We start from the raw sequence: 144,179 nt of genomic DNA, 5'->3' as shown, positions 1-144,179 counted from the left end.
AAACAAGACCAATACTCCTTGTAATCAGAGAGAATTCAGAACAAGATGCTCGCTGTAAAACAAATAACTGATACTGGAAAATGATTGTTTCAGATTGACTCAAACTACCAAACAGACCTTCAGAGACAAAAAGATTTACAAATCTTGAAAATTGAAAGATATACACGACTGTCCTTATGTACAGAATGCCTGTATATGCTACTGTAACTAAGGAAATATGCGTATACGCGAGTTCACTTAAAGAAACATGTGTACATACGCCTCTGTAACTAAGAAAAACAGTGTATATAAAAGGTTTCAAGAAAAATAAAAAAGAAACTGAAGAAACTAGCAAAACTTAAAGTTCAAAAACAGACCAGACAGCAACAGCAAACAAACAGAGCTGAGCCCTGATTGGCTTGAAAAACACCCAAACTAGGAACAACAAGAGTGTTGTCCCCAGTGGAGTCATCAATTCTGATGGAGGGAAATGTTCCCTTAGGGCTTTTTGGGTTGAAACCCTAGCAGACTGAATGTTGTCTATTCAAAGAAGCACACATTCACACAACCATTACGCTATTATAAGAAAATTCTGTTGTAAAGGGTACGTACCTTAAGTCCTATGTTCGAGGAGGCCTTTAGGGTCCAAACCCTTCTTGGAGTTCCCTTCTTCTCTTTTGTCCTGCAAAATAGCCAATTCAAAGAACACAGCAGTACATGGACAAAACCTTATAAAGAAACCATCTTCATGTTATAAATAAAGGTATTTAGTTATGAAATCCAAACAACCATCTACATATGAATTCTAAACATGAATAGCATTAACATAAAGAAGATTCATTTCGTGAACCAAGACGTGTTTCTTTTATTATAGACAAATAAAGTACATAAAAAGGAATATTTTCACCTGAGTCACCTTCAGCAGGCTCCAAGCAAAGCTTCCTTCCGGATCCGTTCCAGCCTCAAGCCTTTAACAAACTCCTTCCAAGACTCTCTCCATGATGTCATAAATGGTGGATGAACATCAACACACAAGGAAACAAAGGTTTCCTAGACAAATGGGGGAAGTGCAGAAGGCACAAGGGACTTCAGACCTGGTCGGGAGAAAAATCTCAGCATAATAACCTTTCTCTCTCTTCTCCCCTCCCTTAGGCCTTCCCTTTGAGGTATTTTTATACCTCTCCCAAAGTAGTTTTTTAGTTGGGAGTTGGTTGGGAATAGTTCGGCCAAGGGCACTAACAGGTGATCAGTAGGTAAAACCCGCGATCTCCGCCCGAAAATAAGGAGTTTTATATTTTTTTAAGTGTTTTAATACATACACGCGGGTTGGCTATACACAGACCCGCGTATACACGCATTTAACTCAGGGTAATGTCGCGTATAAGGGATAAAACACTGTTTTTTAAATTTTAGGACCAGGTCTGGAAGGAGGGGTTGCCCTAGGCCATGAGTATAGCATCACAAACCATAATAGTGAGATTTGGAGCTATAACATCCTTGCAAGCCTTCGATGATGTTATGAAACCAGCTCACAAAAAGATAGAAAATATAGATCAACGCCTTAGAAATAAGCCTCTTCGAGGGGGAAACCTCCTTTACATTACACAAATGGACAATTCTTGGGTGATAAAAATGACAAGACCTCCTTTCTATATATAGGAGTCTAATGGGTCATAATATAATCAGAGCCGACATAACAATAATAATGTAAGGGAACAATAATAACAATAGTGGGCTTCTATGGGGTACAATAATAACAATATGGGGACTACATGGGTACAACAATATAATAAGGGGGTTGTACTAATAACAATTAGGGTTTACACTAGTAGTATAGGGGCCTAACATGCCCCTTTCCTTCAAAAAGTGTTGTCCTCAACACTTGAGTAGTTCTTGATGCTTCTGTATAAAATTCTTATCCTCCCATGTGGAATCTTCAGCAGGTAAGTTCTTCCACTTGATGAAATACTCTGAAATTGATCGGTTTCATAGCTGTTGGGTTCTTGTTTTTGTGACTACTCCAGGTTCCAATATGATTTTTGCTTCCTCTTCAAGTTCTGGAAATATTGTTTGAACTGGGATCTTCTGCAAATTTTGAATGAGTGGCCACACTTCTTCATCCTTCTTCCATTCATCCCTTGCTTCGTTTATCCAATCTGGTTGGATAATAGAAATAGCACAAAATAATGCTTCCACATCCTCATCCTTTCGTGAGAGTGCATCTACACCGAAAATTTTCTTCCCTTTTCTGTAGGTGATGTCAAAGTCATAACTCGACATATTTGTGACCCATTTCTCTTGTTCTTCTAAAGATAATATTTGTTCTAAAAAGTATTTAAGACTATCATGATCCATTTTTACCTTGAAGTGTCTTCCCATTGGATAAAATCTCCATTTCTTAAGTGCATGTAGTATTGCCAACATTTCCTTCTCATAAATAGCTTGCTTGAGATGTAGCCATAAAAATACCCAATCACCTACATTAGAATTTTTTTCACTGCGATGTTGATCTACCTGTTGTTTCATTTGATTCTGCACCAAAGTGGCATTATCCTTTAAAAGTTGGAGAACTTGTTGTTGATGCTCAATGTGATCTTTCACTACTTGAACCTCTTTCTTCTTGATATGTCCTTCTATCTTGAGAGTTTGAGGAGTGGTAATTTCTTCCAATGCTTTACAAGATATGGTCAGATTCATTTCTTGATGATCGATGTGATCTTTCACTTCTTGAACATTTTTCTTCTTGATATGTCCTTCTATCTTGATAGTTTGAGGAGTGGTAATTCCAGCCAATGCATTACAAGATATGGTTGGATTCTTTTCTTCTTTCTCAATGTGATCTTTAACTTCTTGAACCTTTTTCTTCTTGATATGTCCTTCTATCTTGAGAGTTTGAGGAGTGGTAATTCTTGCCAATGCTTTACAAGATATGGTCGGATTCATTTCTTCTTTCTGAAGGTTTGGGTCCTAGCATATATCCTCTTCTTTTGATGTTTCTTGATCCTTTTCTTCCTCCTCTTCATATTCTATGTATAATAATTTCCTCTCAGCACACTTATGAACTTTAGTGCATTTTTTATCACAATTGTAACAAAGCCCTTTTTCTCTTTTTTCTTCCAATTGTTGTGGTGTAACCCATGTAGGTTGTGGAAGGCTAGGAGAAACAACACTTCCATCTTTATAGTTGTGAGGGGTAGACTTCCTTGTTGTCATAATTTTTTTTTCCATTTTGTAACAAAGCCCTTTTTCTCTTATTTCTTCCAATTGTTGTGGTGTTTCTCTAAAGAAGGTGTTGCTCTTTGTATCCTCATAATGTGCTATAATTTCCTCCCTGAAAATTGACCGTGTAATAAGTGGTTTATGAAAAAAAAGTCCTCTATACCATAAAAATTGATCTTGTTTTAAATATGAAGATGTAATACATACCTTTTGTAATAGTGGTACACCATGTAGATCAAAATATTTCTCCATCTGCAATATCCAATTTACGGATCCTTGCCATCAAACCTCCTCATATCGATTTTTCTTGATTTTAGGAGCTCGATATTGAAACGACTGTGACTTTGTAATTTTACATCTCCAAGTTTTGAAATTGCTTCGTGTAGTAGCTCTTTGAGTTCTCTTTCTAACCCCACAAGTCTAATGAGAATTTGATTTTCTGAGAAAGAGTTATGCCAAATCTCCCATGATGACCTGATTATAGACTAGTTTAGTAGAGTGAACTTTTATGATGTGCCATGTCTCACTGTTTCAACATTAGTACCTGAAATTGATATATAGAAAACTACAGGAAGTCCTATTTCTATAACTTCTTACAAAATTTCCATCAGATGCTCAGAGAGATAGTTATGACGATTTTCCCGCGGTCACCTTTTTGGAATGTAATTCAAGGGTCTGCACAAACCATAACTTCCTCGGACTATATCTCCAAAACTATAGCGAGACAAGATCTGAAATTTGGAGCCGAGGTTCAGACTGATTTCTTCTCAAATGGGTTTCTGGTTTAGCTTCTGAGACTTTGTAGCGAAATAGTTATAGCTAAAATCCTACGATGACCTGTTTTAGTTGAAATTATGAAGTTCACAAAACCCTAACTTCCTTAGATCATATATTTGAAACAATAGTGAGACAAACTCTGAAATTTGGACCCAAGGTTCAGTGAGATGTATTCTCAAATGGGTTTTTTTTTTAGGTTCTCAAACGTCACAGAAAAATGTTATAGCAAAAATTCCACGATGACCTGTTATGAGCAGTGAAAGCCTAGAATCCAAAGCTCTGATACCAAATGTTATGAAACCAACTCACAAAAAGATAGAAAAGATATATGAACACCTTATAAATCAGCCTCTTTGAGGGGAAACCTCCTTTAAATTACACAAATGAACAATTCTTAGAGGATACAAATGACAAGACCTCCTTTCTATATATAGGAGTCTAAGGGGTCATAATATAATCAGAGTCGACATAACAATAATAATGCAAGGGCACAATAATAACAATATGGGGATTACATGGGCACAACAATATAATAAGGGGGTTGTAGTAATAACAATAAGGGGTTACACTAGTAGTATAGGGACCTAATAGCTGCATGTGTGTGTATTTTGTCAGAGAAAAATACCTATATATACATGGGAGGTGAACATACATGTTGTCCCAAAAAGGATTGGACTTGGATTTTCATCCCAATTTCAATACATACATAAATACACACATATATATACTACCAATCTTAATTAGGCACATTGATTTCATATTTTCAAGCTAACCCAAATATGGCCTATGGATGTCAATTTCAGATTTCAAAGGTCTATTTTACCAAAGATAATTCATAATAATAATTCCTCATCCAAGCAAGTATAAACATTGAGGAGTTGGCCCATAAGTAGAAAATTTGTTTTGATACCAATTTGCGAGGAAAAATCCTTATTGGCCCTGAAACTTTAACACCTGTAGGAAAATTCCTTCACTAATCCACCATATCATAAATCAACTCAGGCAATTCTAGGATTGAGCACAGAAAGTTACCGTCATTAGATAAGGTGGTAGTCAAGGAAAACTCTTTAATGACATTAGATTTCCAAGACCTGAATCAACCTATCAACAACTAAAATCTACTACAGATACAATCACCTAGAGCTACAAAGGATCATAAGAAGAACTATAAAGAGCTTACTCTCAATTGCATTCTAAACTTGTTTATTTGCTTCCCCAAGAGCTACAAAGGATCATGAGTAGGGCTAAAGAGAGCTTAATCTCAATTGCATACTAAGCTTGTTTATTTGATTCAGATCCAGGGGCATAAGAGCATTGGAAGTAGACTCCCACAATGAAAATTCATTTCCAGGTCTGGGTGATGCCATGGTGATGCCCAATTTTTAACAAAAGAAAAGCCCACGAAAAGCCTCTGAAACCATCATGGAATAGTCTCTATTAGATACTCTGACGAGGAGAAAGAGGTTTTGTGTGACTCTTATTCCTTTTTCACTGAGAAATTCCATTATATGATGGGCTATTTAGTTGTGATTTAGTTGTGTAAGTACATGTGTAGCCAACCTGTAGCAAGACCACATCAAGACCAAAGAAATACTTAGAAGCCCTCAAGCCTATGTACAAATTTGTCATTTCATCAACCTGTAGCAAGACCACAGCAAGACCAAAGAAATACTTACAAGCCCTCAAGCTTGTGTACACATTTTTCATTTCATCCATTCAGTTCTTGGTGCTAACACCCATTACATTATCGTTATAATGGGATGCTCTCCCTTGTTGTAATGGGATGCTCTCCCTTAGCTTAACGATAAATACATAATTATGCTTGCAAGCCTTGAATGAGGACACATCCAATATTCCATTACCAACCTGCACTCCAACTCACGGCCCATCAACTATAGCTTTCTAGGCTGTATGTGTGTGTATTTTGTCAGAGAAAAATACCTATATATATACATGAGAGGTAAACATACATGTTGTCCCAAAAAGGATTGGACTTGGATTTTCATCCCAATTTGAATACATATATAAATACACACATATATATACTACCAATCTTAATTAGGAACATTGATTTCATATTTTCAAGACAACCCAAATATGGCCTATGGATGTCAATTTCAGATTTCGAAGGTTTATTTTACTGCAAATAATTCATAATAATAATTCCTCATCCAAACAAGTATTAACATTAAGGAGTTTGCCCATAAGTATAAAACTCATTTTGATACGGAAAAATCCTTATTGGCCCTGAAACTTTAACACCTGTAGGAAAAGTCTTTAATGGCATTAGATTTACAAGACCTGAATTAACCTATCAACAACTAAAATCTACTATAGATACAATCACCTAGAGCTACAAAGGATCATAAGAAGAACTATAGAGAGCTTACTTTCAATTGCATTCGAAACTTGTTTATTTGCTTTCCCCAAGAGCTACAAAGGATCATGAGCAGGGCTAGAGAGAGCTTAATCTCAATTGCGTACTAAGCTTTTTATTTGCTTCAGATCCAGGGGCATAAGAGAATTGGAAGAAGACTCCCACAATGCAAATTCATTTCCAAGTTTGGGTAATGCCACAGTGATGCCCAATTTTTAAAAAAAGAAAAGCCCACGAAAAGCCTCTGAAACCATCACAGAATATTCTCTATTAGATACTCTGACAAGGAGAAAGAGGTCTGGTGTGAATCTTATTCCTTTTTGAGTGAGAAGTTCCATGATATGATGGCCTATTTAGCTGTGATTTAGCTATGTAAGTACATGTGTAGCCAACCTATAGCGAGACCACAACAAGACCAAAGAAATACTTACAAGCCCTCAAGCCTGTGTACAAATTTGTCATTTCATCAACCTATAGCAAGACCACAGCAAGACCAAAGAAATACTTACAAGCCCTCAAGCCTGTGTACAAATTGGTCATTTCATCCATGAAGTTCTTGGTGCTAACACCCATTAAATTATCGTTGTAATGGGATGCTCTCCCTTGTTGTAATGGGATGTTCTCCCTTAGCTTAAGGATACATATATAATTATGCTTGCAAGCCTTGGATGAGGACACATCCAATCTTCCATGACCAACCTGCACTCCAACTCATGGCCCATCAACTACAATTTTCTAGGCCGCATGTGTGTGTATTTTGTAAGAGAAAAATACCTATATATACATGAGAGGTGAACATACATGTTGTCTCAAACAGGATTGGACTTGGATTTTCATCCCAATTTGAATACATACATAAATACACACATATATATACTGTTAGTCTCCTATACCAATAGGGTTTCATTTTTCATATTGACAGTGGAAGTGCCAAAAATGTTCATCTTTGATGTTACAAAGGTTCCATATTTTGTGAAAGAAACAGACAGTTAAAAAATGAAAAGAGGGTATGCCTTAAAAGAGTAATCAAAAGGCAAGAAAATGAATTGGTCAAAAAGAATAATTGAAATGAACCCCAAAGAAAGACCAGGAAAGTGGTTAACCAAAATGCCACTGCTACCTTGATGGATGGCCCAACAGTTCAAACTGGACCATGCCATGTTTTAAATTGCTTTTCCTAGACTAGAGAATGAATACGTGTCCAAACAGTTCAAGCTTGGCAGATGAGTAGCTACATAGAGAAAGGAAGGAGCCCAACTGCTTAATCCGGGCCCTTGGAAGATATAAGGGTAGACTTAGATAGGAGGGCAGCCAAAAGAAAAGAGGATTATCAGGGTTTGCAAGGCTAAGTGCACCCATCCAAAAGAAGAAAAAATGTTAGGTCTATTAGGCAGGGTAGGAAGTTGGAGGTTGAAGAAGCAAGGTCTGACCACATAAGATATTGAAAATCATATCGTATCTCATCAACACGAGAAGGGCAAGAACAATGGTCCATATGGCAAACTATCATACCATGTCTAACTTCCCTCATTCCCTTCAAAATGTTTCTTACTAATATCCCCTTGAGGACTTTAGGATGTGCCTAAACAGCCCTCCTTACATTTCTCCCTTGAGAAAGTCATGTCAAGTTGTGACCTTCTTCTTCAGAAAGAAGCCACATTTCTTGTGTAAAGCCCTCACTTCATACTTCATCCATTTCTGGTTTCTAAGTTTCAGTTCTCAAAGCTCAATTTATCCCTCACACTTCACCTTACATACCCATATTAACTATTAACCCTATTATATAGCTCCCTAGTTACATCCCTGCCCCTATTTTCTACAAAAAACTATATAAAATTTCCAAAAACATGTTAACTATCCCCCCCCCCCCTTAGCATTATAGCTAAGTAACATGGTTATGGGAGACATTAGTCCATCTGGGGCTATAGTCAACCCTTCTGCGTCCTTACCCCGAAATTAGTCTAACCCCTGGTTAAGGTTAATAGCCTACACCTAAACCCCCATTCCCCTAAACCCTTGAAAATTACCCCGCAGTCTAGACCCACTCTTAAATGTTTAAATGTTTTTATTAAACATTGTGGCGCAATGACCCGCATTAATCTGACCCCCAAAAAACCCACCCGAACTAATGTTTCAAACCCGTGGCCACAAAGCATTATTTAAATTACGGGCGGGTCCCGCTACGAAACCTGCACACCGCGTCGGAGGACCCGCTAGCCGTCGATCTCCCACTGTGCCCGATCCAACGGTGGGGGGGTGTTTTGCACTGCCAACATGCCGGGCTTTAACGTCCAGGGAATGGGTGGTTTTGCCGCCATACCCCTACCACGTGTCGACAGCCCGGGGTGTTTGGAGGCCTCCCCCCCGATACCGCTTCTGCTCAAAGGCAGTGCGGGGAAACCACAAACCGCCGTCCAGAAACCGCCCTCCGCCCATTACGCCAGCAGCCCCGTCACCGTGACGTCATACCTGGTCCCCCGCCACTGCCCCACGTCGCCCGCCACGTTGTCCTTCCACGCTCACGCTATGCCACCGTATCCCGCCATGTCATCATCCCAGTCAGCATCCACGTCACCCGTCCGTACCCCGGGCCCGCTGATGACGTCATCACGGGAAAGCGCCAAAAGTGCATATGCGCCAAATTTTTTGTTAAAAACGCCGAAAGTGACCGTTTTCGGTCATTTTCATTGTAAAATTGTGATTGAGTTGTTCTGTTGTTCACTCCCAACTACCTCCAGATTTCAAATTTCATCACTTTGGACGCCGCCACCTACAAATTCGACGTCAATCTTCGCCCTTCAATCAACTCAACCACCCTCGGCGCTAGCTAATCCAGGTATTTGCCAAATTCAACCTGTTTGCCCGTGTTCTTCCCGTTCTTTGCAATTTTTTCCGCTAAATTGCCTACAAAACTCCTAAATTTAATGGTGCTGTCCTATAAATGTTGGCCTAAATAATCTAAGGCACCCCCTGTTTAAGAGAGCCACGCACTGTTCATAATTTCACTGTGACAGAATCATTTTCGGGCTTGAATTTTCGATATAGTCTCACACCTGCCCGGCATTGTTCCCTTTTGCCATGTTGCGCTTCAAGCTCTCAGTGCATTAAGCTGCAATCCTTTTCTCCTCTGCATTTGCCCTCCCTCTCTCTAAATTCAGAGAGTTCACCAAAGGAAACTAAAGCTCAAATCAAACTCTGCAAATTGTCCTTTCAATATAGCAACAAAATATTGAAGACTTTGGCTTCAGCTAGACTCATTCTGCCACTCCTCTTCAAATCCTCACAAGCTATCATCCTCAGCCTGTTATACTCAAAAACTTCATTCTAAAGATAACACCTGAAAGTTCTGTAATGGCTACACCATCAGCTCTTAGTGTCACTCCTATGAATCCACCAGACAAGGAGCTTGAAGACATGCCTCTTGCTGATAGAGATTACCTTATCCAAGATCTTGTTGGTGACAGAAACCACTTGCAAACCTTCTGCCAGTTGAGAAACAACTATCTAAGCAACAATGACACATATGGTATATGGGAGTCCAATCTGCCTTATTACGTCCTCCCATCTGTCAATATTTTTCCAGAGATCATCCGCTTATGTGCTGAGAACTATGATCCAACTCAGAGAACTGTTAAGTCTCCATTTGGGAGCATACTTTTCCACATTAATCCTGACTCCATCAACCAAATGCTCAATTTCAAGCAGACCCAGCTCTTGTTTCCCTTCTCCATGAACTATTTGCTGGATGTAGGCTCCAAACTCTCCAGTGCTGACATTGAAAAGATCACTAAGACATTCATGAGGACAAACCGCCAGCCTACAGGCCCACCTCCTTTCTTATATGTCCATTTCAATGAGGTGGGCAAGCTCATAGTTGATATGATCTCTTATGTGTTGGGCTTCAAAACCAGTGAGCACATTGATGAAACAGTGTTGGTATTATTAGCTGCATATAGTCCAAGCCAGCCCCCTGCTTACAAGTATAACTTTTCCAAGTTTATAGCCAATAAAATACATGACCAGCTATTGAAAGTGGATAGGGAGGGAGTATTCAAATATTCATCATATATCTACCACTTATTCATGTATTACCAGTCTGAAAGCTTCCAATGCCCCATCAAGAAATTGGATTCTAGGGGTGAAAAGAGGTCTGTCATCTTCTGGTCATCAGTTTTCCACGAAGTTCAAAACTCTCCATATTCTTACTATGAGTTTGTCGACCAATTTGTTTACCCAGTCTCTTGCCTCTTAATGAGATCCCCTCCTCCTAGACTGTCATTTGAGATTCAGAAGACCTTGCAGCTGTCCAAGAGCTATAAAATAGGTGATTGGTACCTATATCAAAACCATACTATCATCAGAATTTATGGCTGTGAGCTTTGTCCTTACAGGCTTCCAAGGTATGTACCAATGAGATTGTTTGCCTTGGAATACTATAGGCAACTCATTAGTTCTGACCTCACCCACTTTCATAGTGCCAAAAAGAAAGCCCACCTCAAATTCAAAGACCATCTAGGCCCTTTCATCATGAACAAGAAAGAGGGTTGGCAAGACGCTGATCAAATTCTCAGGAAAAAATATAAGCTAAAGAGGAGCTTCTGGTGGATCCCTTATGACCCGGAAGGCTTTATCAGTGCTAGAAGAATCATATACAGGCTGCTAGGTTATGACCACTATAAATATCCACAAATTGAGCAATATGCCAACCAAGATGAATGGTTGCAAGGTACATTAGTTGAGGAATTAACTCAAGAGGAAATAATGGAGAAAGATGTCAAGGATTTAGAAAAAACTCTCGACTTGGATTCTGTGCAGCGGGTAACATTCAAGCTACCACATCAAGTTGGAGAAGGCACATCCACTGCTGCAGCCACACCAGCCGCCCAGGGACCATCTACATCATCAACAGGTACAGCAAAGGGCAAGGGGATAATGGGTGCAGAAAAAGAAGTGGTCACAGAGCAGCCTGCCTCTTCAATAGGGCAACATCAAGAACAGACTCCTCCATAACAAAAAGAAGCACCAATAGTGCCTGCCTTGCAGACTCCTGCACATGAGGAAAGAGGCAGAAAACGAGATCGAGATGAGTCCACACCTGCTAGTGGGTCCACTCAGCAACCCGAAGCTAAGAGGAAAAAGGTTGATTCTCCAATTGTGGAGGAAATCAGTGAAGAAATCCTTGGAAGCCCAAGGAAAGATAGAGAAGACAGTCAACAAACGGCTACAAGCTCTTTTCAGCAAGAGCAGGAAAGACAGCATGGCATGCAGGTATCCTCTTCCACTCAGCAAAGCAAGAAGCCATCTAGCATCAAGGCCACCTTTAAAGAAATTAAGGCACAAAATGAGCTGCTAAGAGTGCAATTATATGACCAATTTCTCAAGGCAACACCAACCAAACAAGAAAGATTGATGGCAGCATATGACATCGAAGAGGAAAAGATGATCCTCAGCTATTTTAAACCCAAGGTACAGCAGCCTCACTCCGCTGCAGATTATGTCAGAACAAAGTTGGAGGTTATGGAAAAAGACATTCACCCCATGGACCAAATAGAACTGCATAAGGAAACAAGGGAATGGTCTATGCCACATTGGTAGACAAGGCCACAATGGCCCATGAGTTAAAGGAATCTCTGAGGAACACTAATACTCAGCTTGATTTAGAAAGAATGTCCTCCACAGCCAAAGACAACAGAATCAAAACATTGGAGGACATTATTGTGCACTTAGGACATGATCCTAAGGATCCTAAGGGTGTAAGGGCCCTTATGAAGAAGAAGGATGATGATATTGTTGCATTGAAAAAAAGATTGAGATTGCTTCCTAATGAGCACCCTCAAACAGGAGAATTGCAGAAAGAGAAAGAAGCTAAGGATCAATTGGATTTGATGATGAAACTGAACCAAAGAGTAATTGATTTAGAAGGGGAGTTGGAGAGAGCACTACAAGACAAACAGGGAGAGTCAACCTCCCAGCCTCCTCAAACTGCGCCAACTACTGCAACAACTACAGAAGCAGCAGTGACCCCTCCAACGGCTACAACAACTTCAGATGCTGCAGCGGCAACAACAACAGTCCCTGAGTCTAGCATAAGCATGGATGATTTGACCAAAGCTGTCAAGGAGCTAGAGCTTCAGGCAACAGAGATTGAACAAGCCAAAGAAAAATTGGCTGAGCTAGAAACAAAATATGACAAGTCCAAAATGACAGTAGCTGATCAGACCAGAGAGATTAAGGCCGTGAAAGACAGAATAAAGGCCTTGGAAAAGGAACTAAATTTAGAGAAGACTCTGGCTGAGATAAAGAAAATTTTGTGGACCCGGATAGACCACTCTATCACGAAACAGTGGAAATCAATCAAAACAGTGCATGAGCAGATTGAGTTAATAGGCCAAGCTCAAATTGAAAGCCAAAAGGCTAGAGCAGCACTAGGAAATATGCCGAAGTAGGATAGCAAGATGATACATTTCCTTAACACTCACACCAAGGAGGACATGGCAGCCTTAGACATCAGCAGCAGAACAGATACTGTTCTAACAGCCAAAAAGGTGCTGACCCTCAGAAATTTTGTGCAGAATTTGGAGAGAAAATATCAAGAAATGCAGGCTGAGGTTGATGACTACAAGCTTAGAATGAGTGCATTACAAGGCAAAGGATTACCAAGCCTATTGACCGGTGCTGGAAGACTACTCACCCATGAGCAGTATGCCACCAGGATGACCAATTTTATTGCAAATCATATCACAGCATCCACTAGCACTTCAGAAGAAGCAGGACCTCCATCAGGGAAGAGCCTCTATGACAAGCTGGAAAATTTATTTTACATTGAGCATGAAATTAATCACCTGTTTCAGGTCCCACCAAATTTTTGCAGGTACACAGAGGCAGATGAAACGTTAATAAAAATATGAAGACACCAGCTGCCTAAAGAAGATTGGTGGCAAGCAATGTTGCAAATTTTTCCCCAATGATCTTAGTTCAGTCTCTTCTAATCAGCCTCAGGTCAACAAAAGTTAATGCAGCATGAAGACGACAGGCAGAGCGGGTGAGAGTAATGACTCAGCAAAATACTGGGACAGCAAGCCAAAGAAGGGAAACACAGATTTTGGACAGCGCAGCTCCAGCCGACTCAATTGGTCACAAAAGTCAAAACTTTCTGACAAGATGGACAGCTAATGCACTAGATAGTTACTACAGCATTTACTCTCTCAGCTGTAATTCCTCAGGGGTTGGCATAGAATTTATGAGCCATTAACTCATCAGCTAGATATTTTGTATCTAATTTTTGTATATATACCTCCCCATACAACGTATTTGGGGTTGGTGATTTTCTCTCTGAGACACTGTTTTGTATATTTTCATACTATCTAATACAAATGGCTAGAAAAGTTCATGATCTCTGCACTGTTTGATGTCAAAGTGATGATCTGCGTTCTGCTACAGAATTCCTGTGTTGTTTGATGGAGCAATAAGTTATCCTAAACTATGTTTTGTCTTTCTATGTTTGCTTAACTCAGATATATGTTTCATTAGCTTAGCAATAGAGAAAAATAATAGTACAGGAATTGTTTGAATACACCCTATGCTTAATCTCTGTTGTTAAAAAAGTTTTCTTTAGAACTAATCGTAAACATGAATTCTTAACTGCTCATGTTTGTATTTGTTCTATCATTATGAATGTTGTTCAGGAATTCTTAAATGCTCCTAAATAATGTTCCCACCATTCCTTCTATCAGTTTAGTGAAAGATCCTTAGTTTCCTTTCACTCCCTGATTTCATCCCATCATATTACAGATTTGAAAAATTGTTCCATAGATGCTTGTCTGGCTCTGTAGCATAACCTTTTCCTCAAAAAAACACTTCCAGCAGTTCACCATCATCAACTCCATGCCCAATGGCCTAGATTATTCTGCAAAAACATACCTGTTCTGATTGAAATCATCATCCCAACCAATTCAAAACAAAATCTTGTGCACCATAACTAGCCTAAAATTACACCAAAACAAAGCTAAATCAGAAAGAGAGAGACCTCTCTAGTTATAGGTAGGCTAGCACCTGTGGCTAAAAGATTGGTTAGTGGTTACCTCGGTCGTATTCCCTTTGGAGTCAAAGGGAACAACCTGAGTGTTAACATAAATGGCGACTCCACTGGGGACTAGAACAAATTTTTCAACTGCTATCTACTTTTTAAAACTATAGATGAAGCCTGAATGTCAGCCAGGAAGCCTTTGAAACTGTTCTTGCTTTGCATTTACAGGAGTAAATAAAAGTTGCTTCAGTCAAACTTCATGCTAGTTTTAGACTCTAGATAGTTGTTCCAAAATTTGAGCAGTTCCTTGTTAGTTCTAAAAACATTCCCAAAAATACCAAAAACAAATTCAGAAGCTGGCTCCTAAAAAGAAAACTAGGTATACCAGGTCAAATCTTGACCCAAATCCTCCAGCTGTTTTTGACAATCCTAATTTAATTCCTAAGGTTCTTAGGAAGCAAGAGGAACAAGAAGATATTGCTGATTCCAGCCCTGAGGCAGTTCAGCAAAGTTATATCCCAACCCCTGCTAAACCATCATTTCGTCCTCACATAACCCCTTCTTCTCCCTCTTCCTCATCCACCTCTCAAAACACATTCTTCACACCTTCATCCACGGTACAAACTGCCATTGTTGTCCCTGTTGTTCCAGTTGTTCCCTTCCTTCCTGTAGTCCCATTGATCCCTGTAAATATGGCGAATCGTTATGCCCCTCTGCAACTACCTGGCAATCCTGGGGCTATGCCTCAGGACTACCAAAGTAAGATCACTTATTTTGATGGTATCGGCACATATACGGCCTTACAGCATACCAAGAAAATGCAAGACTACTTTGAAAACTATGAAATAGACGATGATGATGTGAGAATGAAAATTTTTGTCCAAAGTTTAATAGGTGAAGTAAGAACTTGGTTCAGAGCACTTGCTGCAAATTCCATAGCCGATTCGGGTGCTCTTTATCAATCCTTCCTGAACAGATGGGAAAAGAAAAAAGACCCACTACATATTTTATCTGAGTATGACACCATAAGGAGAGGTCCACAAGAAACTGTCCTAGATTATTGTGCCAGATTCAACAATGTTTACAATGCCATCCCTCAAAACCTTAGACCTCCACCTGATTTAGCCTTAATCAAATTCCCTGATGGATTTGATTCTGATATGGCATATCAATTGAGAGAAAGAGCCCCTGCAACCTTGGCAGACATGCAAAACATAGCTGTCAGTGTAGAGGCAAACCTTATTACTAAAATAAATAGAGCAAGAGCCGAGAGAAGAACCACTTTTAAGGAAGAACCCTCAGCATTTGAACAAAAGCTAGATGCAATCATCAAAGGCATGGATAGACTTGGGGACAGGGTGGAAACCATAGAAAGAAAATCATCATGGGAAGGTCAACCAAGTACTGCTAGAAACCCAAATTTTAGAAAGAATCAAAATCCAAATGTTGGAAGGGCTGATCCCGACCAGCACATTAGACCCCCTTTTCAAGAAAATTATGCTGAGGTCTCAACATCTAGTGAACCAAGCGAGGATCCTCACATCAATTGAATGGGTCTGGACAACAAACATCAGGTCTTTCTAACACAAGAAGATCAAGAGGCCTATAATTGCAATCAATTTCAAACCAAATCAGGAGAGTCTTTTGACTTTAGGGAAGGCTATGATGCAGCGGTTTATGAGGTACATAAACAGTATAAACTAAGGAGTAGAACCATAGATGTGCCTGAACCTTTCAAACCAAAGGACAATAAACAGCCAAAAAAGACTAAGGATAAAACTGTTCTTCCAGAATTCCCTGATAAAACAGACCCGCATCCAAGAGAAGTCACTATGGAGGATATATCAGATGCACAACCCTCTGGAAACCAGCCATCCCCATCCCACCCCTCAAAATCAAGTTCAAACAACATCCCTGAAAATAAATCTAGGTCTTATTTCATTCAAAATCATACCAATCATGAAGAAAGGATTACTGAAAATCCAGCTGAAAAGGAAAAATCTGTTGCACTTAATGCCAAGACTCAAATGGAAAATCCCTTTAACTTAGAAACATAAATAAGTAAGCTAAATATAGTTGTCCCTCTTTCTGAATTAGTCAAACATCAAGTGTATAGACAGCAGATTAATAGGTCACTCCAAATATCAGACAATAAGGATGTTGTGAATGTTCTAGATGATCAACCTGAATTATTGTTTGGTCCTGAGGTTAACGGAAAGACAGCCAATGGAGGGGTTCCACCCTCCTATGTCAATTTAAACATTCATGACAAGGTTTTACATAATGCAATGTTTGATTCCGGGGCCTCACATAACTTAATGCCCAAATCTGTAATGGAAAAACTATACCTAGATATCACAAGACCTTACAAAGATCTATTCTCATTTGATTCAAGCCAAGTCAGGTGCTTAGGCTTAATTAAAGATTTGTGTGTCTCCCTGGTCCAATACCCAACCAAAACGATTTTGATGGATGTGGTGTGTTGATGCCCCGAAAATCGTTGTATCAACATTAGGGGATAACCACCCGGTCCGGACCTTAATACATCTCCTTTTCCGTTTGGAATGGTGGCTCCGACTAGGTATAATGGGACCAGTTTCCCAATAATGAATAAAACGGGTGGATGAACGATTGATTATCTAATCTAATGATAGGTGAATAACTTAATCTATTAGCAAAAATAAAAGCACTACTACTAATCCCAAGAACTATTGTTCTTTGAAATGTAGCGCTTGATGATCTTTGTTTATTGACAGGCATATAGATGACTCTATCTAATAAACATAGACATTTATTCATTCAATGATTACTTTGTTTAAATAGTTAAAAAAAGTGATTAACACAATATTGCTACACTTATCATTTTTATTATCGATACATATATGATCAAAAGGAAAGCATACTGTAAACATCCAATAGTGGAAGGAATAAAGAATTCTGTTAAAAACACATACATATATCCAATAATAGCAAAGGCGATCAAATGACAATTCATATAAAAAGAATGAACTCAGACATAGATAATAATACCATATGAGCTGCTAATCACTCCCAATATCAATCGCTATTTGAAATTCTTCTTCCAACTCAGAAATGCTTTCAAACAAAGACAGTAGTGCACATTCGCATAAAAGCTTCTTTGTCAAAATCAGATTGATTGGCCCAGTTTTATAAAAGAATATGCCTGAAGTACAATAGTGCAACTTCAGGTTTTAAGTCATATACAAAACTTACGACCCTTTCTAAATACATGAAAGGGTCTATAAATATTTAATTAATCTAACTACCTATGAAATTGAAATCCTACTTAATTGGTATCACTTGATTCTGAATATCTCTTTCGCGGCAATCTAGCAGTCGGCAGCATGAATCATCATTTAGGCTGTTTGCCTTTAAACCTGAGCTGGCATATCGCAAGCATTGGCTCCACTTCGGGTGGTCTGTTGAGGCTAAAATTGAGTTGGGCAGCATAGGTGGCATCCTATATATCGGGAATGATATACCCGATTGCATCTGTGAGGCATTTGAGGGCGACTCTCTGGCTGTATGGTTTGACTAAGAAGAACCAATAGGTGTCCCATGTCAAACTATTAATTCCTATGATTAATCTCCCATTTTTCTCTAATTCCAGATAACATGACTGCTCCAATGTTTTAGCCACTGTCAATTTACCTGAAGTACATTGAGAAATCATGTTAAACAAGTAGAGAGTATTATTAACCAATTCAACTAAATTACTTGTGGTTAATTTTCATCTTGAAATTGCTCTCTCTGCTTTCATTAACTGGGACTCCCATTCCGTAAATAATATCTCCTTATGTGATTCCAGAATTTTTGGTAAATTAGCCGCCTGTCCCTGATCGGTGTCTTTCCACTCAAGAAAATTAGTTAGTGTCTCATCGGCTTGATCCAAGTCTGTTCTAGCTTTTTCTGATTTTTCACTTATTGATGTCATCAACTCGCATGAAGGTTCCGCCTGGGCGATTTGTTGACATAAAAGCTTTATCTGTGTTATCAATGCCTTGTTTATCTGTAATGCCTCTTCTCTGAATTCAGCTAGTTGTGGAAGATTCTTTGTTTTCTCTAGCTGTGCTGATAGTTGAGCAATTTGCTCATCTTTCGATTTCAGCATTTGCTCATTCGCTGCTTTTAGTTGTGCCAGTGCCTCAGAAAGCTCTTTCTGCTTTTGAACTACGCTGTAATCAATCCTCTATTTCTCTTCCTGCAATTGTTTAGTCAATTGATTATTTATTTGCTGTTGTGTAAACAATTGCCATTCTGCTTGCTCCGCCTTCTGCTATGCCTCCGATAGTTGTGCTTGTAGTGAAAATATCTCCTGGTCTTTTGTTTTTAATAAATTACTCACCTCTGATGCCTTGTCTATTGTCGCTGCCGAATAGGCTCCAGCATATTGGGATAGTTTTTTTAGGTCATCAGAGGGGTCAAATTCCTCTTTCCAAACCACATTTCCCATCACTGTTTGTTATGGGAATAGGGAAGGTTGATCAGTCCTTCTCCTTTTCCACTGTCATTTTACCACAGCCTTGTCTCTTGGGCTATAGAAGACATCTAAGGGAGGAATTTCTTCTACTTGCAAAATAATCTGATCGGAGGGATCCTTTGGGATTATCTCTACTTCTTTAAAACTGGGTAGGCCGCTGGTTCCACTTGGAACCTGTTTTGAAGTTGTCTCCTGTGTGTTAGCCGCTTTTGATGTCTCGGCTTCCTTAGAGCACTCAATGTTGCTGATGATTGAGTCGAATTGCTGCCATTCCTGGAGCAATTTCGAGTCAATCTGAGCATCTACATTCACCTCTATGCTGCTTTGTTCCTGCTCTTTTGTCTGGGTTTCCTCTTGTTTTTTCATATGCACTTCCTCCTATTCTTTTGATGTAACAGGAGGTTCCTTAGTGAGTCGTTGCTCCGGCTCGCTTGATTCTGTTGTTAGGGTTGTTGCTAACAGATCTAGAGGCAGAGTTTGCAACCTCTGTTCTCTAAGTCTGTTGAATTCAACTAACCCGTCATCTTTATATTCCATTCTGGCCAACGATTTAACTTGGGACATTGACTGAGCTGAGGAGAACAGATCATCGAAGTTATCTTCTTTATGATCAAACTTTGTCAATTTGGCCTGTTCAAGTGCATTATAGGCGACTTTTCTTGGATCAAATCGCCTATTAGGGAGAGTTGCTAGATTTAATGCCTTCATCTTTTCAACTTCTTTCTCTGCATGTTTAAAATCATGCAAAGTGTAGACAGCGCATCTCAGAGGAAAAGAGGGCTAAACATGCTTCTTATTTTTCTTTAGCGTTTGTGTAACTCCTTCGGACATAATATGATAGGCTATCTCCCTAGCCAATAGTTTATCAGGTATGTACAAAGGGAGGACATGAGGTTTAGCTTGGCTGCCGAAAATTCTTATATAAGTAAATTTTTCCTCTCCGAACCATCTTCCTATGGATGTCAAATCAACCCCTGCTTGGTAGGAAATCTTACGAGCAGGTTTATCAAAAATAGAGTAATGAATGGGTAACATAAAGCCATTGCAGACTTGGTACAAATGGTGCTTATAGTAAGTTTTCCACAACTTCTGATGGTATATGTGAATGGGCATGGGGTCTTGTGGAGTCCACCTCCATCCAAGCACAGGAAATTCAGAATTAAAACACAGGGTGTCCAAGATATAAGCACTATAGTAGAATGGGGGAATAAGCCTTTCAGTGACATGGGTTTTGCTTCTAAAATCAAGAACTGCAGTTGCTAGCTTATCTGACAGTATAGTTTCCCAATCCATTATTTCACTATTACATGCCGCTTCCATCAAAGGAACCATTTCTATAGTGAAATTTGCAGAATCGTGTAACCCCCACAATCTACACATCATTATCCCAGCATAACAATTTAGGAGAACATAGAGAATCAACAGAGTACTTACCCGAAGATTCATGCTTGTGTTTTGCTGGATTTTGCCCCCAATCCCGAATGGGTTCGGATTCAATTTCGTTCTCTTCTCTAAATTTCTCCAGGAATGCCTTGTTGTACTTCTTCTCTGGTACAGGCAAATGATACATTTGCCTCAAATCATTAGGTTGAAATGAGCCGAAGATTCTCCCATCTCTGGTGCAAAAGGTTCTGTCTGTGATTGGGATTTCCTCAATTTCCCACCTCACTACATCCGTATATGGGAGAATTTGTTCCCGAGCTACTATCCGATGAAGGAAAGAGTCGGCTAAATCCTTTAGAGTAGCATCAGATTTTCGAGTCGTATCTACTGTGGCTTGCACTACTGTCAACTCGGGTTCTTCGGCTTCAATCAAATTATAGGTACTTTTCCAAGTAGTTTTGTCGAGTCCTAGACATGTAGTGTTGGATATCAATCCTTTTCTTTTAGTTCCTGGATCAGCGATGAGTTGTCCTGTGGCTGGCGAAGCGGAGGCCATTGCAGTCTTTTTAGACTTTTTGCCCATTCTGCTTAATTCTACTGCTTCAGAAGAGTTCTACACAGGAGTGAAAATGAACATAATACAGAGAATTGGTAGCGCAAACCAAATATGAGCGAGATATATTAATCAATGCATGATGAAGGATTAACTTAAAGTGGCCGCGGATACAATCTGTGAAAAGATTTTTTAGACTTACTATTCCATTAAATGGCCGTTAAAACCTGTCAATCCTTTAAATGCCCATCATATCGTTTATTGGCTGAATGATTTGTTTAAGCGTGCCTTGAAAGTTTTGGCAGTTTGAGCACAGGTGAATCGCTGTTGGGAAGATAAGGCCTTTAATACGAATTAATCATAATATCCCTGCTTTATCAATTCTTTGAAATTCGCACTTTTGGCTTTATCGCAATCGGCTGTCGGGGAAAACTTAAATTGTTATATTGGTTCCTTTTGGAATCCCTGATTGCCGATAGCGATATCGCATCGCATCGGGAGTATTAACTGAGAACTCTGTAAAGCATGCATGGTACATCCCCGATCGCCAATAGCGATATCGCATCGCATCGAAGCGAAAGGGACTTTATCGCATCGCATCGGAGCGAAAGGGACTTTTGTTATGATAACTCGTTATTGCCGATATCCAATAGCCTTTTGCGTGTTGTCGTGTCAGAGAAAACCAATGGGTCTTTAAGTTATGCCTCCTTTGTCATTGTGACATGCGATCTTGCGATCGCTTTATCGCAATGATAAAAGATTACTCATTTATATATTATAAGACCAAATAATTGGTTTATCAAAAAGGTTTTGTAATGTTTTCATTTTGGTTTCGGACCTTTTTTGAATAATACTAAGTTGATACCAATTAAAATAAAAAGGGGACCATTTCATATTATAGTCTTGAGAATAAAAATGATGTGAAATGGGGGGTTGTTGTAGAGCACAACAATTGGCGATTCGCTGGAAGAAACAATTATCTCTGAAAAGTACGGAAATACTTAAACTTTTTCAAAATAGAAATCTCATCAAAGGGGAAAATTCTAATATAACTAGGTATATATGCATTCCAAATAAAATGAAACTATCTTTGCTAATTTCCTCTCTTGTTTAGAATTAGATACATTCTACGTTTTAAATTGGCCTCAATTGGTTGATAATGATAAAACAAAAAACCTTTCCAAATCAGCTTTTAGAATTGACTCCTTTGTCATAGGTAGAGCCTCTGCTGCCAGCAAACGTTCATAGTTTCGACAGGGATACCTTTTAACCATGTTATTGTCCATTGTCCCATCCATTTCAGAGTATGATTAACAGAATGAATTCAAAACATGCTTTTCACATTTTTGCATTTCTTTTCTACTTTTCTGTTATTTTGTAAGATAAAAAGCCATTGTCCTCGTTTGGTGACCAGCTAAGTGACAATGCCATTCACTGGTAGTAATTTAACTGAACAAGCTGGCTCGTGATGAGACCCCTTGTCTTATAATCCTAAGCCATTACCCTGTTTTGGTATGCAGTATTGGTAATGTCGGTTAAACTATTTCCCTATGATCATGGTAAGCAGGCTTGTAATAAGACCTCTTATCTTTTATATCAAATATTTTAGAATTACACTCTCAGTAATCATAAGCTTTGGTGAGTGGGATGGACAATTTTCTCCTTAAGAGTAAATGGATGACAGGGTAAGAGTTAAAGATGCTGAAGTTGGATTAGTTCCTTTTTTGATATTGATAACCTTTTTGTGACCAATTTGAAAACAAAAATAATTTACAATACTTCTAAACTTTGAGAAGACTTCACAAAAATTGAAGTGTGGTTTCAGAATGCAATTATACCTAGTTTCCTAGAAATTATCCCTTTTGTTTAAGACTTCTATTATTTTAAAAGCAAATATCAACACTACTTCTTTTGAACAACTTTTAAATACAACAAAGGTCAATGGAAGATACCTTACAACTTTATTTTCTTATGGTCCTAAAAACTAAAAAATTCTACTAAACTAAAAAGGAGAAGGGGTTACCTCCTCAATTGAAGAATTTTTTTAAGATAAGGCCATTAACAGGGAGAGAATCTCTCAAACCTGATAAATCCTGTAATATGAAGGTCAAATGGCCTATCTTCTCACAGATCTGAAATGGCCCAAGCCACATCTTCTAGAACTTGGTGTGTTTTCCCTTATCTTCATGGGCTTTGTCCCATTTCAGAACTAAATCACCGACTTGAAATTGTTTTGAACCGGATGAGGCTGAATCAAAGGATGACTTGATAATTTGCTGATGTTTTGCATGAATAACCTTGGCTTTTTCTCTTTCCTCTTCTAATTTTAGAATTTGGTCATGTCTAAGTTGAATAGAAGAAGAAGGGCTTTCCTCAATAAACTGAACTAGGGCTAGAGAAGGAAGGACAAGATTTGTTGGTAGCACTGCTTCTTTTCCATACACAATATTGAACGGAGAAGAACCTATGGAAGCCTTCTGCGTTATCCTATCAGCACATAGTGCAAATATTAAGGATTTGTGCCATTTTTTATGATTCTGTTCGATAGTTCACTTAATAATTTTAATCAGATTTTTATTTGTAGACTCTGCTAAACCATTACCCTGGGGATAGTAATTAGCATAATATTTCAATTTAAATCCTCTTTTAATAGGAAAATCAAACATGGCATTGCCTGAGAAGTAAGATGCATGATCAAAAACAAGAGCATTTGGGACACCAAACCTGGTAATGATGAATTGATCTATGAATTCTATAATTGCCTCAGAATTTGTTGTCTTTAAAGGAATTGCTTCAACCCACTTAGTAAAATAATCAGTAGCGGTAAGGATATACTTATGCTGTTTGGAAGAATGTGGAGTAATTTCTCCAATGATGTCCAATCCCCATTGCTCAAATGGTTGTTTAATGTTGATTGGTTGCAAAGGGAAAGCTGGTTTTCTTTGTCTTCCACTAGAAGTTTGACAATTTCCGCATTTCCTTACATACTCATGAGCATCTCTAAACAGAGTGGGCCAATAATATCCAGCATGAATGATTTTGTGGGCTGTTGTGTCAGCTCCAAAATGTCCTCCTGCTGGTCCATCATGTAATTCCTACAAAACCTTTTGTGCTTCAGGTTTTTCTAGGCATTTTAATAAGATTGAATCATAATTTTGCCTAAAAAGCACATCATCAATAATTGTGAAATTTTTTGCTTTTAATCTAATGGCCCTTTTGTTTTTGTAAGACAGGTCAGGAGGTGCATATCCATTTTTCAAATAAAAGATCAAGTCAGCATATTGTGATTCAGAATAAGTAATATTTATCTAGTTGATCTCTTCGGTTTGATCTGTATCACTTGATTCTTGAATGTTGGATGCTCCTACCAATAACCTGAAAAAACCTTGGCCTTTAACAATCTTTGCTGGTTTAATTTCTAAGTTATATTCTTGAAGTGCTCTAACCCAATTTGCCCTTTTTTCACCTAATTCCCTTTGGATTAATAGTTTCCTTACTGCAGGGAAAGGAACTATAACTTTTGTATGGGCTTTTAAAAGGAAGGGTCTGTAATGTTTGATAGCTTTATATACATCAAAGGCTTGTTTTTCTACTTCGGAGTAATTCAATTCAACACCCTGAAGATTTGAACTATAGAACGAAATGGGTGCTTCCAAATTGTGATTGTTAATCTGTGTGAGTATTGCTGCATAAGAAAAATTGGATGTGATAGTATACAATGTGAAATGATTAGAAAAATTAGGAGTATTTAAAGCGGGGGCATTGATTATTGATTGTTTGATTAAATCAAATGCTTCCTTTTCTGCTGATCCCCATCTAAAGACTGAATTTTTCTTAATCATAGTTTGAAGTGGCAAAATGATTTGAGAAAAGTCTGGAACGAATCTTTTTACAAAATTGATTTGGCCTAAAAATGACTGCATGGATTTTTTATTATGAGGGAAAGGGATTTCAGAGATTTCTTTAATCCTGTCCGGATCAATATAAATGCCATCTTTAGAAACAATAAAACCTAAGAGCTTTCCTTGGTCAAGAGCGAAGAAGGTTTTTTTGGGATTAAGTGAAATACCATATCTTTTGCAGCGTTGAAAGATTTGATTTAAATCATGCAAATGATTGGATTTCTTTTTAGAAAACACAGTAATATCGTCTAAGTAGACAACTACTATTTTGCTAATCAACCCTTTAAACGCTATATCCATCGCTCTTTGGAACGTGGCTCCTACATTAATAAGTCCAAAAGGCATTTTCTGATACGCATACGTTCCCCATTTTGTTCTGAATGTGGTTTTGAGTCGGTCATCAGGATGGACCAAAATTTGGTTATATCCTGAAAAATCGTCTAAAAAGGACATCAAATCAAAGCTTACTACTGATTGGAGTATCTGCTCCATAGTAGGTAATGGGAAATTATCTTTTAGAATCGCCTTATTCAAATTTCTGAAATCTATACAAATCCTGATGTCGCCATTTTTCTTTCTGACAGGCACCATATTGGAGACCCAGTTTGAGTGCCGAACGGGAAAAATAATCTTAGCTTTCAAGAGTTTATTGAGTTCCGATTTTATTTGACTCTCTAAGTTTCGATGTATTTTTCTCAACTTCTGTTGAATTGGTTTCTGTTTGGGAAGCATTGGAATGGTATGCTAGATGATGGATGTATCATATGTCTTTAAATCGTCATATTTCCAAGCAAAAACATGTTTATTTTTCCGTAACAGTCTAATGAATGCTTCCTTTTCTTCCACGGAAAGTCCTAATCCTAAATTAATGTTTTGAGGATTTTGCTCAGTGCCAAGGTTTATCAATTCAAACCTTAAGGTGGAACTTTGGAGCTTTGTATTGGTCACAGGTTTAAACCTGTCTTTAATATCATAAAGATCCTCAAGTTTCACCACAGGCTTTGGGATTGAATTTTCCTCGTGTTTTCCTCTCATTTGAAGGTCATGCTCGTTTTCCTCAATGATTTGATCATCATAGGACTTTTCAGAAGTTAAAAATTGTAAAATGTCTTCATCGTGGTTGAATACTCTCCAATTAGTGACATTGTGAGGAATCGGTGGCCTAAAAAGTAATTCTACTGAAAATCTATCTAGGCTATAATCTTCAGAAGGTAGCAGCTTGGAAGCAACATTGGCTAGCAAGTCAGCTGCTGAATTTTGAGACCTGGGGATGGAAGAAATATTGAATGCCGAAAAGTGGGAGGTGTTCCTGTACCAGCGACTGATAATGTTTGAGATGGCTAGAAAGACAATGAATTGTATTCCTTACTTGTTTAATAATAATTTTGGAATCTCCAAACACTTTCAAATATTGAACCTTGAGGCCAATCGCTTTATATAGTCCTTCGACTAAGGCTTCATACTCAGCTGTATTATTCATGCATTCAAACTCCAACCTACAGGACAACATTGTTTTTTCTCCCTGAGGGCTAACCAAAATACATCCTGCTCCTGCGCCCTCGCTAGACTTAGACCCATCGAAATATAGTGACCAAAATAAAGAAGTATTAACAATTTTATTTACAGTGTCCTCAGTATCATTAAAACATCTTGACCTATCTGTTTGTGAATAATTTTCGATCTGAGATGTAGAATTGGTTACTGAGAAAGGAGATGGTTGGGCAGTGAAGTTGCCAAAGAATGACTCAGATGAATAATTCCCCAAAATGTTGTTATTAAATGCTATTGGTTGGGTTTTCTTGTTCAAATTCTATAACTGTATGGGTCATGTGTTTCTCCCGATCGATTTTTATTTGATTTGGCTTTCCCTTATAAGGAAGCCACATATGGGACCAATCGGTAGAAATATACCCATGGAGTTTTTCAGACCAATCCCTACTCAAGATCAAACCATAAAATTTAGGTATATCGGTGATTAAGATATCAATTCTTTGAACTACTCTAGGATTAGTTGATAGCCTGATAGTTACTGAGTTGATTTCCCCTAAAACCTGTACTTTAGTCCTGTCCAACTGCACGATATGAATAGCAGAATTTTGGGGTTTAATGTTCAGTTTGGAACAAACTGAAGCTGGCATTATATTAGAGGATGCCCCTGAGTCAATCAAACAGTTGTGTAGGTTTCTATTGTAGATCTCATAGGTTAGAAGGAAAGGTGGAGTATGAGAATTTGATCTATCTCCAATCAGAACTGCGTCTGTAGCTTCAACCATACCAGAAGGTGGTTGACCTGCATCATTTGCAGCTTTAGCACTAGGAAGGGGTGAAGTAGGAACAACATTTAATTCTTTGAGAAGCAATTTTTGCTGACGTTTCAATTTACTAAGTTCAAACATGGTAATTTTTGCCTTAGTCCTTTTCATGTCATCAACAATATTGTAATCCATTGAATCGGATACTACCAATGTTTTAGATGTTGACGGAATATTTGAGGTTGAAGGTTGGTTTTGTGGAACTGTTGCGGGTGGCTTCTTTGGGGGTACCTTTTCCTTTGTTGTAGTAGCACCTGCACTCCTTTTCTTTGAAGTTGTCTGAACAGGTTCGGAGGTACTTTTACTCCTAGTAGTGACAGGAAACACTTCTTCTTCATTTTCTGTATCGGAGTTAGGTAATATAAAATCCCACATTCCATGACATTCACCAACTTCCTCCTCTTCATCAGTTGGTGAGACTGTTTCTTATTCTCCTTCTTCAAGATCTGAATCTACATTAGATATAACATTTGGTGGTTTTGATTCAGTTTTCTTGTAATTCTTAAAGGGCCTTTTGGTTGAGGTTTCAGCTACTTGTTTTTTGATTTCAACCATTTCATTTGACATAGTCTTGAGGACCTTTTGTAGACCCTCCATGTCATATGGATCTTTAGGGGTTTTATTCTTTGAATCATCTTTAAAAGAAACTTTATTGGTTTTTCTATCTTCAAGAGTAGCTTTCTTCTCTAGAGCATTAATATGTTTCTCCACAGCAACTGCTTCTTTCATGTTTTCAGCTAAAGTTGGTTTTCTAGCCCTGTCTACAAAAATAGCTATATTGGTAGGTAGGGCAGTTATATACCACTCGCTTCTAATTTGCTCACTTGGTTTGGAGGTCGTTGGGATTTTATTCAAGAGTTTACTGAATTGTGCATTAAATTCTTTAATCGGTTCCCTATGCTCTATCCTAAGATTGGAGAGATCATTTATTAATGTAGCTAGAGACCTATCATCACCATACTTAGTAAGAAACTGTTCTTGGCAAGTCGTCCAACTGGTAATTGAACCAGAAGGAAAGGAAAAATACCAGGATCCTACTGATCCTTGCAAAGTATAAGGGAAAAGCCTAACGACAACATCTTGCTCTGTTACTCCCTTCAAATTAACTGCCAACATGAAGTTATTAATATGTTCCTCAGCTCGTGTTCCATCATCTGGATTAAACTTGGGTAGCCATTTCTCAGGAGCATCAGGTAATGCATGCAATGGTGCAGGCATGTTGACTGCACCAGGCCTGGTCCATGGATCTGCCATTGTAACCGCAGTAGTGGATGATACTACTGTTGAAATTCCAGATGTCTGGGAAGGAGTTGATATTGAGGATTTCGTAGGTTGGGATGTTGAAGTTGCTAATCCCTGATGAACAACAATGTGTGATGAGGGAGTGGATGGTTGACTTCGCACTGAGGAAGGTGAGATGGAGGATGTGGATGAAAGTTCTTCACTATCAGATCCTTTAGTGTTTTTCTTTGCCTTTTTCCTTTTGGGTAAAGGGAACTCAGTAGGTTCAATATCGAGCTTTCCACTCTGAAGTCTGGTGAGAGGGTGAGATAAATTGAATTGCAAAGTCGCACTACTTCGAGATACCTCAGATTTCTGTCGTGATATCGAGAAGCTTTGAAGTTTATGGATGAGAGACTGAACTTCAGGAGATTCAAGACTTAATTGTTCTGGAGTATTGTGGGTTTGAGCAGTGGTAGTTGTTTCCTCTTCTTCTTGTTTGGATACCGGAGAACCAGCATGCAATTGGGAAGTACGAGGAGATGCGGAGGGAGAATTACTCTTAGAATGGTCTGTAGATTTGGGTTTGCTTGCCATTCACAGTTGAGGCCCTCCTTCTAGCGCCAAAAATGTTGATGCCCCGAAAATCGTTGTATCAACATTGGGGGATAACCACCTGATCCGGACCTTAATACAACTCCTTTTCGATTTGGAATGGTGGCTCCGACTGGGTATAATGGGACCAGTTTCCCAATAATGAATAAAAGGGGTGGATGAACGATTGATTATCTAATCTAACGATAGGTGAATAACTTAATCTATTAGCAAAAATAAAAGAACTACTACTAATCCCGGGAACTATTGTTCTTTGAAATGTAGCGCTTGATGATCTTTGTTTATTGACAGGCATATAGATGACTCTATCTAATAAACATAGACATTTATTCATTCAATGATTACTTTGTTTAAATAGTTAAACAAAGTGATTAACACAATATTGCTACACTTATCATTTATATTATCGATACAAATATGATCAAAAGGAAAGCATACTGTAAACATCCAATAGTGGAAGGAATAAAGAATGTTGTTAAAAACACATACATATATCCAATAATAGCAAAGGCGATCAAATGACAATTCATATAAAAAGAATGAACTCAGACATAGATAATTGTACCATATGAGCTGCTAATCACTCCCAATATCAATCGCTATTTGAAATTCTTCTTTCAACTCAGAAATGCTTTCAAACAAAGACAGTAGTGCACATTCGCATAAAAGCTTCTTTGTCAAAATCAGATTGATTGGCCCAGTTTTATAAAAGAATATGCCTGAAGTACAATAGTGCAACTTCAGGTTTTAAGTCATATACAAAACTTACGACCCTTTCTAAATACATGAAAGGGTCTATAAATATTTAATTAATCTAACTACCTATGAAACTGAAATCCTACTTAATCGGTATCACTTGATTCTGAATATCTCTTTCATGGCAATTTGGCAGTCGGCGGCATGAATCATCATTTCGGTTGTTTGCCTTTAAACTTGAGCTGGCATATCGCAAGCATTGGCTCTACTTCGGGTGGTCTGTTGAGGCGAGAATTGAATTGGGCAGCATAGGTGGCATCCTGTATATCGGGAATGATATACCCGATTTCATCTATGAGGCATTTGAGGGCGGCTCTCTGGCTGTATGGTTTGACGAAGAAGAACCAATAGGTGTCCCATGTCAAACTGTTAATTCCTGCGATTAATCTCCCATTTTTCTCTAATTCCGGATAACATGACTTCTCCAATGTTTTAGCCACTATCAATTTACCTGGAGTACATTGAGAAATCATGTTAGACAAGTAGAGAGTATTATTAACCAATTCAACCAAATTACTTGTGGTTAATTTTCATCTTGAAATTGCTCTCTCTGCTTTCATTAACTGGGACTTCCATTCCGTAAATAATATCTCCTTATGTGATTCCAGGATTTTTGGTAAATTAGACGCCTGTCCCTGATCGGTGTCTTGCCACTCAAGAAAATTAGTTAGTGTCTCATCGGGTTGATCCAAGTTTGTTCTAGCTTTTTCCGATTTTTCACTTATTGATGTCGTCAACTCGCTTAAAGGTTCTGCCTGGGCAATTTGTTGACATAAAAGCTTTATCTGTGTTATCAATGCCTTGTTTATCTGTAATGCCTCTGCTCTGAATTCAGCTAGCTGTGGAAGATTCTTTGTTTTATCTAGCTGTGCCGATAGTTGAGCAATTTGCTCATCTTTTGATTTCAACATTTTCTCATTCGCTGCTTTTAGTTGTGCCAATGCCTTAGACAACTCTTTCTGATTTTGAACAGCACTGTAATCAATCCTCTGTTTCTCTTCCTGCAATTGTTTAGTCAATTGATTATTTATTTGCTGTTGTGTAAACAATTGCCGTTCTGCTTCCTCCGCCTTCTGTTGTGCCTCCGATAGTTGTGCTTGTAGTGAAAATATCTCCTGGTATTTTGTTTTTAATAAATTACTCACCTCTGATGCCTTGTCTATTATCGCTGCCGAATAGGCTCCAGCATATTGGGATAGTTTTTTTAGGTCATCAGAGGGGTCAAATTCAAACCACGTTGCCTGTCACTGTTTGTTCTGGGAATAGGGAAGGTTGATCAGTCCTTCTCCTTTTCTGCTATCGTTTTACCACAGCCTTGTGTCTTGGGCTATAGAAGACATCTAAGGGAGGAATTTCTTCTACTTGCAAAATAATCTGATCGGAGGGATCCTTTGGGATTATCTCTACTTATTTAGAATTGGGTAGGCCGCTGGTTCCACTTGGAACCTGTTTTGAAATTGTCTCCTGTGTGTCAGCCACTTTTGATGTCTCGGCTTCCTTAGAGCACTCAAGATTGCTGATGATTGAGTTGAATTTCTGCCATTCCTGGAGCAATTTCGGGTCAATCTGAGCATCTACATTCACCTCTATGCTGCTCTGTTCCTGCTCTTTTGTCTGGGTTTCCTCTTGTTTTTTCATATGCACTTCCTCCTGTTCTTTTGATGTAATAGGAGGTTCCTTAGTGAGTCGCTGCTCCGGCTCGCTTGATTCTGTTGTTGGGGTTGTTGCTAATAGATCTAGAGGCAGAGTTTGCAACCTCTGTGAGGCATTTGAGGGCGGCTCTCTGGCTGTATGGTTTGACTAAGAAGAACCAATAGGTGTCCCATGTCAAACTGTTAATTCTTGTGATTAATCTCCCATTTTTCTCTAATTCCGGATAACATGACTGCTCCAATGTTTTAGCCGCTGTCAATTTACCTGAAGTACATTGATAAATCATGTTAGACAAGTAGAGAGTATTATTAACCAATTCAACCAAATTACTTGTGGTTAATTTGCATCTTGAAATTGCTCTCTCTGCTTTCATTAACTGGGACTCCCATTCTGTAAATAATATCTCCTTATGTGATTCCAGGATTTTTGGTAAATTAGCCACCTGTCCTTGATCGGTGTCTTGCCACTCAAGAAAATTAGTTAGTGTCTCATCGGCTTGATCCAAGTCTATTCTAGCTTTTTCTAATTTTTCACTTATTGATGTCGTCAACTCGTATAAAGGTTCCGCCTGGGCGATTTGTTGACATAAAAGCTTTATCTGTGTTATCAATGCCTTGTTTATCTGTAATGCCTCTTCTCTGAATTCAGCTAGTTGTGGAAGATTCTTTGTTTTCTCTAGCTGTGCTGATAGTTGAGCAATTTGCTCATCTTTCGATTTCAGCATTTGCTCATTCGATGCTTTTAGTTGTGCCAGTGCCTCAGAAAGCTCTTTCTACTTTTGAACTACGCTGTAATCAATCCTCTGTTTCTCTTCCTGCAATTGTTTAGTCAATTGATTATTTATTTGCTGTTGTGTAAACAATTGCCATTCTGCTTGCTCCGCCTTCTGCTGTGCCTCCGATAGTTGTGCTTGTAGTGAAAATATCTCCTGGTCTTTTGTTTTTAATAAATTACTCACCTCTGATGCCTTGTCTATTGTCACTGCCGAATAGGCTCCAGCATATTGGGATAGTTTTTTTAGGTCATCAGAGGGGTCAAATTCCTCTTTCCAAACCATGTTTCCCATCACTGTTTGTTATGGGAATAGGGAAGGTTGATCAGTCCTTCTCCTTTTCCACTGTCGTTTTACCACAACCTTGTGTCTTGGGCTATAGAAGACATCTAAGGGAGGAATTTCTTCTACTTGCAAAATAATCTGATCGGAGGGATCCTTTGGGATTATCTCTACTTCTTTAAAACTGGGTAGGCCGCTGGTTCCACTTGGAACCTGTTTTGAAGTTGTCTCCTGTGTGTCAGCCGCTTTTGATGTCTTGGCTTCCTTAGAGCACTCAATATTGCTGATGATTGAGTCGAATTGCTGCCATTCCTGGAGCAATTTCGGGTCAATCTGAGCATCTACATTCACCTCTATGCTGCTTTGTTACTGCTCTTTTGTCTGGGTTTCCTCTTGTTTTTTCATATGCACTTCCTCCTGTTATTTTGATGTAACAGGAGGTTCCTTAGTGAGTCGTTGCTCCGGCTCGCTTGATTCTGTTGTTGGGGTTGTTGCTAACAGATCTAGAGGCAGAGTTCGCAACCTTTGTTCTCTAAGTCTGTTGAATTCAACTAACCCGTCATCTTTATATTCCATTCTGGCCAGCGATTTAGCTTGGGACATTAACTCAGCTGAGGAGAACAGATCATCGAACTTATCTTCTTTATGATCAAACTTTGTCAATTTGGCCTGTTCAAGTGCATTATAGGCGACTTTGCTTGGATCAAATCGCCTATTAGGGAGAGTTGCTAGAGTTAATGCCTTCATATTTTCAGCTTCTTTCTCTGCATGTTTAAAATCATGCAAAGTGTAGACACCGCATCTCAGAGGAAAAGAAGGTCAAACCTGCTTCTTATTTTTCTTTAGCTTTTGTGTAACTCCTTCGGACATAATCTGATAGGCTATCTCCCTAGCCAACAGTTTATCAGGTATGTACAAAGGGAGGACATGAGGTTTAGCTTGGCTGCCGAAAATTCTTATATAAGTAAATTTTTCCTCTCTGTTACACTAAAAAATGTCACCTTGACTACTTACAGTTAGTATGGCTCAAATCAACAGTCATGCTACCCTCTTAGGCAAGTCTCATGCCTCTGTTATCCATCTCAAACTCAAAGAAGAGAGAAAGTCTTGTAAAAACTATGTTTATCTCTGGGGTCGCGGGTTCTCTCTAGCCTTACCTGCGGGGACGCTGACCATGTTCACAAAATCTGCGTCCATGGACGCTCTGTATGTTAAGGGACAGGTGCGTCCCTCTGTAAAAGGCAAAATGCGCGAGTTTTATCTTGAAAAAGTTACTTGTGGTTACTTCTAGAACATTCTAGAGGTCGGTTTGAGAAAATGTATAGCTCCAACCTCCTCTCCTTTTGGCTCAATGCCTTTATTTATAGTGCTGTAAAGAGGTTATTCAGGTCCACTATCAATGGGATCATCCCCCTCTATGGGTGGGATAGCTCCCTTATTGATGGGATAAGTTCCCCCTTAATAGAGATACATGAACCAACTGGAGGCGCATCCATTTCATCAAACCGACCTCTAGAATGTTCTAGAAGTAACCACAAGTAACTTTTTCAAGATAAAACTCGCGCATTTTGCCTTTTACAGAGGGACGCACCTATCCCTTAACATACAGAGCGTCCATGGACGCAGATTTTGTGAACATGGTCAGCGTCCCCGCAGGTAAGGCTAGAGAGAACCCGCGACCCCAGAGATAAACATAGTTTTTACAAGACTTTCTCTCTTCTTTGAGTTTGAGATGGATAACAGAGGCATGAGACTTGCCTAAGAGGGTAGCATGACTGTTGATTTGAGCCATACTAACTGTAAGTAGTCAAGGTGACATTTTTTAGTGTAACAGATTGCCCCCTAAAGTGCGAAGCCTGGAATAGAATAGGGTTTTGTAATTCTAGGAAGGGTGAAGCGCTTTATCATTTCAAGGATTGCCTTGTGGATGGCCTGGTTGGAACCTGCAATTTTCAACACAAAATACATGGATAAGATTATATCATCACTGAGGTAGGCATTCCCATACTCAGATTCAAAACTTTAACTAATGGACTAACTATTCTGATACAGGAATGATCTTGCAGTACATCATTTTTATAGACTTTTGTAGACACAGTATGGACGCAGCCATCTGTTTATGATTAGTCTACATAGATAATGAATACAAAACTCCTCGCAGCCTGGATGGTAGAAACTAGATCCAGGGTCTTCACTTCTACTTCCCGAATTGGTACGATTCTAAGCATGTGATTAAATGATTTGATGTCGAACATGTTAGAAACCACTTGATTACCAGTCAATGATGTAAACTGTTAACAAGCGTGAGAGAGACCACCAGTAATGTCAATGGTTCTCAAAGTACCAAGCACAACCCGTGAAATGTGAATAGATGTTTTAATGTCGAACACTTCACGGAATCCTTTGATCGAAAGTCAATGATGTAAACTGACGTCAAAGGCGAGAAACCTGCCATTGATGCATGCAGACTTCAAGGTACTGTCGATTCCTAAGTCATCTTTCTAGATAATTTGTCGATGTCGATAGAAAGCGACTCGTTGCAGGCAAGCCTGCAACACGAAATCATTGTTCAAGTTGAAGAAATTTTGCTGTAAGGACTGACTCAGGGATGGTCAAATGGATGACAAGTATTTTGCAGATGAAAGTTTTGCTTGCAGACCTCTTGAACACATAACGACACGACAGATGGCTTGGTGACGAATAACTCAAAGTTAATCCCTGGAACCCGGTTAAAGACTTTCAAAGTGATTTGGTCAACTGTGAGGTAAAAGATTTCCCAACCCAGGTGAATGAAAAGTGTCGTGTTCAAGAGCGGTAATAAAGTTTCTTCTGAGACAAAAGGTGACAAATAGGTTCATTCTTCTCTTTTTTCCCCCACCATTTCTGGCAAGTACCTCTTTATTTTTAACAAGCTTGAGGAGGATAACATATGCTTGATTATAAGCTCATCCTTCGGATGAGTCCAACCTAGTTTAAATTCGAACCCTAGGAAGGAGTGGTTCGTTCCTGTTTGTAATTGAACAGGTCCTCTACTGTAAAAGTTTAACGAGCCCAGTATAGGAGAAACTCGGCGTTTTTCAATTTTAGAGAGTCTGAAAAAACTAAAGGAGACTCCACATTGAACTTTTTCGTATATTTGTGTCCCTCAAGCCCGAAAAAGTATAAAATAATACCTGGGGGAACCGCTTGATCTTGCGACCAAGGAGTACTTTCATAATAGTGTCGTCGACCTGAAAAGTAAAAAGCGATCAAGGACACGTCGTTTTATTTCCTTATCGAGTTTGAAACGACAAAAACCCGGCAATCTTTTCTTGATTTTACGGTCAGAAAAGAGCTAAAAGGGGACCGTCTTTTAATTCCGTTTTAACGAGTGTAAAAGAAACGCTCAGCAATCTTTTCATGTTTTAAGAGTCTGAAAAGGGCTTAAAAGAGAACTCCAAGGTTTCACTTTTTCGTAAGTTTTAACGAGTTCGAAAAAGGGATAAAAATGTACTCATGGTTTTCACTTTTTCGTAAATAGTTTTAACGAGTTCGAAAAAAATGATAAAAATGTACTCATATGGCCGACTTTCAATTTAACTTACGAGCAGGAAAAGACGGAAAGAACTCGGCATTTTCATTTGTTTTACGAGAGTGAAAGATAGCAAAATAATCTCGGTATTTTCATGAGTTTAACGAGTCTTGAAAATAACTAAAATTGACTCGAGATAGGTTTCATTTTTACAAAAGCTTGAAACAGATAAAAACTATGCTTCAAAGTAGTTTCATTTTTTCACAAGCTTGAAACAGAGATAAAACTGTGCTTGATGCCCCCTAAGCATAACTGCTAGAGCGCATGCCCCCCCAGCTTCATTTCATTCAACCAGTTGGATGAAATGAAGGATGAGTTACGAGATCATTTGAAAGACTCGACCTAAAACTGTAAGAAACTTATGCAAAAACTGAAATAACTAACCTAAAAACTTAACATCTATAAGATCTCGTCAATCTCTCGACTCAAGTAGAGGAGGATTTGTTTCATTTTTTAACGAGCTTGACACAGGAAAAGAACTATGCTCGTATTCGGTTTCATGTTTACGCAAGCTTGAAACGAAAAACTATGCTTGTTATAAGTTCACATGCCCCCAGCATAATGACGCAAAACGAGGTGCATGCCCCCCAAGCTTCATTGCATTCAATGAGGTGGATGGAATGAAGCTTTACTTTCAAAATCTTGGAAAGACTTGAGGGAGTTGTTTCATTTTTTAGTGAGCTTGACACAAGACAAGGAACTATGCTCATAACTACTTTCTACAATCTACCTAACAAAAAACTATACTCTAAAAAACCTTGATTCATTTTTTAACGAGCTTGACACAAGACAAGGAACTGTGCTTTAAAAACCTTGATTCATTTTTTAATGAGCTTGACACAAGACAAGGAACTATGCTCTAAAATCCTTGTTTCATTTTTTAATGAGCTTGACACAAGACAAGGAACTATGCTCATGACTATTTTCTACAATTTACCTACTTAACCTACCCTTGTTTCATTTTTTAACGAGCTTGACACAAGACAAGGAACTATGCTCAAAAAGTTCGCATGCCCCCAGCATAATGATGCAAAGCGAGGTACATGCCCCCCAGGCTTCATTGCATTCAACCGGCTGAACGAAATGAAGGTTTACTTTCAAAATTTAACTTGAAAAGGGAGTTGTTTCATTTTTAAGGAGGTTGACACAAGAAAAGAACTATCCTCATACCTGATTCATTTTTTAACGAGGTTGACTCAGTAACAGGAACTATCCTCATACCTGATTCATTTTTTAACGAGGTTGACTCAGTAACAGGAACTATCCTCATACCTGATTCATTTTTTAACGAGGTTGACTCAGTAACAGGAACTATCCTTGTGCACACTGTTTCGTTTCTTAACGAGGTCGACACAGTAAAAGGAACTTTCCTCGCACACACTGATTCATTTTTTAACGAGGTCGACACAGTAAAAGGAACTTTCCTCGATGCAACCTGTTTCATTTTTTAACGAGGTTGGTACAGGAAAAAACTATCCTCGCACACACTGATTCATTTTTTAACGAGGTCGACACAATAAAAGGAACTTTCCTCGATGCAACCTGTTTCATTTTTCAGGTATCATGTATCTCTATTAAGGGGGAACTTATCCCATCAATAAGGGAGCTATCCCACCCATAGAGGGGGATGATCCCATTGATAGTGGACCTGAATAACCTCTTTACAGCACTATAAATAAAGGCATTGAGCCAAAAGGAGAGGAGGTTGGAGCTATACATTTTCTTTGGGTAAATGCTGCAGGATTTAGGTCTTCCATTAGAGCCTTTGTGAGGAGAGATTGTCTTCACTTGATTCTACTTGGGAGAGGGTGAGCTTTGTCAAAGTAGAGGAAAACCCTTGATGGACCCTGGGAGGAACTTGCACAACACCAAGGCCAGGTTGTAAGAGTTTCTTTGTTTCGTTATTAATACAAACTGGTTTATTTTTCTCAATAGCTTGTGTTAATGAGTTATTTCATGTGTTCCTTGGTCTGCATGTTGAATATATGTTTTATTATATGAAATGCAAGTGCTTGGTAATTGTTTGATTGTTTGTGGTTGCAGGAATTGACTTGAAGGAGGAGCTCATCCGGGTCGTCAAGAACGGACTTCAACAACAGCGTTTTGGAATAAGGTAAGCCTAAACACTTGTAGTTTTCATGTTGTAAAAGGTGTATTTAGAGAAAGATCACTCCATTTTGTCTTGTTTGTCATTAGAATGTCTTAGACTTCTAGGAAGGTCAGTCGTGTCTGCACCCTTGACAGATTCCGTGTGACACTCTCTGAATCATCTTCCTATGGATGTCAAATCAACCCCTGCTTGGTAGGAAATCTTAGGAGCAGGTTTATCAAAAATAGAGTAATGAATGGGTAACATAAAGCCATTGCAGACTTGGTACAAATGGTGCTTATAGTAAGTTTTCCACAACTTCTGATGATATATGTGAATGGGCATGGGGTCTTGTGGAGTCCACCTCCATCCAAGCACAGGAAATTCAGAATTAAAACACAGGGTGTCCAAGATATAAGCACTATAGTAGAATGGGGGAATAATCCTTTCAGTGACACGAGTTTTGCTTCTAAAATCAAGAACTGCAGTTGCTAGCTTATCTGACAGTATAGTTGCCCAATCCATTATTTCACTATTACATTCCACTTCCATCAAAGGAACCATTTCTATGGTGAAATTTGCAGAATCGTGTAACCCCCACAATCTACACATCATTATCCCAACATAACAATAAGGAGAACATAGAGAATCAACAGAGTACTTACCCGAAGATTCATGCTTTTGTTTTGCCAGATTTTGCCTCCAATCCCGAATGGGTTCTATTGTTGGGAAAATTATTCATTCAGAACGCCCCTATCCCACTCTAAGGTGTGATAGTTCCTTAGCAACAAACAAGGAAAACTATTTTCGTATTCTTCTTTATGAAATGTAAACGAAGAGGAAGGATGTAACTAACCTATGTCTTTCGCTAGTTTGTTGATCCAATTGCTCTCCTCTTTGTTCGCTTCCCACTGCCTGCTTCCTCACTGGTCTAGCTTCACCAAGTTCCTACAAGATCAAAGAAAGGGAAACTACACAAAAGACATAGATTTACATTCATAAAAAGCTTAGGATCAGATTAAGCTAAACATGCAAATATAACAAAACATCATTGATATACAAGCATATAGGAGAAACTCAAATAGTTTTATTGATATGATAAGAAAGTCCAAGAGGAGATACAACCAAGTGAGTCCCGATCCAGCATCTACCTCCCAGCAAAGGAATCCCTTCCTCTCCTCCAACAAAGCATAAATCACCCAATGCACTAATCTCAATCTCAAACCAACAGCAATTCTCTGCAAAGTACAAAATTCCAGCCCCTCTGGATCTCTAGAATGAGGGATCCATATATAGATGTAAGTAGAGAGGATGAGTCAGCTTATGTTTTGACTTGTGGCTTCTCTCTGTCAGTTCCTACTTCCACTTGGAGACTGAGAGCCTCTTACTCATCATTAGTCGAATTCAGTGAGGCAAGTGTCATTGGAGAAGATTCTGGAAGCTTCCATTGTCTTTCCACCTCGTTGAATGAGCTTGCCATTTGTCATTTCCCGCTCAACGCACCCTGGTAGTGCATTCACCTGCGTTGCAATGCACCTAGCCAGTGTATTTGGGTGCTTTGCAATGCAGGCAGCTAGTGGAGCCTCTGAATTGATCCTGATTTGACTAGTTTTGAGCAGTTTTTGGTGGAGAACTTCTGGGAGAAGCTGTCATTGGTTGACCTTGTTCCTTTAGGGGCAGGAACAACACTTTTAGGGACTTTGGATCCCTTGGATTATGGACATTTCATGCTCAATGTTGTAAGGCACAAAAATGTCTATAACAGTTGCCCCCTAAAGTATGAGGCCGTTTATCGGGTGAAATGCTTTATTAGGAGGATCCGAAGTTCTTTCAATGCTGGGAGGAGACCTGTAATAAGATACAATACAATACATTATTTTCATACTGTTTTCATGATCTAGCTGAGGCGGGCATTCCCATGCTCAGCTTTATAAATTCATTTTTATGTACATAGGACAGACAATCGTCTGATGGTAGACTGATGATTCTGATGAAATCATCATCCTTTTGGTAGGATGATTATCTGTGCTGCAATGCTGTACATGTCAATGTCTTTATTTTTCCTGAATACATATCGCAGCCCGGATGGATGAAACTAGATCCGGGGTCTTCAATCTCGTCCGATCTTCACTCTAAGTACAAGTCGATCCATGTGAGAAATGTTCTGAAGTCAAACATGGAAAGACATCGCTTGATTACCAGTCAATGATGTGAACTGTTAACAAGCGCGAGAGGAATCACCGATAATGATAATGACCCTCAAGGTACTGTAGTACAATTCATGTGGTGTGAATAAAGGACTTGGCGTCGAACACCACGCAAAATCTTTCGATCGAAGGTCATTGATGTATACCTGTCGCCGGAAGTGAGAAACTTGCCATTGAGGCATGCAAGCTTCAAAGTACTGAAAGGGTGTTCCTAGATCAACTTCTTGGATAATGAGCTGATGTCGACAAGAAGCGATCCGTCAAAGGAGGGCCTTGATGTATCCCACATCAATGACACGGAACGGAGCAAATGATTTTAATGGAGGTGAAAACGACATGATGATATATGGTTCAGGGTGGCGGTCATGAAAGAATGAAGTATAATGTATGGTAGTGGATGGGACACGGTTGACTTCTCTGGATGACTTCTCTTGAACATATCAGCGACACTTGTATGATGGATTGGTAGCATTTACCCCAAAGGTGGATGGTATGGCGAGACCATGGTGATGTGACCAGTGAATGAAACAACCCAACCCGACTCAGGCACGGAGCGGAAGTGTCATGTTCAAGAGCGACTTGCTACCAATAAAGGTTCTTTGAGTTTCTTCCCAATTTTTCCCCAGTCATTGCTGACCAGTACCTCTTTATTTTTGTCAAGCTTGAGGAGGATAACATATTCTTTTTCTATAATTTGACCTTCGGGCAAACCCATCGCTATGTTTTAACGAGCCTAGCGATAGTGAAACTCGTTCTCGTCTAAAGACAAGTTTGTCGCTATTAATGTTTTTAACAAGTTTAACGACAAAGATAACTCGGTCCTTTTCATCTTTAGAGAGTCTGAAAAGGTACGTAAAGATAACTCCGGAAGTCCTTTTTTGTCATCTAATCCCTTAAGTCCGAAAAAGTATAAAACAATACATAAGGGATGAATTTTTGATAGTTTTAACGAGCTGAACAAAACAAGCGCTCGATCTTTTTGTGCAATAATCCCTCAGGTCCAAAAAGATTAAAATCTAGAGGAGGGATAGCACTTCCGGTCGCTTTAATGAGCTGGAAGGCCAAAACTCGGCAATCTTTTCATATTTTACGAGTCAGATGAAAAGAGCTTAAAGAAGACTCGTCTTTTGAGGAACGAGTGATAAAACGGGTAGCAGCTGATTCCAGGTAAGGGTTGGAATTTTCCAATCACAGCAGTGTCACAAGGATGGCTAGTGAAATCACTCTTCGCAGCTGTTCCTCAAAATGGGTAAACAATCAAATGGAGGTGAATGATCGGCCAATGGGAAAGTGGAGGTGACGGTGTAAACACGACCAAGGCTTTAATGGCTGATAATGTTACATTCACGGTGGTTATTTACCGGAGGGTAGTTCATTTTTTAACGAGCTTAAACGCGGATTGAAACACTTGCTCGGTCTTATGTTTATTTTTTAACGAGCATGAACTATGTGCTAAAACTGCTCGATAATCCAGTCATATGATAAGAAATGTCTCATGTAAGATGCCATTTTTTATGGAGCTTGCGCCTTACAAAGCTTTGCCCCGGAATCCTTTCTTTATGCAAGTTCGGAAACGACTAATCCTACGAGTTTAAAGGGTTCGAGGTCCTAAAAATTTAAAAAATAAATAGCCGCCCCTTGCTTGCACTCCAAAAGGTTTGCATGCCCCTAGGTATAAAATACGATTTCAAGGTTACCCCTCAATTTGCAGACAAAACATTTGTTCTATCAGGAAAGGCCTACCTCTTTCAGGTTATTCAAAGGTTGTTTTATTTGTGGTGCAAACAAAACACTTCTTCGACGATGTCTACCGAGATAAACAAAGGTAAGCGGCGCTGACCCAACTTACATAACTTTGACAAGAGAATCTTATTCTAGAATAACCCTCTTCCAGCATGGGTGGGGTACAGACTAGTCATATTCTCCCGCGGAAACCTACTCTATACCCAAAGTTTTCCTACCGAAGCAGACCAGGATGCATGCCCCCTGGGTTCCAGTCATATCCCTCCGAATTACTCGCGCTCATCGAGAGGACGGACCGTGGGTTGAGACATTTCTTGCGTGAAGAGACCATTTAGGGATGGTATATGACTATTTGTGATGCGTGATCCGGCAAATGAAAGCTGGTCCACGAGCTTGACCACTCTTCCTTCGTGCGGAAAACACATTACTCTAAAGAGTGAGGAGACGATGGCTCCCATGCAATATATATAGTCTCGTCCAAGGAGTTGGTTATAATCCAAGGGTCCTTGAACGACCATCACGTTCATTTGAACGGTCTTCCCTTTCAATGTTATGGGCACATTGGGGAGGATCCCTAAAGGTCGACTGGTTCCTTTATCAAAGCCTGTCAGATTTCTCATTTCAGGCAAAAGCGATGGCGAATGAAGCGCTTTCCAAGCAATAGAGGAAAGGATACTCACAGATGCCCCCTCATCAATGATGGTGCCAGCCATAACCATTCTGTATATTTGGACGATAATTCTGAATGGTATGCTTGCTGGCAAACGGGGTCTGCCTAGTTGGTTCCAGTCGAAAGATACAACTAGGTTGCTTGGTGGTGGGACCGAGTAGACGGCCGGGCATGGCTCTGACGAACTTCCTTCCTGCGATAAAGGAATGGGTGGATTTCCCCCGTGTTCGTCGAAGTCTGTGTTGATGAAGAGAATTTGGACGGTGTCATCCTTATCCTCTTCAGTGACTGTATCATTCGAAGATAAAACCTCTGAAGGCAAGACCGGGTCAACTGCTACCTCGACCTTTTGACTTTCGTCTGGTATGGATTCAGTTGGTTTATCCTCAATGATAGACACTTCAGCTGACCACTTGAGTGGGCCAGCTGGATTCTCAACTAACGAAGGACTCGGCAAGAGTTTTTTATATCTAGGAGGAAGTCGTAACGGTGAAACCGAACGATCTTCCAAGACTCTTTTAGCCTCGTCTAAGAAGGGACAACGGTGGAGGGCATGGTCGCCTTCGCACAATCTACAGGGAGGTCTAGCTCTCCCTTTTTGTCCTGGAACTTCACTTTCGCTCGTTGACGGTGTACTTTCAACATGGCCATCAGAGGTTGACGACACCGGATTGTGCAAACGGGGAGACCAGTCCCTTAGTATCCGAGGGATGCAAGGACAATCTCTGTGAAAGTGGTCTCCCTTGCAGATGACACATGGCGATTTAGGCCTAGTCAGTGCTGTGTGTGGATTTTCATTAGACGACACTTGTTTTCCCTCATTTGCCTTTGGCTCCTTCTTTTTCTGTTTCCTCTTCTTTTCCTTCTTCTCCTTAGGAACTTGGTTTTTAGCTTTACCAGTCCCGTCACGTGAAGAGGAAGGAAGAGAGGAAGAATTAGAGGAAGTAGAAGGTTGGTGGGAAATTCTGGACTCGTCTAACTGTTGATTCGACTGTTCAGGAATAGTGGTGTTCTGAACGACATTGGTTGAGAAGAGCCAGACCGGTAAGCCAATTGTCAGTCCTGGAAGCGACAATGTGGCCATATGGGGCGCACCAACATCTCCCCAAGAGGAGAAGGGACTAGGATTTCCACCAAGGGTAATTCCTTGGTTGGTAGGCTCCATTTTCTCAACCTAAAGATCAACGCAGGAAAAAGGGTATGATTATTCCATTTTAAAATAAATTTTAACAACGCTTGGACACAACTTACTTTTTCAATTTTAAAGAGTCGAGAAAAAGCAAAAGATGACTCTAGTCTCCTTCGATTTTTAATGAGCCTGAAGTGACAAGTGCTCAGATGGACCTTTTCCGTTAAGGAGTCTGAAAAGCAACGAAAGGGATTGCTCAGGAGTTCTAGGTAGAGGGTGTGCCAAACCAATCGCAAAACCGCAGAATACTTTTTAGGGTACGGGTGGTCAATCTTCCCGAATGCTGTGTTCAGTGCATTACGATCAGTAGGGCGGCCGACACGGTTTCCTATGGATAAAGGTTTTATGCCTATAGGGGTCTCCCAATATATACTCGACGGTACGTGGGAGCACAATCCGTACTAGCACTTATTGTCTCTCAGGAGGAATCACCCAACCATCAGTGAGGCCAACAGTTACCAGGTTTTACGACGCTGGAACACATCTCTAGCCTAGACCTCTATGTTGTGCGTTAAGTTACAAAGCGTTGTTAAGTTCATTCAATTTATTTTAGGTTGATCTTTCTTAGGAGTTTGCCTTTTTGGATCACCACGAGATGTAGATACAATTCCTAAATGCAGTCTAAAGATGATAAGCAAGCTTTTATCTCTTTTCAACAATGAAAATCCTAGCTACAAGGGGAAAAGAAAGACACAATCTTTTCTCAAAGAGCATAGAGCACACTGTAAATGCACTTTTCCTAAATCAATCCATACAAACTGTCAAGATGCAAATGCACATATGCATGTATTTGTTTTCACTTTCTTAATATTGATGCCTAAAAAGAAAGTTGTTGTACAAATTTGAATTCGATTTCAAGTGAAAACACAAACAAGATTCTTTTTCGAAATCAACAAAGTAGAGACGATTACAACACTTTATGATTTTGAAATAAACACTTGTTTCAACACTAGAAATTCATAAATTCAAACCAAAAGACAAAAGTAAAAGCGTAATCAACTGTCAACAGCAAACAAACTTACTCCTAAGATCAAAATGACACTTACGACAGGTCTAGATCTAAGGGCGACAGTATGACTAGTTTACTATTGTAATGGGAAACTGCAAATGATGTAACAAATACACAAAAACAAATACAATTTCTTTTATACAACTGAGGTAGAATTAAGGTAGAGAAAAGGGGTTTTCAAATAGGTACACACACTGATAACAGGCTGAAAAAATCAGAGATAAAACTGAGCAAAATGAAGCAGAGAACCACAGCTGCATAGGGAAAAGGCTGATCAACGCACCTGTTGCACAAAGAAACTGAATTGCAGCGCAGGTAGCCCTCTTGGGACCTGCGTTGAAATGCAGAACCTCTTCACAGAGTCTGCGCTGAAGTAGAAATGAGAATTGTCTCTGGGTTCTGGGTCATGGTTTGCAGTCTAATCTACAATTTTTGGCCGGATAAAAGCTATCAATAAGGTACAATTAGAGGGATGATTTAAAGGAGGACTAAGAGCTATCACAAAGGGCTATTAGATCATTTGTGAGTCAAGTGTTCAGATCATAAACAGGCCCAGTGAATGGACTAGAGTAGCAGCTCTCTACTTTGCATTTGTAAATGGCAAATGCAGTTCGATTCGCCACTCCTGAGTTTATGAGAAGAACAACAATAGAAACACAAATAAACTAACTAGATACGCTCCCCAGTGGAGTCGCCAATTTGTTGTTGGGAAAAGTATCCATTCAGAACGCCCCTATCCCACTCTAAGGTGTGATAGTGCCTTAGCAACAAACAAGGAAAACTATTTTCGTATTCTTCTTTATGAAATGTAAACGAAGAGGAAGGATGTAACTAACCTGTGTCTTTCGCTAGTTTGTTGATCCAATCGCTCTCCTCTTTGTTCGCTTCCCGCTGCCTGCTTCCTCACTGGTCCAGCTTCACCAAGTTCCTGCAAGATCACAGAAAGGGAAACTACACAAAAGACATAGATTTACATTCATAAAAAGCTTAGGATCAGATTAAGCTAAACATGCAAATATAACAAAACATCATTGATATACAAGCATATAGGAGAAACTCAAATAGTTTTATTGATATGATAAGAAAGTCCAAGAGGAGATACAACCAAGTGAGTCCCGATCCAGCATCTACCTCCCAGCAAAGGAATCCCTTCCTCTCCTCCAACAAAGCATAAATCACCCAATGCACTAATCTCAATCTCAAACCAACAGCAATTCTCTGCAAAGTACAAAATTCCAGCCCCCCTGGATCTCTAGGATGAGGGATCCATATATAGATGTAAGCAGAGAGGATGAGTCAGCTTATGTTTTGACTTGTGGCTTCTCTCTGTCAGTTCCTGCTTCCACTTGGAGACTGAGAGCCTCTTACTCATCATTAGTCGAATTCAGTGAGGCAAGTGTCATTGGAGAAGATTCTGGAAGCTTCCATTATCTTTCCACCTCGTCGAATGAGCTTTCCATTTGTCATTTCCCGCTCAACGCACCTTGGTAGTTCTTTCACCTGCGTTGAAACGCACCTAGCCAGTGTATTTGGGTGCTTTGCAACGCAGGCAGCTAGTGGAGCCTCTGAATTGATCCTGATTTGACTAGTTTTGAGCAGTTTTTGGTGGAGAACTTCTGGGAGAAGCTGTCATTGGTTGACCTTGTTCCTTTAGGGGCAGGAACAACACTTTTAGGGACTTTGGATCCCTTGGATTATGGACATTTCATGCTCAATGCTGTAAGGCACAAAAATGTCTATAACAGGTTCGGATTCAATTTCGTTCTCTTCTCTGAATTTCTCCAGGAATGCCTTGTTGTACTTCTTCTCTGGTACAGGCAAATGATACATTTACCTCAAATCATTAGGTTGAAATGAACCGAAGATTCTCCCATCTCTGGTGCAAAAGGTTCTGTCTGTGATTGGGATTTCCTCAATTTCCCACCTCACTACATCCGTATATGGGAGAATTTGTTCCCGAGCTGCTATCCGATGAAGGAAAGAGTTGGCTAAATCCTTTAGAGTAGCATCAGATTTTCGAGTCGTATCTACTGTGGCTTGCACTGCTGTCACCTCGGGTTCTTCAGCTTCAATCAAATTATAGGTACTTTGCCAAGTATTTTTGCTGAGTCCTAGACATCTAGTGTCGGATATCAATCCTTTTCTTTTAGTTCCTGGATCAGCGATGAGTTGTCCTGTGGCTGGCGAAGCGGAGGCCATTGCAGTCTTTTTAGACTATTTCCCCATTTTGCTTAATTCTACTGCTTCGGAAGAGTTCTGCACAGGAGTGAAAATGAACGTAATACAGAGAATTGGTAGCGCAAACCAAATATGAACGAGATATATTAATCAATGCATGATGAAGGATTAACTTAAAGTGGTCGTGGATACAATCTGTGAAAAGATTTTTTAGACTTACTATTCCATTAAATGGCCGTTAAAACCTGTCAATCCTTTAAATGCCCATCATATCGTTTATTGGCCAAATGATTTATTTAAGCGTGCCTTGAAAGTTTTGGCGGTTTGAGCGCAGGTGAATCGCTGTTGGGAAGATAAGGCCTTTAATACGAATTAATCGTAATATCCCTGCTTTATCAATTCTTTGAAATTTGCACTTTTCGCTTTATCACAATCGGCCGTCGGGGAAAACTTAAATCGCTATATTGGTTCCTTTTGAAATCCCCGATTACCGATAGCGATATCGCATCACATCAGGAGTATTAACTGAGAACTCTGCAAAGCATGCATGGTACATCCCCGATCGCCAATAGCGATATCGCATCGCATCAGAGCGAAAGGGACTTTATCGCATCGCATCGGAGCGAAAGGGACTTTATCGCATCGCATCGGATCAAAAGGGACTTTTATTATGATAACTTGTTATTGCCGATATCCGATAGCCTTTTGCGTGATGTCGCATCGGAGTAAACCAATGGGTCTTTAAGTTATGCCTCCTTTGTCATTGTGACATGCGATCTTGTGATCGCTTTATCGCAATGATAAAAGATTACTCATTTATATATTATAAGACCAAATAATTGGTTTATCAAAAAGGTTTTGTAATGTTTTCATTTTGTTTTCGGACCTTTTTTGAATAATACTAAGTTGATACCAATTAAAATAAAAATGGGCCCATTTCATATTATACTTTTGAGAATAAAAATGATGTGAAATGGGGGGTTGTTGTAGAGCACAACATGGTGGTAGCTGACATTCCACCCAAGTACGGTATGATTTTATCCAGATCTTGGGGGGCCAAACTCCAAGGATCTTTGCAACTAGACATGTCCTACGCCACCATTTCAGTCTTTGGACAGCCAAAGAGATTATACCGTGAAACATTAATGAAATATGTGGTGAGTAGTCAAGAGAAGCCCCAAAACTTCCCTATCTATTCAATACATTCCGACATGGATTCATTCATTTTGTATAATGTTGACATGTGTACCAAAGCTTATCCCAAAATATTAGTGGTAGCACAGACAAAGGGAGTGAATGAACAATTTGCCTCTCAAGACCAAAAGACTTTTGATATAATTGATACAACAAAGGAGAATGATACATCAAATGACTGGCAAGAAACCAATCTGCCCATGACCCAACCCTCTAAGAGTCTCAATACAAACCTTGACCATGAAACCCTATGGTATTTAGAATTTGATGGCTCTGTAAACAAGTTGGGAGCTGGGGCAAGAGTCTGGATTCACAACATGCACAATGACCAGGCTGAAGGTCATGCATATAGGTTAAAATTTCGATGCACAAACAATATGGTTGAGTATGAAGCCCTTTTGTTAGGTCTCAAACTCATAAAAAATTTAGGTGCAACCAAAGTTTCAATCTTAGGAGATTCAGATCTGATCATACAACAGATGAAAGGAAACTTTATCACAAATGATCTAAGGTTAAGAGCTTATAAGGGAGCAGTTATTCAAGTACTTGACACTTTCTCAGAATCTCAATTAACCAAAATTTCAAGAAAGCTCAATTTACATGCTCATAGCTTGGCAACCTTTGCCAGCACTTGCAAGCTACATTTCAGACCCAATCATAGTTTCACTGTTGAAATCAAACATAGGCCTGCAGTCCCGGATAACATCAAGAATTGGCAAGTATTTGAGAGTGACACACAGATAAATAACTTCCTTACTCTAAAAGAAGAATTTTCTGGCATGAATATTGATACTAGCACTATGGATGATCAACAACAGACATACACAATCAAGCAGAATATATCAGCTGAAGCAGTGAATCTAGTGTTGCATCCTACTATCTTTAATAACCAAAATGTAGAGGAGCTCAAGCAAACAGATTTTGATGAAACAGCTGAGACTAAAGCCGAAGTAATTGATCTAAAAGACAATTTTCTGCCCGTAGGTTTAACCCCTTTGGAGGATTTTTTTGATTCAAATGATATCTCAAGGAAACCAAAAATGCAACCACTAACTGTTGAAATTGAAGACTGTAACATTGGAACTGCAGAAAATCCCAAAATGGTAAAATTATCCAAGGCATTACCAGTTGATCAGAAGTTGAAATACATTGAATTGTTCAAAGAGTTTCAGGATATCTTTGCCTGGAGTTATGAGGACCTAAAGTCCTATGATACCTCAGTCATCCAACACACCATACCTTTAAAGGAAAACCAAAAACCTTTTAAACAAAAGCTTAGGAGAGTGAATCATGTCCTCCTTCCCCTCATTGAAAAAGAAGTTAAACATATGTATGAAGCAAGAATCATTGCTCCAATCAGGTTCTCAGAGTGGATTTCAAACCTAGTGCCTACTAGGAAGAAGACGGGAGAGATTAGACTGTGTGTTGACCTAAGGAATTTGAACAAAGTCTCTCTCAAAGACAATTACCCCTTACCAAAAATGGATCATATCCTACAAAGGGTAGTGGGAGCCTCTAGGATCTCATTACTAGATGGATTCTCTGGATTCAATCAGATTTTAGTACACCCAGATGATCAAGACAAAACTGCCTTCACAACACCTTGGGGAACTTTTAAATATGTCAAAATGCCTTTTGGGCTTAAGAATGCAGGGGCCACATTCCAAAGAGCAATGGATATAGCCTTTGCCAAAGAAATCCATGATTTTCTAGTGGTCTACCTGGATGATCTTACTGCCTTTTCAAAATCAGACCAAGAACACTTAGAGCATTTGAGGCAGGTTTTCTTAATATGTAGAAAATATGGCATATCTTTGAATCCGAAGAAATCACTGTTTGGCCTAGAGGAAGGCAAGCTCCTAGGTCATATAATCTCAAAAGATGGTATTAGGATCGATCCGGACAGAATTCAAGCTATCCTTCAAGTACCTCACCCGAGAAACATCAAAGAGCTACAAGGATTATTGGGAAAGATCAACTTCTTGAGAAGATTCATTCCTAATTTGGCCGAGCTCATAAGACTGTTAAACAATATGTTGAAGAAGGATTCTAAGGTCAAATGGACCATGGAAGCTAAACAAGCCTTTGAGGATATCAAAAGAGCATTGACAAACACACTAGTCCTAACAAGTCCTAGGTTTGATAGAGATTTCATCATTTTTTCTTTTGCATCTGAGCATACAATTGCTGCAGTCCTATTACAAAAAGATGACCGGGGTTGTGACAAACCCATTGCATTTTTTAGCAAAGCCCTTAGAGATGCTCCCTTAAAATATCAGATTATGGAAAAGCAAGCCTATGCATTGATAAAGGCTATCAAAGACTTTAGAATCTATATTTTGTACTCTCATGTAATTGCCTATGTCCCAAATGCAGTGGTTAAGGACATTTTAAACCAAGAAGGAATTGAAGGCAAAAGCGGCAAATGGATTGCCAATATCTTAGAATATGACATTGAAATCAAGCCTACCAAACTGATAAAAGGACAAGGTCTAGCCAAGCTAATGGCTGAAACCAATTTCCAAGCCCTTGACATTAATGAACTGGAGAGCGAAGAGGAGATGGCAACTCCACAAATCAATCAAGCCTTTTTGCAATCTCCCTGGTATGCTGATATATGTTTTGTATTATTAAACCTGCAAGCTCCTCCAGGGTTGTCCAGAACCAAGAAAAGATTCTTGAAAATGAAAGCATCAAGGTTTTGTATCATAGACAATGTTTTATTTTGGAGGAATCATGAAGGAATTTTACTTAATTGCCTAACATTGGATGAAACTAACAATGTTCTCAAGGAATTTCATGCAGGTGACTGTGGAGGACACTTATACTAGAAATCCACAGCTGATAAAATCCTAAGGGCTGGATTTTATTGGCCTTCCTTGTTTACTGATGTGAGAAAATTTGTAATGTCTTGTCACAAATGCCAAATTTTTGAAGGCAAAAGAAAGTTGTTGCCTTTACCACTCAAACCTATTTCAACTGAGAGACCATTCCAGCAGTGGGGTTTAGACTTCATTGGTGAAATCCACCCTTCATCCTCTGGCCAGCATAGGTGGATTTTGACTGCTACAGACTATTTTACCAAATGGATAGAAGCCATCCCTTGTAGGCAAGCCAATGACTCCATCATTATACAATTTCTAGAAACCAACATCTTGTCCAGGTTTGGCTGTCCGGATAAAATCATTACAGACAATGCTGCTGCTTTCAAGTCCAAAAAAATGATCAACTTTTGCCATAAATATCACATGACCTTGGGCCATTCCACTGCCTATTATCCTCAAGGCAATGGCCTAGCTGAGTCTTCCAACAAAAGTCTTATCAACATCATCAAGAAGGTCTTGGAGGAGAACAAAAAGAATTGGCATAAGAAGCTGGTAAATGCACTATGGGCAGACAGGTTGACCAACAAGAGATCCATTGGCACAAGCCCATATGAACTAGTTTATGGAATGGAAGCAAGATTTCCTTGATCTTTAGGGATCCCTGTAATCAAGTTGCTGCAAGAGATACAAGTTGAGCCAAATGACATTCAAAGAAGGGTCAATCAGACAATTCACCTACAACAAACAAGAGAGGAAGTCTATCAGAGAACCCAAGTACTGCAAGATAAGCTCAAGAGAATATTTGACAAAAGAACCAAAGCTGAAGACTTCTTCATAGGAAGCAAAGTGTTGAGATGGGATTCCAGGAAAGAGGACAAAGGGAAACATGGCAAGTTTGATTTCTTGTGGAAGGGACCTTATGTCATTTACGCTGTACAAGGCAATAACACCTATTTTCTGAAAAGTTTGGATGGCTCAAACACTGAGGAAGGCCCAGTCAATGGGAGGATGCTCAAACATTATTTTGACCCCCTTTGATGAAACACTGCACGGTTATATATTGTACATAAATATTTGTATTTTCAGTAATTTTATTTACAATAGATAAATAAAGGACCAAGTGGAGCAGATTTTGAGGAGGACCAAGGTACTGCACCATTTTTTGATATATGTTTTGATCCTATCATTGGAAAGCAAGAGAAAACACTTGGGAACTATCAAGGTGATGAGGAATACTCAGAGAAACAAGCAAAAACAGAGCTGTAATTTCACAGCAAATCAGCTTAAAGGGTATTTCATACAAGTTTCTAGGATTCAGATCGATGGTCTCTAACAAAAGGAAAATTCAGACTGCAGCAAGAATGGAAAAATAAGGCGATCTGACCTGCTGTTCTTGGCTTTTCATCTGGAAAATCCATCCCCAAGTGGAGCCACTATTAGTCTCCTATACCAATAGGGTTTCATTTTTCATGATTGACAGTGGAAGTGCCAAAAATGTTCATCTTTGATGTTACAAAGGTTCCATATTTTGTGAAAGAAACAGACAGTTAAAAAATGAAAAGAGGGTATGCCTTAAAAGAGTAATCAAAAGGCAAGAAAATGAATTGGTAAAAAAGAATAATTGAAATGAACCCCAAAGAAAGACCAGGAAAGTGGCTAACCAGAATGCCACTGCTATCTTGATGGATGGCCCAACAGTTCAAACTGGACCATGCCATGTTTTAAATTTCTTGTCCTAGACTAGAGAATGAATACCTGTCCAAACAGTTCAAGCTTGGTAGATGAGTAGCTACATAGAGAAAGGAAGGAGCCCAACTGCTTAATATGGGCCCTTGGAATATATAAGGGTAGATTTAGATAGGAGGGAAGCCAAAAGAAAAGAGGATTATCAGGGTTTGCAAGGCTAAGTGCACCCATCCAAAAGAAGAAAAAATGTTAGGTCTATTAGGCAGGGTAGGCAGTTGGAGGTTGCAGAAGCAAGGTCTGACCACATGATATATTGAAAATCATATCTTATCTCATCAATAAGAGAAGGGCAAGAACAATGGTCCATATGGCAAACTATCAAACCATGTCTAACTTCCCTCATTCCCTTCAAAAGGTTTCTTACTAATATCCCCTTGAGGACTTTAGGATCTGCCTAAACAGTCCTCCTTACATTTCTCCCTTGAGAAAGTCATGTCAAGTTGTGACCTTCTTCTTCAAAAAGAAGCCACATTTCTTGTGTAAAGCCCTCACTTCATACTTCATCCATTTCTGGTTTCTAAGTTTCAGTTCTCAAAGCTCAATTTCTCCCTCACACTTCACCTTACATACCCATATTAACTCTTAACCCTATTATATAGCTCCCTAGTTACATCCCCACCCCTATTTTCTACAAAAAACTATATAAAATTCCCAAAAAAACATGTTAACTATCCCCCCCCCCCTTAGCATTATAGCTAAGTAACATGGTTATGGGAGACATTAGTCCATCTGGGGCTATAGTCAACCCTTCTACGTCCTTACCCCAGAATTAGTCTAACCCCTGGTTAAGATTAATAGCCTACACCTAAACCCCCACTCCCCTAAACACTTGAAAATTACCCCGTAGTCTAGACCCACTCTTAAATGTTTAAATTTTTTTATTAAACATTGTAGCGCAATGACCCGCATTAATCCGACCTCCAAAAAACCCACCCGAACTAAAGTTTCAAACCCACGGCCACAAAGCATTATTTAAATTACAGGTGGGTCCAACTCCGAAACCCGCACGCCGCGTCGGAGGCCCTGCCAGTCATTGATCTCCCATCGCGCCCGATCCAACGGTGGGCAGGTGTTTTGAGCTGCCAACATGTCGGGCTTTAACGTCCAGGGGATGGGTGGTTTTGCCGCCATACCCCCGCCACGTGTCGACAGCCCGGGGTGTTTGGAGGCCTCCCCCCCAATACCACTTCTGCTCAAAGGTTGTGCGGGAAAACCACAAACCGCCATCTAGAAACCACCCTTCGCCCATTACGCCAGCAGCCCCGTCACCGTGATGTCATACCTGGTCCCCCGCCGCTGCCACACCTTGCCTGCCACGCTGTCCTTCCGCGCCCACACTGTGCCACCGTGTCCCGCCACGTCATCATCCCAGTCAGCATCCACATCACCCGTCTGTACCCGGGGCCTACTGATGATGTCATGCTGACGTCATCACGGGAAAGCGCCAAAAGCGCGTATGTGCCAAATTTTTTTGTTAAAAATGCCGAAAGTGACCATTTTCGGTCATTTTCATTATAAAATTGCAGCTGCACTGTTCTGCTGTTCACTCCCAACTACCTCCAGATTTCAAATTTCATCACTTTGGACGCCGCCACCTGCAAAGTCGACGTCAATCTTCGCCCTTCAATCAACTCGACCACCCTCGGCGCTAGCTAATCTAGGTATTTGCCAAATTCAACCTGTTTGCCCGTGTTCTTCCCGTTCTCTGCAATTTTTTCCGCTAAATTGCCTACAAAACTCCTAAATTTAATGGTGCTGTCCTGTAAATGTTGGCCTAAATAATCTAAGGCACCCCCTGTTTAAGAGAGCCACGCACTGTTCATAATTTCACTATGACAGAATCATTTTCGGGCTTGAATTTTCGATATAGTCTCACACCTGCCCGGCATTGTTCCCTTTTGCCGTGTTGCGCTTCAAGCTCTCAGTGCATTAAGCTGCAATCCTTTTCTCCTCTGCATTTGCCCTCACTCTCTCTAAATTCAGAGAGTTCACCAAAGGAAACTAAAGCTCAAATCAAACTCTACAAATTATCCTTTCAATATAGCAACAAAATATTGAAGACTTTGGCTTCAGCTAGACTCATTCTGCCACTCCTCTTCAAATCCTCACAAGTTATCATCCTCAGCCTGTTATACTCAAAAACTTCATTCTAAAGATAACACCTGAAAGTTCTGTAATGGCTACACCATCAGCTCTTAGTGTCACTCCTATGAATCCACCAAACAGGGAGCTTGAAGCCATGCCTCTTGCTGATAGAGATTACCTTATCCAAGATCTTGTTGGTGACAGAAACCACTTGCAGACCTTCTACTAGTTGAGAAACAGCTATCTAAGCAACAATGACACATATGGTATATGGGAGTCCAATCTGCCTTATTACTTCCTCCCATCTGTCAATATTTTTCCAGAGATCATCTGCTTATGTGATGAGAACTATGATCCAACTCAGAGAACTATTAAGTCTCCATTTGGGAGCATACGTTTCCACATTAATCCTGACTCCATCAACCAAATGCTCAATTTCAATCAGATCCAATTGTTTTTTCCCTTCTCCATGAACTATTTGCTGGATGCAGGCTCCAAACTCTCCAGTGCTGACATTGAAAAGATCACCAAGACATTCATGAGGGTAGACCGCCAGCCTACAGGCCCACCTCCTTTCTTATATGTCCATTTCAATGAGGTGGGCAAGCTCTTAGTTGATATGATCTCTTATGTGCTGGGCTTCAAAACCAGTGAGCACATTGATGAAACAGTGTTGGTATTATTAGCTGCATATAGTCCAGGCCAGCCCCCTGCTTACAAGTATAACTTTGCCAAGCTTATAGCCAATAAAATACATGACCAGCTATTGAAAGTGGATAGGGAGGGAGTATTCAAATATTCATAATATATCTACCACTTATTCATGTATTACCAGTCTGAAAGCTTCCAATGCCCCATCAAGAAATTGGATTCTAGGGGTGAAAAGAGGTCTGTCATCTTCTAGTCATCAGTTTTCCACGAAGTTCAAAACTCTCCATATTCTTACTGTGAGTTTGTCGACCAATTTGTTTACCCAGTATCTTGCCTCTTAAGGAGATCCCCTCCTCCCAGACTGTCATTTGAGATTTAGAAGACCTTGCAGCTGTCCAAGAGCTATAAAATAGGTGATTGGTACCTATATCAATACCATACTGTCATCAGAATTTATGGCTATGAGCTCTGTCCTTACAGGCTTCCAAGGTATGTATCAATGAGATTGTTTGCCTTGGAATACTATAGGCAACTCATTAGTTCTGACCTCACCTACTTTCATAGTGCCAAAAAGAAAGCGCACCTCAAATTCAAAGACCATCTAGGCCCTTTCATCATGAACAAGAAAGAGAGTTGGCAAGATGTTGATCAAATTCTCAGGGACAAATATAAGCTAAAGAGGAGCTTCTGGTGGGTCCCTTATGACTCAGAAGGCTTTATCAGCGCCAGAAGTGTCAAATACAGGCTGCTAGGTTATGACCACTGTAAATAACCACAAATTGAGCAATATGCCAACCAAGATGAATGGTTGCAAGGTACATTAGTTGAGGAATTAACTCAAGAGGAAACAATGGAGAAAAATGTCAAGGATTTAGAAAAACTCTTGACTTTGAATCTTTGCAGCAGGTAACATTCAAGCTGCCACATCAAATTGGAGAAGGCACATCCACTGCTGCAGCCACACCAGTCGCCCAGGGACCATCTACATCAGTAACAGGTACAGCAAAGGGCAAGGGGATAATGGGTGCAGAAAAAGAAGTGGTCACAGAGCAGCCTGCCTCTTCAATAGGGCAACATCAAGAACAGACTCCTCCACAACAAACAGAAGCACCAACAGTGCCTGCCTTGCAGACTCCTGCACATGAGGAAAGAGGCAGAAAATGAGACCGAGATGAGTCCACACCTGCTAGTGGGTCCACTCAGCAACCCGAAGCCAAGAGGCAAAAGGTTGATTCTCCAATTGTGGAGGAAATCAGTGAAGAAATCCTTGGAAGCCCAAGGAAAGATAGAGAAGACAGTCAACAAATGGCTACAAGCTCTTTTCAACAAGAGCAGGAAAGACAGCATGGCATGGAGGTGTCCTCTTCCACTCAGCAAAGCAAGAAGCCATCTAGCATCAAGGCCACCTTTAAAGAAATTAAGGCACAAAATGAGCTGCTAAGAGTGCAGTTATATGACCAATTTCTCAAGGCAACACTGGCCAAACAAGAAAGATTGATGGCAGCATATGACATCAAAGAGGAAAAGATGATCCTCAGCCATTTTAAACCCAAGGTACAACAGCCTCACTCGGCTGCAGATTATGTCAGAACGAAGTTGGAGGTTATGGCAAAAGACATTCACCCCATGGATCAAATAGAACTGCATAAGCAAACAGGGGAAATGGTCTATGCCACATTGGTAGACAAGGCCACAATGGCCCATGAGTTAAAGGAATCTCTGAGGAACACTAATACTCAGCTTGATTTAGAAAGAATGTCCTCCACAGCCAAAGACAACAGAATCAAAACATTGGAGGACATTATTGTGGACTTAGGACATGATCCTAAGGATCCTAAGGGTGTAAGGGCCCTTATGAAGAAGAAGGATGATGATATTGCTGCATTGAAAAAAAACATTGAGATTGCTTCCTACTGAGCACCCTCAAACAGGAGAATTGCAGAAAGAGAAAGAAGCTGAGGATCAATTGGATTTGATGATGAAACTGAACCAAAGAGTAATTGATTTGGAAGGGGAGTTGGAGAGAGCACTGCAAGACAAACAGGGAGAGTCAACCTCCCAGCCTCCTCAAACTGCCCCAACTACTGCAATAACTACAGAAGCAGCAGTGACCCCTCCAACGGCTACAACAACTTCAGATGCTGCAGCGGCAACAACAACAGTCCCTGAGTCTAGCATAAGCATGGATGATTTGACCAAAGCTGTCAAGGAGCTGGAGCTTCAGGCAACAAAGATTAAACAAGCCAAAGAAAAATTGGCTGAGCTAGAAACAAAATATGACAAGTCCAAAATGACAGTAGCTGAGCAGACCAGAGAGATTAAGGCCCTGAAAGACAGAATAAAGGCCTTGGAAAAGGAACTGAATTTAGAGAAGACTCTGGCTGAGATAAAGAAAATTTTGTGGACCCGGATTGACCACTCTATCACCAAACAGTGGAAATCAATCAAAACAGTGCATGAGCAGATTGAGTTAATAGGCCAAGCTCAAATTGAAAGCCAAAAGGCCAGAGCAACACTAGGAAATATGTCGGAGCAGGCTAGCAAGATGATACATTTCCTTAACACTCACACCAAGGAGGAGTTGGCAGCCTTAGACATCAGCAGCAGAACAGATACTGTTCTAACAACCAAAAAGGTGCTGACCCTCAGAAATTTTGTGCAGAATTTGGAGAGAAAATGTCAAGAAATGCAGGCTGAGGTTGATGACTACAAGCTTAGAATGGGTGCATTACAAGGCAAAGGATTACCAAGCCTATTGACCGGTGCTGGAAAACTGCTCACCCATGAGCAGTATGCCACCAGGATGACCAATTTCATTGCAAATCAGATCACAGCATCCACCAGCACTTTAGAAGAAGCAGGACCTCCATCAGGGCAGAGCCTCTATGATAAGTTGGAAAATTTATTTTACATTGAGCATGAAATTAATCACCTGTTTTAGGTCCCACCAAATTTTTACAGGTATACAGAGGCAGATGAAACTTTAATAAAAATACGAAGACACTAGCTGCCTAAAGAAGATTGGTGGCAAGCAATGCTACAAATTTTGCCCCAATGATCTCAGTTCAGTCTCTTCTAATCAGTGTCATGTCAACAAAAGTTAATGCAGCATGAAGACGACAGGCAGAGCAGGTGAGATTAATGACTCAGCAAAATACTGGGACAGCAAGCCAAAGAAGGGAAACACACAGATTTTGGACAGCGCAGCTCCAGTCGACTCAGTTGGTCACAAAAGTCAAAAATTTCTGACAAGATGGACAACTAATTCACTAGATAGTTACTACAACATTTACTCTCTTAGCTGTAATTCCTCAGGGGTTGGCATAGAATTTATGAGCCATTAACTCATCAGCTAGATATTTTGTATCTAATTTTTGTATATATACCTCCCCATAAAACGTATTTGGGGTTGGTGATTTTCTCTCTGAGACACCGTTTTGTATATTTTCAGACTATCTAATACAAATGGCTGGAAAAGTTCATGATCTCTGCACTGTTTGATGTCAAAGTGATGGTCTGCGTTCTGCTACAGAATTCCTGTGTTGTTTGATGGAGCAATAAGTTATCCTAAACTATGTTTTGTCTTTCTATGTTTGCTTAACTCAGATATATGTTTCATTAGGCTGCTTAGCAATAGAGAAAAAGAATAGTACAGGAATTGTTTGAATACACCCTATGCTCAATATCTGTTGTTAAAAAAGTTTTCTTCAGAACTAATCGTAAACATGAATTCTTAACTGCTCATGTTTGTATTTGTTCTATCATTATGAATGTTGTTCAGGAATTCTTAAATGCTCCTAAATAACGTTCCCACCATTCCCTCTATCAGTTTAGTGAAAGATCCTTAGTTGCCTTTCACTCCCTTATTTCATCCCATCATATCATAGATTTGAAAAATTGTTCCATAGATGCTTGTTTGGCTCTGTAGCATAACCTTTTCCTCAGAAAAACACTTCCAGCAGTTCACCATCATCAACTCCATGCCTAATGGCCTAGATTATTCTGCAAAAACATACCTGTTCTGATTGAAATCATCATCCCAATCAATTCAAAACAAAATCCTGTGCACCATAACTAGCCTAAAATTACACCAAAACAAAGCTAAATCAGAAATAGAGAGCCCTCTCTGGTTGCAGGTAGGCTAGGACCTGTGGCTAAAAGATTGGTTAGTGGTTACCTCGGTCGTATTCCCTTTGGAGTCAAAGGGAACAACCTGAGTGTTAACATATACTACCAAGCTTAATTAGGCACACTAATTTCATATTTTCAAGCTAACCCAAATATGGCCTATGGATGTCAATTTTAGATTTCGAAGGTCTATTTTATCGAAGATAATTCATAATAATAATTCCTATCCAAGCAAGTATAAACATTGAGGAGTTGGTCCATAAGTATAAAATTCATTTTGATACCAATTTGAGAGGAAAAATCCTTATTGGCCCTGAAACTTTAACACTTGTAGGAATATTCCTTCACTAATCCACCATATCATAAATCAACTCAAGCAATTCTGGGATTGAGCATAGCAAGTTCCAGTCATTGGATAAGGTGGTAGTTAGGGAAAAGTCTTTAATGACATTAGATTTCCAAGACCTGAATTAACCTATCAACGACTAAAATCTACTATAGATACAATCACCTAGAGCTAGAAAGGTTCATAAGAAGAACTATAGATAGCTTCCTCTCAATTTCATTCTAAACTTGTTTATTTGCTTCCCCAAGAGCTACAAAGGATCATGAGTAGGGCTAAAGAGAGCTTAATATCAATTGCATACTAAGCTTTTTCTCTGTTTCAGATCCAGGGGCATAAGAGCATTGGAAGTAGACTCCCACAATGCAAATTCATTTCCAGGTCTGGGTGATGCCACGACAATGCCCAATTTTTAACAAAAGAAAAGCCCACGAAAAGCCTCTAAAACCATCACAGAATAGTCTCTATTAGATACTCTGACGAGGAGAAAGAGGTTTGGTGTGACTCTTATTCCTTTTTGAGTGAGAATTTCCATGATATGATGGCCTATTTAGCTGTGATTTAGCTATGTAATTACATGCATGGCCAACCTGTAGCAAGACCACAACAAGACCAAAGAAATACTTACAAGCCCTCAAGCCTGTGTACAAATTTGTCATTTCATCCATGAAGTTCTTTGTGCTAACACCCATTACATTATCGTTGTAATGGGATGCTCTCCCTTGTTGTAATGGAATTCTCTCCCTTAGCTTAAGGATACATACATAATTATGCTTGCAAGCCTTGGATGAGGACACATCCAATCTTCCATGACCAACCTGCACTCCAACTCATAGCCCATCAACTACAGTTTTCTAGGTTGCATGTGTGTGTATTTTGTTAGAGAAAAATACCTATATATACATGAGAGGTGAGCATACATGTTGTCCCAAAAAGGATTGGACTTGGATTTCATCACAATTTGAATACATACATAAATACAAACATATATATACGACCAATCTTAATTAGGCATATTGATTTCATATTTTCAAGCTAACCCAAATATGGCCTATGGATGTCAATTTCAGATTTCCAAGGTCTATTTTACTGAAGATAATTCATAATAATAATTCCTCATCCAAGCAAGTATAAACATTGAGGAGTTGGCCCATAAGCATATAAATGGTCATATCTAAATTCTGCACTCCAAGACTCCAAAGTAGAACAAAAACCTTCAATATTCTCGTTAGATAGGGTATGAGGATTCCATAAGGTAGAAATCAAATATTTCACTATTCCAGCCAATCCACAATACATTGCCATAGCTCTTTTGCCCAGATCTATGCTTAACTCAAGAATGAAGTCTGAGGAAGATTGATAGAATTCTTGGGTGAGCTTAAGGAGTAATGTAACACTCTTGCAATGCTCAAGAGTCAGGGTTGACCCCTAGAGCAAACTTACAAGAACATGAGTGCATTGGCGCACATTTTAGATTTCATTTTCAAATGTTCTATGAAGACTAATTATTTAGCCTTCTTATGAAACTCAGGATTCCACCTATGAAGCCTGTCATAATGGTTGGGTCTCTAAACTCAAAGTGCCATCATCAAAAACATCTCCCATCAACCAATACACTCAACCATGACACTAAAATCAATACTATAGAGTCATACCCAAGAGGTAGCATTCATTCAGTGAACAAATATCAAGCAATTACAACTAATGTTCCACCTAGTTTCCAAGATTCAAGGGGATAGGGGGATGTCAGGATATGTGTGTGTTATAAACATGATTCAAATTTAAATTCAATAACGAAATATATTGATTCACACATCATAAATGATTCAATAGTAGATACTAAAGTCTAAATATTAGACTAGTAAATTGAAATTACTCAAACTTAGAAATAGTAAAAGGTGATGAGTCAAATACTTGGTCTAAGGTCATTAGTATCAAAAATCAAGACTCAAAAGTTAAAACTAAAAATGATCAATGGACAATGAATCAATGTTATTAGAATTGGACCAGTCATCAAGCCAGTTGACCCCAAAACTGATAATCAGAGAAAAACCAAACCAAAAGACCAATGAACCAAAGATTACATAAATATTCATTTTTTTCAAAAACAAAATGAAAATATTAATGTACATCAATATGAATCTAAACTGTTATACACAAATATGCAAAGTTTCTCATATATATAACAAGTAAAGGTGCATATGAACCAAAATAACACTGACTGCAATCCACCTTTGAACTAGAAATGCATCAAAAAAGAGGTTGTAGATGGCCTCTATAGTCCAAAAGAAACCATGCTACAACAAACACCTGCATATCATCATGCTAGAATAAATTGAATCTATGAAACAACTCCATAGACCTAGAGCCAAGTCAGCTTGTTAAGCACTAGTAAGAAAAATCTTTGTAAAAGCACTAGAGAAAACATATGACTATTGTGAAAAACCTAATACCATTGTTGAGACACTTTACAAAGCCTAGTGTTAGAATATCCATCCGTTATAGTTGAAAAGTACATATCATACAATTCAAAATCTACCATGCCCTCCTAAATTGAATCCAGCTTTTTCTTATCAATGTGCACTTTGGTAGAAGCTAGATCCTTCTTCTTGTGAAATGTTGTTGCACCAACTCCTATAGCTTCTGTTGAAGCAACATTTATTCTTGGATCTTGAATATTATTCTCATATTTGTTTCGAATGGTAGAAGTGGGGTAGGAGAGGTCACCAGGGTATTTCTTTGGCCTTCATTTAAAGCAATAGCCTCTGAAATTTCCACTTTTCTCTTCAATTTGGGCTTCAAATCATCAATGCTTGTATAGAGCCTACAAAATAAACCCATATAAATATATTTTGTTTATAAAATAAGCACATCGTATCTCTTGTAACATAATCACATCGTACCCATAAATAAGATAAATTGATAAGTGGTTGAACACATACAAGAAGAATGTGTTACAATCCAAGGGTTAGATTCCAATCCTTCTTCAGAGTATTGACACATATCTCTCCATTGCTTGCAATATTAGGGTGGAATATTTTTGTGAAAAAATACCCTGCAGTCACACATCCAATACAAGTTAAAAAATGTAAGATTTAGTATTCTTTACATCATAAACAATGTTTTGATATCGAGAAATGTCAAAGAAACTAATAATTCACTCATGATATGATGGCAAGAATGAATTGCCTTGTGGAATCGAATATGGACAACCATGACTGGCCATTAAGATTTGCTTGACTTAGCTATACTTAATAGGAAGCCTAAACATAGTAACTCAGCTATTGCTAATAGAAATTTTTTCATCTTATACCAAACAGTATATTGTGTGACTCCATGAGGTATTATTATGTGATAATATTACGATGGATTGTAAGAAAATTTATGTGACTGCTATAGGGATTAAATCTCTTTGGTGGAAGACAAACCTATATACATATAGATGGTAAGTAAGAAAATTTGTGTGATTCTGCTACACCTAGCAGGAAGATTAAGCATAGTAACTCGGCTATACTTGAAACAAAATAAAATTCTCTCTATACCAAATAGTGTGATAATATATTTCATGACTCCATACCAAATAGTGTGATAATATATTTCAAGACTCCATTGAGCAATTATTGCATGACTTAATTGTTCACAATTCAAATAAATTTTGGCCATAAATTGGAAAGCCTAGCACAGTTTTTCTACTTGTCTCACATTCCACATCACACATCCAATACAAGTTAAAAAAATGTAGGGTACAAGAGAAATGTGTAGGGTTAGCAGGAATACTTATCATGGATGGATATGACTGACACGCAAGAAAGGAGATAGGTAGAAGAATATACACCACTGAGAAAAAAATCAGTTTATATGGCAGAATAAACTATTAACAATTGCATTTTATAGTTTTCTTAGGAGAAAGAGCTGCAAGTATGTGGCCCCATGCGTGGAGGATAGGAGTTCTATCTCGATAGCATATCAGTTAATTTTGGGTACAAATTTCCTGTTGAATATAGTCGCTGTCAGAGGAATACATGTTGGATGTTTTTTTGTGCTATTTGGTGAGGTTTATGTTTGTTACAGGCTGCAGGAATAGAACTACTACAGTAGCTTGTTGCTAAGACTATTTGGTGGGTATGATACTATGAAGGCATGTATAAGTCCTCTCTAGGATGCATATGCCCAGGCTTGAGTGCAGATAGGTCAGAATTCTTCCATGTACTTTGGGATTGTTTCAAGATTCATTGAGGAGGAGCTACCAAGCTCTAAATCAGTGATTGGGTGTCTTCTATGGATAATCACAGTAATTGAGGGAGAGGAGAATGAGGACTGAAGTTGACAGCCCTAACGAGTGACCAGGATTACCATCAATACTTGAAGCTAACTGTGTTTGTGTGCTAACTAGTATTCATAATTGCTGTATAGAAATCTCCAGCATATAGGAGGATATACTTAAATATTGAAATATTCTATGATCCTGGGAGATGGGCCGAACCTCTGTAGATGCTTGATTGAAGTATTACAACCCTCATTTTAGAGGATTGTATCATTCATAAAAGAATAATTTCTCTTTGAGATTCTCAGATCCCTGGAATGTTTTAGATGACAGCTATGGTTTCACATCCATCTCATCCCTTTTTGCTTCATTGCATATCACTGAGCATTTAAAGCCGAGTTGTTAAAGGGTATATTGAAGACAACCCAGTTTGAGCATGAGTACTGGATATTTGCTGAGAGTTTGTTGACAATTCTGAATATAAGGATCAACCTTGATTATCCTATGAATAGAACAAAAACAGTTTGCAAGGCTCCCATGACAAAAGGGGCATACCTCTGTATACCAATAGAAATGGTAAATGTCTTGAACATATTCAACTATAGCAAGTTGATTTTCATTATCTGCTTCATCAATGTTGGGAAAGTAAAACAAAACCAACGGAAGTAAAATAAATACATGTAAACCATCCCAACTAAACAGGCAAGCATAGAGCCCTGTTATTGGCCGTAATATATCCACACACAGTTACCGATTTGAAATAGAAGCCAATGTATAAAGCCCAGTAGTAGTGAACTATATCATTCACCTCATGTTGCATACTAACATCTGGGGATTGATATATGATAAATAAATCATAAAGTTGTTTAATCACGCATAATTTATACAACCATGGATGATGTACATACCATGGATGATGACTTTGTTGTAGCGCTTGTATTCTTGAGACCGACACCAAACCTCCTACACACCCAATTCTAATTGTTAACTCTAATTGGTAAAAACCCCAAAATATCTGCAAAAGACCAGAGCATCATATTGGGAAGTTGAATCTACCTTGGCATTTTCTTATCAACAAGCTGATTCTGCTTCCTAGATTTCCTGTGGACATAGAAATACACACCCAAAGCGTCACATACACATTTTTCTTCATCAGCCCCCAACATAAGAGGGTTTAAAATGCTTGAATAAGCATATATCTAGAGAAAAACTATTGACCAGAGAGGCTAAGCTCACAATCAAAACTTCTTTATAAAACTGAAGTTTCCACTATGTGTTGATAAAACATGAGTACTACATAAGGGTTTTGCAAATTTAAAAAAAAATACATATGTTCTAGGAATGAAAAAGCCTTCTTACTCTAGCTTGATGTCATCACCCCCATTGGGTTTTGAAGCATGACACCCTAGGTTCTCAATGTCTTATAAAACCCTTCTGGGCCTCGTCTCGGCTCGCGTCACCACTACATCACAAAGTATGCATATAACCTCTATCAAATCGATCTCTGTTTTACACTAGTCATATAGAGCCATTGGTATTCATATAAACACTAATAAGGATGTACTAAATATTTTTTGATATTAGGTTTTGGTATGGGGTTTGGACAACAGAATACTATAAAATACCTTTGCTAGCCATGGGCCTGCTAGGCTTCACCACCCTATTTTTGATTCCAATTTTGGTTTGCTGAAAATACAAACACAAAGCATTAAGTAACTATTGAACAATCAAACCCCTCCAAAACTGATAAGGAATCCATAACTGAGTGTGATCCTGACCTTAAACATAAATTCAAGATTTCTAAAACCTACCAGCCATCTTGGAGATTCTGGGATAATGGAGAGACCAATAAGCAATAGAAAACTAGGAACTAGCTCTATATCACCTCCCATTGACAACCTGCCTCACTCAACAATGCATATTTTTTTCTTCTAGTTATTTTCCCGGGAGAGATCATAGGTATAGTCTGTATGAAATTTTGTGAAAAGTGGCCACCAAGTGGCCTTATTTTCCTTTTTTGAGGTGATATGTCATGCTGTAAGCACTTTGCTGTGTATTTTCCTTTTCCAAACCATGAAATAGAAATGTATGCATTCTTTCTTTGGAAAAATAAAATCAATTAAAATTTGCATTCCATTCACCCTATCAAATTCTTATCAATCCAAAATTTGCAAAAAATCAGATACCATTCACCTTAAAATAGCCCTTGGATCATACACACACATTGCAAGGCCCATCAAACACGTGTATATCAATGTAGGTAAAAATAAGAAATCAAAGTGCCATCACCCAAACAATCTACCAGAAGCACATATCTCAATAAAGTTGCAAATAATTTAAAAGAAAACTACCATCACATGTCCAAAAGCCTTTACAGATAGTAATTAATGTTAATGTTGTTTAGTGAAAGAACTGAAAGGAAATGCCTAGAATATGATTGCGGACTCAATTGACAATAATAACCAAATGAAATTTAACTATTGTAGACCCCATGCATATGGCCAAAACATAAATACTTCCAAAAAGACTCTGATGGTACATTTGAACTACAGACTCTGATTTATATGTCCAATTTAAAAAATAGGCAAGCCAACTACCACATAAACATTCAAAATAAAATGCACTTCATGTGCTAGACATTGCTATGGTGTAAATTTGTTGACTCGAGTGAGAAAAAACCATCATGACTGAAGCTCGTGCCATCAGATCCTTGATATCCTTTCTAGCAAGTGAACCATTAATCTAAAAATTCAAGGAAAATGTTAACATTAGTGAGAAGAACCACATACTTATCCACAAAATATACTCATGAAAAAGGAACCACCTCTTCTTGTTTTTCATGATTAAATGGACCAACTTCAGAGGGACCAAATTAACATTTGAATGAAACACAACTACAAAAGGATGAATGACTAGTGAAAGAAACATACACCAAAAATCAGGTAGCAAAAAAGGGTTGAGTTGTCTCGAACCACGTCCTAATCATTCACCATTTGAACTATTCACTAGACCTAAAAATAAAAAGTACAAAATTAACATCAGATTCATATGAACAAATCAACAAAAATACAACCAATAATTATTTATAAATGATCCAACATATGGAAATACATAAGGAAAGAGAAAGTAGAATGTTTTGAAAATATACCTTGTTAAAAATTTTCACAAAATCTGAAAAAACCTTGTAATCACATTCTTCTAATTTGTATGTATCATTCCTAGCATTGTATGATAAATTTGCGATTTCTATAACAGATTCAAGTTGTAAAAATGCATGATCTATCAAATCATACTTATACATGTGTTGCCCCTTTATTCTACTACACCAACATAATTGAAGCTCGATGCCTTCTAATCTATCCAAAAGGTCAATGTCTTTATGGTAATCAAACAACCTATTGCCATCTTTCTTCCTTATTCTTTGAACCCTTCCAATGTACCACGTTCCACAAGAAACACCTTGTTTTGTACTTCGAGGAACACCTTTTCTTGCAGTACATTCAGTGGGGGGAATTGAGTTGCTTTCAAACAACACCCCACAATCTAATCCAATTCCAAAGCCAACTGAAACACCCTTTTGTGGAGCCTTCCCATCTCGCCTAAAGTATATCCCATTTCTCACTTTTGTCAACCTATCTTTCGATAATGTCATATTTCCATTCAACTAAGTAACCAAACATGCTTTAAACATATCCTTACCATCAAGATCCACCATTGGCTTTATTGTTTTGCTTCCATTTTCATCAATGGAATCTAAAATTTCATCCAACTCATGTCTCCACTCACTTTCCATTATTAGCAATTCACTTTCATTCTGTACCAATGATGATGAAGATTGGAATATATAGTTGGAACAACTCAGTGTAGAAGCATCAACTACTTCATCCACAATTTGGAATGTTAGATAATTTTGATCCTTTGTCCATGGTTTAACCCACCAAGAAGATTGATTGTAATTTTCTAGTTGCATTCCAAGAGTTGATAAAATGTCTTGTGCATCATTCAATCCAATCTTAAGGGCTTCTACAATTATAGTGCCTGTGGATATTGAATAATATTACGACAATATATCAATGTTTTGTATTGTTTCTTGGTGCAATATATTCCAAATTCTTTCTTGCTTCTTATGAGATTTATTAAAATGAAGCCCTTGGGGATTTGATTCTTCTTCAGCAACTCTATTAAGGGTTCCAACAACATGAAGCAAGTCAGTGAAATCATAGGCCCTCTCCACTCCAACCATCCCACCAACTTTACTAATGAAGTTCTCACATACATCTGACCTAGTCAATGTAAAACACATGGAAAGTTAGAGTAATGATCTCGAAACAATCTCATCAACAAAATTGCAAAATGGCAAGAAATTTTCACATCTTGATATGCTTCTCTGCTGATGAAATTTATGTTGACATTAGTATGATATTGTTTCTGTACCCAACATAACCATAATGTGAAGAAATGATGAACTCGTGAAGCATTTCACACCCTTTCTCAAAGGCTCAAACTATGAGACATAAAGATATCAATGTAGTTAGCAACAATCATTAGATAAGTCTTTGTAGCTAGTGTCCTCTCTAACTTTCCACTTGGTGTACTTCTCAACTCTTTCAAACACCTCTGAACATGCCTTGAAGAAATGCATTGTGCGGATCCCCAATTTTTTCAATCCATCCTCTCTATATCTTCACCCTTAATCTTGTGATCATCCACTTTAAAAGTGTGATAAACCATTCTAACATGACCAAAACTTATGCAATCATTTCCTAAAACCAATTCTCATCGACCGCTAAACAAAGGATACACTAGCTTTTTTCCGTTGTGGATGTAATCTTGGTCATGCAATCTTGTTACATTGCAACCATTGTACAACCCGGTTAGCCTCCACCCTTCCCAAGCAATTTGATATTGAAGACTTGATGTTGAAGAATAATCCTTCAAAATAAGTTTTCATCTTCTGCTATCCCCATCCGAGGAATTACCAACAATAGATCCCAAATTATTTTCCACGTGTTTCTTCCACATAGATTCTACCTTTTCCCATTGTTGATAAACAAAATTTTCATTGAACCTATTGCATGTTGGATGAACAACCAAAACCAAATGAGGAAGCCTTTCATGTAAATGGTTTGCAATAATAACACATGCGTAATGGCCAATAACATTGTTCTTTTAAAAGAATATGCTATAATCTCATAGCCTACAGCTCCGTCATCAACTCTCACCAAGAAATTTGATTGGCAATGATGTTCTTCTTTTGTACCACAAAACCCCACTAATGTATCACTTTTTGCTACCCACCTAACATATTTTTTCACAACTGTTTCATCTTCAGCGAGAAATATAGGAATTGGGCCATCTATACCATGCTTGGCTTTATAAGAAGCATAAACTTTTCCGACCGCCTCAAAAATATGCTCGTGCTCCCTTGGGATATATGCTAATGACTTTCTAACTTGCCTTAAAGTCGTAGATATTGAAAGATCATCTAGATTCAAGCTAATAAAGCTATGTAATCTAGGGCCTCCCCATAACTTGATCATCTCATAAAGGGATTTTGTGGATGTACTCTACCTTCTCCCTGCTTTTGCATGCATCAAGTTATGAAAAATATCCTTGACAAATTCCAAAACTACATCTTTACCTTGTAATTTTCCTTTCTTATGTGCCTCACACACATCCTTGCAATACCTAAAGACATCCTTCCTTTTTGTCGATTCAAACAACTTTTCCTTTAAGGATCTCATTCTAATAGAGAGTGTAGCAACATTTGTCCTCTCCCACCAAAGAGATCACATTGTTGATCTATGGTTAGCATTTGTAACCCTTGCAACATTCTACAATTCATTGTGAGTCAAATAGTCGAGTCTGCTACCTTTTCATGCATGTCGTTCACTTCTTTTAGTGGTGCATATTGATACATGATATAATCGCATCCTAAAGTCGTCACATTCTGGAACCAACTTACAAAAGTCGCATGTTAATGAATCAAATGGGATCCCTATTTCAGAAGCCCTCTAGCAATGAATATGCCTATATGTACCATCAATACGACATTCAATACCCTCATAACATAACATGATCTTGGTATGCTTCTCTATGGCCCATAATTTTCCACCCCTTTGATCATCCATTAGGACCTTTGTTTCCAATCTCTCCCCATTTCTATCAATATAAGAATACCAATACCCCCAAAATTGTAGTAACAAGGGAGATAATTGAGTTGTAATAAGATGACAACAAACAAATAAATTTGAAGTAAGATAAATAAAATAATATACAAATTCCTACTCAAGTTTAGTCTAAGTTGTTAATTAACATACCTGAAGTAGAAGGATGTTGGGTTGTGTTATATTCTTTCCACGTAGTTAATAGGGGGTTTGAAGGGCACCCGTAACCCCACTTTATGGAGTCCGGGGCAGCACCCCGGAAAATTTTGGTTTTGGACCATATGTTAGGTTGGGGGGACCCACCTATGGTTTTGTGAATGATTTTCGCACATGTTTTTTGGACGCGATGGTTTTCGGTCCATGGTATTGGACGCGATGGATTTCGGTCCATGGTATTGGATGCTTCGGCATGTATAAATATGTATTGTAACATTGAAAGGAACATATTGAAAAATCAAGCTGGTAGTCCCGGTTTTGGGATCCAGGGAAAAATCTTTGTGCATATGTGTTTTATGGGTTATGCTCTCGCATTGTTTATTTTCTTTGTTTAAGAATTCGTATGCAAGTAATTTCTGTACAGGGTTAAAACCTACAAAGGATCTGCACTTGTAGAACCCCTATGCAATACTGATGGTGATAATGGGACCAAGAATCTAGTCAAGCTTTGTTGGGACTTATCATTGGTAGGCTTTTTGGGTCTCCCAACCGTGCCACTCCTCAACCCAATCTCCTCATGTTAACCCTCATTTGTAGTAGTAGCAATGTGCTTCTTTGATTTCATGTGTTCTTTTAGAGAACTAACAATATTACCACTTGTCGACACTAAACAAAACCATTTATTGCATCGTGTACATTCCACTCTCACCTTTCTCATGTCCTTATAGTCTACAAGTGTTGCTTCCACCACCTTGAACAAATTAGGCTCTTGTGTCTTGTTGAAATAATCTAGAAGTTTGATCGCTTGATCAATATGAAATTGATCTCCAACCATCACTGCCTGTTGTACTTTGTTACATGAAGGAATTTCACTACCACTTGGCATTGATAGGTGTTGTTGATGGGCCTCTGTTTCCATATGATGGTTTTTGAAGTTGTGTGTTGTTCGTGCTGCCAAGGATACATCACCTATTCGATAATCAATGCCACAAATTTTACAATGGATCTTTATTTTAGATTCTCCCTTTTCTGAATATACTTTGAGAGTAATTTTCTTATTGACAAACTCTTCCATTCAACTTTTAACCTTTTTTTCCCAATATGCCAATACACTAGGATCAACAACTATGGCTTGTTCCAATGACAAAGACATATTTTCAACTCTTGGTTGTTTATGCATAGGTCCCTCCACATTCACTTCAATGTTTTCAAAGACTGGTATTGTTTTCACTACATTTGAACATTGTTCTTCCACATCAAATGTGCCTAGTTTCCTCTTGATGCCTACAAGTATTATACAAACTTTCCATTTTTTCTCTTGCTTTGGATTTAAACTTGTTCCATCCTAGATAAAATCAAAAAGGGTTTCCAACGATTTCATCATCCACAATTTCATCACAAATTTCAGAAAATGTACAACCTTCTCGACACTTGACCACGCCAATGATAGGATTTTCTTCACCGGTAGCAATTTTATTAAACAACTCCATCTGTTTTTGCACATAAATAAATGAAAAGTAAGTAAAAATCCACAAGCATATTGGTTATTATAAAAAAAGGGGCAAGGAAGCAAAGTATGAAATTTCAATTCAAAGCTCCAAAAAACATGAAGAAATATTACTATTTGGATGAAACACTTTGATTCAAAATGTACTATCGGTGGATTCGTCAAATGGAAATGAAACCAGAAATAAAACATATTACTAAAACAAATTTGAGAGTTGATTTATTGCTGCACTAGAACTCGGAAAAACATTCTGCAACTATTTTTAATTCATAATCTTAACATGGTTTGTAACCATAATTTCAAATGTTTTTCTAAAAATGCCCATTATTAAGTTAGATAGGCCAAACATCTGTGCATCTTGAAATTGTTTCAACCATGTAAATACCTATTAAAATTGACAACTAGGGCCAAATTCCACCTTGGATAGCTCCTATTTGGGAAAATTATTGTAGCATTATTGCAGCTCCTATGGAAACCAAGTCTTAGCCAACCATGATGCTTAGAGAACTATTTGGAGGAAGTTTAACTCCTATGGTGTACTGAACATTTTCGACATATTTCAGAATTTGTATCAAGAAAAAAGAACTTTTGAAAATTTGATGATATACTTTGGATTTCTAAAATATTTAAAAAAAGAGAATTTTTGAAAATTTGATGGTGTAATTGACAGTTCTCAAATATTTTAGAAACTGCACTTGCCAAGATAAATGCCTTCTCCAAAATTTAAAACTATATTTAGAGTAGTTGGCATTTCTTTGAAACAAGAACAAGCCTGTGGTTGATGCCAGGTAACTAAAGGGAGTAGGAATTTTCTTTGCATACTCTTGATAAAATTTCACGAAGGGAAGGGATAGAGGGGTGCTCTGCCATTTTCCTGAGTGGGTGGAGTATGCCCAACAATCCTGATTGTTGTCCACATCACCCGCGATCAACCATGGAGTTTTGTTCCATTCCTCATGGAGGGTGCCCAGTTTCCAGATATATTCTGCTCGCACACATGTCAACATCTCTTCAATCAAATAGTCTGAAACTCAAAACCTATGAGAGAGCCTCCACCATTTTCAAAGTTCAAAAATGAAGGTGCATGAGATAAATGTGCCTAAAATTTTATATTAAAGACATTCAATTTCTGCTCTATTGTTGTACTCTACAAAATGTTTAATTTTTATAGAGTCCTTGAGATTATGATGGATAAGAAAAGTGGCGGGCAGGCATAAATGGAAGGATAAGTCTTAACCAGATACAAAGATTCAAATATAATAAAATATTATGTGACTTTTAGTTTTTGATTTTTATTTTTTTAAGAGGCCTTTTGGATTCGCAAAGACTATTGAAGTTCATTTATCACTTTTCATATTCCTTGCAGATGAATAATGTAAATTTTCCATAATGTTTAAATATCAAGTTTCAACCCTTTTTTCTTTTAAGGTGTGTGAGAGTGAAAAAGCAGCGCTGAAACATGTAAGTAGATAGTATCCAATAGTTAAATATACTCTAGGAATAAGTATATTCTACGAATATGATGTTTTAAGGAAGATCACAAACAAATGGTAGGAGAAGCCAAATTGTTTTGATGAATGGTTGTTTAAGCTTAACCAACAAATTTATAACTTAACTTGAAATAGTTCTTAGAATAATTACAAATATAGTTATAAATTGATGTCTTATGCGAAAAAGAAAGTGTTATCTAATATTGTTTCAAAGATGACCACAAATTGTTGTCTAGCTGAAGTTTCTTTGTTGAGTGTGTTTATGTTGTTGATAGTAGAGAGCATTAGTTTATTTAGTAACTCTAATAACTCATCAATTTGAGTCATTTTATCAATAATTCGATATCAACAAATGAGGGGTTTTGGCTTCTACCAAAAATAACCTACTTTTTGCAATTCAACTTGTTAGCCTCCTGTTGCAACAGGGTTTCATCTTTCATGATTTACATTTTTACATGCCAAATATGCCATACTTTGCAGGTTGTAGTTTTCCATATTTCCACAAGATACCATGAAGTGTGCCAGTCCAAATGGCACTGCTGTTTTCCAATTTTGTTCCAGTTTTGAAGAGTTTTCATTTAAGGGAGGTCCAAATAGTCTAACCTTGGTCTCCCTAGGTTTCAATTTCTTGTTGTAGAATATAGAGAATGCATCTGACCAAACAGTGTAATCTTGGCAGATCTGTAGATAGGTAGTGAATCAAAGGGACCCAACTGCTTAATCTAGGCCCTGGCAGAAATAACTGTAGATTTAGATAGGAAACATTCAAAAGAAAAATTGTAAAGTTGGGTCTGCAAGTCTAAGTGCACCCAAATCAAAAGAAGAAAAAATGTTAGGTGAGTAGGCTAGGTAGGTAGTTGTGAGGTTGCAAAATGATGATTTATGATCAATTTTGTGTTACAAAGTGTTTTATCTCTTCAGATCATAGTTGCAGATAGTTTTTCATCTGGAGGAGCTCAAGTTGGACATCACTAACTCCCCCTTCTTCTAATTCCCCAAGTTATTTACTAATTTCCCCAAAGAGGTCAAGATCTGCTTGATTCCTCTTAGTTTCATCATTTTCCATGTCATTTGTCCTGGTGAAGATCTGCTTCACTCAAGGATTCTTTATTTCTCACCTATAAGTCACTTTTCCCTTGAAGATTAGCCTAAGGTCTCTTACCTTAGCGCCTGCTTATCATCACCATATTAACCACTAACTCTACTATATAACTCCCTATCAGTTTTCCCCTTCTCCTACTAAAACTATGTATATAGAACTTCCCTATGTAACTATCCCCTCCCCAGCAATATAGCCATATTTCTTCTAAGTCAGGGAAAAAATGGTCCATCAGGGGTTGTTTTTAACCCATCCGTGTCATAGCAGGAGTTAGATGACACCTGGTCATGCTAACAACCTCTCCCCTAGCCCTTAAACCCTCAAAAAACCCATGTTTTACCCCTTATGCTAAAGTCCCGAGCGTAAATACATTAACCCGCCCGTTTATAACCCCATAACCCACACAAACCATAGTTTTACACCCTCGCCGCGCCGTATTAAAACTTGAATATTCCATGAATATTCCCGCCACTTATCCCTCCATCACCTCGTCCTCCCCGCCAACCGTTAGATCGCCCGCCCCATAGATCTACGGTGGGCGGGCCTTCCTGTCCCCCGACGCGCCCGAAGGTTAGCGTCCGGGAGATGGGCGGTATTGCCGCCGTACTCTCGCCACGCGTCACCTCCTGGGCTGTGGTGGAGCCCCCTCCCTCGAAACCACCTTTGTCCAAGGGCAGTGCACCCAGAAACCACTTACCGCCCTCCCCCTATGATGTAAGCCCCACGTCACCTGCCGCATCATCCGCCTGCGTGGCCTCCTGCCACTGTACCGCCAAGTCACCCTGCCACGTGTCCTGCTACTGTGCCCCCTGCCGTACTGCCACATCACCTCCGTATGTGATGACGTCATCATGCTGACGTCATCCTGCCACATCATCATGCTGACATCATCGTTGACGTCATTCGCCGTACGAAGTCCGTTATGCTGATGTCATCAGCAATTTTAGCGCGAAGGGCGAAAATCGCACTCCGGAGCCCCGGAATCAGTTTCTGAGGCAGTTTTTGATGCGCGATTTGTAGGCCTGAATGGGGAATATTTAGGGAATCTTTTCATTACACAGCCCCCAGCAAGCCCGAAAGGCGTCGAATGACCCATTTTTCTTCGCGAAGCTTGCCGAAAGAAGCAGAAGATAGTTCTAAAGGAAACAGCGACCATTAATTTGTGATTAGACCCACAACAAAGGAGAAAAGTGACCCAATTCATTTGTCAGAGAGTATCAGATGGAGAAGAAGAGCCAAAGAGTATCAGCCAAGATTTTTTAGGGGCTCGAAGCACCTGAACATTGATGAGCCCCCAGGAAGTCAAATCAAGAGGCGTAAGCCCATCCTTGCCCTCAAATCACAGTTAAAGCTTTAAATGCAGACAGACAGCAAAGAAGCAGAAACCCATACACATTTATTTCAGAAAACACTGCACCAAGCCACCGAGGACAACATCATTTACTCAGTTTTGATACGGCAGCCCTCAGCGCAGCCCGAGATATTTTTATGCATTTATTTCTGGATAGGATTAGGTTAAAGTAATCATCTTTCTTTCAGACCTATTTAGGTCAAGTTGTAAAAAAAAGCAGTTGTAGAGAGTTTTTCCCTATATATACTTCTCTCTACATTGTTTCAAGCGTTGGTCAATTGAGAATTTTCACTAGAGACTTGCATTGTAAACCTGAGGTTTTTCTATAACCAAAGATTGCTGAAAGCTTGGAGAGCAAACTGCCTGTTGTAAATGAATGTTTTGAAGATATGAAGATGGAATTCTTGTGCTGCAGCCTGAAACAATAAGTGCATCTTACCTCTTTTTTATTGTTTACCACTATCTAAATAGCAGAAAGAAAGAATAGCTTAGAATTCGTTTAAATACACTCTATGCTCAATTTCTGCTATTTCCTTATGTTTTCCTTTGAATGAATTGGTTATGAATATGAATTCCTCCTGGCTCATATTTACCCCGATTCACCTGTGTTTCCCAATTATCTAGGGATTCTTAAATGCCCCTAGGTAGAGCTCTATTACCTCCATCTGTTAAGCTGATTGAGAGATTCATAACTGCCTCTCATTACTTAGCATTCATTCCATCATTTAAACCTAAAACCTTGTTTCATGTGCAGCTATCTTGCTCCAACTTCCCTTATTGTGACCAAGGGAGTACACCAGCAGTCCTCCTCCTCGACTCCACGCCCAATGGTTTGAAACCCTCAGACTATGCTCTGCCTCTCTACCTAAAACATCAATTTTCCCACCAGAATCAGAACAAGAAACCCCTGAACTCAATAGCTAGCCTAAGATCATTTTCAACAAAGCTTAATCCCAAAGAGAGAGCCCTCTCTGATTGTAGGTGGGCTAGAACCTACAATCCAAAGTTGGTTTGTGGTTACCTTAGCCGTATCCCTTACTCCAACCTGGGGACAACCTGAGCGATAACACAACTAGCAAGACAATTTGCAAATTACAACTCAAGTTTGGCAGAATTACCTCTAACAGGTCACAAACTCTTCTCAAAGCCAACAATTTTCAACTTTGGGGTTGTTGTTGGATCACCTTTCCTTGTCTCCACTCACAACTTTGTTGATCCACAACTCAAGCATGTCTAGAAACAAATTATGGGGATCTTAGAATTGTGATGGAAATAATAAAAGTCACTAAAGAATTTATGTGGAATTTATGAGTGAAGATAATGGATCAATGCATTGAGGACCATTGCTCATTAAAATTTGATTGATTCTTGAACACAATTATATACCAATATAGATGTGATTGCAAGCTAGGGCTTTCTTGGAACTTAAACAGTGGACATATTTAAGCTTTTAGTTGATATTTTTACCTCTACAGAAGAAGAGATTGACTATGTGGAATTTTTCATTAGTAGAAGCTAACAAAACTAGATCAACCACAAATCATTTGTACCCTGAATCTGCACCTAAATTTGGATGAGTTATTATTGGTTCATTGGCACTCGATCTAGAAATGAAATAGGTTCCACCTTATGAATGAGGGGGTTCAATATTTTCTTCAAACAAATAATTCTCCCTTTATGATTCAGATCACCAAATACAAATCTCAATATTTTATTGTCTTAAGGTGTATCCTGAGCATAGGATTACATAACCTTCATGCATAAGATGAATTTTTCTATTATAAAGACTAAATCCAATGTTGGTTTGAAGCTCCTCAAAGATTTGATGTCATACCCATTTGTTCACACTAAAGGTACTTTCCTCATTGCATCTGAACTAATGCAAAACAAAATCATGTGACCAACACTTCAATTAGCGCAAACCAGGTTTATTTCAAGCCCAGCAACAGCTCCAAGTGTCTTCTCTATCTGATCACTGAAGATCTGGAATGTTACAGCCACTTCTTATTTATAGCAACATATAATTTCTGATGCAAGCATATGTGATGCTGCCTTAGAAACCTTGACTCTACATCTGGAGGTTCCAAACTAGAACACTTACTCTGAAACATGACTAGCAAATCCTCTGGAAAGGCTCTCTCAACATAATACTCTTGCTGGAATAGGAAAATATCTCCAAACTCAACATACAATATTCCTAGTACCCTAGGCTGAAGATCAAAGTTTCCCGCAAACTTTCCAACAGTAGCGACAATCATGCTAAAATCACGTCTCAAAAGTATTCCAACTATGCTTTTCTGGGTACAGGGATATTGTGTGGATACTAGTGAGGCCAAGTGTTTGTGAGAGTAGACACAATATTAGCCTTAGTGAAATAATGGAAGTTCATGCCACTTCCTTGAAATTCATGCTTCTCATTTCATGACCATATCTCCTAACTGCCAAATACAATAATCCTGATGAACAACACATTGTTGGGGTTCGATCTATGGATATAAATAGAAATTTGATTCATCTGTGTATATTCTTTGCACTCTTTTTCTATATTAACAAATGAATATTTCTAAAATGAATTATTCCTAGTCTTCGTGCTTGAAAGAATTTGTGTTTGTTTATTTCGTGCTAGTAAACAAGAGACCAGAAAATTATCTATGAACATTGAAATCCATCTAAAATCCATATGTATCATGTTGTAGATCATATATTTTCTTAAAAATCACAAGAATTACCCTCATGACATATCAGAGTATTTAAAGCCGATGTCACAATAATATTTTAAACATAATTCAATTCTAAATCTGCAACTAATATAATAATTGTGCTATGAATTTCACCCTATAGCTAGAAACAGAGCACGAGGAATTAGGGGTTAACTCTGACCTATTAAAGTAATCAAAGTGGCGCAACGAAAGTGAGGATTAAAGACCTATAATTGATCAGACTGCCTATAAATCTAAAGTATCATAGAAATATTTAAAGAGCCATGCAAGAGGATTTATTAAAATTGCAACGAATTATTTCTAAGAGTCATTATAGGTACTAGAATTTTTGTAAGGATAGAGACTTATATTAACAATTTATGGTTGAATTTTCCATCCAATATGAAGGAATATCTTATACATCGCTCAAGGTAGTTGTAGGTTACACTATAAATATTTCACCTTTGTAATGAAATTTTCATGGAAGTATGAAAGATTATAGAATAGGAGTTTCATGTGATGAGTTTATACACATCTTAAGTTTCTGGGCATATTTTATTTCTGTGTATCATAGAATAATCGGTTGTAACACAAAAAACTTGTCCTCCTAGCTATAGAAAGGACCTTCCATAGTTTGAGGGGAACTCTTTTTCTACTACCGCACATGTCCTAGCATTTATGAAGCATATATGTGAATTGATGGAAAGACATGAAGATTCCATGATAAGGTTATTTATGCTTTCTTTAGGACAAGGGCATGGTGGCTAGCTAAAGCATTTTTGTAGCCAAAAGAGCATACATTCTCTCAAATCTCTAGTTGAAATCTTCCTCAAGCATTGCCACCCAAGGTTAAGAAATTTGATGGTACATATCAAGATTTGTTTACAACCCTACAGGAGGAAGCCCTCCTTGGTCCTTTTGAAGGAAATGATAACATTGTTGGGGATGAAAGTGGAGCATGTATGGAAGAGGGATTATGCTTAAAATTTGAATATGGAAACACTAGATATTTGTAACATGAACAACCTTGCGGCAATGATGATAGGAAGGAGGGCCATTTTAGCATCTAAAGTGATTGCTTAACACATAAATTAGTACCAACATGAAAAATGTGAAGGGATTATTAAACCACCTTCAAATGATACATGTGTCAATCTTTCTAGTGAGGATTGGCATAAGGTTTGTGATGTTTTTATTTGCTACCCCATAGGAAACAGTTTTGCAAATAAAAAATAAGAAAGTAGTAGGAGTTTTGAGATGAATTTGGCGTGGGATTTATGCTCAAAAATAAAAACAAGAACACTCCCTTCTCTTATGGCTTATGTACATGATAATCATAATAACACTCATAATGATCCTGTCATCAGTTTGGATTAATCATTAGACCATATATTTTGGGTTGGGTAGAGGCAAGTCCTATACACTACTTGCATGGACCATCGATGTCTGGTGATCACGAAGAAGAGGGGAAGTTTGATTCTGAGCCCTTCACAAGCATCCGTCAAGAGGGTTTTGAGACTGCGTCATGTTATAAAAGTGTTGGAATAACCTCCCTAGACTTGTCACAAGAATTGAGGATAGAATATCCCTTTGAGAACAAGAGACTTTGCTCCAAATATGGCAGCAATAAGGAATTTGCACCAAACATTGGCATTTCTGATAATGAGTATCAACATTACACAAGTTATGAAATCCTCAATGATGAATTTGTTTCTCTAGAGGAACACAAGTATTTCTGTTTTGTACACCAATTTCCCCAAGTCTTGAACAATGAAAAGTAGAAAACAACAGAGTCCTCTTATCTCTATAATCAAGACTACAAACCTTTTTTATTAGAGCAAAGGCATGAGGACCATATTTGAATATGAAAACACTAGATATTTGTAACATGAACAACCTTGCGGCAACAATGACAAGAAGGAGGGCCATTTTAGCATCTAAAGTAATTTCTTAACACATAAATGGGTACCAACATGAAAAATGTGATGGCATTATTACACCACCTTCAAATGATACATGTGTCACTCTTTCTAGTGAGGATTGGCATCAGGTTGGTGATGTTTTTATTGGCTGCCCCATAGGAAACAATGTTTCAGATACAGAAGAAGAAAGTAGTAGTAGTTTTGAGATGAATTTGGCTTGGGATTTATGCTCAAAAATAAAAACAAGAACACTCCCTTCTCTTATGGCTTATGTACATGATAATCATAATAATGAAAACATAAGCCTGGAAACTCATAATGATCCTCTCATCAATATGGATCAATCCTCATACCATATATTTTGGGTTGGGTAGAGGCAAGTCCTATACACTACTTGCATGGACCACTGATGTCTGGTGATCAAGAAGAAGATGGGAAGGTTGATTATGAGCCCTTCATAAGAATCTGCCATGAGGGTTTTAAGACTATGTCATGTTATAAAAGTGTTGAAATAACCTCCCTAGACTTGTCACAAGAATTGAGGATAGAATATCCCTCCGATGATGAGAGACTTTGCTCCAAATATGACAACAATAAGGATTTTGCATGAGTATCAACATTGCACAAGTTATGAAATCCTCAATGATGAATTTTTTTCTCTAGAGGAACATAAGTATTTCTATTTTGTATACCAATTTCCCCAAGTCTTGAACAATGAAAAGTAGAAACCAACAAAGTCCTCTTATCTCTAAAATCAAGACTGCAAACCTTCTTTATTAGAGCAAAGGTGTAAGGACCATATTTGAATATGAAAACACTAGATATTTGTAACACGAACAATCTTGCAGAAGCAATGATAGGAAGCAGGGCCATTTTAGCATCTGTTGGTACCATTCCATTACCATCTTTTTCTTCTAGAAACACCATCATTTGTCTACCTTTTTCCTCCATAGATCCCTTATATCCCTCGAAATTGATTAATTAATAGCATTATAGTTGTTAGTTTGCATTAAAGTTAACTTATGCATTTTTATGTTAGAAATTAGGAATTTTCAATAAAAAGACTGCAGGAAGTCATAACATCCTGTAAATGGTTTATCATCTGACACATGACATGACAGGCAAGCCAAAGCAATGGATAGGAATGAAACCTAGAATGTACAAGCATGGTGAAAAATCGATTTTGCAGCAAATCAAAAGCTCCCGGTTATGCAGTCCATGCTGGTAAAACCGCAGCCTTTTGGTTACAAAGGCAGTAAAAGCCATGGTTTCCCAAACCGGTTTCATTTTGTTTTCTTTTTGGAAACTGATTTAGATTAGAAATGACCAAAAACCATTCCATTGTAAAAGCAAAAACATCTGCTTAATGAATGTACATTCGATTCAGATAGGGATAGGTAGATAAAGACTGCGTATTATTTTGTTTTCAAGAAAAGTTACAGTTACGATTATTATCTCTGTACATCGTTGAGAACAAAACTCTTGTATGTGATTGCAATCTTCAGCACTTAAATATAGTCACGGTTTTACTCTAGCAGTGTTTATGCGTTAATACTCTCGTTGCTTGAGTTTACTCCAGTGTACCATTGAAACGTGGACGGGCCCTGCGTGGATTGGTATATTGTTAATTTCATTTCCTTAGCAGTTTTTGAATTTGAATAGAACGCATAGTGTTTAGTGTTATTTCCATGCTTATGACTTTGTCGATTTGATTAGAAATTCTCACACATGGTATTTATGGTGATAGCTTGAAGATTTTATCATTATATCATTGAACCATATCTTGTAAGAGATTTGATCCATCGTTATATTTTGAAGCATCTCCATAGACTCTATTTTTCGTGCATTTAAACTTTAGTGTGCTTTTGATTTTTCATGAATGCTCAAGTGTTAACTAGACAGAGCTTTTGTGCATAGCATCCTTGTAAGAGGATTAAAATCTCAGTCTAGCATACGCTGTATCTTTAGGACAGTTAGATAAGTTAGGTGATCTGAGTGTTAAGGTGAGAGGAAACATATCTTAACCTTCTGTAAAGAAGTACTCCAACCTATCACAATAAACACTTAGTTAGGAATGCTTTATGTCTATAGATTGTAGACACATGCCCTCGAAGTTTACTAACCCTGGCTAATAATAAATCTAGTCTAATCTAGCACCCTAGATTGGCCACTACATTTTGGTGCCATTGCCGGGGAGGCGTAGTTAGAGGATTTCGAAAAAAAAAAAAAAAAAAATTAAATAAACAAAAACAAGAAAAAACATAGATTTAATTTTAACTCATCATTTTAGAAGTCATGTTTACTTATGCCTAGATCTAGAGATAATAAAGGTAGATTCATAAAAACCCCCCATCCAAAAACTAACCTACCATCAGGAGCAGACCCTTTAAGAAAATTTGAACACATGACTAGCTGAGGAAGTCACCATACAAACATTAGAGGATAAACAGAAATCAGGGAAAAGATTCACTCATTTAGAGGCAAATTCTATTAGCACAGAAATCACAGAAGAAACATTTCCCTGAATCTTCTATAAAAGGAGAAAGTAGCACAGTAACTCAACAATCTTTCCTTGAACTTCTCTTTGAAACAAGTGACACTGAACAAGAAATTAAATCAACAAAGGAACCTATCAAAATGGCTGAAGAAGGACATGGATCAGAAAGAGGACCACCAAATCAAGGTCAAGAGGAAGAGTTAACGTTTAAATTTCCTATCCAAGAACCAGAAGAGGATGACGAAATAAAAATGAAAAACATACCTCCATCTGTGCTACCAAATTTTTATGGCATGGCTACAGAAGACCCAGATTCATTCTTGTTTGAGTTTGACATTGTATGTTGAACATATGGTTACATAGATGATGCCCATAGGCTTAGACTCTTCCCAGCAACATTAAAAGCATCAACATTAAGATGGTTCATGGGGCTTGGTGAACATGCGATAACTGATTGGGATGGCATGAGAAGAATATTCCTAAAGAAATACCAACCTTATTGTAGATCGAAAGATTCCAAATATGATATCTTTAGGATGAACCAACAAGAGGATGAAAATTTAGAAGAGTACTTAAAGCGGTTTGTTTACAATTTACAAAAATCAAAACACAGAACCATGCCTCTTGATCTGATTCGAACAATATTTTTGAAAGGCATTCGAGAGGAATACTTAGATAATCATAATTTGATGGGCAAAGGTGATATTTCCACTTTACCTTTTGAAGAAATTGCTGAGTTATGTGAAAAGTATTCTAGGAGCAAAGCCAAAATTGGAAAGAGAACCATATCATCCAAAGCCACAAAATTTGCTTCAGCAAGTGTCACAAGGGCTGAAATAGAGAACTTGTTAGAAGAATTCAAAACAGATCTATTAAGTACCTTAGGAACTCAAATTGACACTCTAAAAGCCAAGAAGAGACAAGAAGAGGAAGATCATCAACCATACCAACCATATTCGCAGCCATATCAACAATATCATCAGCCATATTCGCCATATCCTCAACCATATCAGCAATATCCTCAGCAGCAAGTTGTTTACCCACATCAACCTCAACCCACTCAACAAGCATTGCCTGCTCCTCCACCAATAAATCCACCACAATTACAACTTCCATCTAACCCACAACCTCCTAGACCTACTCAAATCCCGGCTTAACCTGTACTAAATCCAAATAACAGAGCAGAGAGACCAGCCTACAATGTAGATGAGGGAACTTCATATCCCACATTACCCTTGCAAAATATCAATTTGATGTCTGGTAAGGTACTTCAAAAAGAATCTCCAACAGCTGATAAACAAGAAGAAAATGAAGAAAATGAAAATGAAACTCCAATTCAAAGGAAACAAAATGATGAAATCAAAATAAACAAATGCAATCGTTGCATCCACCACCTTTTCCAGACCGATTGGTCCAAACAAAACTTCCCATGTCTATACCACAGTTTGATGTTTTAGATGAGCTAAAGAATGTCTATATAAAAATGCCACTACTACAAGCCATAAAAGACATTCCCATATATACTAAAGCCATCAAAGAACTCTGCCTTAAAAAGCCTACTAGGAAAAGAGTTGATCCACAAACCATTAATGTTATTGGAAATTTAGCTAGCCTTATGACAAACACCATTTCAATGGAAAAGTATGTTGATCCTGGTATTCCCAGAGTCACTACAATCATTAACAACATACATATTCCAAACACCTTAATTGATCTTGGGGCCGCAATAAATGTGATGACTCTTGAAACCATGAAAACACTCCAGCTCACAAATTTGCAACACACAACAATTGTTCTAGAACTCGCTGATAGGTCTAAAGTGATTCCTGAAGGTATTTTGGAGGACATAATTGTTTCACTGGACTCTTGGGAGTATCCAGTGGACTTTTTAGTTCTTCATCCAAAATCCAATTTAGGAGGACACCCTATCATCCTTGGTAGACCATGGTTAGCAACTACTGATGCATTCATAGGATGTCGATCAGGTAATATGATCATTTCACGAGGAACTGAAAGAAAACAACTCACTCTTTACCCATCAGCACAATCACGAGAAGTAGCACACAATTTATGGCTTGACGATAAATACAATGACAAAGAAGTTCAATTTGTTTTTAGCATCAACCAAATCTATGATTTTCAAGAACATAATAATGATGATTTGGTAGAGTTGTTCCTTTCTCAACCTGATGTTTCCAAAAATTTGAGAAATGACCAATACCATGCTGCAGATGAACTTTTGGCACAAAATTTTTCAGGAAACATGCACCATTCAATCTTTGCAAACAACATTTCACAACATTTTTCCTATCCAATCCATCACAAACACATAGAGTAAGACCATAGAGATTAGTCCAGGAAAAACTTTGAATATTGGCACTCACCTAGACTCATCTTAGGAGGAAAAATTGATTCAATTATTGAGAAAATACCAGAAAGCATTTGCTTGGGACCACACCGATATGCACGGAATTCACCCTGAAACATGCACTCACCATATTTATACGGATAGTAATATCAAACCAGTGAGGCAACCGCAGAGACGAATGAATCCCATGCTTCAGGATATCGTTAGAGAGGAATTACAAAAACTGTTGAAAGTCAATTTTATCTATCCTATCTCTGACAGTCAGTGGGTATCCCCATTGGTAGTAGTGCCCACGAAAAATGGTAAGTGGAAGATTTGTGTTGATTACAGACAATTAAACAAAGCAACCCTCAAAGATTATTTCCCACTACCATTTATTGACCAAGTGCTAGACACATTAGCTGGGAAATCATCATTATCTTTTCTTGATGGTTTCAGTGGCTACAACTAGATCAGGATAGCCTTAGAGGACCAATACAAAACCACTTTTACTTGTCCCTGGGGCACTTATGCTTATAATGTTTTTCCATTTGGACTTTGCAATGCTCCAACTACATTTCAGAGAGTTGTATTAGCTATTTTTGCTGATTTAGTTCATGATTGTGTTGAAGTTTACATGGATGATTTTTCATTGTATGGTGATTCATTTGAGCATGCATTAGAGAATCTTGAAAAAGTTTTGAAGAGATGTATTGAAGCTAATCTGTCCCTGAGCAATGAAAAGTGTTTTATGATGTTAACTGAGGGGATAGTATTAGGCCCCTATATTTCTTTTCAAGGCATTAAAGTTGATCCATCAAAAATCCAGATCATTGTCAATTTTCCAATGACGAAGACTCAAAAAGAGGTAAGAAGTTTCCTTGGGTATGCAGGCTATTACAGAAGGTTTATTGAACATTTTAGTAAAATAGCTTCACCTCTGTTTAAACTTCTAGCAAAAGATACACCTTTCAACTAGAATGAGAATTGTCAGCAAGCATTTGAAACACTCAAAGAAAAGTTATCAACCACACCAGTCTTAAAAGGACCTTACCGGAACCTACCATTTCACATCTTTACAGATGCATCTGATACTACAGTAGGTGCATCATTAGGCCAAAAAGAGGAGTCTTATCATTATGCCATCTATTTCATTAGCAAAAATCTAACACCTACAGAATTAAACTACACTATCACAGAAAAAGAAATGCTTGCCATCATACATGCTGTGAATAAATTCCGACATTATATAACGGGTTATGAGGTTTTTGTACATACTAACCATTCTGCCATTAAGCATTTTATGAATAGACCAGTAACTAGTGGCAGAGTTACCAGATGGCTGTTATTGTTGCAGGAATTTAACATCACAGTGTTAGATAGACAAGGTAAGAAGAATCAGGTGGCAGATTTTCTTTCTAGATTGCAAAATCAAGGTGAGGTTGTTCCGATTGAAGATTCTTTTCGAGATGAAAATTTATTTGCAATTTCAATAGTGAATCCTTGGTATGCTAACTTGGCCAATTATTTGTCCACGGGATGGACACCTCCATACTTTACTCCAAAGGAAAAGAAGAGGCTAGTCAAACAAAGTGCTCGATACTCATGGGTTAATGGCGATTTATTTTACACTGGTTATGATATGATTATTAGACGATGTGTAAGAAATGATGAAATAATTGATATTTTAAAATATTGCCATGATGAACCGTGTGGTGGGCATTTTGCAGCTAAACGAATAGCATTCAATATTCTTAGTCTTGGATACTACTGGCCATCTATTTTTAAGGATTCCAAGAAGTACGTGAAGAGTTGTGATAGCTGTCAAAGAATGGGTAGGCCAACAGCTACAGATGAGATGCCATTTCTGCCTCAAGTACACCTAGAACCATTTGAAAAATGGGCTCTAGATTTCATAGGACCCATTAATCCAACTTCCAATGGTAAGAAGTACATCCTAGTATGTACTGATTACGTAACAAAATGGGCTGAAGCCAAAGCACTAGTCCGGACAACTGAACAAACAGTGGTAAACTTCCTTTTTGAAGAGATTTTTGTAAGGTATGGAGTACCAAGGGAGATAGTGACTGATCAAGGTACTCAGTTTACTTCAAAGTTAGTTAAGGACATGACAGAAAAATATCAAATCAAGCACAGAAGAAGTACACCTTACCATCCATAGGCCAATGGCCAGGTGGAATCCACGAATAAAACTTTGGAGGGAATTATCACTAAGACCATAGCAATTAACAGAAAGAATTGGGAAGAGAAGCTCAAAGATGCACTCTGGGCTTATAGAATCATGTGGAAGAATACTACAAGATTTACACCATATCAGTTGGTGTATGGCAAAGAGGTAATGCTTCCTATTTAGTTTCAAGTACATACTTTTAAGATGGCTACAAATTTGGGAATTGATCTTAATGAAGCACAAAAAGAAAGAATTCAGCAATTGAACCAGCTGGATGAAATGAGGTAGCAAGTAGAGGAGACAACACTCCTCATGCAGAAATAAAGGAAGCAGTGGCATGATGCACACATAAAAAAGAAACAGTTTAAAGAAGGAGACTGGGCTTTACTCTTTGACTCTAAATTCAAAGATCATAAAGCCAAATTTACCACACATTGGATGGGCCCATACGAAATAGTTCAAGTTTATGACAATGGATCAATCAAGCTTATTACCATTGATGGAGAAGGCCATCCCTTTATTATCAATCACCATCTCTTGAAACTTTACCATAAGCCCATCACCAAGCAAGATTTTCTTCAAACCGTATCTCAGCCAAGGGAGGTTGAGATATTGCAGCCTTCAGTTGTAGTATCTCTACCTTAGTTCATTTCATTTCAATTTAGAAATTAAAAAAAAAAATTAAAAGAAAAAAAATAATAATGGTTTAGATGTGAAAACCAGACTGTGGCACACTCTAACCCAAAATTCATACTTGAAAACCAATTCTTTGGCTGGTAAGAATTCATTTTCTTTTTGTTTCTTGTTTGATTCATCGATTGAATAATGACTTGAGAACAAGTCAAAGCTTTAGTGGGGGAGAAGCATCAACGTTTTTGTTTTTATCTCATCTCCTCATTGTAAATTCTCAAAGAGTTTGTTTCAGCACTTCAGTATTTCAATAAAGAAGTTGTTTTTGTCTTTGTTCTAATTAGAGGGACCTACTTAAAGCACTATGGAGTGGGACCTGTTCTGTTCAGAAGACCATGTTACCAGCACCAACATTAGAGGGACCTGTTCAGCAAACATAAAAGGGACCTGTTAGAGACTACTATTTCAAGTTACTTCAGCAAAGCTTCAACAAAGTTTCAACAGAGATTCAAAGGTTCCTCGCCACCGAGGCTCCATCAAACACCAAAGATCAAGGAAGCTACACACATATAGTTCTTTTCCAGATTTCAAGGAAGCTGCACAAACATTCTCCAAATCTCAGAGGGAACTATTGTATCCAAATTCATCTCAGAGGGACCTGTTATGGACAACAAAGATTAGTCATATCTGAACAAGAAAGACCAGTCCTACCTATGCATGCCAACTCAACTCTTGATCAACCAATAAAAGTGTAATGTATTGTTGTAGTTCTTATTTTTGACATTTAAATTCTTAGATTATTTTAGTGTTAAATGTGATGACTATGACTACTTATGATCAATTTCAAAAACACCCACATATTCATCACCCTTGTCATATTCCTAATTCCTATCATTTCCCAACACTCTAGCCTATCCCCATACTCCTCCTACGATTTTTAAATCCTCTATTATACCACCCTCCCAGCCTTGTTATTAACTCCTTATCGGCCATCAAACTTTACTATCGGTCCAACATCTCCCTATTCGGCCAAGTACCAATGAGCAAGGGACAGGTGGTGAAGTATTGGAAAACCAAATGTTACAAGGTTTCATTCATTGTTTTTGAATTGGCTAAGTTATAACATGATTGTTCGACCAAGTCGACTCATGCAAACAACTATCCGTTATTATACTCCAGTACTCCATACATGCTTACGACGTTCTCATGATGATACTCATACAACCAAGTACAACCACTCCTCTGTCATTGAAATATGAATATGCCCTGTTATTATTATAGTGAATTGGGTCAAGTCAGTTGTTAAAATTTCATTTCATTTTCAGTTGTAAAAAGGGCATTCCATACTAGCAATTCAAGTGCTGTGATTTCAAAAACAAAGGCCGAGAACAGCAAGTACTACGAAAGGAAAGCACAGTAATTGGGCTCACAAGTTCCACCTCTGCCATAATTCAAGGACAGTGATCCAGTCATTGCTTAAGCCATTGAAGGAGCTGATCTCGAAGAATAGAGGGCGCCACCAGGTCAGTTGTGTGGAGCGAAAAGCAGAGGTAACAAACCAAAATACCCTTGTTAAATTAGTAAGCATAAACGAAGAGGGTTAGAGCAGGAGTTTATTTGTCAAAATGACTAATAGAGTAGAGCCAAACACATTTGATAGTTCTCAGTACCACGATGACTGCATTGCTATTTTAAGAGAAAAACAATGGCTACCCTTCTTGGAGAAGATTAATGGTAGCAATGAGGAAGTAACTAAACAGTTTGCCTTTACACTAATGGGGAGAAAGAATTGATAGGAAATTTCTCATTTAGGATCTCAGAAGACACTATAGCACAATCCTTGGGGATCAGCCCAGAAGGAGAAAAATAATAATAAAAAAAAAAATTCAAAGAAAAATCATGGACCCAATTCATGTCCAGGTCAAGGGTTTCATCTGTTAACTGGAAGAAGGGTGTCCCTAGGAGTTGGCTGATGCATCCATGGGATGAAATGGTGTATATCATTCAAAAATTTGTTACGTGTGAGGGTCGTTACAGCATAGTCTTTTTATACCACATCAAACTCCTGTTACATTTAAAAGGGTAGTGCACCATTAGTTTACCATATTTCCTCTTGCAGAGCTTGACCAAGATGTCAAAAACTATCCAAAAGAAAAAGGGTAATGAAGATAAAAGTTTATGTCATTTTGGGTTAATTAAAATTCTAATTGAATTTGAATTACAGAGAAGGGGAAAAACATGGAAGGAATTTCTGGCTACCAATCAAATCAAAGATGGAGAGGATGAGCAAGAACAGCAAGAGCACTCAGGATTTATGCTTGACATTGATGAAGAGATCCCTGTGCACAAATCAAGCAATGTCCCTCCACCCAGTAGTAGTGTGAGGACGAGAAAAATGAGACAAGAGGTTGCCCAGAAAATGGAGCAAGATAAACTTTTCACTACATATACAAGAAGATCCAGGAGAGCATAAAAGACCCAGCCACAAAAAGATCAACCAGAATCAAATTCACATGCACCGATGGACATCGAGAGCAGTGCTCACTCACAGCCTGGACCAGAAGTTGAAATGGAGGTTGACAGCAACAATAGGCAAGGAAAAGAGTCACCACATGCAATTAAGAAACAAAGGAGGCTGGAAAAGAAAATTGAAAGTTTAAAAGAAGAACTAATGGAGGCCAACATGCTGGAGAAAGTCATCAAGAAAGAGAATGAAATGCTGAGAGCATAGAGTAAGGAGACTCAGCATAAAAATGAAAAGTTGAAGGAGCAAATCAAAGAACTCGAGGCTGAACAAACTGACATTTGCAAGTGGGCAACCAAATGCTATACCTGAAAGAAAGCCCTCAAGGAGAAATACAAGAGTTTGAAACATGAGCTCCACATTCGAAAAGATGCCCAAGCTAAGAAGAACATAGATGCATTGTTAAAAGTAGCAGAGGTATAGGCAGGAATAGAGTATAGATGCAGCACATCAGGATTAGCATGAGGACATGCTAAGTCATTAAGCTTGGGGGAGATGTTGGTACCATTCCATTACCATCTTTTTCTTCTAGAAACACCATCATTTGTCTACCTTTTTCCTCCATAGATCCCTTATATCCCTCGAAATTGATTAATTAATAGCATTATAGTTGTTAGTTTGCATTAAAGTTAATTTATGAACTTTTATGTTAGAAATTAGGAATTTTCAATAAAAAGACTACAGGAAGTCATAACATCCTGTAAATGGTTTATCATCTGACACGTGGCATGACAAGCAAGCCAAAGCAATGGATAGGAACGAAACCTAGAATGTACAAGCATGGTGAAAAATCAATTCTAAAGCAAATCAAAAGCTCCTGGTTATGTGTCCACGCTGGTCAAACCCCAGCCTTTTGGTTACAAAGGCAGTAAAAGCCATGGTTTCCCAAACCGGTTTCGTTTTGTTTTCTTTTTGGAAACCAGTTTAGATTAGAAATGACCAAAAATCATTCCATTGTAAAAGCAGAAACATCTGCTTAATGAATGTACATTCTATTTAGATAGGGATAGGCAAATAAAGACAACGTATTATTTTGTTTTCAAGAACAGTTACAGTTACGATTATTATCTCTGTACATCGTTGAGAACAGAACTCTTGTATGTGATTGCAATCTTCAGCACTTAAATATAGTCACCGTTTTACTCCAGCAGTGTTTATGCATTAATACTCTCGTTGCCTGAGTTTACTCCAGTGTACCATTGAAACGTGGACGAGCCCTACATGGATTGGTATACTGTTAATTTAATTTCCTTAGCAGTTTTTGAATTTGAATAGAACGCATAGTGTTTAGTGTTATTTAAATTCCTATGAATTTGTCGATTTGATTAGAAATTCTCACACATGGTATTTATGGTGATAGCTTGAAGATTTTATCGTTAGATCATTGAACCATATCTTGTAAGAGATTTGATCCATCGTTATATTTTGAAGCATCTCCATAGACTTTGTTTTTCATGCATTTAAACTTTAGTGTGCTTTTGATTTTTCATGAATGCTCAAGTGTTAACTAGACAGAGCTTTTGTGCATAGCATCCTTGTAAGAGGATTAAAATCTCAGTCTAGCATACGCTGTATCTTTAGGACAGTTAGATAAGTTAGGTGATCTGAGTATTAAGGTGAGAGGAAACATATCTTAACCTTCTGTAAAGAAGTACTCCAACCTATCACAATAAACACTTAGTTAGGAATCATTTATGTCTATAGACTGTAGACACATGCCTCGAAGTTTACTGACCCTGGTTGATAATAAATATAGTCTAATCTAGCACCCTAGATTGGCCACTACAACATCTAAAGTGATTTCTTAACACACAAATGAGTACCAACATGAAAAATGTGATGGCATTATTACACCACCTTCAAATGATACATGTGTCACTCTTTCTAGTGACGATTGGCATTAGGTTGGTGATGTTTTTATTGGCTACCCCATAGGAAATAGTGTTGCAGATACAGAAGAAGAAAGTAGTAGCAGCTTTGAGATGAATTTGGCGTGGGATTTATGCTCAAAAATAAAAACAAGAACACTCCCTTCTCTTACGTCTTATGTACATGATAATCATAATAATGAAAACATAAGCCTGGACACTCATAATGATCCTCTCATTAGTCTGGAGCAATCATCAGACCATATATCTTGTGTTGGGTAGAGGCAAGTCCTATACACTACTTGCATGGACCATCGATGTCTGGTGATCATGAAGAAGAGGGGAAGTTTGATTCTGAGCCCTTCACAAGCATCTGTCATGAGGGTTTTGAGACTATGTCATATTATAAAAGTGTTGGAATAACCTCCGCAGACTTGTCACAAGAATTGAGGATAGAATATCCCTCCGAGGAAGAGAGACTTTGCTCCAAATATGACAGCAATAAGGATTTTTCACCAAACATTGGAATTTCTGATAACGAGTATTAGCATTACACAAGTTATGAAATCCTCAATGATGAATTTGTTGCTCTAGAGGAACACAAATATTTCTGTTTTGTACACCAATTTCCCCAAGTCTTAAACAATGAAAAACATAAATCAACAGAGTCCTCTTATCTCTACACTCAAGACTACAAACTTTCATTATTAGAGAAAAGGTGTAAGGACCATATTTGTGAAGAGTCAAAGGAATTATCTAGCAGCATAATAGAAGCCACACCTCTTCACATTAGAGCAAAAAACAAAAAGGTGCCCCCTAGGTCTGAATCTTCCAAATCGCTGAGTTTATGAACATCTACATAGACTTTGGTATGTACATTACTGATTAGTGAAATTATTAATAATGTATTGTTCTAGTTTTGCAAGGCACTTAAGGCCCTCCTATTAGCAACTATATCAATCCTATAAAGGAGTAAAACCCTTTGTCCATAGTTCGAAATTTGTGTATGGTTCTGTGCATAAGCCCTAGAAGGATAATATCCAAAAAATCCAGTCCTATGCATTAGTTGAAGGTCTATGTTGGGCATCAGTCCTATTTTGAGACCACTGTCAAAGGTTACCAAATTTTTGAAGTTCAAGCTACATGAAGAAAGTTTTGCGAATGTTTTGAAAAGTCAAAATCCAAATTGAAGAAGCTAAAATTCTAAAGTCTCAAGTCATCAATTTTACTTAAAAGAAGTCGAAATTGTGAGCATGTTTGTGAAGGAGTGAAGAGAATTATTTAAGGATGTACCTGTATATTATAGAGCTTTGCTCGGTAAAATATAATACAACACTATGATCGACAACACTTTGAATCAATTGCTAATACTGCTTGTTGCACTCCACAAGCCGACTCCTCTGAATCAACTGCTAATACCGCTTGTTACACTCCACAAGAAAAATCCTTTGAATCAACTGCTAATACTGCTTGTTTCACTCCACAACCTAACTCTTCACCTCTTCTTCTATTTGTGTTGGGTGTTCATAGTTGGTCAAAACACATTAATTTTAGGTTATGGACTCCCTTTGGAATGAGAACGAGAGAGTAGCTAGGTGGGTGAAAATATGACAGCTTGGTTGTATAAGCAAGAAAACATGCTCAGAGATTCGAATGAAAGCAGTAGGTCTCACTGAAGCTGGAAAGGCAGAAAGGCAGTTTGACAAAACTAAACTCGATGAATCTCACTACCCACCCAGGATGGCAACAAGTCTCCTTCTGTATCTCTTTCTACAATTGAGTATCCATTTCATTCATCATCCCCACCTCATCTTGATTTTCTGGATCGATCAACAGTGAAATCTTTCCTTGCCTTCCTTTCTTGGTAGTATCCTTCCATCCAAGCGCTCCTATGTGGCTCCTGCCTACTTAACGGGTATCTATGTTTTCCATAACTTAAGCTATTGGTAGGTCTCACTCATGTGCTCGTTGTAGTTGGAGAAGCCTGCTACTATGACACAGTTGACGTGTTCATTAGAGAGGAGTAGTCTAAGTGGGTAGTTGGACACGGGTTTGAACAAGCAAGAGGCAGGGCGAGGATTTGAGGAGTGGTCTTGTCTGGTTCAAACTCAGAAACACAGCTCCTCTTAGGGTTCAAAAGCAGAAAGGCTTAGGGTTGCAGGTGGGTTGCAGAGTGGTTGCAGAGAGGCTCGAGTCCAAAATGAAACATGAATGAAACATTTCTGACTCTTTCCCTTCGTAGGTGACATGTAGCCCGATATTTTTCCCTCTGCTTGGCCAAAAAATTATATAAAAAATACCTTAGGTTATATATATTGTTGTATGGTATATTAAAACCCTTTAGCCCCTCATTATAACCCCAATATATTATTTTGTGATTTTTCCATTTTTAATGCCCCAATATGAACACACGTGATATAATATTGGTTTGTTAGTGATGCCCCTATGCAATAAAATAACAATTATTAAGGGACGGTGTGTAACAAGCTAAACATGAAATATTATAGTATCAGTTGTGCATTTATTTCTTTGGCCCTTTTCATGGCTACTACATCATGATTGAACCATCCTTCAATTGCTTAGCTATATCTGCCCTTAACTATTTTTAGTGGTAGCAGGAAATTGCCTCCTTTCCCGAGTATGCTTGCACTCATGCTAACACTCACTTCCTGTAGTTCGTCCACATCTATCACACTATTCCAATGCATTCAAACATTGTTATTAACATTTAATATAATGTCATGATAATGCCATTGATTTTTTAATTTTTATTTATTTATTTTTTTTATGCTGTGAGTTCATTACTTGTGATCGGTACTCAACCATCATGAGTATTTCAGTGTGAGCTAATTCACTATTGACCAGTTCGAAATTGATTTTTTTTTTAAGTGACCTTAATCAATTTCCATTCTCTGACTTTATTTTTCTTCAAATTCTGACCTTGGTGAGGTCATTCACTTTTTAACACTACTACTAATTTTGAATTTCTTAGCTTTTATTAAAAGCTAATGTTATTAGAAATTGTTGTTTTGGTACTATTATATCCACTACGCATAGGTGTCTTTCCTATTTAGGTTTAGATCATTTATTCATAAGTTTATACATGGTGGACATTGTCCCAAATGGTTTAATCTGGCCCATTCTTATGTAGAATTTGTCCCTTCAGTACCCTCCACAATCTTATTATTATGGTGGCTCAAACATTGGAAGTCAATCTATAAGAATTCCTTTTTAACTTCCTTGATCAAGGGAATCACCAAATCAACTATTGGCTTCCTTTTAGCGAGTTCCATTTCCTTTTCAAACTCTTATCATTTATCTACAACAATTTTACTCCAACCATCTTTGGAAATTAAATTATCATATTTTGATGCTTAAAAAAAACTTTTATATGCTTGTTGTATGTTATCAATTCTGAATCCTTCTTTGAATCTGCTCTTGCAACCATTTCATAGCAGTTCTTATTAGTTGTTTTATTTTATTCTGGTGATATCCAACTTCATAATATGACCTAATGTGGAGTAGGTACACTTTTTCTTACATAGAAGTCATAGTACTTACCGATCTATTTATACCAACCCCTTTTTCCTGTGGGTCCATTATCTTTTTATCTGAATGTCTTTATTATGTGTATTTTAGTATAAGATAATTTATTTCCACCTATTTTAGTCTCAAAGTATACCTAATCAATATCAGTATAATTATTTTGGTACATAATTCCATATCGTTCCACTAAACCAATTCCATACCTTGATGAAAATATAAGATCACTACTAACCTAGATATTTAGAAGTATCTTGACACACATGGTCTTCATGATTAACTATAACACTTAATTTCCTTGGGTGCATCCATGGAGCAGTTTACTTTTACATGGATATATGCTTCAACATACAACACGTTAATAACATCATTTTATCTATTTCAAACCTCCTCATTCTCCTTTACATACATTTGTATCCACTCGAAAAGTGCGATTTTGGCAATTTCCTTCCGTTATTTGACTGTACTCTTCTGCCTATTTGAATAGGCTACACCAGAGAGTCCCTACCTACTCTCCTAGTTTATCCAGTGCAACCCTCCTTGTAGTTGGAATAGCTTAGTTGATGAGAGTGTGTGGTTATTAACCCCAAGGTCAATGGTTCAAGCCTTCCCTCTAGCGACACTCTCCGTAATTAGTTATGAAATTTACCATTACAGTGCACCCCTTCTTAATCACTTTTGGTTCAACAATCTTCTCGTCTTGGAAATTTGTGCCATAGTAAGCTATGATTCCACCAATTTTTTCTAACATTTTTCCTCAATTTCATTCCCAATTTAAGGTTTTTCATGATTTGTGCGTCCGTTCATGTATTTATTTTAGTATCAAGTGGATAATTTCTGCATGATTTCTGTATCATCTACTCATATCTTGATAATTGTGTAGCTTTTTGAGCACTAGTTTTCCCAAAACTTTCAAAGCAATACTATTTCCTCTGGGAATATAACTCATCTTTATTAAATATTTCACATATGGTTCATCCACCTCATTCTAAGGTTTATATTAATCAGTCGATTTCCTTGGTTATGATATTATGTTTACATAAAATAATCCACCATAATCGTTTTTTGGCTAAATTTTAAATCCCAACCATTTTTTAATAATAGGTTGTTTTCTAAGAAATTTCAACAACACTTTCCCTTCTTTCCTCATTATCGTCAATACTTATTGTCTGATCACTATGACCCACGAGTCTTTTCACTATATTTTACAGTACAAATTGAAACTATCTTTTGTAAAGACATGTTTCCTAGAGTTGTGCATTTTTTTTTAGTTGTCCTCTTAGCAATAGTTCAGACTAAGTAACAATGTAGTTTTTCCCAGATATGAACTCAGATTTGGCTTGAATGGGACTTTTTTGGACACCTAGTTATGTATCCAATGTTGGCTACCATCTGTAATCCTTCTTTCTATTTCTTCTTTTCTAGTGTATTATATACTATAAAATCATACATTCCAGGTAATGGATTTGCTGAAAACCTCAAAGAGATATAACATAGTTTCAAAGGAATAATCTTATCGTAGCTATTAGACTTGCTTTTCTATACAATTTATGGCCACATCATTACTTTTTTTTCTAGAATGAAAATAATGAACTATGATGTAAGTTACCATAGGAGAAATTATCTATTCCACCTGAGCCTATTGTTATTTTCCGAAATCTTTCTTTAAATTTGATGACAAGATTATATCCTGTGAAATTATTTATCTCTGAATCAGAAATCAGTTAATGGTCACACAATCTTTACTTGCAAGATGTAGACCCCCCCCCTCATGTTTACTTAACTCATATCACTAAGTTGTAAGTCCTTATGAAAATTCACTAGATCATTCATATGGTCAAATCTTTAGCTTGACCATCCATTACTTATGTTGTTCATTATACCATGTATATACTCATGTTTCCATTTTCCCAGGTGTTATAACATTAAAGCGTACAGGCACAAGATAAAATTATTAGGAATTATTTTTCTTTTGAATGATATGTTATAGTACAAGTCACTTAGTTGGTCAAGTCTTGTCTTATTTATTTCCTGTTTTATGAGTTTATTACCCATTTGGTCACTACCACGATATCCATTCCTATTCATATTCGACATATCATTAATTGCAAGTTGAAATGCCCATTTAGCTACTAGCACGGTCTCCATAATTCCTTGTCTAATGTGCACTTAATCTTATTACATTACATTTTCCATCCAACAGTGTATTTAAGATGACATGTTATTATAATAGCTTTGTCCTTATTTCTGTCATGACACCAAATATAAGCCTAGTAATCTAGAGGGTTCATGAAATGTTGCCTTTGAAGGTAAGTGTTGAGTGATGGAAAAGGTATTCATATATTATTTATTTCATCATCCTTTCTTTAGTTATACCCCTTTTACATCTTAAAATGATAATATATCAAAGGATTATAGTAAAAATGAGGAAATTATCTATCATCACGATTTAGCTAATTGTTATCCCTCTTTATGCAGGAAAAAGATGAAATGGGACAACTACTATTCCTCAGCCAAGGGACAGTAAAAAGATAAGAAAGCCAAGGATGGAGTGTGTAATTATGGACAAAATCAAAGCGAATCATAGGACTAGCGCAAGGAGGGAAAGATGACTGAAGTTAGAAGATTGTGCGAATCTGTCAGGATCTCTTGATCTCAAGGGATCGTTGTTATTGTTGATCCTTTTTACCTCTTTGCCATTATAAAAGGTAGCGATTGTAAGCAGAGCAAGGGGAGACATTGTTCGAGAATTACTATTGTATTTGTAACTTTGATCATCGACTCTTGCAATTAAAGTAGAGTACAAACTGGCTGAAACTATTTTGCAATGATTAATATATAAAGCAGTTGTTGTTCCTTCTCATGTACTGAAGTAATCCAATGGTGTTCAATGGCGGCTAAGGGCCCGGCCCTAGTGGATTCACTTGTTTTTCCTATACCATTCTTTTATTATTTCTACTATGTGATGGTTTGGTTTGATTTCCACTTACTGTAATTGCATCGCTTTGCTATTTCATATTTCCAGTCTTAATGAGATTACTCTATTTTACATGCTGCAATAATATTGATTCAAGTTGTTATTATCTCTGATCTAGTTATTTGCTTTAGCACTCTATTATTTTTATTTCAGATTTAGTTATTTAGTTTAGCGTTCTATTATTATTGTTTACCAGTCTAATTATTTAGCTCAGCGTGCTATCTTGAGATTCTCTACTATAATGAGTATTGACTACTGCAGTCTACACTCTCAAACTGAGATCCCTACTGTTTAGATTAGAAATTGAGTTTGGAAAATCAATCAGTTAAAAGAGAAATGAGTTATTGTTACTGTATTCTTGACTGATACTTGAATGAATGTCTGATTTGGTTTCATTAGCAAATTAAGCTTTCTTTTAATTGTAATTAGAGTTCACTAGCTGCATCCATTTACTCTTGTATTTGAAAGAACTGTACTACAATTTAGAAGCATTACTCTTGAGTAAACAGCCGCCACATACTGTGTACACTCTTGAAATAGAAAGTCTTACCTGGATTGATAACTAATGTGAAGATAATTAGGAGTTAAAAAGACACCTTTTATCACTCAACATTTTGGCGCTATTGCTAGGGAGAGTGTAGCCATTTCTGAAGAGTAGTGTACATCTGATGCTTCTCTGTTAGGAGAGAATTGGGTATTAAAAACGAAAGGTAAAAACTTGCGTACAGAGCACGTAAAATGCTTGCTCCCCCGCCCACTTTCCAGCAGAATTGTTAAGAATTTAGGGTAGAGGTAAATATTTGAATTATGTGTATGACTAAGAAGAAAAAACCTGAAAATAATCCAATTTCCCTACCCAAACCCGACAGATCTAAGGGACCAGTGACCCTTGCACGATCAAATTTCATAGATGACATTATAAAGAAAGCCGAATCTCAGCCATTAGTAGGTCCTAGAAAAGTTGCTTCTAGACAACCTACTGGCTCCCTTTGGGCCACAGGACCAACATCTATAGCCTTCACTGAGGTACACAGCAAAACAAAAGAGATTGATAAGAGTTTTCAAGAAATTGAAAATTATCACCCAATTTCTTTACAAGAAGGGAATTCTAGTAATCTCCGTGAAGGAGGAGGAGAAACCGGGGAAACAGAGGAGTCAAGATCCCCTCAGTTAATAATTCAACCAGGAACACTCAGTACCCCAGATAAAGGGAGTGTCATTAAGTTCATTCAAGAAGAAGCAAGGGAAATAGACGAGCCAAGATCCCCTCATGTAGTAGTTCAGCAAGGAATTCTCATTATTCTCGACCAGGGAAGCATTGTTAAACGCATTCCCATCCCTTCTAGTCATCCTAGGAATAACCCTCTAGAGATCCCAGAAGGGTATTGGAACATATTTGATCAAATGGCCAACAACCCACAAACACCTCATACCTCCACATTGTAATATCCCATTGTTGACACAAAAGTCAACGCACATATGAAAGCAATTCCTCTCCAAAATATTCCTACCTTTCATGGGCTAACATCAGAGGATCCAGATGCATTCCTGTTTGAGTTTGATGTATTGTGTCAGGGGTATGATTATACCACTGATCCCCAAAAACTAAAGTTATTTCCCTTGACATTGAAAGGAGTAGCTTTATGATGGTTTATGGGATTAGGTGGAGGCACAATAAATGATTGGGATCAAATGAAAATCGCTTTCCTAAAAAAGTATCAAGACTATTGTAGATCTAGGGAATTGAAAGACGAAATATTTCAGATGGTATCAAGACTAAGTGAAACATTGGAAGAATATGTGGAACGATTTCAATAACACCTTCAGCGGTCTCCCTATGCAATTCTATTCTTATCTGATAATGTGCTGAAAACTACACTAATTAAAGGGATGAAAGAACAATGGGTAGAAACATTGAATATTATGGGTAAGGGGGATATATATCACGAAATTTTTACTGACATCATTAATTTGTGTATCAGGTGTTCAAGAGGCAGCACAAGATTGAAGCCAACAGAATGCAACATGATCACAAGGGATAACAAAATCTTTGGTGGAGGTTAGGATTTCAAAACTGATATTCTAGGGACTCTGACAACGCAATTGGACATTATGCAAGCCAAGTGAAAGCAAGTATAAGCAGAACAAAACTTGGTGATATTCTACCTAGATGCAGAAAGAAGCATAGCCACATAGAGTGCCCGCTAGATACAGTCCAAATCTACGCCATCTGTACAAAAGATCTTGCCACAGAAAGTTGTCCATCACTCCTAGGATTGAAAGCAGTTTATAGAGAAGCAGAAGAAGAAACAGAACCGGTATACTTGATAAATCAGGGCCTCCAGTGGCAAGAACGACCAACAGGTATGGCCATTGACCCATCCTCTTCTTTTCAGCCTCCTCAGTTTAGTGCTCAACAATACCCGGGAACCATGTGGCAGAACTAGACAACCTTTTCCAATTGGTCACAACAACCATTCCCTATGCCACCCTGGCCCAACCAACCGAATAAAAATAAAAATTGACCAAATCTTGTTACTTCCCATCATTTTGGCAAAATAATGCATATCAATCCCAATGGCCACCCTCAACTTCACAAAATTAGAACTGGCGGTCAAGCTGGCAGAGACCTACAAATTAGCTAGCAGGAAAAATCCCCCTACTGATGAGCCCCAAATTTGGTAACATTTTGGGCTCATTTGGCCTAACTACCTTTGCTCAATCCTTCATTTTTCATAACTTCTGCATCATTTTTTAGTATGTTTATGTCATTTGTACGAATAAGGGTAGTCACTATTCCTAGGTGGCTAACACGTGCTCATTTCAGGATTTTTTTGACACATGTGGAGCAAAACCAAGCAGACAAGGGCTAGGAGACAGCCAAGCTTGGGTTGAGGATTCGTAGATGGGTTGTCTATGGCATTAAATAGCCTCCCTTGGGATCTTCACCCCCAACTTCGAGCTCCAAAGGCCACCAAAACTGGACCTAGAAGGCAGCCAAACAGATTTTGTGGAAGCAGCTATTCACTCCTAGTTTGGTCAGTCAAGTCCCATGGATTTAGGAGGCCAGCTAGGGCCTCGTGGTGTATAAATGTGAGGGCTTCAGCCTTCGAGGGGGACTTTTGGAAAAACTTTTGCACAGTCTGCACTAGAAGCTGCCAGCTCTGTTTTGTTCTTTTGTAGCCATTATTGGCATGACTCTTGACTTATGATTATTATTTTTTAATGGGAAGCAGTCAGATTTGATCTCAGCTCTGAGTTTCTAGAGGAGCCATAGCTCTCGGGTTGGGCCCAACCTGAGAGCCTAGGGCCTCCTTCTTTGTATTGATATCTTTCCTTTCAACATTATGATTTTCCTTGTATGCATTTGAAACGCAGTTTGTTGAGTTAGATTTCGTTGTGTGGTTAAGTAGGTCATTGTTGAAAAATAGAGTTGCTTCAGATATCTAGAATAAAGTAATGAGATAAGAATTGATAAGAGCTCCAGAAAAGGGTTGCCTGCACTCTCATTTTCACCTCTTCCTAGGGGCTGGAATTGCAGACAGTGCTGCCCAACAAAAACACTAGTTTGCTTACCCATGCAATCTTTGGTGCAATGTTTTCATTTGTAGGAGTTATTCATGCGTTCAGACCTCTTGGAATGTTTCTTTTCTTCAGTACTGTACATGGTTCTCTTTAGAAATAACGTTGATGTTCATTGGTTTCATTAACAGTTAGGATAGATTAGTTAATATTTTGATTGTGTGCAGGACGTGGTTGATTTGGTTAAGTATACACTGTGCAGTGCATCTCCATCACTCTCTCGTCCATCTAAGCTTCGTCCAGGCCAACTGCTCCATCTCCAAGTTAGATCCCTCGTCTCACAACTACTCTTTTGCCCACGTCACCCTACCTTCTTGCTCTTCCATTACCTCAGCCCTCTTTAAGACAAGCTAGCTTTCCACACCCTCTTATCACTTCATCCCTCGATCACCGAGTTATTTCAGACCCCTACCCTACCTCCCTATCCATTCATGCATCCTCTTTCACTCACCCATCATCCAAAATCCAACCATAGAACATCCTGTAGAAATTCTGAACATCCTGTAGAAATCCCTGAAACATCCTGTAGAACCCCTGCAGACTTCCTATAGAAGCTCACAAATGAGGTTTCTTGGTAGCCAAACTTTGTGAAACTCTCTGGAAGGGTGTTAGGGACTCCTTAGACCCTCTCTGAACCTTCTCAACCTCTTCCAAGCATTTCTCCTCCTTGATCCACCTCTGCACAGTAAAAAGCCAGTTAAAAGCACAAGCATGATAATTCTAATAACTTATTCAAAAATACAAAAAGATGTTTTCTTCAGGTAGAGGTAGTCTAGACACATGTATCTTACCTTCATAGAGGTAATGGCATCTCTCTTTGTAGTTTTCATTCTCATCTTTGCATCAGAAGGACTAGCTGGTAGAATTAGGGTTTGCTAGGGTTTGTGTTTCTTTTTGGCTTTCAGTTTCTTTCTGCAAGTAGATTAGCTTCCTTTGAGTTAGCTTTCATCCATCAATTAAAAAGATTCTTCTAAGAGGTCATAGAAGTTGGCTTAAGCCCCTAGCGGACTTGTGCCAGCTGACCAAGTGACAGCTGCGGCAAGAGCTAGTACTTGTGCATACAGCACCGTCACTTCCAAGTTTGTTACGAACTGCCGGGTTGATAAAATTAAAGAAGGGAGTTCCAGGAGTTGTAGCATTATTGCTACAATACTGGGGCTCACCATCCTTTTTGGTGCCGTTGCCGGGGAAGCGTCAGAGTATTGGTGATTGTTGCTTTTCTTCTATTTTCCTACTCTCGCCTTCTGCTAAGTAGTTTATTTCATTTACATTCTACAATTTCCTTTCCGCAAAAGTAGCGTAGACATTTCTTGCTTTCATAGATTAGCATTTCAATTCCACCATTTCATTTCTGCAAGCGTAGATTAGCATTTCAATTCCGAAAGCATAGCCTAGCATTTCATTCCTGCAATTTCATTTGAGAAAATTAGATTAGTCCTTTCATGCTTTCATTTCAATTCCGCATTTCCATTTCAGCAAGATAGTTAGTTGCAGTTCAATCTATTTTAGTTTTGCAGGTAGCAGAAAAAAACAAAAGCAATCAAAAGTCTTTCCATTTCATGCCTCGTAGAAATCGAGATAAAACAGGCAAATTCTTACCCAACACCCCCACCACTTCACTGAGTCACCCTTCTCTCTTCTTTGGTGACAGTGATACAGAAGAACCTATAGGCGAGCCTCCTGAGATATACGAAGATCCTATAATAGAAGAAGAGTTAGAGAACACTCCATCTGAAGACATGGCTGACAATAGAAGAGAAGATGAGAGAATAGAAGGTGTCTTTCCCATCCGAGAGACCAATGGAGACATGAAAATGAAAAACATAAGCCCCTCCGCTTTACCTCACTTCCATGGACTGACTACTGAAGACCCTGATACCTTCCTGTTTGAGTTTGCTGTCCTTTGTCGAACCTATGACTATACCGAAGATGAGCAAAAACTGAAACTCTTTCCCTCTACCCTCAAGGATGCAGCATTACGCTGGTTCATGGGCTTACCTGGGAACAGTATCACCACTTGGGCTCAAATGCAGCAAGCTTTCAATACCAAATACCGGGACTACTATAGGTCCAAGGAAGCCAAGGGAGAAATCTTTTGCATGACCATGGGAAATGATGAGTCTTTAGAAGATTACGAGGAAAGGTTCCAACTTAGCTATAAACGGGCCAGGTGCACACTTGACCCTGAATCTCTCAAGTTGGTCCTGCTCCGAGGAGTCCCTGAAGACCTTTTAGATACCCTTCACATGCTAGCTGGAGGAGATATTTACCAACTACCTTATGAGGATATAAAGACTGTGTTTAGAAACCACTCTAGGGCAGCCCGGAAAAGAGGTAGAGGAAACCCCCTCTCAGCTAGTATTCCTTTCTCCAAACATGAGTTTGCAAATCAGTTAGAGGGCCTCAAGAGTGAGGTGAGACAGACCATTGCCATGCAACTTGATACATTCCGAATCCAGTAGAAGAAAGAGGAAGCTGAGAGGGCTTTGGCCATCTTCTGCCCTAGGTGTAAAAGGAAGCACCCTAAGAACGAGTGCCCATTACATTCGGTTGAGGTATGTTTCGTTTGTGAGGACCCCACAAACCAATGCCCAACCTTACCTGGGCTTAAAGCCATGTACCAAGGAACGGGGGAACCCACTGAACCTCTCTACTTCCTCAACCAAAGGAGGCCACATGGACCTAGACCTTACCAACAGGGGATGCAAGGGACATCCCAAGCTTATTATAGCCCCAACCAATCTGCTCCTATGCCTTCCTGGGGTCCCCCCTGCTCATCCTTCCTGGTTTGTGCCTCCTCCATGGTCTTACCCACCTCAATACCATACTCAGCCCACTACTCACTCATTTCACTCACATGTCCAGCCACAACCTCAGTGGAATGCAACTCAACCGAGGTGGAGGCCCCAGTACAACACTCCTCCCACCATTTTGCCTCCACCACCAGCTCAACCACAACCATTACCTCCTGCTCCTTCAAGACAACCCTAAATGTCTGCTCAACCGAACCCGAACCCCAACAACCGACAGGCCCAGCAGGTATATACTGGGGAAACATCATGCCCTACCTATGCTATGGAGATCCAGGAGATCAACCTGCGATATGGAAAGACTCTTCTGGATCGCCAACCTCCTCCCCCAGAGGACGAGGAAGATAAACAGGAAAGTGAACCAAAAGCCATTCCACCCTTTCCTGAGAGACTAACAGCAACCACACAACCCAACCCAGAGGAGGATGAGCTTCTGGGAGAACTCAAACAGTTGTGTGTGAAAATACCCCTTCTCCAGGCCATCAAAGATGTACCGATATACAACAAACTGGTTAAGGAAAAGTGTTTCAGACACCCAGGCAGGCGAAAAAGAGATGCCTCAACCATCAATGTCATAGGACAACTGTCTGATCTTATGTTGGGGCAAGTAATCTACCCAAAGTATTTGGATCCTGGGAGTCCTGTAGTTGATGTCCACATCAATGGCACCATCATACCCCACACTTTGATTGATTTAGGGGCTGCAATTAATGTGATGACCAGAGATACCATGCTCAAACTCAACCTTCAGGGTTCCTTAAGAAAGACCTCGACAGTCCTGCAGCTAGCAGATTGCTCCACCGTGACTCCCGAAAGGATTGTGGAGGATGTCTTGGTCTCTGTTGACTCTTGGGAGTACCCTACAGACTTCTTGGTTCTTCAACCAAAGGCAAAGCTTACTGCATACCCCCTTATTTTGGGAAGGCCTTGGTTAGCCACTGCGGATGCTTACATAAGCTGTCGTGCAGGAAACATGACCATCAAAAATGGTCCTATGTCCAAGCAGCTAGTCCTATACCCTCCTGCCCAACCCCTATTAGAGCATGACTTACCACTTTGGTTGGAAGAAGGAGAAGAGGATGAGGTGTACTCTGCACCCTTGTGCACCCTAGAAACCACCAGGGGAGGTCCTCAAACTGAGGATGATTTGATTGAGACCTTGATTCAGAATCCACCTCCCAGTGCATTGTCCTTAGAGAAATTGGTGGAGGATACCCAAGCCAGCACCTTAGTGGACCTTTGTGTGACCAATCCAATCACTCCCAGAGTCAAAAATGTGGAGTTTGGCCCCGAGAGAACGTTAAAGATCAGCTCCTCCCTATCTCCTTCCCAGGAAAAGGCGCTGTGTAGTCTGTTGGCCAGTCATCTAGATGCTTTTGCTTGGAGCTATAAGGAGATGAAAGGAGTCCATCCTTCGGTCTGTACCCATCACATCTACATCAAAGAAGATTGTAAACCGGTCAGGCAACCCCAAAGGAGAATGAATCCAGCCCTTAAGGACATTGTCAAAGAAGAATTGCAAAAACTGTTGGATGCAGGATTCATTTACCCCATCTCGGATAGCGAATGGGTGTCCCCTCTGGTGTTGGTTCCCAAGAAAAACGAGAAGTGGAGAATCTGTGTGGACTACCAAGAACTGAACAAAGCCACCAAGAAAGACCACTTTCCTCTACCCTTCATAGATCAAGTGTTGGATGGACTGGCGGGAAAGAAGTTTTTCTCTTTCCTAGATGGGTTTAGCGGGTATAATCAGATCTAAATCAGCCCGGAAGATCAAGATAAGACCAACTTCACTTGTCCTTGGGGTACCTTTGCTTACCGAGTTCTTCCCTTTGGGCTATGCAACGCTCCTGCCACCTTCCAGAAAGTCGTCTTGAGCATCTTTTCTGAGCTGGTCCATGATTCGGTGGAGATCTATATGGATGACTTCACTCCTTATGGGTCCAACTTCTAGGAAGCATTGTCCAATCTGGGAAAAGTCCTAACCAAGTGCATTGAGATGAACCTGTCCCTTAGTCCTGAAAAATGTGAATTCATGATGACTGAAAGGACCGTGCTAGGACATACCATTTCTCGCCAAGGGTTACAGGTGGATCCTAACAAAATTGCTCTCATCAAAAAGGTTCCACCCCCTCAGAAGGTAAGAGATGTTTGAAGTTTCTTAGGCTTGGCAGGATATTATAAAAGATTCATTAAAGACTTCAGCAAGCTAGCCTCGCCATTGTTTGGCCTCTTAGCAAAAGATGTTGAGTTTAAATGGACTGACGATTGTCAGAGGGCTCTGAATGAATTAAAGGATAAGTTGGTGTCTGCGCCAATATTGAGAGGTCCAAATTGGGCCCTACCTTTCCACATCCACACTGATGCCTCGAACAAAGCCATAGGGGCAGCCTTAGGACAAGTTGAACAAAAACTTCCATACGCCATATACTTTGTCAGCAAAAACTTATCCAAGGCAAAACTGAATTATACTGTAACTGAGAAAGAATTCTTGGCCGTGGTCCATGCCTTGAACAAGTTTCGACACTACATCACTAGCTATCAAACATTTGTACATACTGATCATGCTACAATTAGATATTTAATGAATAAACTAGATGTGAATGCTCGTATTATTAGATGGTTACTTTTTTTGCAGCAGTTTGATTTGACTATCGTTGACAAACCAGGTAAAGAAAATGTTGTTGCTGACTTCTTGTCTAGATTGGATTTACCTGCAGGTGATGATGGAATAGTGGATGACCAGATGCCAGATGAACATCTGTTTGCTATCTCAGTACTCTCTCCATGGTTTGCTGATATAGCAAACTACCTTGTCTCAACACAGTTCCCTCTACACCTATCCTCAAGAGAGAAGAGCAGAATTGTAAGGAAGAGTGCCTCATTCACTTGGATCGGGGGCAACCTATTCAAGCTTGGCCCGATCAGATCTTAAGGCATTGTGTAAGGGACGAGGAAGTCTTTGATATCCTCCTAACCTGTCATGATGTTATGAAACCAGCTCAAGAAAAGATAGAAAAGATAGATCAACGCCTTAGAATTCAGCGTCTTCGAGGGGGCAACCTCCTTTACATTACATAAATGAACAATTCTTGGATGATACAAATGAAAATACCTCCTTTCTATATGTAGGAGTCTAAGTGGTCCCAATATAATCAAAGCCTACATAACAATAATATTGTAGGGCACAACAATAACAATAGTGGGCTTCTATGTGGCACAATAGTAACAATATGGGCACTACATGGCTACATCAATATAATAAGTGGGTTGTACTAATAACAATAAGGGGTTACACTAGTAGTATAGGGGCCTAACATGCCCCTCTCCTTCAAAAAGCGTTGTCCTCAACGCTTGAGTAGTTCTTGATGCTTCTGTATAAAATTATTGTCCTCCCATGTGGAATCTTCAGCGGGTAAGTTCTTCCACTCGATGAGATATTCTGAAATTGATCGATTTCGTAGCTACTGGTTTCTTGTTTCTATGACTGCTCCAAGTTCCAATATGATTTTTCCATCTTCTTCAATTTCTGGCAATATTGTTTGAATTGGGATCTTTTGCAACTTTTGAATAAATGGCCATACTTCTTCATCCTTCTTCCATTCATCCCTTGCTTTGTTTATCCAATCTGGTTGGATAATATAAATAGCACAAAAGAATGCTTCCACATCCTCATCCTTGAAGAGTCTTCCCATTCGGTAAGGTCGCCATTTTTTAAGTGCATGTAGTATTGCCAACATTTCCTTCTCATAAATAGCTTGCATGAGATGTAGCAGTAAAAATACCCAATCACCTACATCAAAACATTTTTCACTACAATGTTTATCTACCTGTTGTTTCGTTTGATTTTGCACTGAAGTGGCATTATCCTTTAAAAGTTAGAGAACTTGTTGTTGATACTCAATGTGATATTTCACTGCTTGAACCTTTTTCTTCTTGATATGTCCTTCTATCTCTAGAGTTTGAGGAGTGGTAATTTCTTCCAATCCTTTACAAGATATGGTCGGATTCATTTCTTGATGCTCAATGTGATCTTTCACTTCTTGAACATTTTTCATCTTGATATGTCCTTCTATATTGATAGTTTGAGGAGTGGTAATTTCGAACAATGAATTACAAGATATGGTTGGATTCATTTCTTCTTTCTCGATGTGATATTTCACTTCTTGCACATTTTTCTTCTTGATATGTCCTTCTATCTTGAGAGTTTGAGGAGTGGTAATTCTTGTCAATGCTTTACAAGATATGGTCTGATTCATTTCTTCTTTCTCTGCGGTGAGGTCCTGGCGTATATCTTCATCTTTTGATATTTCTTGATCCTTTTATTCCTCCTCTTCATATTCTATGTAAAATAATTTCTTCTCGGCAAACTTATGACCTTTAGTGCATTTTCTATCACAATTGTAACAAAGCCTTTTTTCTCTTTTTTCTTCCAATTGTTGTGGTGTAACCCTTGTAGGTTGTGGAAGGCTAGGAGAAACAACACTTCCATCTTTATAGTTGTGAGGGGTACGCTTCCTGGTTTCCATAATTTTTCTTTCCACTATGTCACAAAGCCCTTTTACTCTTTCCAATTGTTGTGGTGTTGCTCTAAAGAAGGTGTTGCTCTTTGTATCCTCATAATGTGCTATCATTTCCTCCTTGAAAATTGACCACGTAACAAGCTGTTTACGAGAACAAAGCCCTTTGTACCATAAAAATTCATCTGCTTCTAAATATGAAGATGCAATACATACCTTTTGTAATAGTTGTACACCATGTAGATCAAAATATTGCTCCATCTGAAGTATCCAATTTACCGGATCCTTGCCATCAAACTTCCTCATCTTGCTTTTTCTTGATTTTAGGAGCTCGACCTTGAAACGACTTTAACTCTGTACTTTCAGATCTTTAAGTTTTGAAATTGAGATATATAGTAGCCCTCTATGTCCTCTTTCCAATGCCACCAGTGTGATCCAAATTGGATTCTCTAAGAAAGAGTTATGCACAATCTCCCAAGATGACCTGATTATAGACTAGTTTAGTAGAGTGAACTTGTATGAAGTCCCACGTGTCATTATTTCAACCTTTGACTCTGAAAAATATATAAAAGAAAACTACAGTCCGTCCTCTTTCTGTACCTTCTTACGAAATTTCAAGCCGATGCTCAGAAAGAAAGTTATGATGATTTTCCCTAGGTCACCTGTTTTGAGTGTAATTCAGGAGTCTGCAAAAAGACCAACTTCCTCAGATCATATCTCCGAAAATATCACGCGAAAAGCTCTGAAATTCAAACCCAACGTTTAGCGCGATTTCTTCTCAAATGGGTTTTTTTTGCGACTTCTGAAACGTCACAGACAAAACGTTATAGCAAAAATACCATGATGACCTGTTTGGAGCAGTGAAACCCTAGAATCCAAAGCTCTGATACCAAATGTTATGAAACCAGCTCAAGAAAAGATAGAAAAGATAGATAAATGCCTTAGAATTCAGCCTCTTCGAGGGGGCAACCTCCTTTACATTACATAAATGAACAATTCTTGGATGATACAAATGAAAATACCTCCTTTCTATATATAGGAGTCTAAGTGGTCCCAGTATAATCAAAGCCTACATAACAATAATATTGTAGGGCACAACAATAACAATAGTGGGCTTCTATGTGGCACAATAGTAACAATATGGGCACTACATGGGTACATCAATATAATAAGTGGGTTGTACTAATAACAATAAGGGGTTACACTGGTAGTATAGGGGCCTAAGACATGACGGGCCTTGTGGAGGACATTTTGCAGCCAAAAGAACTGCCTTCAAAATTCTAAAGGCAGGCTACTATTGGCCCACGCTTCATCAAGATGTCAGAAGATATATCAGCCAATGTGACCGATGCCAAAAGATGGGGAAACTGACTCCAAGGGACGAAATGCCTCTCCAACCTCAAGTGACTCTTGAGCCATTTGAGAAGTGGGGTATGGATTTTGTGAGTCCTATCAATCCTCCTTCAAGGCAAAGGTCTTACATCATTGTGTGCACAGACTATCTGACAAAGTGGGCAGAAACCAAGGCAATCAAAGCAGCAACAAAAGAAAAGGTGGCTGAGTTTTTAAGAGAAAACATCTTCTACAAATTTGGCTACCCAAGAGAGCTAGTCACAAATCAAGGAAGCCAGTTCACCTCCAACTTAATTGAAGACCTACTCGCTCATCACAAAATCAAGCATAGGACTTCCACCCCCTATCACCCTCAAGCAAATGGGCAGGTGGAAGTCACCAATAGAGCATTAGAAGGGATCTTGACTAAGGTGGTGAGCAGCAGTAGAAAAGATTGGGCAGATCGCTTAGTTGAGGCCACTTGGGCTTACAACACCACTTGGAAGACCACAACCAGCTTCACACCTTATGAGCTGGTCTATGGGAAGAGAGCTTTGCTGTCAATTGAGTTCGAATACAACACCTTGAGGATGGCAGCTCAGCTGGACCTAGATCTCAGCCATGCCCAACAAGAAAGGTTATTGCAGCTGAGTGGGTTAGACGAGCACCGAATGCAGGCCCTTCTCCACTCAGAAGTGGTTCAACTTCAGAGGAAGGTATGGCATGACCAGCACCTCAATGACAAGCAATTCCAGCCGGGAGATTGGGCGCTGTTGTACGATTCCAGACATAAGGATTTTAAGGGGAAGCTGAGAACAAGATGGCTGGGACCATATGCAGTGGAGAAGTGTAATGACAATGGGTCTGTTCTTGTTTGGACCATTGATGAGGAAGCCATCCCCATGCTCGTCAATGGGCATCGACTAAAGATCTACAGGAAACCTCTTTTGAGGCAAGAATTCATCAAAACTATGGAAAAATTAGTGCTGGTCATAGAGAAGGGTTCTGCCTCTGTTTTGGGCATACCCTGAACATAAAATAAAAAATAAAAAAAAAATAAATAAATAAAGATCCTTGGGTGAAAACCTTTCTGAGGCTCCCAAGGCAGATGGTAGGGGTGAAAATCTCATTTAGGCGCCCCTGCTGTCTTTCTGAAAATTTTTTAATAAAAAAAGACCCTTGGGTGAAAACCTCTCTGAGGCGCTCAAGGCAGATGGTAGGGGTGAAAACCTCACTGAGGCGCCCCTGCTGTCTTCTAACAAAAAAAAAAAAAAAAAAAAAAAAAAGAAGAAAGAAAAAAACAAACAAAGAAAAAGAAAACAGAAAAGAAGGAAGCAGAAACAGGAAAACGGGCTCAAGATTTGACAATTCATGCAGGTTGCAGGTATTCCATGCAGAAAGGAGGTCTCTCAACTCAAGGACAAGGGTCCCTACTATGCTACCAGGTGACCTCACCAGCACTCCCTCCAGAAACACTCCTCTCTTCCAAGGTCTGGGCACGATTTGATCACAGTTTAGCCTTCTACAGGAAGCTACAGGACTTTCTACAGGAAGTTCTGTATTTCTACAGGAAACTTCCTGTAGAATCTTTGGACGGCCCAGGACCGACTGTGTGGAAGAATTTGAAGCCCGAAGTCCAATAAGGAGGCATGCAACCAATGTTTTTCTCCATCACCCACTGTTGTCGCCTCCTTCTACCACCCCTGCTGCCATATAATGGAAATACCTGCACAGTCAAATCAGAACGTTGGATTCTCAGAAGAAAAAATTCTCAAATGGAATAAAGTATGCAGAGGCCCAATGTGCTGCTTATCAAAGCAATCCGAGGACCCTGCAACCGTGACCGTGATTCCACCGTTTCGGCATGCACCCTAGGAGGAGAAATGGCTACAGGATATCCTACAGGAATCCTATAGCAGTTGATCTGGCTAGAGCATACACCATGAAGGCACCTGCAACTCATAAAGCTGGCGCACGCACCATCCGCAGCCAGGCGACTGGTCTCGTAACCAGCAGCAGTTGGCAAGAAGGAACTCCCATGCCTGTTCACGAAGCAGCAGCGAGTGGATCCGTCACCCTCGTCCTGAAGCATGACAATAACGTCGCGGCCGCACAGGTAAGTGCCTCACCCTGTTTCGTCAAATTACATGAACAATGCTCTAAAATGTGTGCCAGTATGAAAATGAATGGGTTGAGCAAGTTGGGTAGCCATTCAACTGGCCACCACGACCAGTCCGATGGTCTCATCCGATCCGAAAAACATTGGTTGTGTCAAACAAGATAGGGAATGGACACGTGGGAAGCGTCCAGTCGGAGAGAAGCAGCGATCTAACAGAAAATGGCGGCGGTAGATATGCAAGGAACGATTCAGTGGTCAAGCAGACTTACAGTGGAATGATAGCAGGTGACGTTGTCCAACGGGCCGGCAGGGACAGCTCACCCCCGCGCCACGAGTTCCGCAGGGATTCAAATCCACCGGCTAGATCGCCTATGGCACTCCACTCATTTATCCTCAACCGCTTTACAGTCGAGTAAGCATCCGAAATTTCCTGAATACTGTTACTCCGAGTCCTCAGCCTGTTCAAACGTCCGGTGGTTGCACAGAAGGCCTAGAACCACTAACGCGCTCTCCAGAACCCGTGCATGACTTCTACAGGAAGCTGCGCTACAGGAAGCTCACCGCTACGGAGGAAATTAAACTATTCATGTCAAAGGTGGTAAGTTGGAATGAGGTAAGCCTGAACATAGTCCTCCCATGCAATTGGTTCGAAGGGTGGTGAAGTTGACGTCCTAAAAGAGTAGAATTATAGTCTGTGCATGAATTTGCAAGCATCGTCTTACTTCTGCATGAGAATTGTCGTTGTAGTGTGTATGCGGGGTTTTTCTACAGGGTTTGGTTCATAATTGAGTCACTGTCAAGGCTCACCTGTAGACAGTCGTGAATTTACAAACGGTGTGCATGCCAGAGGCATAATTCTGCGCTCTGTCTAAGGAAATCCCAAAGGTCCATCTTTTTATACGCGCCAGCCAGCTCCGGCTAACACAACAAGCTTTCACCATGTCAGGTGGGTTCATTAGGAAAGAGCCGACAGACTCAAAGAAGCTACGAGAAAACCCTGAGGTGGTAGACCTGTTTTCTCGTGCACGGTGGATGTCGTTCTGCGACAAGCTTCAAGGTTACGATGACGAGGTGGCAGAAGAATTCCTGCGAGCTTTGAAGCCAAAATCGAAAATGCTGGCCGTTGTCAATTTCGGAGGTTTGAACCTCAGACTCACCCCACAGTTCATCAACAGAGTCACTGATCTCCCGATGGGAGTACCTTGGGATAAGGAGGAAAGAAAACTCGGCCAGAAGGCTAAGAAGGAGTTCTTTCTGCCGGAGGAGCAATTCTTAGAGGACAAGAATGGAGTTTGAAGAGCCAGCCTACAGCCGCTCTGGAGTGAGGTCAGCCTCCAAATTATGAAGTATATCACGTGCAAGGGGCGATTCAGCATCGTGTATGGATACCATTTCCAGCTGCTCATAGAACTTAGGCACCAAATGGATGTACCCTCAGAAAACAAGTTGAGTATTCCTTACTTCCTCCTGCAGTCCATGACTAAATGTGCCACCAAATTACGAGAGGGAACGCCAGACCAGGTAGCCCATCATGGGCTCATTAAGCTCCTCGTGGAGGATGCACTCCACACATACACCGTCCCTCTCTCGTGGGAAGCCTTTCGAAACTTGACTAAGGATGATGACATCAAAATGTTGGCTGAGGAGCTCACCTCCTCCAGCAGCGAGGAGAAGGAACCAATTCAAACAGAGAAGAAAGGAAAAGGCCAAGAAACCATGGCCAAAGCACCAAAGAAAGAACACAAGGGGAAACAAGAGAAACACCAGGCTGCCAAAACAGAGGATGACAAACCCACATTAACACCCAGGGAGAAAAGGTTACAGAGCAGGGTGGAAAGGACTGAACAAGTCCATGTCAGTGAAGGCACCTCTAAGGCAGCCTCAGCAAAGTCAAAAGACAAAGCACCCTCAGCCAAGCAGGCTAAAACGGTGCCACCTGTTTCTACAGGAAAATAAAAAACGGCTTCTACAGGAAGCCAGAAATCAGCCGCTACATGGCTTTCTACAGGAAGTCCTGAGAAAGGAACACAGAAGGGGAAGACGGTCGAAATCTTTGCTAGGGAGGTGGTAGCTGTGCTGGCCACCCTAAGTACCCCTCCCAAGCCAAAGGAAAAACGAAAGAGGGAGACCCCTCTGTATTTCAAAGCAAGGAGAAGTGTAAGAATCAAAACAGGCAGGCCCCAACCTCCATCGAGCGACCCAATTACCATAGAAGACACCCCTACCTCGCTAAGGGAGAGGTCCCCCTCAAAAATATCAGTCACTTATGAGCGGGGGAACCCGAAGACAACTGCCTGGAAAGAGAGAATGGAAAGGTTGGCTTCAAAAACCCCTCTACAGGATGCTGAGGCCGTTCTAGAGGAAACATTGGCCAGGCTCAAGGAGACCGAAAGAATGGAGGGAGAGGCAGCCACATCACCACCAAGGGAAGATGGAGTAGAGCCACGGAGGGAAGAAGAGGTAGAGCATATTCCGGAACCTAGTCCCCAGCCAAGCTTGAGCTCGTATTATAACTTTTTGGAGGTTGGAAAAATTATTCCACAGAAATTCACAGTGCCGCTTTTCTTTGCGTTGGAGGAAGAAAGAGTGAGAACCCACACGTGGATGAGGATAGCTAAATCTAAAGGAGTAGCAGATATAGGCCCCTTGGAGGAACAACTCAAGGAGGCACGAATAGAATTAGCTATGGCCAAACACGTGGGAAACTGCCAGCGGGTATTCCTACAGGAAGAGAATGAGAAACTCAAACTGCAGCTACAGGAACAGAGGAAAGAAAGGGGCACAGCATCAGAGGACACTACAGCAGAACCTCAAGGCAAAGAAGGACTGTAAGTTGGTCTTGGGGAGCTAAACCAGCATCTACAGGAAAGGGACTTGCAAGCACAAATCGAGATACAAGCTCTCAAACAGCAGTTGCAAAAAAAAGAGGCACAACTGGCCTGCATGGCCAGTTGGGCCATGGATGCTCTACAATGTAGACAACCAGCCAAATCTTATGGCCTATACCTACAGGACCAGTGGCTGCAATTCCAAATTAATGCATTGGCACAGAGGGGTATCTCCCAAATCCAAGACCCCCAGCAGTTCACAGATTTATGCAATAGCAGTTCAACAAAGGACAAGGCCAAGCTATCGGAGTTCTATCTCCATAATTTTTCCCTTCCTAATGTGACTTCATGGGATCCCAACACAGTTGTGGGAGATATGTAGTTGATGGCATTTGCCTCATGGTTGAACCATGAAGAAAAGAGAGCAGCAGAGGTCAAAGAGGTCATGAACCAAGAGTTACATGAACCACTGCTGATTAGAGCAGAGCTAGGGGACCCCACTGCATTGATATCAACCCACCAACACTTAACAACCGACTCTCAGGCTTTATTGAAATACATGGATCAGCAGGCTCGGGCCATAGCACATTTCGAGGATATGGAGCAATTATTAGGGGACAATTGTGTTCATGCTTGCACCCGCCGGTGGAACACCTTGTCCCACAGCCTCAAAATCAGGGAATATCACACTCCAACTCGAATGAGGGAAGCTATAGTACGGGTGCCCCTCTACAAGAAGTCCATACAGAAGCTCCAAGCCAGCTGGATTGGCCTCAAGCTAAGCCCACCTTTGCTTTTGGGATTGATGGAAGGCAGCACAGAGAAAGAAGAGCATAAGTAGTGGGAAGAGGTGGAAAGGAAGGCTGGGTTCCATGGCAGTGAGGAGGATACTACTTTAGAAGCCTGGGATGTGAGGGTGGCAGTGAAAGCGATGAAGGACGAGGAGTTGGATTAGTTGCTCAGGGATGAGCAATCATTTTAGCAGGGGGTGATGATGAGCCCCAAATTTGGTAACATTTTGGGCTCATTTGGCCTAACTACCTTTGCTCAATCCTTCATTTTTCATAACTTCTGCATCATTTTTTAGTATGTTTATGTCATTTGTACGAATAAGGGTAGTCATTATTCCTAGGTGGCTAACACGTGCTCATTTCAGGATTTTTCTGACACATGTGGAGCAAAACCAAGCAGACAAGGGCTAGGAGACAGCCAAGCTTGGGTTGAGGATTCGTAGAGGAGTGGTCTATGGCATTAAATAACCTCCCTTGGGATCTTCACCCCCAACTCCGAGCTTCAAAGGCCACCAAAACCGGATCTAGAAGGCAGCGAAACAGATTTTGTGGAAGTAGCTGTTCACTCCCAGTTTGGTCAGCCAAGTCCCATGGATTTAGGAGGCCAGCTAGGGCCTCGTGGTGTATAAATGTGAGGGCTTCAGCCTTCGAGGGGGACTTTTGGAAAAACTTTTGCACATTCTGCACTACAAGCTGCCAGCTCTGTTTTGTTCTTTTGTAGCCATTATTGGCATGACTCTTGACTTATGATTATTATTTTTTAATGGGAAGCAGTCAGATTTGATCTCAGCTCTGAGTTTCTAGAGGAGCCATAGCTCTCGGGGTTGGGCCCAACCTGAGAGCCTAGGGCCTCCTTCTTTGTATTGATATCTTTCCTTTCAGCATTATGATTTTCCTTGTATGCATTTGAAACGCAGTTTGTTGAGTTAGATTTCGTTGTGTGGTTAAGTAGGTCATTGTTGAAAAATAGAGTTGCTTCAGATATCTAGAATAAAGTAATGAGATAAGAATTGATAAGAGCTCCAGAAAAGGGTTGTCTGCACTCTCATTTTCACCTCTTCCTAGGGGCTGGAATTGCAGACAGTGTTGCCCAACAAAAACACTAGTTTGCTTACCCATGCAATGTTTGGTGCAATGTTTTCATTTGTATGATTTATTCATGTGTTCAGACCTCTTGGAATGTTTCTTTGCTTCATTACTGTACATGGTTCTCTTTAGAAATAACGTGTTGGCATTATGATTCAGGTGTTGTCCTTGATGGCAAACCCATTCAGGTGATAAATCAAGAAGGTCGCAGGAAATATGTTCAGCAAGTGCGTCCCCGCAGGTATACCATACAGAACCCGCGTCCAGGGACGCCGGCCAGCCGTTCAGGAGGTGCGTCCGCCTAGTGCACACATTTCAAGGCAGAGAAAAGCACGTGGGGGTTTCTTGTGTGGTATCTAGCCGACGGTTTTGTGTTTCTATGGTGTCGGCTCGTGGTTTTGTTCCATGTTTTGGGGAGAAGCTTGCCTATATAAAGCAAAGGAGTTTATTTGGATTAAGGATCATCTGTGTGGAACATCTCTTGGTGTGATCTAGTCCAAATCTATAAGGGCAAATCTTCTAATGGACTACGATCTATATGGCGCATGATCAGATCTGTGGATCTGAGTGTTTGGGTTGGTTCTGAAGTCCTCTTATCTTCTATATCTGAAGGGACGCAGATTCAGTGAAGGGAAAGTGCGCCGGGACGCAGTACAGTAAAGACTCAGGTGCGTCTCTGAGGCAAAGGACGCGGCGCGACTGTGGCATTGGGTGCGTCTCTGAAGCGAAAGACGCGGCGCGATAGTGTTTCTGGGAGCGTCGGTCGCAGAAAAGCAAAAAGGAACAGTGCGTCTGCACGCAGAACAACATAAGGTATACTGCGTCCAGTCGCAGGCCACAGAAAGAAAATATGCGTCCCTGTCTTAAGATGATCTGTTGACTGTATATTTCTGTTCATAAGGTGTTCTGGGTTGTTTATGTAATTACTGATCTGATATCTGTAGTAGACTGTATCTGTTGTATACTTGTTGATCATTTGATTCTTCATGAAAAGAAGTAGGGGGTTGTAGCTCCCTTCCAGGAGAAACTGGAAAACGAGAAAGAGTTGTAGCTCTTTGCAGGTTGCAGCCTGCGTGCTGGTAAAGGACTGCACCAGTACAAAATCATTGTAAAAAGAATTTCTTGAAAGAAGATAGAGACATATTGCAGCAGGTGGTTTTTCTCCCGCATTGGGTTTCCACCTTACATCTTGTGTTCTTTGGTGTGACTGTCTATTTTCTTTATTCATGCTCATTGTTTTATGGTACTGATATGCAAGAATATTTCAAAAGATCAAAAAGGAAGATTTGGTAAATTGCTAGATAATACTGATTCACCCCCCCTCTCAGTATTATTTCCAACAATTGGTATCAGAGCAGGTCCTTCAGAAAAGCTTGATCGCTTGAAGGTAGATCGTTCATCATGAGCAACTACGAGAGAGAAGCATCAATCAGGCCACCCGTCTTCGATGGGACAAACTTCAATTATTGGAAGGTAAGAGTTACTGCATATCTTCAATCTCTTGGTACAGAAGTTTGGAACATTGTAGAATCAGGCTATGCCTTTCCTTCAGCTACTCCTACAGATCCAGCTGAGAAAAAGCAGTATGAAACAAATGCAAAAGCAGTCAGTACTCTATTAGGAAGTATATCTCAAACAGAGTTCATGAAGGTCATGCACTTCAAATCAGCAAAAGAGATATGGGACAAAATGATCACTAGCTATGAAGGAGATGAACAGGTAAAAGAAGCTAAACTTCAAACTCTCAGGATTCAATATGAGACTCTCAAGATGTATAATGATGAAAGTGTGGCTAATTATTTTCTTCGGGTAGATGAGATTGTTAATTGTATGAAAAATTTGGGTGAAGAAATAAAAGAGACTATAGTAGTTCAAAAGATTCTAAGATCTTTATCCCCCAAGTTTGAATCTAAAGTATCTGCAGTAGAAGAAAAGGAAAATCTCCGTGTTCTCACTATGTCTCAGCTGCATGGAATTCTAACTGCTTATGAAATGAGAAAGGGAGGTCCATCAGACAGAAGGGAAGCTGCTTTTAAAGCATCAGGCAAAGAAGATCACTATGAAGCAAGTCATGAAGAAGAGGAAGAAGAATCAAATTTTGTCAGAAATCTTCAAAGAGGTTCTGGAAGGTTCAGAGGTAAGCTACCTTTCAAATGTTTTGCTTGTGGAAGAGTAGGTCATTATGCTGCAAAATGCTCTTATAAGGATAAAGGAAAGGAACCAGTTAGATGGAACAAGAAACAAAGTGCAAATAAGAAAAGCTACTACACCCATGAAGATAGTGATGGCTTATCAAACAGTGATGAAGATGAACAAGGTAACAAATATAGATTGTTAATGGCATTTGAAGATGATAATTATGAGGATGCTGTAGATGTGGATAACCTTTATGATGAAATTACTAGACTCAAGAGATGTATAGAAGAAAAGAACATGATTATTGATACTCTACAATTTCAGATTGATGAAAAGGAAAAACATCTTGAAAAATTAGAAGGTGAAATTGTTGGTCTTAGAAAAGAAATTGAGAAAACAAAAACTATTAATCTCAAGTTTGTCAAAGGATCTGAAACGTTGAATGAGATTATCAGTGTGCAGCGGTCTCCACTAAATAAGACAGGTCTGGGCTATAATGGAGAAACTTCTCAAGCATCCACTTCAAAAAGTTATCTTGATGCAGCAAGAAGAAATGAGCAAGAGCACAAGGAAGATCATCAGGTAAAGCAGGGACAAACGTCAAACAGAAACTATCAGGGGCAATCCAGCTTAAGGGTGAACAAAAGCCACAACCAGCCACAGGTAAAATCTTCCCAATTTGGTTCAAGAATAGATGAAAATAGAAATTACAATCAGTTGGCTGGTAGATTCAATAATCGCAGAAACTTCTTCAATGGACAATGCTTTTCTTGCCATAACTTTGGTCACAAAGCAGCTCAATGTGTTGCGTATAAAACAATCATGACTAGGGAAGCTCAAAAGCAAAGAAGTATGACAGGGATTACAAAAAGGACCTATAACAATTTTTCAGCTCTTGAAAATGAAGTTGAATGCTCTATTTGCAATAATTTTGGACATGAAGATTTTGAATGCAGAAGCAGGTTTCCGGAAAGAAAGGTACAAGAACAAAAAAGGGAACAAACCTCAGGCACCAAAACATGGAAAATAAAGGAACCTCAAACAGAAAGATGTGGGATAGCATTCTATGCAGAAGGACAAGAAAATCTATGGTACATTGACAGTGGATGTTCAAAGCATATGACAGGTGATAAAGAAAAACTTGAATCTTATTCTAATTTAGAAAAGGGAAAGAAAGTCTCTTTTGGAAATGATACTCCTGCAACTATAAAAGGAAAAGGTATTGCTCCTTTAAAAGAAGATGTTAAGGCTGGAAATGTTTTGTTTGTTGATGGACTAAAGCATAATCTTCTAAGTGTAAGCCAGATGTGTGATCAAAGAACCGAGGTTATATTCAGATCAAATGGATGTCTTGTTCGTGATCTTGATACAGGTAAAACAGTTCTCAAAGGTAAAAGAACTCCAAATAATCTATACATATTTGATGAAGGACAACAACAATGCTATCTAAGCAAGGATGAAGAGCACTGGTTATGGCATCGAAGGTTGGGACATCTAAGCTTCTCACAAATAAGGAAAGCTTGCAAATATCAGGCAGTTCGCGATCTTCCAGATATCAAAATTCCTGACAACACCATATGCAGATCATGTCAGTTTGGAAAACAAACCAGAACTAACTTTCCAGAGAAAGAAGGATCAGCCAGCATGCCTCTTGAGCTAGTACATACAGATGTATGTGGACCATTCAGAAAAAGAACACCTAGAGGAGAGGAATACTTGATATTATTTATTGACAATTTCTCCAGGTTTGTTTGGTTAGGTCTTATGAAGCACAAAGATGAAGCATTCGAAAAATTCAAAACCTTCAAAGCCTTGGCTGAAAATGAATCAGGTCACAAAATTAAGTGCCTCAGATCTGACAGAGGTGGGGAATTTACTTCAAATGAATTTTTCGATTTCTGTGATGAACATGGGATAAGGAGAGAATTTTCTACAGCTAGAACTCCTCAGCAAAATGGAGTAGTGGAAAGAATGAACAGAACAATCCAGCAAATGGCTCGTGCTATGCTTGATGAATCAGGAACTCCTGCAACCTTCTGGGGTGAAGCTGCACATGCAGCAGTTATTATTCTCAACAAGACAAATGTCCGAGTGAACAGCACTCAAACTCCTCATGAGCTCTGGAGTGGTAAAACTCCTTCGGTAAAGCACTTCAAAATCTTTGGGAGCAAATGCTATATCAAGAATACTGAGGAGCAGCTTGGCAAACTTGATCCTAGAGCAGATGAAGGAATTCTTCTTGGCTACTCTCCACATAGCAAAGCATACAAATGCTACAATAAAAGACTTGGCAGAATTGTTGACAGCATTGATGTAGTGGTTGATGAGAAGGGATACATTCCTAGGCAAATACATCGTGAAGACATTGAAGAAGATGAAAGCTACCCTCAAAGACAGAATGATGAAGAAGAAGAACCGCAAGAACAATCTCAAGAAGGACCTCACGAAGAAGCAGAAGAAAGAACAAGAATAGAAGAAAAGACTCCATCCAGATATGTTCAAAAGAACCATCCAGAATCTCAGATCATGGGACAAAAAGAAGCAGGTATACAAACTAGAAGAACAGTTGCAGAAGCTTCAAGTTATTTGGCATTACTCTCATCTACTGAACCACAAAATGTGAAAGAGGCATGCAAAGATGAATGTTGGGTGAAAGCAATGGATGAAGAACTTGAGCAAATCGAAAAGAACAACACTTGGGAGCTGGTTCCTAGACCAAAGGATAAGAATGTTATCGGAACAAAATGGGTTTTCAAAAATAAATTGAATGAAAATGGAGAAGTAATTAGAAACAAAGCCAGACTTGTTTGTAAAGGGTATGCACAGCAAGAAGGAATAGACTTTGAAGAAACTTTTGCTCCTGTTGCAAGACTTGAGGCCATTCGAATGTTTCTTGCTCTCTCAAGTTGTCAGAACTTCAAAGTATTTCAAATGGATGTGAAATCAGCCTTTCTGAATGGAGACTTGGATGAAGAAGTGTACATTGAACAGCCAGATGGTTTCATTCTTGGAAACGATCCAAATCTTGTATGCCGATTAAAAAAGGCTCTCTATGGTCTCAAACAAGCTCCAAGGGCTTGGTACTACCGGTTGGACAAATATCTTCATCAACAAGGTTTTTTCAAAAGGTTCAGCAGATAGCAATCTTTATATAAAAGTTGAAAATGACAAATTACTAATACTTGTTGTGTATGTAGATGACATTATTTTTGGCAGTAATGAAGAAGCTATGAGTCAAAGCTTTGCCTCGGTCATGCAGAAAGAATTTGAGATGTCCTTGCTAGGAGAACTGACATACTTCCTTGGTTTGCAAATCCAACAAAAGAAAGGAGGAATCCTTTTATCTCAAACCAAGTATCTCAAGCAGATTTTGAAGAAATATGGCATGGAAGATGCAAAACCAGTATGTACACCCATGGTCACAGGATGTAGTCTCAGTGCAAATGACGAATCTGCAGCAGTACATCAACCAACCTACAGATCTATGATTGGAAGTCTACTATATTTGACAGGTACCCGACCAGACATCATGCATGCAGTTGGAATAGTTGGAAGGTTTCAGGCAAATCCAAAGGAGACTCATCTTCAAGCAGTGAAGAGAATCTTCAAATATCTTCAAGGGACTCAAAATTATGGCCTATGGTATCCTAGAGATACAGATCTCACTCTTCATGCTTATACAGATGCAGATTGGGCCGGAAGCGTGGATGACAGGAAAAGCACAAGTGGTGGTGCATTCTTTATGGGTCCCAGACTGGTATCTTGGTTCAGCAAGAAACAGAGTTCAATTGCCTTGTCTACAGCTGAAGCGGAATATGTTGCTGCTGCATCTTGTTGCACCCAACTCCTTTGGATGATGCAGAATTTGCAGGATTATCAAATCACTTGTACTCCTCCAATCCCTATCTTATGTGACAACACAAGTGCAATCAGCATCTCAAAGAATCCGGTTATGCATTCAAAAACCAAGCACATACCAATCAAGTACCATTTTCTCCGGGAACAAGTACTTGAACAGAAGGTCAAGTTGGAGTATGTTCCTTCTAAGGAACAAGTTGCTGATATTTTCACCAAACCATTGCCCAGGGACACTTTTGAATACCTCAGGCAAAAGCTGGGGGTTGTTGATGCATCATCTTACTGTTGATCATCTTCCTATTGGTGGTATAGGCTCAGGGGGAGCACATAATGCATTGTTGGCATTATGGAGAAGGAGATCTTGGAAATAGCTGCAATATGTCTCTATCTCCTTCATGAAGGATTTCTGGTTACAGATCTGGAGATGCATGAGCATAGGGGGAGCATACCCTTTGCCCTTGATGTCAAAGGGGGAGAATGAAGCTGAAGATTATGTGGTTGCCATCAAGTCCAAAGGGGGAGATTGTTGGCATTATGATTCAGGTGTTGTCCTTGATGGCAAACCCATTCAGGTGATAAATCAAGAAGGTCGCAGGAAATATGTTCAGCAAGTGCGTCCCCGCAGGTATACCATACAGAACCCGCGTCCAGGGACGCCGGCCAGCCGTTCAGGAGGTGCGTGATGGCAAACCCATTCAGGTGATAAATCAAGAAGGTCGCAGGAAATATGTTCAGCAAGTGCGTCCCCGCAGGTATACCATACAGAACCCGCGTCCAGGGACGCCGGCCAGCCGTTCAGGAGGTGCGTCCGCCTAGTGCACACATTTCAAGGCAGAGAAAAGCACGTGGGGGTTTCTTGTGTGGTATCTAGCCGACGGTTTTGTGTTTCTATGGTGTCGGCTCGTGGTTTTGTTCCATGTTTTGGGGAGAAGCTTGCCTATATAAAGCAAAGGAGTTTATTTGGATTAAGGATCATCTGTGTGGAACATCTCTTGGTGTGATCTAGTCCAAATCTATAAGGGCAAATCTTCTAATGGACTACGATCTATATGGCGCATGATCAGATCTGTGGATCTGAGTGTTTGGGTTGGTTCTGAAGTCCTCTTATCTTCTATATCTGAAGGGACGCAGATTCAGTGAAGGGAAAGTGCGCCGGGACGCAGTACAGTAAAGACTCAGGTGCGTCTCTGAGGCAAAGGACGCGGCGCGACTGTGGCATTGGGTGCGTCTCTGAAGCGAAAGACGCGGCGCGATAGTGTTTCTGGGAGCGTCGGTCGCAGAAAAGCAAAAAGGAACAGTGCGTCTGCACGCAGAACAACATAAGGTATACTGCATCCAGTCGCAGGCCACAGAAAGAAAATATGCGTCCCTGTCTTAAGATGATCTGTTGACTGTATATTTCTGTTCATAAGGTGTTCTGGGTTGTTTATGTAATTACTGATCTGATATCTGTAGTAGACTGTATCTGTTGTATACTTGTTGATCATTTGATTCTTCATGAAAAGAAGTAGGGGGTTGTAGCTCCCTTCCAGGAGAAACTGGAAAACGAGAAAGAGTTGTAGCTCTTTGCAGGTTGCAGCCTGCGTGCTGGTAAAGGACTGCACCAGTACAAAATCATTGTAAAAAGAATTTCTTGAAAGAAGATAGAGACATATTGCAGCAGGTGGTTTTTCTCCCGCATTGGGTTTCCACCTTACATCTTGTGTTCTTTGGTGTGACTGTCTATTTTCTTTATTCATGCTCATTGTTTTATGGTACTGATATGCAAGAATATTTCAAAAGATCAAAAAGGAAGATTTGGTAAATTGCTAGATAATACTGATTCACCCCCCCTCTCAGTATTATTTCCAACATAACGTTGCTGTTCATTGGTTTCATTAACAGTTAGGATAGATTAGTTAATATTTTGATTGTGTGCAGGACGTGGTTGATTTGGTTAAGTATACACTGTGCGGTGCATCTCCATCACTCTCTCGTCCATCTAAGCTTCATCCGGGCCAACTAATCCATCTCCAAGTTAGATCCCTTGTCTCACAACTACTCTTTTGCCCACGTCACCCTACCTTCTTGCCCTTCCATTGCCTCAGCCCTCTTTAAGACAAGCTAGCTTTCCACACCCTCTTATCACTTCATCCCTCAGTCACCGAGTTATTTCAGACCCCTACCCTACCTCCCTATCCATTCATGCATCCTCTTTCACTCACCCATCATCCAAAATCCAACCTTAGAACATCCTGTAGAAATTCTGAACATCCTGTAGAAATCCCTGAAACATCCTGTAGAACCCCTGCAGACTTCCTGTAGAAGCTCACAAATGAGGTTTCTTGGTAGCCAAACTTTGTGAAACTCTCTGGAAGGGTGTTAGGGACTCCTTAGACCCTCTCTGAACCTTCTCGACCTCTTCCAAGCATTTCTCCTCCTTGATCCACCTCTGCACAGTAAAAAGCCAGTTAAAAGCACATGCATGATAATTCTAATAACTTATTCAAAAATACAAAAAGATGTTTTCTTCAGGTAGAGGTAGTCTAGACACATGTATCTTACCTTCATAGAGGTAATGGTATCTCTCTCTGTAGTTTTTATTCTCATCATTGCATCAGAAGGACTAGCTGGTAAAATTAGGGTTTGCTAGGGTTTGTGTTTCTTTTTGGCTTTCAGTTTCTTTCCGCAAGTAGATTAGCTTCCTTTGAGTTAGCTTTCATCCATCATTTAAAAAGCTTCTTCTAAGAGCTCATAGAAGTTGGCGTAAGCCCCTAGCGGACTTGTGCCAGCTGACCAAGTGACAGCTGCGGCAAGAGCTAGTACTTGTGCATACAGCACCGTCGCTTCCAAGTTTGTTACGAACTGTCGGGTTGATAAAATTAAAGAAGGGAGTTCCAGGAGTTGTAGCATTATTGCTACAATACTGGGGCTCACCACCTACCTCAACCTACACTGCCAACACCTTACACATTGCAATAGAACCCCGAGACTAACTTAAGACCACAGCTCCCAACCCAACCCAATCCGAACCCCAATAATAAACCGGTTCAATCTATGCAAATTTTTGAAGGACCAGAACTAGAAACCAAGTTAAGGGTGTGAAATGGCATTCAATTAAGATCTGGGCATATAATAGAATTAGAGGGGGATAAATATGTTCAAATTGAAGATCCATTACCTATAGAACGAGCACCACAAGAAGAGAACATGGTTAGACAAAAAACTCATGATAAAGCAACCACCTCTTCTCCACCATTCCCAGAATGACTAATCATACCTCACCCAATTGAACACCCTGATTTTGATCTTCTGGAAGAATTGAATAAATTGTGTATAAAAATACCACTCCTCCAGGCTATTCAAAACATCCCAATTTATGCAAAAACTATCAAGGATTTATGTATGAAAAAGCCCAAGAGGAAAATAACAACAAATCCAACTATCCATGTAGTCAGTACCTTATCTAATTTACTATCAGGAAGAGAAACACCTGTAAAATATGAGGACCTAGGGAATCCTATAGTCACGGTGAAAATAAATGAATGCTCCTTCCCCAATGCCTTAGTTGATTTAGGACCAACAATCAATATTATTACCACCACAACTTGTCAAAATCTTGGCATTACATCATTGGATCCAACCACAACCTTGTTGGAATTAGCTGACCACTTGATAGTCAAACCAGAAGGCACATTACATGATGTAATGGTGTTTGTAGACTCTTGGGAATACCCTGCAGACTTTCTGATCATCAATCCTAGAAACCAACTCGATGGACACCCCTTAATTCTAGGTAGACCTTGGCTAGCAACTTTGGATGCTTACATTAGTTGTCGAATAGGTAGCATGACTATAGCAAGAGGAAGCAATGTAAATAATTTAGCCTTATATCCTCTAGCTCAGCCAAGTTTAACAATAATCAAAACCAGAAAACAACCTGTATCATATCTAACTAAAAACATTAGATCACTGCTAAGCATAGAAGATGCTCTCGAATTTAAAGATCAAATAGAAGATGACATCATTAACACCTACATTAACCAACAAGAAGCTGGATCCCATCTAAAATGTCACATGATTGAAGCAACATTCAATAGTGAAGTAGAAGAAGATCCCCTAAAAATATTAATGATCAATCAATACCAACCACCTCTGTTTATAACAACAAAACCATAGAAATTGAGCTGGAAAAAACTTTGAATATTAACAAAAATCTGACTGCTGACCAAGAACAGAAACTTGTCCAACTCCTGAGAAAATATAAAGAGTCCTTTGCGTGGGATTACCCAGACATGAAAGGAATTGACCCCCAATTGTGTACGCACCATATCTATACAGAAAATGATGCCAGACCCATTTGACAACCTCAACGGAGGTTAAATCCTCATCTTGAGGATATTGTTAAATTTGAACTGCAAAAACTTTTAGATGTAAACTTTATTTATCCAATATCTAATAGCAAATGGGTCTCTCCATTAGTAGTGGTGCTGAAAAGGAATGGGAAGTGGCGGATATGTGTTGACTATAGAGAACTTAATAAAGCAACCCAGAAAGACCATTTCCCCCTTCCATTCATTGACCAAGTCTTGGACACACTGGTAGGAAAGAAATTATTTTCTTTCCTTGACAGCTTTAGTGGATACAATCAAATTGAGATTGCCCCTGAAGATCAAGATAAGACTACCTTTACCTACCCTTGGGGAACATTTTCTTATAGGGTCTTACCCTTCGGACTGTGCAATGCACCTGCCACATTTTAGAGGGTTGTACTCAACATTTTTTCAGATTTAATAAATGAAGGGCTCGAAGTGTATATGGATGACTTCACACCTTATGGAGATGACTTCGAGTCAGCATTACAAACATTAGAAAAAGTGCTGCAAAGATGCATTTCCACTAGGCTCTGTTTAAGCCATGAAAAATGTCATATGATGATGACTAAGGGACTCATCTTAGGACATTATATCTCAACAGCTGGAATACAGGTAGATCCAACTAAAATTCAGATAATTATTTTAATACCTACCCCTTCCACACAAACAAAGGTACGCAGTTTTTTGGGATTTTCTGGTTATTATAGAATATTTATAAAGAATTTTTCTCAGATTGCTGCACCATTATATGCACTAATAGGAAATATTGATTTCATTTGGACAGATAAATGTGATAGTTCTTTTGAGGATTTAAAAAGGCTTGTATCAACAACCCCAGTGCTAAGGGGCCCAAACTGGGATTTGCCATTCTAGATCTCATCTAATGCTTCAGACACAACAATCGAAGTAGTTCTCGGCTAGGAAGAAGATATAAAGCCATATGCAATATATTATATCAACAAAAATCTATCTCCTGTTGAATTAAATTATACTATGAATGAAAAAGAATTTTTAGCTGTAATATATGCTGTTAATAAATTACGACATTATATAACTGGATATCCTATAGTTTTATATACAGATCACTATGCCATTAAATATCTAGCAAATAAACCTATTACAAATGGAAGAGTGAAAAGATGGTTGTTTCTCTTGCAGGAATTTGACATCATAATTAAGGATCGACCCAGAAAAGAAAATCTTGTAACTGATTTTCTCTCACGCATGCCAAAGCCACCTAACGCAGCCGTAGTTGAGGATCAATTTCCTGATGAACATTTATTCATTGTTACTATCAGAACGCCATGGTATGCGGACATTGCAAATTATTTGGCAGTAAGCAAATTACTCAAGCACCTGATGCCTAATGAAAGAAAACAAATAGTGCAGCGCAGTACCTAATTCTCTTGGAATGGGGGCTATTTATTCCATACAGGAGCAGATATGCACATTAGAAGATGCGTCCCAGAAGATGAAGTGTTTGACATTCTAAAAGCATGTCACAATGGGTCGTGCGACAAACATTTTGCAGACCGCAGAACCAGTCACAAAGTCTTACAAATAGGTTATTACTAGCCCACTATCTTTAAAGACATTAAACAGTTTGTTCAAGCATGTGATAGCTACCAGAGGGCGGGACGCACTAAACAATCTGATGAGATTCCTCTGAACCCGCAATTAGTAATCGAGCCTTTTGAGCAGTGGGAATTAGATTTTATTGGTCCTATCAACCCATCATCTAATCAAAAAACATACATACTGGTTGCAACAGAATATGTTACTAAATGGGTCAAGGCAGAGGCGTTACTAAGGGAAACCATAGATTCAGTGATACATTTCCTTTTCCAACTATTTGTGCGATATGGCTTGCCGAGAGATATAATTACAGATGGAAGACCACAATTCGTAGGCAACAAGATTGCTGCAACATTGAGAAATTATCATATCCTCCACAAAATTACAACTCCATACCACCCACAGGCAAATGGCCAAGTGGAAAGTAGTAATAACGTAATCAAGGTAATAATAACAAAAACAGTTGCATCACATAGACGTGACTAGGCCTCCAGATTGCCAGAAGCCTTGTGGGCATACTGTACAACATGGAGAAATTCCACAGGATATTCACCATATCAACTAGTATTTGGAAAGGAACCTATCTTCCCAATCAAATTCAAAATTTAGACATTAAGAATGGCTCAGGAGGTAGGTTTGAACTTAAATGAAGCTCAGATCAATAGATTACAACAAATCAATGAATTAGATGAAATCAGGCTATCAGTTCTTCAGCACACGGCATTAATCCAACAACAAAGAGTAAAATGGCATGATGCTCTTATTAAAAAGAAGATCTTCCACGAAGGAGATTGGACACTCCTATATGATTCTAGGTTCCAAGATTTCCTCGGAAAACTCTAGACCAGATGGTTAGGATCTTATGAGATACAAAAGGTGCATGATAATGGCACCATCACATTAGCAACCATTGATGGATCTGGCTATTCTTTTAAAGTGAATGGTCATCGAGTGCGACTTTATCACAAACCGCTTAGCAGGGATTCCTTTTGCCAACAGTTACGAGAAGATTCACCATGCAAATTCTCGATGAGGAAGGCAACCCATCCCTAGCATCGATCTAGTGAATAATTCATTTGTTCTTGAATTTTGTATATAAACTTTTATTTCTACTTGAATTTTCTTGTATAAACTGTAAATATTTTTTTTTTTGCTATCACTATTCCATTTAAAGAATAGTGGTTGTTCCCTCTTAAATAACAACTTTCGTTCCTCTAAAGGAACAACAATTTTGTGTAAAAATTTTCATGCTATTCCATTTGAGGAATAGTTATTGTTCCCTCCAAGGAACAACAATTGTTCCATTTAAGGAACAAAAATTTTATGTTTATTTGATTTTAGTGTTGTTCCATTTAAGGAACAACTACTATTCCCTCTAAGGAACAATAGCCATTCCATTTAAGGAACAACACTTCCCTGTATATACGATTTTCGTGCTATTCCATTTAAGGAACAGTTGTTGTTCCCTCTAAGGAACAACAATTGTTCCCTTTAAGGAACAACAGTTTGGTATGTGTCTTCTTTCTGTTGTTCCATTTAAGGAACAATTGTTGTTCCCTCTAAGGAACAACAGCCGTTCCATTTAAGAAACAACAGTTTCGTGTGTTTCTTTATGATGTTCCATTTAAGGAACAACTGTTGTTCCCTCTAAGGAACAACAACCATTCCATTTAAAGAACATCAGTTTCACGTGTTTCTTTGCACTGTTCCATTTAAGGAACAATTGTTGTTCCCTCTAAGGAACAACAGCCATTCCATTTAAAGAAAAATAGTTTCACATGTTTCTTTCTGCTCTTCCATTTAAGGAACAACTATTATTCCCTCTAAGGAACAACAATAATTCCATTTAAGGAACAAAATTTTTGCGTGTTTCTCTTTGTTGTTCCATTTAAGGAATAGTTGTTGCTCCTTCTAAGGAACATCAGTTGTTCCTTCTAAGGAACATCAGTTGTTCCTTCTAAGGAACAACGACTGTTCCCTCTAAGGAATAACAATTCCGTGTACATTTGTTTTTGCTGTTCCGTTTAAGGAATAGTTGTTGTTCCCTTTAAAGGAACAACAGTTGTTCCATCTAAGGAACAATAGTTTCATGTGTGATTTCTTTGCGCTGTTCCATTTAAGGAACAGATGTTGTTCCTTTTAAGGAACAACTTCCGTTCAATCTAAGGAACAATAGTTTCATCGATTATTTTCTTTTTGTTGTTCCTTCTAAGGAACAACAGTTTCATTTAGGTTTATTTTAATGTTGTTCCCTCTAAAGGAACAACAATGTCGCCTGCGTTTGTTTTTCTATTGTTCCTCCTAAGTAACAGCTATTGTTCCCTGTAAGGAACAACAAGTTCGCGTCCTATTAGTTTTCTTTCTTTTTGTTGTTCCTCTTAAGGAACGATTATTGTTCCTCTTAAGGAACAGCTGCTGTTCCTCCCAAGGAACAATAGTTTTGTGTGCAGTTTTTTGTCTTTTTGTTGTTCCTCCTAAGGAACAGTTGTGGTTCCTTTTAAGGAACAACACCTTTTTTTGTGTGCGTTTTTCTTGCTATTCCTCCTAAAGAACATCACTCTTTTTGAGAGATTTTTCTTTAAGAAAATGAGCATCTTGTGAAAATTATTTTACTCTCTATGATCCTCTATAGGGCAAGAATACAAACATATATGTAAAGATACAAAATTTGAAGGTTACTAGAACAAGAAAATCAAAAAAAAATTATCATATTTAATGAGATTGCTTTGTATTGATTAGAAAAGGGGAGGACACAACCATCTATATCACTTTGTTGTCCTTATCTTCACTATAACTCAAATTGATTGATTATTTGTACCATGTTGGTTCTTCCCTAATCCCCATAATTCTCTCTGCTTATTGTCATTAAATAAGAGTAAGGGCATATTTTCTTCATTGGTATGTTCAGACTTCTTCCACCATCGCTACTCTTAAGGAGTGTTGAGTCACCCTCTATATATAAAAAGGAAGTGCTATCTAAAAGAAAAGAAAAAATGTGTATATGTTTACTAACAATTCTATGATTTGTCAGATAGAGGATAGGGGGTCTCATCATTAGCCAGCCTACCATGATCATAAGGAAGCAGTGAAGTGGCATTCCCACTATGGCCACCACACCAGGGATATGATCCAATGGATACATCAGAAAAATCAAATTCCTTGGAACAGGAGATCTCATCATGAGCCGGCCTGCCCACCTTTCACTCCTTCCCAGTGAATGGCATTGTGATCCATCTGGTCACCAAGCCAGCATAATGGCCTCCATTCTGACATCACAAGGCACTTTCATAATTATACATAAAGGATCATGGTTCCAAAGGGTGAAAAAGAAACTCTATCAAGGTTATAAACACTTGTGGGTAACAGAAGCTTTGCTGATGGTATTAGAGTCATATTTTCAACATCAATAGTGACTATAACTCCCTTTTCTTATTTCTTTATCTTTATTACAGAGAGATTATGTTCCTAACTCATTTTTTTGAACCTTTATGCATGAGATATCGTTTAAAAAGTCAACCATAACAGTTTAAGTGGAATAATGACCACATAGCATCTCACCCATGTCAGATGTCCTTTCTCCCTTTTCGAATCACTCCATGGCATCTCCACATTTATTCACAATTTTCATTCTATGCATCGATTTTAGTGACCTGATATTTTTGTGATCTTATCATAAATATGTATACCTTGCCATTTTTACCACTACTGTACGTTACTGCCAGTATGTCGTTCCTTCATTTAACAGGTTGAAGGTGACTTATCATTTTAGAGGGGGGCGTGGGTGACTTCCAAAGCACTTTTGCATGCATGTCAGTCCTTTATTTGGTTGTACCGGGCTACATGATATCCCATAATAGCAAGTTTTTAACGGTATCTATGTTGAAAAATTATTATCCGATATTAACAACTTGTTCCATTGTTGGCTCTATGTATTGCTGTGTTACCCATGTTAAGCTAACAATGTGCAAAATTCAGACAAAATGGGAGGACAATCAGCCTGTAGGGAGCCACTGATACTAGCTGTTTCCGATGCCGCCCCAGAAATTCTAGTACGGGCCGGATGGGTTGCATATTTTACATTACTACAGAAACCCAATGAAACCATTGCTATCGAATTTTTACAAAATTTACAGGATGATCATTCTATAATAAGAGGAAGGCAAATGATAGTAATGGATGTAGTAATAGTTTAGGCATCCAGATTACCAGTAGTTGGACCCATATGGATGCATAAAAAATCGAGGCTACAAGATGCCATTGCCACCTTTCAGGATGAGGGACAGAACCTGATTGTCAAAGGCAAAGGAGTTCAACCTTCATCTCTAGGAGAACCATGGATCGAGCTGGCTAGAGTCGTTCAAAGCTATATCACATGCGATGGAAGAAAAGATGTGGTAAGGCCACGCCACCTTAAATAATTAGCAGTTCTAAAACAAAAATGTTGTGTAAACTTGCCTACATATTTTAATTTCTTGTTGGATGATGTTTCTCAAAGCATAAAGAAATCCCAGCATATAGAGACTATTGTAAGTCATCATTATTTAATTAGGCTGATAGTAAGCTACAACCTTGCCCAACAGCAAACCAGTTGGGAAGAATTAGTGTTTACTATAGAGGGGGGTTAGCCTTACCTGCTCCAAAAAGAAAAAGGACTACTAGCACAGCAAATAGACCACAAAAATGCAGATGCTCTGCCAAGACAATCTTGAGAATAGCTGAAAACCTCCAGGGTAGCAGAAACCAACCCTTAGAACCATCTAGCCCTGAAAATGAGCAACCCTTACAGTTGGAAGGAAGAGATAACCAAGAGTTAGAACTTGAGGAGGAAATAGAGCATACTAGTGAAGAGGAGAGGGATGAAACAGAACTTCCCTTAACTCCCAGCATAAGTCCACCACAAGACTTATTACATGATGTTGAATTGGCCTAGATTTTGGCTAATATGAGTGAATTTATACAACACGAAATCCCACTCAACCTTAATGTTGAAGTATAGAAATTTGAAGAAAACTCTGCCCACAGTAGGAGCATGATAGAAAACATAATTGGTGAGGAAGAAACAGGGGCAGAAGTTACTCAGGAAGAGGCAAACCAAACTAGGAGTACACATATAGAAGAACCTAGTTGGGTTAATTTGAACACAGAAGATGTGGGCCAAATAGGAGAAATAGAAACCAGTCAGGGCAAAGACACAACCCTTGGAGAGCAAAGCCTAGGTGAGCAACCGAGCTCGCTAAGAACATAAACGGTTAGTGAAACAGTTGTTCCTCCCAAAAAGAAGAAAAGCAAAATTGAAAGGTTTAGAAAGGAACAACAAGGGCTGCAAAAATTAATTAAAAGACTTCGGCAAAGGATAAGGACATTAAAAAGGGGGAAGTTTCAAGTGGAACCTCGGGAATGGTGAACACAGCCATTCAAACCGAATTTCATGATACAAAGGTTACTAGGACTCAAAGTGAGTCCATATTCATTCAAATTGATAAGGAATAGCATGCAACTGTTACAAAAGCGACTTCCCAAATAGAGAATGTACATTTTTGTAATGTAGCTATTCAAATGGAGGTGATACCCTCCAACACCACAGACACCAAGATAGATATCCAAGCCAAATATATCTTGATGTGCAGTGACCCTTATATAACAAATCTTCAAGAAAATCTGGCACAGGCTCAGTTGACCATAGAAAGGCTTGAGGAAGAAGTTGTTCCCCAATAGAGATACCAAGAATTACAAAGGCAACTGCAAGATATCAACGCATCAGAAAGTGAGGACTTCGATAAATATCGAAGGGTGAAAGAAAGAACTAAGAAAATAAAGATAAGATTGGAGACAGTCATGCATCAAATGGATACTCATTGTTCACTATACACAGATTTTTTGGCATGTAGGTCCCCTGACAATAACTACGATTTATTTTTGTTAGGAAGGTATTTACAGCTAAAAATCAAGGCTTTCAGGGTAGGGAAACCCATATAATTGAAGACTGTTGAATATTTCATTAACTTCTGTAAACACCATGGAGTGAAAGTTCAATGATTACTTTGTGAGTTTTACTTGCATAATTCTGTATTGGAAGAAGAATTGGAGAAGAATCCCAACACTTTTGTGGGGGATGTACAGTTTCAAGGCTTCATTTCATTTGCTGTTAACCAATTGAAATGGTTTAAAGCCCATAATACATTACAGAGGCAGGAAAATGGATTGGACCTTTGGGTCAGAGGTGAATCGAAGAACCCACTACAAATGCTGGCCAAACACAAAAGTTTGATGAAAAAGGAAGGAGTAATTGAAATATTGGGGCCCATTCACAAAGAAATTGTCCTAGAGGGGGTAGATTATTTTCTCTCTATTAAAGATAGCTCCTTGGCTACAACTAAATTCAGATGGACAATTTCCAATCATAATGTACAGGACAAAGAACCATTTAACTATAAAAACTTTAAATTGGTTGCAAATCGCTTTGTTACTTATAGAAACCTCATCTTGAGGGAAGGCCCATACTGGCTAGGTTGTTGGTTCTGGAGTCCTATTGTCTGGTATCCTGTAGAAGGCTATAAAGCTATATATGAATTACCTGAAGGACAAACATGACACATTTTTGAAACCCTGGCCAATAATCATGGATTCAGACTGCTTCATGAAATTCCTTCTCCAACCTATTCCTTGACTAATCCATGTACAAACTATATGGTTTTCATGAGGACATGAAAAAGGTTTAGTATGGGAGTATGTTGAGTCATGGAAAAGGTATGCATATACTATTTATTTCATCATCCTTTTCTTTAGTTATATCCCTTTTACATATTAAAATGATAATATATCAAAGGATTATAGTAAAAATGAGGAAATTATCTATCTTCATGATTTAGCTAACTGTTATCCCTCTTTATGTAGGAAAAAGACAAAATGGGACAACTATTGTTCCTTAACCAATGGACAGCGAAAAGACAAGCAAGCTAAGGATGGAGTGTGCAGTTATGGACAAAAGCAAAGTGAATCACAGGACTAGTGCAAGGAGGGAAAGATGACTGAAGTTAGAAGATTGTGCGAATCCCTCATGATCTCTTGATCCTAAGGGATCGTTGTTACTGTTTATCCTTTTACCTCTTTGCCATTATAAAAGGCAACGATTGTACGCAGAGCGAGGGGAGACATTATTCAAAAATTACTATTGTATTTGTAACTTTGATCATCGACTCTTGTAGTGAAAGCAGAGTATGAACTGGTTGTAACTAATTTTCAATGATTAATATATAAAGCAGTTCTTGTTCCTTCTCATCTACTGAAGTAATTCGGTGGTGTTCACTGGCAGCTAAGGGCCTAGCCCTGGTGGATTCACTTGCTATTCCTGTACCATTCTTATATGATTTCTACCGTGTGATGGTTTGGTTTGATTTCCACTTACTGTAATCGCATCGCTTTGCTATTTCATATTTCTAGTCTTAATGAGATTACTATGTTTTACATGCTGCAGTAATATTGATTCAAGCTGTTATTATCTCTGATCTAGTTATCTGCTTCAACACTCTATTATTGTTATTTCATATTTATTTATTTAGGTCAGCATTCTATTATTATTGTTTCCAATCCAGTCATTTAACTCAGCATGCTATCTTGAGATTCTCTACTGTAACGAGTATTGACTACTGTTGTCTACACTCTCAGATCGAGATCCCTGCTATTTAGATTAAAAATTGCATTTGGAAAATCAATTAGTTAAAAGAGAAATGAGTTATTGTTACTGTATTCTTGACTGATACTTGAACGTATGTCTAATTTTGTTTCATTAGCGAATTAAGCTCTCTTTTAACTATAATTAGCGTTCACTAGCTGTATTCATTTACTTTTGTATTTGAAAGAACTGTATTGCAATTTAGAAGCATTACTGTTGAGTAAATAGCCACCACATATTGTGTACACTCTTGAAATATAAATTCTTACCCGGATTGATAACTAATGTAAAGATAATTAGGAGTTAAAAAGACACCTTTTATCACTCAACAATGAGTAATAATGCTATCATCAACAAGTGACCAAAAAATTCATTGTCGGGAAAAATATTTACAACAATTGTATGGATACTTTACCATTCTCTATTTAGTGTTGATGCCCATTAGGCCCAAAGGTTGAGCCTAAGCTCTGATACTACTTGTCACACACCCCTATCCTAACTACCAATTACATCACAATAAATTAAATTTTTTATATGAAAAACCAACTTCACACATAGCAATAGTTTTATAGGTTAAATATTTTGTCATGCAACAAATCATGTTCCTATAATATCTTTATATGAGACATAGGATGTCTCTATACAAACTAAGTTATAATGTTAATGTTGGTCATATGGTTTATTTCAAATCACAAATAAAGAAAATTGTGATGGTTTGGAAGTGTCTAGAAATAGAGTTAGCCTCGTCCACCTAGTAGTATTTGCTTGGGATCTGCACCTTGTTCTATGGCTTACTTATGTTGGGTTGATTGAACGATGAGGAATTAGTGGGGTAGAAGAGTGAGTAACTAACTCACCCCTAATCCTCTCTGTCAACCATCATTCGTTCCTTCCTTTTTAGGTGCTGGAGCTCCCACCTACAAGAGGGTTTTCGATCCTAAGGTTTGTATGTCTGCGACCATCTATGGAATTTAATCTAATTTTTGGAGCCCAGATGCACCTAATTATGGGGTTGTGACTTTGTACACTAAGTGTCCCGAAGTTTCCAAGGTAAGGGTTTCTTCTGGAGTTAGGTAGTAGTATTTTTTCCTTTTGTCTACAATTTTTGTTATGTTTATTAATCGTCAATATTCTTGGTGTAGAGGCCTACATTTCCACAGTGGAATTGGGTTTGAGGGTTTCATCAAAGCTTCCAAAGCCTGTAATGATTTACCCCTTCTCTCCACATGTGAAATTTTGTATTGTTCACGGGTTTATAATTTCTCCTAAGAATAAAATCTGTTATCAATACTCCTTTCCTTTGTAGATTCATTTCGTGGAGCAGGGTTTCTTCTCACTCAAATTCCTCATCCAGGTATTTATTTGCATGGTCGTGCCCACAATTTATCTATACCTTAGTTTGGTCCCCATTTTCCCTAATTCGTGTGCTCATTTGGTTTACACAGGTATGCATGGTCTTTCTGGAGCGATACTTGCTCGATATATTTCTCTTTTGCTAGAATTTAACATGTTTTTCTTTTCTAGCCTTCTAGGTGTGTTGTTCTCTCGATTTAGCTCTCATATTTCTAAAGGCTCTATGGTTTTCCCGAGAGCGGATGGTTTCACAGTGAACCGAATGATCTTTGGGCTATTGATGCTTGGGTTAACTCAAGTCGTACCTATTTCCTTTAATTTTCTATTGTGATAAGGGGGTTCTATGTTGTTCTTAGGCCTTATTAATTCAATGTTGGTTAAGAATTATAGACTTAATTTACAAATCTTTGGCTCGTCTAGAAGGACTATTACTATTTCTAGATTTGTGTTATGTTTTCCTTTTCTTTGTATATAAACTTCTTTACAATGCTTTGGTAATTATATAAAGGATACCCATTTCGGTTTTAGAATTATATGAAGAATACCCATTTATGAGTTTTTGCTTTTCACCATTATGTCTTATGGAAACAACTATTTATTGGAAATTATTCCGATAATATTTTATTGTTTTGTCAATTTAAAATAAAATGATTCTGTGGTTATTTATATCAGTATTTTTCCCTGTAATATTCTTATGATGATATCAGAATTTGTGTAGCATTAACATGGGCTACATAAATCCTTAATTCTTCCACTGGTAATTCATTTCTCTGCTACGATTCCATCTGAGTATTATGTGACTCTTTTCTCTTTTACGATTCCATCTGAGTATTATGTGACTCCTTTCTCTTTTACGATTCCATACGAGTATTAAGGAACTGCTCTAGGTCCGCTAGTCTCCTGGCATCACTTAGACCTAATCCTCTCTCTACAGATGATTACTCTATGTCCATGGCCCTATTATGGATATTTTCGAATCTACAACATGGATGTCCTATAATACGGCCTTATTGATGGTCTATGTTGGTAGAGTTTGTACCATCATTCATGTCTTTTCCATGTAATGTTTATAACAATTGTTTATTGTTTCCACAACTGCATTGTTAGATTCATTACAAATTAATCTATTTACCATTCAGTTTCCTAAAGCTCAATCAAACTAAAATATAACATTATTATTCCCTAACACAAATACTCAATGTACTTTAATTTACATCATAATATTGAGTTATTCTAAACACATTAAATACACTGAGGATCATAATACTTCATAAAGGAAAAAGATTCAATACTTTTCTCAGATACCTGCTGAATTCATTAAGTTATTACAAAAAATTTCAAGCTAAGGTTAGAGAAATATGTTCCTTTATAGGCTTTTATTCTAGCAATAACTCTATAGCTAGGTTGTCTGGCTCAGATATTTCACTTAGATTTTCTAGCGCACCATCATTTTGTTGCCCTCTGAATCGTTGGGATTTCTAGGTTTTGCTTTTTCTATTTATTATTAATATCGTTTCTATTGTATAATTATGAAATTCTACACAATTACAATTTTAGATAATACAGGGTAGTCTGGCATACTAATTTTGTAGGTAATGGCATTCGTTTACCTTAGTATCATCTACATCTCAGTTTCGCTACCTTCAACAAGTATACACTGTGTCTAGTCAACTTAACATCTTAAATTGCTCTACATAAATTATCAATCCGGGTATCGTAAACTGATGAAGTGTGGTGCACCATATGTGCTTAGTTAACCTTTTTCTTACTTCGTTATTTTATAGATTTTATTTTGTTTTGGGGTTTTGTTCTTGTTGATCTCCTAAAGTATCTAATGCAAATGGAAATCCTATTCTAAGGTCTTAAGAATACTTTTAAAGGTCAAATATGGATGTAGATTTCAAGACAAGGTCTATGTCCCTAATGGTAACTTCCAAAACTTAGCACTTCAAAAGATCTTAAAACATGTTATTGATGGGATTAGTACTTAACAAAAGTGTAAGTATGCAGCTACTTTAATCAAGCAAGAGATAAAATATTGATCATGAAACTATTATCTCTGCTACTGTCTAAATATAGAAAAGCTGCACTCAAAGAAATAAAAAATTGCAAGGAAAGTAAAACTAAAATCAAATTACACATTCATAATTCGATCCCTCGCCAGTAGTCCCGCCATGGCTTTCGGAGGTAACCGTCAATGATATGAGCAATTTAATATCTAATTGCAGAAAAGTAAAACTAAAATCAAATTACAAATTCATAATTCGATCCCTCGCCAGTAGTCCCGCTATGGCTTTCGGAGGTAACCGTCAATGATATGAGCAATTTAATATCTAATTACAGAAAAGTAAAACCAAAATCAGATCACATCAATTCATAGTCTGACCCCTGGCCAGTTAGTCTCGCTATGGCTTTCAGAGGTAATCATCAACAACTTGAGCAATCTGATATCTAATTGCAGAAAAGTAAACTTAAAATCAAATCACAGCAATTCATAGTCTGACCCCTCGCCAGTTAGTCTCACTATGGCTTTCGGAGGTAATCATCAACAACTTGAGCAATCTGATATCTAATTGTAGAAAAGTAAACTTAAAATCAAATCACATCAATTCATAGTCTAACCCCTCGCCAATTAGTCTCGCTATGGCTTTCGAAGGTAATCATTAACAACTTGAGAAATCTGATATCTAAACTAACTAACAAAGCAAATGAATAAGACTGAAATCAAATCATAACTGAAATTGAAAAGCTAAAAAAACAAAGTCAGCAGAGAGGTAAATCTCATGTCATTATTTGATGCAAAAATATGTAAAGAAAAACTAATCTACAATCAACTGGTTGAACACACTTACATGAATTAAAATTGCATGAATGGAAAATCTAATTTATCAAACTTGAAAGCAATCAAATATTATAATTAAATCAAAGCAAAATTACAAAATGAAATCTACTCTACCTTACATTCTAATATGCTCCATGACATCTACTTCACATATCCTTGCATGTTGAGAACATCAAAGCTTTATTCAAATTCTTCAAAACTACAAAGTACAACAAATCTCTCCAAAGCTTTCCAAAGCCATCTCACAAGCTAACAAGCTTAAGAACTAACAAGCTAAGACTTAAGAATTCACAAGATAAAAGACTAACAAATGAATGAGTGAGATCTCCTATTTATACAAAGAGATGAGAAGCCATCTCATTAATGAGAGTCCATGAATCTCTCCCTCTACCTCTAGAGTCCTAATCAAAATAGAAAATGATTAGACACATGTCTTCTTAGAATTACAATATAATTAGGAGATATGACACATATCCTCATGATCCCATGATTCTTTCCACTCAAATTCGAATTTGGCCTTAGAGTGCCACATAAGGGTCTTCTAGAAGCCTCCTTTCAGCCTACACATGTCAACAATCTCAAACCATTTATTAGGTATAAGCATATGCACATTATTTTCTAATTTTTAACCACAAATTCACTTAAAAAGCTTAGAATTAATAAAGTTTGGAAAAACATAAATGTTGCCCAATGATAATGAAAGTGGGATGAATGTGGTGACATAGTAGTGAAATGGAGGTGATATAATGGACATAATAGTGAAAGTGTAATGGAAATGAATGACATTTTCAAGACTCAACATACCTCCCAACTGAAGCTATTGCATGTCCTCATGCAATATGTATTACATTAACTCTTTTGATCCTTGAGCTTTAGCTTAACTTTGCATGATATCATTTGATAACTTCATATTTTTGCAAAGTGTTTTACTTGAATTGCAACATGGTTGGTTCTTATGTTACAACCAATTTTTTTGTTGTTGTTGCATTCTATTTTGATCTTTGAACTTTGCATAATGATATTTTGATTATTGTTGCAAAGTATATATTTATTGGATTGCATGATGGTTGGTTCTTGTGTGACAACCATGATTTTGTTTGTATCTAGTTTATCTTTTAGGCACTTTTTCAGAAGCCATTGTATGCTCATAATAACAATGTAATAGTTAATATATGTTGGAAGTACGTGGGCTCTTGAGTATGGTATGGAAATGACAAGATATGAATATGAATGTATTTCCCCCCCCAACTGATGGTATTGGCAATTTTATGAAATGAGAAAGAGAAATGTTTTTCCAACAATTATCATTCTAGCTTTTTATGGAATTATATGGTCAAAAGTTAGAAAATGATGTACCTTAACTTACCCTTTGGAATGGATGAGTTGTATGTGCGGTGGCTGCAAAATTCTAATCATATTCTTTTTCAAGTGGCTGAACAAGAGGAGTCATGGATGAAGAGATAAGATGACTTTTTATTGCTTCTACTAAAACTTGCTGATGCTCCAAAATGCTGAAAATAATAGTCTTCATGTCTTCAAAACTCATTGGCACAATTCCTACTATATGAAAAGATGTTCTGATGTCAAACATAGTAGGAAATTGTTGACTTAGTGGCCATTAATGAATGCCACTAGCCAACATGAGAACTCTCACCATTGATGACAATGAGAGTCAAGATGCCAAAACACATCTTGCTAGGTACGAATGATTTTGCTGATGTCGAGTCACCTAGAAGATCTGATGAACAAGAGACATTAATGTATTCCCATTGTTTGTCAGCATGAGGATGTGCCATTAAGGCATGCAAGCCTCAAGGTGTTTTTACAAAGAATTTAGACTCAAAGGACTATGGACTCAATAATTTGCATTGAAGCAGGGCTTATTTGCGGAATGAAAATGACAGGAAATGGAAGATAAAAATGGAAGATGATAATGGAGAACAGAAATGGCAATGGGAAATAAGCATGTGAATGAGCCTCTTGCTTTTATTTGTGGGTTATGAATGGACAAAAAGAGATGGAAAGTGTATGTGAATGTAAATGGAAAATATGGAGGAAAATGAGATGAATGGTTTATTATGAAGTATGGATGTGATGGATGGATGTAATGGAGACAATAATATCTAAAAGTT

Source organism: Pinus tabuliformis, chromosome 3_1 (assembly GCF_031772625.1).
Source record: "Pinus tabuliformis cultivar Carrire ecotype Pingquan chromosome 3_1, CPIR1, whole genome shotgun sequence".
NCBI lineage: Eukaryota > Viridiplantae > Streptophyta > Pinopsida > Pinales > Pinaceae > Pinus > Pinus tabuliformis.
Note: the sequence above shows the minus strand (reverse complement) of the source record.